The sequence below is a fragment of the Dysidea avara genome, chromosome 2 (genome assembly GCF_963678975.1).
Source record: "Dysidea avara chromosome 2, odDysAvar1.4, whole genome shotgun sequence".
In the NCBI taxonomy this organism is placed as follows: domain Eukaryota; kingdom Metazoa; phylum Porifera; class Demospongiae; order Dictyoceratida; family Dysideidae; genus Dysidea; species Dysidea avara.
In genome coordinates, this window is record NC_089273.1 from 40,153,526 (window position 1) to 40,278,814 (window position 125,289).

Here is a 125,289-nt window from a genome sequence, read left to right on the forward strand (position 1 = left end):
TCACTGTACTGTTAATTGTAGTACTTATTATTACATGTTCAGTTTTATTAATAATATCCTGCAACTCACTGGTGAAATTATCCCTAACTCTGATTGTATTCTTATTAACAATACAATACTGAGATTCATTGAGTGATATTACCTCCACATTGTCATCGGTAACTGTACCATTCACAAACATACTAAGAAACGCCAGTGCGATTAATAGTGATACTAAATCGACCGTTTCCATACTTTTAGGCTCAGTTCTGACAAACTAGTCTCGTCAGTCCTTGAGTCGTATTATAGCATAGACCCAGTCTCCGATGGGATTCGATAATCTGAGATTTCATGACGTCATTGCAACAGTTACACATTTGTTCATGACGTCATTATTTTGGCGACATACATAATATTGATATAAATTATTATTGTTCGTTAATAAATAAATAAATAAAAATAGTAAATAAATAAATAAAAATTTTACACAGGAGGGGGGGGTATATAATCTATGATAGTAGCTAAGGAACTTCTCCAGGGTGGCGCTTAACCCGCCTATCGATTAGAGATTATAATACCGATAATTAACCCGCCTATCGATTAGAGATTATAATACCGATAAACGACCCCTCGCAAGAGAATCTGATGAAATGGCTTATTAGCTATAAGCATGGATGCATATAATTAATAATAGGTAGTAGTTACGGAACCCAAAGTCAGTTCAATAAACCTGACTCGTTATTCAACCGACAGTAAAACTACTAGACGCGAAAATAAAAACCTTTCGGTTCAGTAACCACTTCCTTGATAATATTTAGTGGAGTCGCTACCTATGAAATATTATTTTCATCAACAACACATTTGATATTCAGAGGTGTAACCAGAACCCGGGCAACAACAATAATAATTGTACAGATAGCTACTAAGATGAAAATCGTGATACTCTAATAGAACATTCACCATATGCGGTCAGACAGGCAATAGTATAGCTACCCTAAAGGGCGGATACGGGATCAAAGGGGGCTCTTGACCCCTCCTCAAATAATTTTTTTTAGTATACCAAGAGATCGAGATACTCTAATAGAGCAGTCACAGTTTTACAGCAGCGTGTAGCGAGCTATTTAAGGATTTATGTACTTTATCAGCTATAAATGCCAGTGTAGTTGGTGAAGTGGGCAGCTGCCTGTGACCCCCCCCCTCTCTCTCTCTCTCTCTCTCTCTCTCTCTCTCTCTCTCTCTCTCTCTCTCTCTCTCTCTCTCTCTCTCTCTCTCTCTCTCTCTCTTCAAAACAATGTACTGCCTCAGTTCATTTTAACCCCCCTTTCCATAAGTCTATATCCGCCCCTGGCTACTCTAATTAACTCAGGGGCGGATTAGGGGATTCAAAGGGTTCCATGCAAGGAACTCCCTTTTTGGAAGAACCTCTTAGCTACTATGGTTTCTAACTGGGAATAGGAAGGTGCTTGCTTTTGTTGTTTCTGGAGATTTTCACACAAACTAACTTTTAAGGTAAAGCAAACAAGTGTTTGTTAATTTTTACTATTGGATTGCTTGTAGCATTGGGTATCACTATACGTTTAACACACAAAACATGCAAAAAGTGATCATGTGACCAAAACACCATAATAGTTACAGTACATTGGACAGCTTATTTGAAAATTATTATATTTTATGGTGATCTATGTCACAATATTAGTGTATTTCTTACTTTAACAAGGACTTCTACATCTTTTAGTGTTATAGCACATTCCAAATAGCTATAATAGAAGTGTTTGTCGAATGACCACCTTTTGGATATTAATTTTACAGTAAAAACTGCACTAATATTGAAAGAGATAGACAGTTTAATAATATTATATTAACATTTTTTGTTTTATCTTAAGGTCAGTCTGTGTGAAAATCATCAGAAACAATGAAAAGAGCACAGACATTATCCTATGTTGCAGAGAAAATCCAAGGATTTTCAGTCACATGACCACTTTTTTCACATTTACATAATGTTAACATTATGCTGATGTTGAATGCTGCAAGCAATCCAGTAACAAATTAGCACTTGTTTGCTTTATCTTAAAGGTATGAAAATCTCTAGAAACAACAAAATGAAGCATTTTCCTATTTTGAGTGTAAACCCTACTCTTACTCGAAATACTCTTATAGAGCAGTCAAGATAGAGATACTCTAATAAAGCAGTCACAATATTCTTCAGAGGAGCAGTTTAGCATCTACGTAGCTATGTAGTTATAACAAAGGAGATATAGTTGATGAGGAGCAGCTATAGTTAGCAGGCAATGACCATTATTTGGTCTTTGACCTGCAGATAGCCTGAAGTTGTTATTCCAGAGCGGAACCCCCTTTTTAAGAAGTCTTAAATCCACCCATGAAACTGTTAAAACTAGCCTCTCAATCAATTTCAGAGGGTATTAGATATATGGCCATTCCAAGTGGTAATCCTCTTTCTGGTCCCATCCTGTATCAGGTTTTTAACTTTTCATGATTTGTGTTATTACCTGATGTTATGCCAAAATATTTCAAGTGTTATAGCCTCTTATTGTTCAACACAATTACAAGTATAAGTTGCATGCAGACAGCATTGCGAGTTACTGAATTAACCAGCAGTATATATACATATAGCTAGCTACAATACTTACAGTAGCCATAGCTATGTGTATATGGGTACATTTGAGTTCATCAGTTGGATTAGTAACCTATTCCACTGATGAGAGGTCAAGTCTACAGACAGTCATTTCTGTTCCCAGTGAATAATGTCTCTTTAGGAATATGATGAAGTTTTGGTGAATTGTCAATGAAAATCAGTTATAGCTACGTACCATTGCTAAAAAAAGCTATGCTCCTTATAGTTATCTACACTACAATGCATAGAAATCATTCACAAAATTTACTGTAAAAATTCACTTGTTCAATCTGTGATTGCAGCAATCTCTTTATCAGAGAATCACATTCCCAGCATAGAATTATTTGTAATAAATTTTAACTGTAACTTTGATTATCGCAAATTTGTGCATACATAATAATAAATATTGTTATTTTTATCAGCAGGACCCTCCAAGGGTGTAATGCTGATGTGCATGTATAATTTTAATCAAATACAGTTAATTACATGAATACTGATAATTGTGACCGGGCCTGCGATAATAGGGCATGTGGGCACATGATTTTTGCCTACATTTTCAAACCTTCATCACTCATAACTTTTTGTACCATTATGCTATGGCATTGCAATTTTCAGCACTTAGTAAGCATTTCATTGGCATCATGATGCAGGTTACAGAGTGGAAATATGCTTTTCCAATACTGAGGTATGACCTGTAGAGTGATGGGGTGTAGTTTGTGCCCACATGCCCTGTATTTGCAGGCCCGGTCACAATTTTTGTTTGAATAATTTTACACATGTTAGTTTCAACAGTATTATCACTCAATTTATTCCACTCAGGTACAGTTCTTGGAAAGAAGGAGTACTTATATAGGTCAATTTTGGGTTGATATGGTAAAAATTTAAAATTGTGTGAAAAAGTGGGTCCTTGAAACAGATGATCTTATTGAAAGATAACAGCTAAGGTGGTATAGTTAGTAAATTGTGTAGTATACAGTAAAACAAGTCTTGCTTCTCTGCGACACTGTTGAAGTGTTGGCCAATTTAAAGTTGTTAAGATATTAGTGATGCTATCTCTTTGATCTCTTCTCCACGATTTTCCTGTCACAAAATGAGCAGCTCTATGCTGGCCCATCTCAAGTTGATTTATGTAAGATTGGTGGTAAGCATTCCATATTGGTAAACAGTACTCTATTATAGGTATTACAATTAATTGTTTATGCTAGTTCGCTTAGATGTTTGGGGCAGTGATGAATATTTCTTTTTAAAAGACCAATAGTTTTGTTTACTTTAATACAAATGTAGTCTACAGGTGTATATGTGAGGTCTTCATGAGAGTTTGTGATGTAATCACGTGTTGTTCTGTAACTGCCAGTGGGATGCCATTCATTTCATACATGAACAAACTCTTACTAGTATGATGGTTCAAACTTTTTACTAATAATATTAAATGCCATTTGCCATTTATCTGCCCATTTTGACAATGTTGTAAAGTCTTGCTGAAGTGTTTGATGGTCTACTGTACTATGGATAACTTTATATATCAGGCAATCATCTGCAAAGAATTTCATCTCACTGCTATTACCTTCTGTTATGTCGTTAATGTACAATAGAAAGAGGATAGGACCTGATATAACTTCACAAGCAGAATAAAAGGAACCACTAGTGACAACTTGAGAATAATTGCTTAAAAAGGACTCTAACCATTTCAAAACTCTGCCTCTAATACCATAAAGTTCAATTTTAGCTAGTAATCTTTTGTGTGGGACTTTATCAAATGGCTTGGATGTAGCTATGTGTATAAAATTTTGTTCATGCTGGTTCGCTAGACAAAATACTGCCTGTCTAGTAATTAATTCAAATTTTACAAGTTTGTATGTGATTTTGCAATGATATTGAAGTTGAGCAATTGCTATTGTAATGCACAAGAAAGTTTGCTAAAAGAGAACAGTGTGATTTATCCCCCATACATTAGATGTCCAGTTACAGTATCTACAATCAGAGGTTGATCCAGTGGGTGGATGGGGTGGCTAGCCACCCACCATTCATGGGTTTACAGCCACTCATACATGTATAACTTTATATGCTGAAATAGCTTCTTGATCACCCTGTACTGGAATCACAAAAGTGCAGTGCACAAGAGCTACCACGCCATTCATAATAATTATGTGTGTTACACTTGTACATAGAACAGAAGCTTCATCTGATGATACTTTTCTAGTTGTGAGCAGTGGAACAATGATTGAACAAATGTTCTTTCTTCTGTTGTTTGTATCATCAAGAAAAGTTCGCAATGGTCTGAGGAAGATGTTTTCAAATAAGAAAGGAAGTTCTGCACCTAAAAATCAATCAAGAAAATCTAAAGAAGAATACCATATTGGTGAAGTTTATAAAGAATTGCACGTACCCTCAGTAGCTGTGTCTTAATTGTAAGTAATGATTATATATCTTGTGCTAAATGATTTGCATTGGATATAGCATACAATTTAGCTACACTGACAAATGTATGCTAGCTTTTTTGCAACCATGTAAGATTTTTAATGTACTTTACATGTACAAACCCTGTCATCTAGTGCATGTTCCACATTTAGTTTTATTGTGACAGCTAACCACAATAACATTCATGATGGTACTCCCTTTACCTCAACCATAAGATCTACCATGTGGTATCTATGACTACATGACATATATGGCATCACTAAATATAGCAGCTGGAAATATGTAGAACTAAACAATGGATCGAATTCACTAAGACTCCAACATAAGCATGCTACAAAATTATATGCACTTAGCTATATAGCTTTAAATTATACTGCTCATCTAGCTGACAATCTGCACATGTATTGCATGCACTGATGCACAATAGATTACCATGTGGAGCTAGTCTCAATCTCTTAAACTTCAGCTGTTACCAGTTTACACGAGATGTTCAATTGGTGTTCATTTGTGAATACACAAGGTGAATGCTAAAAGCCAGGATAAACACAAGGGCTCCTTTAATTATAATTGACAACGTGGAGACAATTGAAATTTCTATGATCGAGACAGGATAATGCAGTGTTCAGACCATGAAGATGCTAGCTTCAATGACTTGGCAAGGGTCTCATTTATTAAGTTATTAGATGTATCAAGAGTTTATTTTGATCAAACAAACATTGTACTTGTGCAATTGGAAAAAAATAGTATATAATAAAAGGGCTAATTAGCTAATTAGTTTTAAATTATACGGCAATTTACAGTGATAATTGTTATGAGGTAAGTTTATAGGTAGAGAGAGACACACAGAAGAAGGAAGAGGGAACTCTGTGACATTGTAACAAAGATCTTTTTAGGTGCAAAAAGGAGGTGCTGATATGTGGCTAAGGTGAAAACAATAAAAAGTAATGCATGGCTTTTGTGTGAATGTGTACTTATCATGTTATCACAATTGTAGCATCTTTCAGTTTATATTAAGAAATAGCTTCTCCCTTTTGTGTACCTACCAGCTAGCTTCCAGTATTTTAGAACAAAAACATGAGCTAAAGGTAGTTGTGTGTAATGATAAAACTATCTGCTATAGTTAATTTCCTATCACTGGTACATATTTATAATAAGCTTTGTCAATAAATACTACCATCCTCAATGATATGAATGTTCACAAGTATGTACAAATAACTTTATTATTTACAAGCTAAAATAAAATAAAAATGTGCTCATCAATGGCAAATTAGACAGATGCTTTTTCTCTGACCATCAAATAAACTAACTGCTCTAAGACTATAGTTGCAATTTTACACTTGCTATATAAATGTTGCAGTATCTATCATTTAAATGTATCCTCCTACAACTGTAATGTGAAGCATTCAATTACTCCAATAGTACAGTCAATGTAGTACAGTATATCTTAACTTTGGTGTTCCCCTCTTCTGGGATATTCATGTACATTAAGCATGTTGTAATAGGCAGCTTACATTATTATTATTTTACAGATGCTTGATTTTGCAGAAGCTCTGTCAGTTACATCTTTAAGTGCTACTGGTTGCTGCATATGATCTTAATTTCATCTGGTTGTAGTTGTTGCTATGGTTATTAGGACTTCTAAATTTACTTTGTAAAGTCAGTTAATTTTGCTCAGTATATAGAGAAGCCAAAATTAAGCATAGTGATCATATATTTCTTCATTGGTGTGATTTAATATATATATATATATATGTACTAGTAATAGCATGGGTAGCAGTGAAATTTGGGATAAATACCACGAGTGTTGCATTGAAATTTCCATTTTCAATGCAACAAGAGTGGTATTTATCCCAAATTTCACTGCTATACCCATGCTATTCCCAGTTAATACCATACCTGCTGCATATACGCATGCTGTGCATTAGCATTGCTATGTACACGATTTTTCACTACGTACTAAACACGTATCAACACTAATTGGCGCTACATTGTTAACATAAATTCTAGCCAATGAAATTGCAATTACAACTTTTTCACTGCTACCAGTGAAATATGGGATAAATTTCACTGCTACTATTGAGACTTTTGTATGGGCAGTGAAACAGGTATGGTATTAATATATATATATATAGCTTCTAGTAATTACAACACATAGATTGTTGTGTACCAACTGACAATGGCAACATGATACACATATTAACATATTTATATTTTAAAGTTTGATTTTTGTCAATACAGTAGTTAAATAATATAACAGTGTAACTCCAATTATGCTTCTGCAATTGCTTCTAGTGGGTGATGGCTTAAAATTAAACATAAAAAGTGGTTAAAGTTCTTGTTGCTGTGTTAAAATTTAATTTTGAATAGATGGATCATTTGTATTAGGTTAATTATTTATTAGAACTCATGAAAAGTTGGCATGAAGAAACAATAATATAATAAATATAATGATGACCCTATGCATCGCTCTTTATCACCTCTGGGGGAGACTCCTGGGTTTTAATTAAATGTGTGTATACCCTCCACAAACAACAGTAAGGAAGTTTATATATGGTAGTATGTTGCATAGCCAAGAGCACAATGCTTAACTATAAATTCATAAAGTTTAGTGTTTATATAGGAATTGTACATCGATAAATACTTTGTATAGTTTGGCATGATTATCACAAAACACTAGCATAATGTAGAAAATGTGGCTTTTCAGTCAGCAACACTTATTACCAGTGGTGATCAACACTGTTATACAGAATAACCTGCTAAAGTACAGTGGATCCAACTACAATACCTATTACAAAATTATATACAAGACAAATAAAATAGACCAGATAGCTAGCTAACTACTGTAACAGCTAACAGCAATAGCTAACAGCAGCTATAGTGGAACCTCAGTTATCCGGACCCCACTTATCCGGATTCTTGGTTGACCAAACTACGGAAATAATTGCTCTATTAGAGTAGTGACTGTTCTATTAGGGTAGATGATAATACTGAAATTTTGTAAAATGTTCTTTATAATGTTTTAAGGCTATTTCTACAGTTTCAGAGATATGGCCTTTTCAGACTTATGGATCATCCCTGGTCCCAAGGGGTTCGGATAATTGAGATTCCACTGAAGCACTACCAGCAGTTGGCAACAGCTATTATAATAAGTAGCAAAAGCTGCCAACAGCCATTATAATAAGCATTATCAGCAAGCTTCTGTACCACAACCATAGCAGTAGTACAGTATACCAGTGAGCAACAAGTTATCATACACTGTGAAAAAGGTGGGATATAAGATGGTATTTCCAGTGGCTTATTGAATACAAATAAGCCTTAATATAAATCCTGTATTATACTCATGTTATACTTTAGTATAATGCATACTATATTATTACATATATGTGACTGAATTTTGGAAAATCACCCATATGGGCACGCGTGAAATAATTAGAATTTTCGTGTTTAGTGGGTTGTTAACTAGAGCAGGGCACAGTTTTGAAAATATTTCAAGAACTTTCTTGTAATTTAAGGTATAGAGAATGGCCTAAAACCACCAACAACTAGATTTGCACTATAAAGCTTGTGATTTGATCGTTAAATATTTTAGGTATCAAATGTGTCCATATGGGTGATTTTCCAAAATTCGGTCACATATGGTTTCAGTTTATTTACCACATTACTTAAAATAGCTTATATCAAATATAATGCCCACACTATACCATCACATATATGGTTTCAGTATGTTTAACACTTTAACTAAAGCCTTACATGTGATTGTTAGTATACTACAGGTTATATCAAGCTTTTTTGTATTCAATAAGCCACTGGAAATACCATCTTATATCCCTCTTTTTTCACAGTGATACTCCGCCAAATAGACACTTTTCACCCTATTTTTGTCAACGTATGAGGGAAAAGATTTGTAGCACATGATGTAGTTGTTGTACTCTGCTCAACTTATGCACATGAGCAGATTTTTAAGTATATTCAAATTGTAACAGGATTTGCAAAAGGTACTTTTCACACATTTTATATGCTGTGTGTAAAAAAGCCTTCTATATTTGCACAACTATAACTGTGACTGAATTTGACAAAACAAGGCATCGACGCACAAAACATCATTAGGAGATATGGCAATTTTAAGTAATCATTGTGTAATGACTTCCCAGTACCTACAGCTGTACAAACAAAACTTGCACCAATTATTCATCTATTTACTAGCTATCAGTGAGTAGGTGTATTAATTTCTGATACCCAACATTTGCCCTGTTTTGGGCAGCTTTTTTCGAGCGGGTTATAATATCACAGGTGGCAGTAATAGGGTGGCAGTAATAGGGTGAGAGGGTGGGGGTGGGTGAGCTTAATATAGGGGTATAAAATGAAGTAAGAAGACAAATGGAATCCAGAGGCCAAGTTTGGGCCCTCCATGGCCCCCATGGTCTTCAAATCTCTCCAAATAGACTGAGAACACTATTGGCGAGCTCTCTGTGAAGTCCCAGCTCGCCACACACCAATATCACAAAGCCATGGCCATTATTTGTGGCTTTGACAGGGTTGGAAGAAAGCTGCTACAGAAACCAGACTTGCCAGTCCTGAAGGAAGTACAGTGTTTCAAAAATGTACAAAATTTCTATGTTATTAATTAATTGTTCCCACTTTTAGAGAAAAACCATCATATTATTGATGAAAAATGAAAACAGCACAAAATGCAATTACATAAACAAATATGTGACTCTTTTTTCCCATCAATTGCAACTCTCATTGTTGACTATAACTTTGTTTCCAATTGTCGTAAATAGCCCAATAATTCCACCATTGTGAGGTTGATTACCTGTATCTAATGAAGTATGTAAAATATCAATAGCTGAGAATATATCATGTTTACCAACTTTCACGCACATCCATTGGACCAATTTACCAACTTTGACAGTTCGTAAGCTCAGACTGGAAAAAAGAATGACTTGAAATTTGATAAAGTAGTGAGTGCCAACATAGTTTAGTGGATAGAGAACTTCAAATTTCAAGTTTAAATGGACATGTGCATAAGAACCTTTATTGAAATTCTGGAAAATGAGCTAAAATGCCATCACATAAAATAATAATGGAATTTTAGTGTGCTATAATGCTTTGAAGGATTTTGACTCAACAGATAGAAGATAGCTATTATTTTTAAGTGTTTGATATAACAGTAGGTCTGTCTATTGCCATGCAGCATAACTCTGCATACTAATCTCATTATTTGCATTACCCAACTATTACAAGTATAGAAATAGTTATTCCATTGTGATTCCATACTCTAAAAATAATAAGTTGCTTCCCACATTCATAAGTTTGTTACATGCACATGTAGCTATAGCTATATGTGCAAGTTAGCTAGCTGTAGCTAGTTAAGTAGTCTATAATTACTGTCTACTACGTAGCTATGCTTGACTGCTCTATAACAGTACAGATGAAAGATAACTAATAAAATATATATAAGTGTAATCTTTCCAGTGAAGTCTGCATTATTTCTTTTTTCAGGAAAAAAAAGACAGTCTGGAAACTAGTTAATATAAAATATAGCAGCTAAGCTGGTCTAGCAGTAGTCCGAGCTTATTCTCAGATCTTCAGACTAGTTAATTATAGAGATGAATATACATGGTTGTTTGCAGGGGGTAAAGTGATATTACATTTTAGTACCTGGATCAAATCAAATATAAACAGAATTCGTGTCTAGGCTGTGCCTAGCCACATTGCAAATTAAAGTGTTTTTCTTTTGACAATTAGTCATGATTATGATTGTGATTATGATTACAGTATCGGTAAAGGCAGATAATTAAACAGTCACTATTGCCTCTTGACACTCCAAATATTTGAGATATACATAACTGATGATACTCTGTTGTGTATACAACTAACAATGCAAGAATATCCTGCATGCATATTATACCTGTACGTAGATAATTTGTTCCATCATGCAGGCTGTATTTTGTTGTTATCAGTTTTTGGTGTACACACTTTTATGCATTTTGTTTTAAGTTCTATGCTTCCTTAGTTACTTGTGATATTATGGATCAGGTTTCCTTTCTGTATAATATAAATAAATATGGATGATAAACAATTGGTATTAAAGATCAGAAATTATTAATGCAATATCATCCTTACACATTGCAAATTGCCAGAAACACAATGGATTTACCTAATGTATACAAATGGTCTTTCAACCTTGCTCTCAAGTGTACTTGCTCTTGTGCTATATTTTCACATTTCACTCACCATAATAATGCCTAACTATATATCAATTACTGTAGCTATACATAGTACAATAGTGAAGTATTTAATTCAATTAAATAACATTTTAGAGTTGCTTGTGTATGAAATGGTATGATCAGTCGCTCAATTATTTACAAGCGATTAGACCCTGCAGTCAGTACGCACCTTTAAAATTACTGAGTGGTAGTACTTACTCTGACATTTGACAAGTGCACATGTTGCAATTACACACAATTATATGATGTGTGTGCATGTGCATGTGTGTGTGTAGCAGCATAGTCAAGTGGTTAAGGTGTCTGGCTGGTAATTTCAGGTTTGATTCCCATTTTGATGCTACTGTTGTTTCCTTGAGCAAGAAACTTTACTGACATTGCTCCAGTCTACCCAGCTATTAAAATGGGGATATGCTGGTCTGGTGCCAACTGGGGAACAGCCCACACAGCTGTAACATCAATGGGTACCTGGTGTACACTGGTGAATCAAATGCTCAACTGTCCACGTCTCGTATAGCAGTTGAAGGTTCAGGTGGGACTTTGGGTGCCCACACCTTCACCTGTGAGACCTTGTACAGCCTCCTACTGCTACGGGTTACTAGTCCTGCCCCAGGAGGGTATGCCTGCACTGATTCATAGCACCTGAGTAGCACACAGGTGCCCCAGTGATGGCCACTAAGCAGCGTGACTACATTATAGTGCAAGTCATCATAAACTTCCAAAACTTCAAAATTTTAGGGAAAATTTTCAAGATATTTTTCAAAATATCATTTTAGCACTATGATGTACTAATGCATAAAAACACTTTTGATTGTTCCAAATATAGTATGGAATGGCTCTACGATACTAATAGATTTATAATTTCGTGGGTGGTCTAGTTTTAGTTTAGCCCTGTTAACTTCATACTTAAATTTTGTTACAGTGGAAATTTTACAATATGTTTACACTGTTTATAGCATATATTTCAGAGCCATACTTTTAATGGTTCACCAGATATGTTACAGTCCATACTTTCAAAAATGCTGCTATATTATGTTTCCTAAGGATATAAATTTGCAAATGGTTTACAGTAGAAATTTCAACTATAGGTAGTTTGAGTTTTAGTAAATAGTTGGTAGACACACCCAAACTTTCAAAAAAATTAAAACATGATTTTCTAATAAAGCATACACTTGGTGCTCTGACAGTAGAGAAAATTAGACTTTTTGTCTAAAAAATTGACTTAGTATGAAAACAATGTGTACAGAACACCTGTTCCAAATGTGGTGACTTATGTTTCTTTGAACTAGTCAAAAAGAGTTATGAAAGAAAACTCCGAGTGTGTCTTTTTTAGAAGTTATGATGTCTCATACTATAGTGGCAGCTGAAGGCTTTGCGTTTTTATGTGTATGTGTCTGTGTCTGTGTCTGTGTCTGTGTGTGTGTGTGTGTGTGTGTGTGTGTGTGTGTGTGTGTGTGTGTGTGTGTGTGTGTGTGTGTGTGTGTGTGTGTGTGTGTGTGTGTGTGTGTGTGTGTGTGTGTGTGTGTGTGTGTGTGTGTGTGTGTGATAGTACAGTAATATAGATATAGGTATATAAACATCATTGAAATTTGAAAATCTACAGCAATTCCTAAAAATGCAATAATTATTGTATATAGTGTAGCTACAGTTTATAGTCTGATTAATAAAACTATATTATTACTGTCAATTATACAGTGTTTTTGTATATAGTCTTCCTGGTGATATTACAAGTATATACATGCTAAATGTTGACAGGTCTGCAAAAAATGGGTCAAACAGCACTTCCTAAACAGCAGGGTTGAGTAAGATTATAACTACGTACTTCTTTGATCAGAATTAATATGCATCATACTGTAAATTAACTGTGACTGGGCCTACAAAAGGAAAGCATGTAAGCACATTTGTAAACTACACCCAATCATAAAATCTTGACACCAGGATAGATATCCACATTTTGTAGAATGTCCATAGAATATCCATGGTACTCCCTTTACTACAACCATAATTACCATGTGATTATGTATGACTACATGACATAATTATGGCTTTACTAATACAGTATTGGTAAAGGGAGTTAAAGAAAGAAAGTTATGACTAATTAAACCAGCGCCTGTATTTTTTTTCTGTTTAGTCACTGTGCAAATCGATTGTTTTGCACTTCCTGTTATCTACTGCTATACTGTAACTCCACAAGTATTCACCAGATAAGGTTGAACCTTTGACAGCCCATTGGATTTTCCCTCTGGATAACAAAGAAGTTATAAATGATAAAAACGTAGACTAGTCAGGTTTTCGCTCAGCAGGTCACATTTTTGCTTTGACATTGTCCATGCTGTGTTTCCTGTCAGCAATAATAATTGACTTAGCTGACACTGGAAAATTTTACAGCAAAAGAGATTGCATTGGCAGGTAGTTTGATTTTGATGATGTTTCTGTAGTTCATGTTGTAACCATTGCAGAATTAGCTCTATTTGTTATAATACAACTTGTGATGTTTTTGATAGGATTTACTTTATATGTTTTGGGTAACAAAACGTGTTGCAAAACAATATCAACTAATTTTCCAATCGTTATTACTTTAGCAGCTACAGTTGGAGTAAGCTTCATCCTACTGTCTATCCTTAATCGAACAGAAACCTCAACTAATGATTTTCTTCCAGCTATTAGTGGTGGAACACTGATTGAACAATTGTTACTATTTCTATTGTTTGTATCATCCAGTAAAGTTTGTAATAGTCTGAAGAAGATGTTTGTACAGGTGTATATAAAGGAGAAGTTTTTGCATCTACAATGCAATCAAGGGATTCTGATTATGCAGATCATAACACTGGACCCTGTGACCAAAACCTTCAATGAAGCTCCTTCTGTGTACCTGAAAATGCATTTGCCCACATATGTATGCTATTATGCATTTAACTGGCCTATAACAGTTAGTATTATATTTGCAGTATCCTTGAGCTCTAAATATTTATCCACTGGCAACTCTCAGGAGAAATAATGACGTTATTTCCCACAGAAATAATGACATTTGGCTGTTTTGCACTGTGAAAAAGGTGGGATATAAGATGGTATTTCCAGTGGCTTATTGAATACAAATAAGCCTTAATATAAATCCTGTATTATACTCATGTTATACTTTAGTATAATGCATACTATACTATTACATAATATATGGTTTCAGTTTATGTACCACATTACCTAAAATAGCTTATATCAAATATAATGCCCACACTATACCATCACATATATGGTTTCAGTATGTTTAACACATTAACTAAAGCCTTACATGTGATTGTTAGTATACAACAGGTTATATCAAGCTTTTTTGTATTCATTAAGCCACTGGAAATACCCCTATATCCCTCTTTTTTTACAGTGTTGCACTTAATACTATTGAAGTCATCAACTACTCTATTAATCAAAGTTTAATGCATGACAGTCATTTTCACAAGAATGCAGTTACATGTCAGCAATGGATACAACATCTTTATTAGTTACCATCCCACTAGGCACCTGTAAAGAAGCCTGTGTATATAGCAGGGAGTCAGAAACATGGTACTAAAACTCTTCTGAATACAGAAAAAAAAACACCACACCAGTTGACGTCTGTCAATAACTTCACAATTATGGATTATTAGCAGTAAGCCAGTTCTCACTGAGATTGGTACACTTACATAACAATGAGACATGAAAATTGAGCATGGAGTTACTGTAGATAACCCCTTCTGGAGCGGATCTAGGATTTATAAGGGGGGGGAGCTAATTCAAGGTACTAATCTCTTGGGTGGAGGTGTGCAAATGCTTTGCTGAAACTAAGGGTGTCTGGGGGCATGCCCCCAGTAAATTTTTGAAAAGTAGATGTTAAAATACTGCAATTTGGAGACATTTCCACATAAAATGCATTTTTCTGCCTGTAGATATTTTATATACTTCCTTTAGATATATATGGCTCTCTGCAGCATTTGCTAATGGAAGGTTTGTGTAGGTTCAGACAACCAAGCACATGATGCACCCTCTCACAATTGCATGCACGATAGAATAATAATGTTGAAACTATGCATGGGCGGCGGGGACGAGGGGGCCAGGGGGGCCATGCCCCCCCCACTTTTTGGGACACTGTTTGCAAGAAAAGATCGAGATACTCTAATAGAACAGTCAGGATCTGGATACTCTAATAGAGCAGTCACAGTATTCAGAGACTAGGCGTTAGGGAGAGCACATTGGCACTCCGTGAAATTAAAGCTCACGTGGTCTCACGTGACCTGATGACGTCACACAAGCCTACGTTGTGTGATACGTCATCGTCCGGGTGCATTCACTCCGGACTTGCAGCTCCAAGGCTACATCAAGTGTGAATTTCAGTGCATCGTTTTTATACCCCTCCTAGCTGAAATCGATGGTGGGTATCTATAAACAACGTTTTGAAAACGTCTTTAGACTGTACTGAACTTAGAAAAAAACTGAAAAGTCTCGAGCGAAAAAAAAGTGAACTACAGCGGGAATCGAACCTTCGACCACTTGATTTCAAGCCTCATGCACTACCGCTTCGCTACTGTGACTACTTGTATAATGTTTACTAATTCTAGCTATAAAAGTCTAACACTCTTACCCTAACCCTACCTAGCAGATTATAAATGATTGCCTAACTCTTACCCTAACCCTAACCTAGCAGATTATAAATGATTGCCTAACTCTTACCCTAACCCTAACCTAACAGATTATAAATGATTGCCTAACTCTTACCCTAACCCTAACCTAACAGATTATAAAGATTGCCTAACTCTTACCCTAACCCTAACCTAACTTTTACTACCCGATGTGACATTAAAGCTAGTCAGTTCTCTAACCTCGAGACGAAACAGGCTCAGGAAAGTGTTCCTTCACTACCATTCTAATCTATAGACTAAATAAAAGACTAACCAGTCGTATGAACATCCATACTGTATTCCGTGAGGCATTTCATCATTACCTCGTGGCCAGGAAGACCAGACTAATCACGTGATATAGATTACGGGATAATTTACGGTATGCTAATGTGCTTTCCCTAATGGTTACTATTCAGAGAAGCAGTGTAGCAAATTACTTAGCTACGTGTGTGTATAGTTATAAATAAGGAGATATAATTGGTGGAGAGCAGCTATTGTCAGCAGGCTGCAGCTGTGAACTTTTTTTGTGGTCTTCAACTTACAGCTGGTCTGGCCCCCTCACAATTTGGCCTACTCCACCGCCCCTGAAACTATGGAAAATTTGTGAAATTTGAATGATACGAGATTGAATCTGAGAGCATTTTCAATGGAATTATGTACAATTAAGTATACCAGTACCAGTAATAACTACACAAGTAGATGAACAAGCCTTTTAAACAGACCAGTGCACTTCATTGTATGTATAGGCGCAGGAAGATTTTGCTATAACAAAACCAACTTTTATGCTTACCCTGAATGTTCTATTAGAGTAGTTAGGTGACTGTTCTATTAGAGTATCTCGATCTTGTACACCTCCAATAATGATCCCGGTCCTTGTTGCATGACCTTTAGCATAAATCCACTAATAATGCCTTGGAAAGATGTTTATAAGATGGGTTTATGAGTATTTGTATTATTAGTGATCATATAATTATGCTAAGACAAAATTTCATTATAATCCTCAGCATATTGATCAAGTAAAGCCTAAAAGTGAAGGGGGGTTCAGCCCCCAAAGCCCATCATCCGCCCCTGCCTTTGTACCTGTGACCCATGGGGATGGCCAAACCTCCTATATTTATAGTGTAGCACCTTCTAATGAAAATGTTTCAACACTCTATTGTCAATATAAAAGTAAACAGTCCCCTGAGTATAGTTTCTTGTATTTTATAATATTATATGCTTTACTCGGGTGTCTTAAATTAACCACAACAGAATTTTTATAAGTTCCATTTTTTCTTGACACCACTTTGATAATTCAGGGCCGGAGCCCCAATGCCGGACCACTTTGAATTTGCAAAAAGATCGAGATACTCTAATAGAGCAGTCATTACATTATACTCTAATAGAACAGTCATCGTGATAATAGAGGATTTAGTATACAGTATCAATACTCTTATTACACTGGTTCAGTCTGGTTGATCTAACCCATTATATCCATTTTAATTGTCTTCAAATTACTTTCCAGTGAACCATCTGCATAGAATTGCACAATAGGCTAATAATTGATAATGCATGTTAATTTATGTATTAACAATTACAATAAAAAATTGCTTCATCTCAAAAGAACTAAACTCACTTAGTATCATGAAAATAAAATTAGCTACTAGCTATATATTAAATAGAATTAATTGGTATACAGTAGCTCAAAATTACCTGGATATATTCTTGGTGTTAAAAAGCAGAAAGAGACCGCGTATGTAAAATAGCTTCCAGATGCCATTTCAGAACATGTATTTTCAAAAATTTTCCCAGGCAGCATGCCTCAAACTTCCTTACCTTAGCATGTTAATGCATGCTATAGCTAGCACACACACAAAAAAATTACAGTAGATAATCTGATTTAAATTTCAAATCAATAAAATGTAGTGTGCATGACTATGACCTCCATTGTAGTCCATGAATGGCCTGACCACTCAAAATCTCTGGGCTCCGGCCCTGCTTTGATTAGTTGATTATCCCATACGTTCAGGTGTAGGAATTTTAGTACATGATATGTAATCTCAAGGACTACTTAAGTGCTGTAACCAGTACTAACTGCCAATATGAAGATAATAAAATTAAACTAATACTGTATGTGGTAGTATTGATGAGACCTAACATCATTTGTCTGGAGGAGTTGAAACAGTTAAAGGAGAGCTCTGTTGTAAAGTAGGCATTTTGTGGTGAAATCTTAAAACAATGTGGCTGTATGTACTGTATTATTCACCAACTAAGTAATCCTATAATATTATTAAGCATGATGGCATTGACAGTGGTGTTACCCTTGATTTAACTGTTAAGTCTTACAATTTAGTGATTCTTTTCTTTGAACTAATGTTTCTGCTACAGTATGGCTCTTTACTATCCTTCAATTCCTTAATTACCCACACAATGATGTCCTATGAGAGAGCAATTATTCCTACTGTTGTAATATTTTTGCCATGCCCATGCTTTATGAGATGCACTGGACTGTTTAAAACAACAGTCTTAGAAATTAATACAGTTTCATAGCAACCTTCAATACAGCCCAATTTGCCAGAGTAGCATGGATAGAAACAGAGGGTTATATAAAATGCACTGTAGCTATTGTAAAATGGCATTGTTTTGTGCGGTTAAAAGGCACCCCACAGAAGCCATGAACCTAACTGTATAACTTGATTGATTATTGAAGATGGACTACGTGGCATTGATTTCATGCTTTCCAAGGCTTCTTCAACATTCAACCTGAACTGCGTGTGGTTTCTTGAACTGTTGTACTGTACCTATAGGTTATCTGTCACAGGAAACTATGAGTGAAGTGATACCAGAAATGCAGAGAGTGGTATTCTTAGTCTCAAGGCTTCTATTCCATTTACAGTGTGTTGAACCCATTCATTACTGTGCTCATACAATGGTAGCTATGTCAGCACATGTAACGATGGTTTTGATTGTAATTTGTTAAATACTGTATAATCATAGCCTGGTCTCTGGATGCTTGGCTGTTGGTATTGTGGAATACTACACATGAATAGTCAGCAAAGTCAAAATAATAGTAATTTCTTGACTGCATGCCACCGAGTGATGTGGCTGGATCATTTATGATGTGTACAATAATTATGATGTGTGTATAGTGTTTAGAATTTAAAATCATTAAAATAAATTATGAATCACAATACGGACCCCTGCATCTGTGATTACCTACTGCTATAAATTAGAACCCCCATTAGAAATCCTACATACTGGCCTGCCCCTTTGACCATCTATATGATAACTCCGCCTGACTTACTTGGGTGATCCCTCTCATTGCCAGTTCTTGCGCCCACTCCTATTCATTTCTATTAACCAAATTCTGTGATCAACTATTAGTTAATCTAAGCTAGCTGCTCCAAGCTACATTTTGTAGAAGTACAAAATTCATGTTCTAGCAATTTAGCAATTCCTATACTTCCTTGTTTCACCACTTCTTAGCTATTCCCTTGTTTCACAACTTTTTTTCTTTGATACATATTAATCCAATTTAAAATTCCTATTTTTTTCTCCTAGATACTTATTTGTTTAACATATTGCTACTAAACCAGAGCATACCACATTAAAAGAAAGAATAGTGCCAGGAATGGGGGTAGGGTAAAACCGGGATGGGAATAGGGAGATTTTGGCCTAAAAGCCTAAGCCTATAGATACCACCTGCCTGCAACATGCAGGTACTGATGACTTGGTGTGTGAAATCTAAAAAAATGCATCATCTACTGGATGGCTTCCTTCAAGATGTAGGTAGCCTGAGTGGTGCACAAGTACCCCATTAGGTCTAATGACTGTGCTGTACATAGTTATTGTGTACGTGTGTGTGACTGTGTGTGGTGGCGTAGTTAAACTTTTAGAGATGGTAGGGCCTGGGTGGGGTACACCTTTGCATCAAGTCTACCCATGCAATTATGAATACACGACATACGAGTCCATCTCACTGTGAACTCATAGCTACATTTATATAGAAATTTTATTAAAGTGCATGGTTGTGCCTGGCTAGTTAAATATACTGCTACACTGCTGTTTCTGCAGCTAATTGACACTACAACCTACACTATTGCTCAATCAGCATGCAATTTTACCTAATTTCTTCTTCCACAGCTCACACAGATTAACACTTCACCCAACTTTTAATCGGCTAGCAGCTTGTCACATATCAGCACTGCAGTGTTGGAGATCCGCTAAACTACAGCGGGCATTAAAAGGAATGCGTAGTAGCACATGCCTCTTCACCTCGACAATCTCCTTAGTATCATAGGTCCAATCTCCAATCACTATTAGTATCACTGTCCAGGGGCGGATCCAGAGCTTGGAAAGAGGGGGGAACCTTGCTGAAAAACAGTTGAAGACCAAAAAAAAAGGTCACAACAATAATAGCTAGTTATCCTTTACGAAATATATCACGTCTGTTATGTAAAATAAAATCCTATTTATAGTTTCATAGGTAAGCCACACTGCCTCATGAACATTGTGACTGCTTTATTAGAGTAATTAACTGCTCTATTAAAGTATCTCGATCTTGTATGCAATTTCTTGAAGGGGGGCATTTGCCCCAAATGCCCCATCCTGGATCCGCCATTGCTGTCAGCTCACTATCCACAACATTTTTTGCAGTGGGCATTAAAAGGAATATGACATTTATTAAATCTCTTGCACGTCTTCTATCAAGAACACCTCAATCAACATCTGTCATAGTGTAGTATGTTATCACCTTAACATAATCACAATGCGTACAGCCTCACACCTTCCCTCCAATTCGCTCACAATAAACTGACACCTTCCCTCCAACTCGATCACATTTTAACTGATGATCACATGATAGTGGGAATTAAATTGATTTTCCTTTTTTCTGTTGATGTTAATAACAAGGAATTGTATTTGTGTAACGTTGTGAGAAATCATAGCACTTAGAATCATGTGACTGTCAACATTTTTACTGACAGTGGGGCCTGGAAAGCTGACAGTGGAGCACAGGCCCCAGTGGCCCCCAGTGTAGCTACGCCATTGACTGTGTGTGTATATACATACGTGCATGCATACATGTGTGCGCGCGTGTGTGTGTGTGTGGTGTGCGTGTGTGTGTGTGTGCACGAGTACACTAAACAGGCTTAAGCATTAAGATAACACTTGAAACATTTAAACCCATGGAAAGCTAGCTAGAACGCATGCATATAATATTATTATGCAGATATTATGCAGAAGTGTGCTTGAGTAGACATGCCAGCATAATAAAAGCATAATAGGCTGGAGTGGCCAGCATAATGCTAGCATAATGCTAGCAGGTGGATAGGTGGACAGTTCAAACTATGGAGCTTAATTCTATGAAAATAGATTGATACTCCATAACAAAGTAGTCAGTGGAAACTACAAACTGCAATAAAGCACTCAAATGCATTGTACATACATAGCTCCTTAGATTGATACTCTCTAACAGAACAGTCACTTTGTAGTGAAATGCTCTAAGAGCATTTCACTGATTAAAATGTTCCAAGATTATTGTAAGAAATGTTGCTAACATAGGAGCATAGTGCAAGCATAATGGGAACACTGAAAACCATAATAGGTGAGGATACTCCTGAAAGCATTTTAGGCAAAATTTTGGGTATATTTGACTCAGGCCTAGGCTTGAGAATTCTATGCGCTTCACCATTCTTGGCCACTGTGATTTACAGTGAAATCCTTATAAGGAGGCTGTTGGGAAATTTACTTTTGCAATTGAAAAGAGGCATCCTTAGTTTAACAATAATACATACATGTTGAGCTGAGCCCTCAAAAGGATTTTAATACAGTAACTCATGGATGCAAATACACACTTTTTTGAAATTTGTCTCATTTGCAGTAAAGCTTACCAGCAAAAAATTCACAATTTGAAAAGTCTGACACCAAATTTATAACACACTTCTTGCAGGAAGCCATAAAAGTATATAGTCTATTTACAATCATTGAAACCATGCATGTCTGCTCTTAACACCACTACAGTCACCACAAATCATCTGGTAGGCTGAAATGTTAACTGCCTTGAAAAACAGCCCACATTTCTTTTTAGCTGTTTGCAAGATGGATACCATTGGGAATTTATTTTGAAAGGAAGCATCCTTATAAACTACTAATACTTTTGTTTAGGAACCTTGACCTGTGTCCTTTATAAATTCTTGGTCTTTTAAGACTGCTAGTTCCACTGTATTCTGCCATTTTCCTTATACAAGTGTCCTGTAATTTCCCTTAGACATACTCTGTAAAGTATAAATGAAGCACAAGTTGCTGCACAACAACATTATTATTTATTCACTATTGCTAATGCAGGTGGCAGTGATGTATTTTGGGTCAGCCATAATATCTTCCTTAGTATTGCTGCTTCACGAGCAAGTGTTGGCTTTTTTTTCAGATAGTACATGGAATGCAGTGGAATGTTTGACGACCAAAGTAGATAAGCAGTTCTGTGGGTAACTAATAGTTATGTGATCCAACACTAAGTAACATAAAGTGACTGAATTCTAAATAACTCAAAGAGTAACCTGATTTAGAGCTGAGTGTGTGTAGTTAAAAAGCATGACGCTGATTTTTGAAAGCATCTAGCTATGCATGTGAAGTGCATGAAAATAGTTCAAAGTCAGTTTATATATAACTGTTCAAAGTTATGAAGCTAATCAATGCCAGCAAGGTGAGCAAGCCATGCACAATGGCGGATCCAGGATGGGGCATTTGGGGCAAATGCCCCCCTCAAGAAATTGCATACAAGATCGAGATACTCTAATAGAGCAGTCAATTACTCTAATAAAGCAGTCACAATGTTCATGAGGCAGTGCAGCTTACTTATGAAGCTATAAATAGGATTTTATTTTACATAACATACGTGATATAATATATTTGGTAAAGGATAACTAGCTATTATTGTTGTGACCTTTTTTTTTGCTCTTTAACTTTTTTCAGCAAGGTGCCCTCCTCTTTCCAAACTCTGGATCCGCCCCTGCTGTTACACTGTGTATACAACTAACAATACAAAACTGCATGGAATTATACCTGTAGATAATTCCCAATCATGCAGGCTGATTTTCAGTTTTTATTGTACATACCTTTTATGCATAATTGTGACTGTCTCTGGGCAAACCGGTTGTATCGCACATTTAGAAGTAGCTATCGAGAAACGTCGCTTTTAAATATTCAGAGTGTTGTAGCTGGCCAGCCGGTGGGGGTAGCTATGCATACCAAATTTTCACACGTTTTACGGCAATTTCTTACCTTCCAGATCATCAACTGAAGAAGTAGCCAACAGCTAAGTTTCTCGCCATTTTAGATAGTTTTTAAACCGAGGTTGTCTCTATCAGGCGAGCTCCAGGAGGGTCAGAGGTGGGGGGCCGGATATAAATGTTTTTTAAATCGCCAAAAACTCCAATTTTAATATCACTGCCTCACTGATCACAGTCGCAAGCCTACAGCCCAAACGAAGCAGCGCACGATCACCACTTTACGCTACAACGACAAACTCACCGGTGGGATGTTCCTTTTGGGGTTCCGACGAGTGCGCGCCCTGTGCGCCTTATCTTTTCTTTTATCTTCGATCAGGCTGCTTGTCTTCTTCCTCATCATAGAGTAAATGGGGGGGTGTCCGGACAGGGGGGTTATCCAGATTTTTTTTTTTTTAATTCTGTGTACGATGTTAACAACATTTATATTTCTCGGTCATTTGACCGTTTACAACGTTTATCTTCAAGCTTTCTTTGGTACCATTTAAAAGTAATAAAGCGAGCTCCATTCAAGTGGCAGCTTGCTCCTTTCTTACCGGTGCGCACAAATTTCGCTCTCAAACTTTTAGCTGAAGTTCGTTCAAATTTCTAGCATGCTCAATTCAGAGTTTAGGGAGCCACCATGTCTGATAAACAGTGGGAAACGGAATACTAGCACAGCTTCTCCTTGACAGCTGACCCATAATCAAAATTTTTAGGCGTACATATGTAATAATATGCAGTTGTTGGCTTGGGTGATTGATCGCTATGTGTAGGCTATCAGCCTGATACAGATGGGAAGTAGCTGTAATATTAAGCATGAATTTCTGGCTTTTTGTCGGATATATATTCCCTGTAACCTCGGGCGTGCAGTCCTCTGGCATACATATCAGGCCAAGCCCTCATGTCTGTGTTGCAACTATAGCTGCTTTTCCTATCATGGTGCTGATCTGAAACAAAGCTACAGCCAATGATGGTTTTTCAGATAACCAATCTGATTGTTGGTGCATCACAACTTCCAATATATTAATCCAAAATCACCAGATAAGCTAGTTATTAAGCATGCAGAGTGACTCCTTCTTAATAGGATCACCAGTGGAATAATAGCAGTGGCTCTGTGTGAAGGTGGCCTTTATAATGAGGTCATGAGCAGCAAACACACGTTAGCTGCATTTGGGACCTACATGTGAGCCTTGATTTTGTTAATAACTCTTAAAATAGCATGTATTTGTACTGTATATGTATGCCTCGTGCTTGTCCCTGCTGGACTTTATAAAGGTAATCATAGTGAAATGTGATCTCTCCCAATACCCCTCTGTACAATGTCCCCACATTATTGCCATCATTTTTTATGTTGTGACATAAAATTAATGTGGATTAGGTCCATAACATCATAAATTTAAACATACTTTGTTTGCTAGCATCTTTTGGCTGTTAAATGTTAATTTCAATGCAGCAAAGACGTATCTGGCAGCTAGGTTAGCCTTTCGTTGCTTCAAAAGTGGTTTACCACAAAGTACTTATTAAATAACTACTATTACAGATTCACTAATGCAAGAATAATAATATTAATGCAGCACATTAGTAAAAAAATAATCATACCAAGAAATAATAATGGTGCTAAGATAAATTTAGTATCATTAGATGCAGAATTTTCTAGAGAATAACATATCAAAATTCCTCTAAAATCCTATTTGGAGAAAAATGATATGGACATTTGAAGTGTTAGGCTAATAATTACATTAATATGCTTTTGAGCAAACGAGTTTACATTGGTCAAAATAAACATCACTCCAGCATGGATTGTAACAGTCATGTTTAAACACCACTAGCTATTCCAGTAGAACTTATTGCACGGTCTGCTGACATAAAGGACATCAGATAACAATGTACTTAAATTGGTTACCTGTTGGCTAGATTGACACTTAAATGACAATACACCTGGTAGTTACCTTCTGCGTGGTTATTGGATATGCTTACTGTATTCAATTATTTGATTGTTTAGGTAGGTTATACTGTAAATCTTTTTCTATCATAAAACAAGTGACACCTTTAAATTGTATTTAGGCATAGATTTTTGCAAGCAGTTTGTCAATAGGATATGGCGTACAAGAAATGATTCACTCTTACTTACGTATAATAGATGTAGTCAATGTGATCAAAAAACTACAATGCCTATAGTATGAATGAAGAAAATAACTGCCAATAATGTTAAATCCACCAGAGTATGGAACAATCAAGGAGGTAAAGTGATAGAAGGAACAATCAAGGAGGTAAAGTGATAGAAGGAACAATCAAGGAGGTAAAGTGAGAGTATGGAACAATCAAGGAGGTAAAGTGATAGAAGGAAAGTGACTAAATTGATTACGTAGTAGAAGAATTTTTCCCATCTCTTTGTAGAGTAACATTACAAATGCACTTTCTCTCGAAGTAGTATATATCTAATCCAAAAGAGCCAAGCTGTAAAAAAACAGTATGGCCCCCAAAATGAACATAGTTAAAATAATGTGAAATCCAAGGTGGCAGCCAAGAAATGGCTGTGGTGGTAGATATATTGTAAAAATTTTTGTAACTAAAATTCATATGAATTTGGGGCACTCTTTCTGTAGCCTTGGATTAGGCAACACAAATTCACCTGAATTTAAATTTTTGCTAGCATCACAGCCATTTTTTGGCCACCACCTTTGATTTCACATTTTTATCACCCTGGCTTGTTTGGAAGCTGCACCCTTTTTACAGCTTGGCTGTTTATGATTAGATTGCAGTTACACTTCTGCAAATCAGTGACAGTGTTGTATATCTCACATACTAGAATCAAATCAAGAAAAATATTGTATAACACACAGTAATAATATAGTGTCAGGTGAGAGTATTTCATCACTGTGTACGTTTATAGTGTGTAGCTAGAGCCTGGTCACCTGTCCAACTTCTAGGCCTGCATTAAATATGCCAGCATAATAAAAAGCATGATGCCTGCATTATAATTATGTGTGTGTATATATAATTATATATTTCAAACCATGAAGCTTAATTCCGAAACAAATACATTAATATTCCTAATAGAGTAGTCTGGAAGAACTGCAATAGACCATTCAAATGTATTCCACATAGCTCTTTTGATTGATACACTGTTCTATTATGCAAAAATGCTGAAACTTTCAATTGAGTTTCCCAGGACTTTTGCATGTGCCCAAAACGTAGGTTTTACAAAATCTGGTCACATTTGTCTCTCAGTAAAATTCTGCATGGAACAACCAATGTAATAGCTAGCTAGCTACACAGCCCAGAGTTTGGTATATCCAAGGAGGTCTCATGATTTGGTAATGAGTTTAATAAGTGCAAGGGGTCTTTGGATGTAACCTCATCTGCCATCCGCTGATAGATTTGAACATTTAATTTAAATACTTCAAATTCATGATTTTACAAACTGTTTATTATGCTTGGTTCTCTTTTACATCCTAAAATTATGGTTTTATGGCTACCATTTACCAACTATTCAATATGAAAGACTGCTCTATTAGAGAGTTTTGAAATGGCCTTCTTATATATAACCCACAAAATAGTTGTAGTGAGAGCTAATTGATGTGTGCAGGGATCTTTATTGGACAAATAGTAGCTTATTTAGCTAATGAAATCAATATACCAAGTGCAAAAATAATTATTAGGTTATGTGACATTTTGTTTGGACAATTTCACCACTGTTACCTTAAACAAGATTCATAGTCACAATGAATTTGTGACCTGACTTTGGAAAATCAGTTTTAATGTCACATTTGAAATAACTACATAGAAATCTACAATTATTTGTGTCACCACTAAAGCACTTATAGACCTAGTGAAATATTTAACAGAGTTTTTTTTGTAATTCAGGGTATTGACTAGCTGCTGGGGTCTAATCACTGTAAAGGCTGAAGGTAAGTTTGTAATGTATAATTTTAATCATAATCTTAATCATAAATATTCCTGTTGTAAAATGTGATGTTTAGGCTGATTTTCCAAAATCCAGTCACATTATTAGATCCAGTGCTGCTAATAATACTCTGACTGCCAAAGTGTACAATTATTATTTAAAGGACTGCTGTGTACTGTATCAAGAATAATAAAAAAATGGGCAATCACTGTACTCTAATAGAGCATTCACCAAAACAACAAAAACAATGACAAAACCTCAGTCACAAGGGACTGCATAAGGCCTAAAACACAGCAGGCATGGAAAGGAAATACAAATAAGAATACAGTAAAATAATTTGTTCAATTTACATTATTACGGGCAAAAAAATATTACCTGAGATGAACTGATGACAATGACTGCTGCTTTATGAAGTGCTCTTTTGCATGGCTTGTTCATAATAGCTTTCATAGCACTGATATTTCCTTACAAAAGTGGCCAAGACAGCCGATTTCCACCGTGTGGTACTCACATAAAAACCTAAACAATCCAGTTCAGCAACAATCTGAAGGTATTCTGGCTTTTGTGCTTTATGATTGTGTGCAGCAGTAAGGTTGGCACTAGAATTAAAAGGACAGGTCAAGAAGGGAAATAGGTTTTAATTCCTCATTGCAAACAACATTATCTGGTCAATATGATGACACTAGTATGGTGGGTGGAATGGTGGTAGGTGGAGCATCTGATGCACGCTTGCCATCCACATCAGCATAATATTCTAACATCAAGGATCGCAGCTTGTAGTTCAGATATTAAACATGTCAGTACAGCATCATGTCAATAGTCATGCTCAGATATTGCACAGTGATCAAAGTACCACACAAAAAACTCAAGATAGCTAGCTAATAGCTACTATATAAAATTCAGGTTACTGTATAGCTCTATAGCCATTTAAAAACTGTATCCCATTATGATTGTTCTATTAGAGAAGTTTGACTGCTCTATTAGAGTATCTCTATCCCGTTTTGTCAAAACATACACTTGCTCTCCAAACCCACCTTTGAGGGATGAGGGATCAATGTAAATTTTCTATCACTGCCCTATCCTGTTCCCATTTATTTGTCTTGAAAGTTCCTTCTGCCAGATCACAAAATAAAATTTCTCCTTAAATACAGCTGGCCCTGCAGCCCACACTCATTAACAACTAATTTGTAGGCTTAAAATGATAATAACAACAACACGGATGACTCAACATAATAGCTATAGGTTAGCTTATTAAGCTTGAGCTGAACAATGTAGCTAAGGCATGTTCAGTACTCGATTCAGCCATGACACGGCCATTAATAGGCATAGCCAGCTATAATTAATAGTGGCTCAGCTGTAGCTCCAATTTGTTTCAAATAGCTCCAGTACCCCAGACAACATACTCACTGCAATGATTGATCATGATGATTTAAACTTATTTACTAATAACTTACAAACATTAGTATAGACTCTTAAATCATTGTAGCTAGTTAATACTTGTAGTAAATCTTTGTAAATTCTTTTTTTCCTGGGCACATCAGCGGAGGGTATTGGTAAAACCAGGAATAGAGAAATAGGAAATGGGAAACCAGAAATGGAGAAATGGGTGGAAATGGAATTCCTTCACTGCAGAACAATTTTCATTTGTAATTGAAGGGATAGCAGAGCACAGATTATTCATGACTTTCAGTGGTGACTGAAGAAGCAGTGACTGCTGTATTAGAGTGTTTCGCAACTCAATTGCTAAAAAATCATAAGATAAGCATACAACTGTACTAACAGAATGGCAATTGGTTAATGTCTTGGTACAGTATCAAATCTATCAATTAGATAAAGTCCAGAGGAGGGCAGCAGGCCTATTTCGTTATGAATGACTTTTCACCCATATCCTGACCAACTTTAGAATAAAAGAAGAAAATGTCTTAAACTACGTAGCTATTTATGGTCTTTAAATGGATTCGCGGTCTTGTTGAAGTCTCATTAATTACTCTAACTCCTTTAACCTCATGTACTTCTGCTCACTCTCATCGATGCTATCAGTCCACCACTTAGAACTGAAACATATTTACATTCTTTCTTGCATGACTTTAGCAGCAAAATTATGGGATGATCAACCTCAATCGCTAATGATGTTGATGATTTTATGCAAGAACGTGAACTCTACATATACCCCTCACACTCTCTGTATGATTATCTGTGTTTGTAAACTCATTTAGACAGTAATTATTAAATTTCTGTTGGTGTATAATACATATCACCCTGGTGGTATCCTCAGTGGTATCAGTGGCTTAAGTTGAAGTGACTGCTCTGTCACAGTGTTATCAGAGTATTATTGCAGGTTTAATGACTGCTCTATCACGGTATGATCAGAGTATTATTACAGGTTTAATGTTATTATAAACTTCTGAGAATTTTTTAATACAGTGGTATACATACCAGCTCGGATTTAAGTCTTAATGTCATAATAGTGGTAGTGCATTTAATTTGCTAGCTGACTATAAATATAATCTAGCCACTGATATCGCCATGATGATCTGCATTACTATGATCCACCATCAGAAATTTGACCCAAGATGTTATACAATATGTCATTCTGTTAGTACAGTTATATGTTTATGATTTTTTAGCAATAGAGTTGCAAAACACTCTAATATAGCGGTCACTGCTACTTTGGCTACTGAAATTGTGAGAAAATCTGTGCTCTGCAGCCTCTTCAATTATAAATGAAGAGAGTCCAGCAGCGAAGGAATTTCATTTCCACCCATTTCTCCATTTTTGGTTTCCCGTTTCCTATTTCTCCGTTTCTGGTTTTACCACTACCCATCAGCGGAGCTTCCTGCCCAGTAGCTAATAATAAATAAATAAACAAGCAATGAGTTTCTTAACTGCATCTCAATTAGTTGCCATTATTCGTTTGTCACTTGATCGGTATTTGTCTTTGCTTTAATACTGGAGTATGAGGATACACAATCATGCACGAATCCATGGCCACACGTGACGCCAATACATTCGCGCAACTATAGTACACGTGCTGCTACTGTACATGTGGTAACAGAAGAGTCGTCTTAAGTGTTCAGAATAGCAGGACAGGTGTATCAAACTAGTGAAGTGAGGTGCATCGTAATTCAGTATGCGTTGTTCACAGGGGCGTAGCTAGCCAGACAGTGGTGGGGGGGCAGGCATCCCCCACAAAGCACTCGACATTGTAGTCTGGCGCCGCCCGCCCTTTCGCATAAAGTAAGGGTCTGGTGAAATACAGATACTAAATCATTTCTAGCGCCCAGTTTCGGCGCTAGCCAATTAGTGCATGCCAATGACGTTCATACAGAAATCGCCTTGGCAACACAATGCTTTTGTTCGAATTGAAGTGCAATTATCTGACGTAACAAGCATTACGTGCGCTGTCTAATTGAATTCCTTTTGAAATGATTAGGTATTTGTATTTCTCCAGACCCTTACTTTTTGCGAAGGGGAGGGCGATGCCAGACTATCGACATTGTTCATAATTGCACAAAAGGCTAATGACCCAATGATGGGCTAGCCAACATACGGTGTTGTATTATTACAGCTTATGTAACTAACTACATAACTACTTCATTACTGATTGCTACCAGTTATCACTTATCAGTGGAAATAACTATTTTCGTCGAGTATCATCGCACGTGCCACAACTGTACTCCAGCAAATTTGACCACAATCCAGTAGAACTATATTGTGAATATTTTAGTACAATTACAATGTGTCACAGTTACTTACGCCAGCCACAGTCTGTGCTGCAGTCCTAGCACACTGGTATAGTATGACGAGCTCACTCACTTCAGCCAGCGAAATTCAAACGCCATATATTGGCACGAAATCCCAACTCTATACCTTTCCTGTTAACAGAATTTGTAAGCTTGTGACGGATCATCTGACTGACTGACTAAGTGAACTTGAAAAAATTAAACTGGCATGCCACTACACTGTACGAAGTTCCAGTGTGATTAACTCGGGAAAATGAAGTTGGTCCATTTAACACTTTATCACCTCGTAGGTTTGTAGCATCATTGCATATCACTTGTCACTTCTGAGTTGTGACTCTTGTAAAGTCACTTTGAGCGGGTAATCTGTCTTTAGGTTCGAAAAATGCACTATCACGTGAGTAGTGTAGGCTAAATATAGAATGGTGTCTAATATTTTCGTTCGGTGAAGGCAGTGTCTACACGGGGGAACCCCTGGGATTCGGGCATAGCTTATTTTTAGCGCATCGTTTTATTAATTGCTTGTAACGCGCAAGAAATCATCGTATTATTATCACCATTCACAAACGAGTTGAATGTTGTGTGCACTCGCGTAGTAGCGCACAAACAGTAATTTGGGATGCGTGTCAGTTACTGGAAAGCTTGTAACGGAAGTTTTAAAAAACATCACTTAGTGACGGGGGGCAAATACCTCCCCTTGCCCCTCCTTGGCTACGCCACTGGTTGTTCAAGAATTTTAATCTACTGAATATAGTTGTGGGGGTGGGTAAAAACTGGGACGGGGACCAAGAGGGGACATAGTCTGGCGTAGCGGACCCGCGCGTAGCGCGAGAGTTTGGTGACAGCCGCATTCAGTACCTAGTCTCGTGCCCAGCTGGGCTAGCGCTAATGCGCAAACAGCGTCTGGTGACAATGTTCGAGTTTCTTGGGCCCGGAAGTGCGATCCAGCCAAAATATTGGCTGGCCAATCAGAATCGAGGAGTTGCATAATTGTTTAAAAACCATTCGAAAATGGCTAGGAATGAAGTAAAACTAAGAATAGGCGTTTACTAGATGCGATCTCTTCATTTATCGTATAATCAGAGAGTAGCGTTTCATTTTTGGTGAAACCTCGAATCACGATTCATAAGGTGAGATCGGAAAAACAACTTGACAATAAACATTTTGAATAACCTTGGTGAGTAACTTCTGATAAATGGCTTTAACTCATCTGCTTTTTCGTCTACTTCCAATACATTCATGCGATTATGCAACTCGTTGATTCTGATTGGCCACCCAATATTTTGGCTGGATAGCACTTCCGGGCCCAAGAAACTCGAGCATTGTCACCAGACGGTGTTTGCGCATTAGCGCGAGTCCGGCTGGGCACGAAACTATTCAGTACCTGTGCCAGCCTTACGAAAAACGGCCTACTTTATTCCACGCACTGGACTGGACTGGACTCGCGGACTGAGCTGGAAACAGTTTTTAAAAAATAATCCAGGAATTATCCATCTCTTGCAACACTGGAGACACCACTATCGAGCTACAACTCTGCTGCTACTGGCTCTTCCTTACAAGTCAGATGACACTAGCGCGTGCACTAATCAATTAGAATACACTTACGTTATACGTGTACTCGCAGTGATCAAGCGTGACGGAGGCTATTGTTGTAGCGTACATGTTTTTCTTTGTTGCTTCAGTACTTAACACTAGCGTTAGGGTTGTAGTGATGAGGCAGATTATTTGCGTAGCCCCATCACCTTACCTGGTGGTGCCACCTAGCTACCTGCTAGGAATAATTACTGGCTCATATCTACAGCTGTAACATTAGTGCTAAAGCAACAAAGGTAAACATCTACGGTACAAGAATAGCCTCTACCACGCTGTATCACTGCTAGTACACATGTATCGTAAATGTATTCTAATTAATTAGTACATGCGCTAGTGTCATGACTTGTAAGGAAGAGCCAGCAGCAGCACAGTTGTAGCTCGATAGTGGTGTCTCCAGTGTTGCAAGAGATGGATAATTCCTGGATTATTGTTTAAAAGCTGTTTCCAGCTTAGTCTGCGAGTCCAGTCCAGTCCAGTCCAGTCCACGAGTCCAGTCCAGTCCAGTCCGTGGAATAAAGTAGGCCACGAAAAACTGGTGCGTCCAATCAGATCGCTTAGTGACCAATTAACAACATTCTATGAAATTATTTTCGATTTGGCCACTGATTATGGTGACCTTCTTATGTCTTTTCCACAACCAGCACAAATGTAAGGGAAATAGACATCATTCAAGTGCAAGTACAGTAGCTGTCGCGCTCTGTTACTGGAAATTGTCCAAGTGTTTCGCGCTTATTTTCAAATTTAAATGAATTCCATCTGCACAGGTACTGAATGCAGCTGTCAAAAGACTAAAGGAGACAGGGGAAGGAAACAGTGAAAGTACATATTAGGGACAGGGAAAATGAAGGGCTACAGTCAGGACTGTCTACTAGCTACAAGCAGAGCGACAATGGATAGATAAGACCATAGATAGGGTCCGCAACGCGAAAAATCGATATCCTCCAATCAACTACCTAACTATTGTCATGTGTTAGGCTAAGTGTAACTTAAATAACACCAGCGTGACAGCCAAGTTTGTCACTTTCTTCTGGTAGAAAACGATACAAATGTCTTAAAATCACGTGATTTTTCGTTGCAGCAGTTCGTAGGGTTCTTCGTATGCCACGATATTCACTCTCAACATTGTTCAAGTAGTCTCAAAGAAATGGTGGTTTGATTTTATTGGTCAGTTTCCGGTGGCAGCACGATCTGTGCAACTTTTTGGCGACAGAAAAAATGTTTCTTACTCTGGAGCACAGGACAAGCAGAGCAGCAACTGCGCCGTGGGTCAGCAATGACCAGTACTAGGTAAAGTACCTGCATGCGGAGTATGGTTATAATTGAAGCTTGTTAGCCATCTGGCTGAGCCATCTATATGCTGAAATTCGGCCAAAATGACGCGATTTTTGCAAACAAATACCAGAATGGTTGATACATCAGTGAGACGGTCTCCAACAGCAAGGATTAGGGACCCGCCGATTATGCTGGCATAATTATGAGCATAATAGGTGCCTGAAAGCATTGAACATAATGCTAGCATAATAGGTAGAATATTTGTGTAATAGTATGAATTCTAGCTTATTAAAATAGTTATCACAGAAAGATCGATATACTCTAATAGAACAATCAGTAACTCTAATAGAACAATCACATAGCTGACTGTTCTATTAGAGTATATCGATCTTTTCTGTGATATGCATTTTGACAAGTAAGTTAGTGCTTCAGCCACTTATCATTTATCCATAAACTGGAAATTATTAGCAGAGCATGAGAACTGAGGCATAAATAATTGAGCATAATAGGTAAGTATTGAGCATAAATGCAAGCATAATAGGTAAATTTTTGAACAGTGCAGCATAGCATAATAGGTAAAATTGTGAGCATAATCGGCGGGTCCCTAGCAAGGATACGAAGCTTATAAACACCTAACAATACGGCTATCTCGCCCAGTAAACGCATAGAGCAATCCAATGCATGAAATAGACACTCACGTAATCGAAATTCAAATCGCGGAAATACCCATGAAATTGCTTTCATTTCTGAATGGGAACCATGCAGTGTGCTCCTTTTGTAAATATTTGTGTTAATTGTTCACTCAAGCGTGGTCTGGCCCAGTGAAGGTGTGTTTTATGCTGTGATGGCATCATAGGGAGAGTCTCAGACTACTGGGCTAATCGAGATGTTGAACCTAATGTACACAAACTGGTCGTCACTTGATTCCAGGTGACTTTAATGTCATTGGAATAGATTATGGTTGCATTTACCGAGCTTTGAATATCGATCACGTGAGTGCCTATTTCATGCATTGGATTGGTCTATGCGTTTACTGGGCGAGATAGCCGTATTGTTAGGTGTTTATAAGCTTCGTATCCTTGCTGTTGGAGACTGTCTCACTGATGTATCAACCATTCTGGTATTTGTTTGCAAAAATCGCGTCATTTTGGCCGAATTTCAGCATATAGATGGCTCAGCCAGATGGCTAACAAGCTTCAATTATAACCATACTCCGCATGAAGGTACTTTACCTAGTACTGGTCATTGCTGACCCACGGCGCAGTTGCTGCTCTGCTTGTCCTGTGCTCCAGAGCAAGAAACATTTTGTCTGTCGCCAAAAAGCTGCACAGATCGTGCTGCCACCGGAAACTGACCAATAAAATCAAACCACCAATACTTTGAGTTGATGATAGACTACTTGAAAAAAGTTGAGAGTGAATATCGTGGCATACAAAGAACCCTACGAACTGCTGCAACGAAAAATCACGTGATTCTAAGACATTTGTATTGTTTTCTACCAGAAGGTATTGACAAACTTGGCTGCCATGCTGGTGTTATTCAAGTTACACTTAGCCTAACACATAACAATAGTTAGGTAGTTGATTGGAGGATATCGATTTTTCGCGTTGCGGACCCTACCATAGATACTACACATGCCGGGGATTGGAAACTGGTTGTTTATGACACCTCTCTCTGCACCCCTGCTGATGCCTTTCTATGGGAAATAAATCTATATTCTGCCATGTTACCTACCCACTGCCGATACTGTAGCCACAATTACAAAGCAGTAATAGTAAAAGAAACTTCTAAGGAAACACCGAAGTGGTTGTGAACAACATAATTCCTGCGCGCTCATCTGAAACAGTAATAAGTGAACATCTCAGAGAAAACCCGTCTACTTCACACAGCCTCCGAATTTTTAAAAAAAATTCTCAGCATTATCTGCATTGTCCAAGGAATGGTTCACCAAAGTTTCAGCTCTCTGTGGTGAGTAGTTTTGGAAATACAGCACTAGAAGTTGGAAGAACAAGGAAATCAATATGTACAGTGACTGTGTTCTATACCATATGCGTATTTTGTACCATACGCGTATGGTACATACCATATGCGTATACGCGTACGGTACAACCATACGCGTATGGTACGGAAAATCATACCATCTGAGTATACAGTAGCTAACCTGGTATGCGTATAATATCAAGCAGAAGGTTTTTGCACTGCCATACCTATTGACTACCCCGGATGGCACTCTGCTTTCATTTATTTTAGGGGAAGAGGGAGGGGGAGACGCTAGTCTTGCTTAGCGGTTTCTGTTCAGTGAAGATCGAGATACTCTAATAGAGCAATCATATTTAGCTATTCTATTCTCTAGAGCTGAGATGTATTTAGCTTTACTGCGATTAAGATATAATTTGCTTTACTGCATGATGCAAATTAACCACCTTGTTGATATCCCAGCAAATCCATTTCTGAGACCCATATCCACTCATAGTACCAGAGGTCATAATATGAGATTTATGCAACCAATGACACGGATTGATTCTTATATATGTACTCCTTTTTCCCTTCGGCAATCAAAATCTGGAATGATCTACCCCAAAATGTGATTGATTCCAATGATATTGATCAGTTCAAACAAAAACTAGCTATTATTTAATTTGTATACTTGCATGTATGTATGTTGTGACCTGTGCACTATACTCTAGTAGAGGTCTACACAGTATTACCAATAATAATAATAAACCTATTTAAAATAAAGCATTCCTTAAAATAAAAGAATAACATGATATCTTGCATGACTATATATATATATATAAGTGATGAAACTGACATCTTGATTTAGGACAATATAATTTTTTTATGATAAAAACAATCATGAATTCATCACACTGTTGGCAGATCCAGTCTTGAATTGTGTTAAGTCCTGCTGATCTGGTAAGATCTGATGGAATTCTACATAGTCAAAATTAATAAAGGTCAATCGTCTGGGTTGGAAGCTTTACGAAAACATGATAACACCTATAGCTACATACAGTATTTGTAAATGCTATTGATTTGAAAATACACAAGCTAGTATACTGTATGTTCTTTAGAATAGTTGAGTTAAAATGACCGAATTTGTGAAAAGGTACCTTTTCTACACATATTACATACCAGCAAACAAAATGGTGTAACACTTGACTCCTTACACTGATAAGCTTGCTCTTAGTATCAAAATGCTGCTAGATACTAGTAGCTACTGTACACTAGTAGCTACTGTACACTCATGGATAATTGCAGGCAATTATAAGGTATATGTTCAAAAACTTATGAAACCCCGAAGTTCAAAATATGCATGGGTAAAATTTTGTGTGTGGAAAAGGCACATTTTGCAAATATGGTCACAAATTATCTAGCTGTTGCATAGCAACTGCACACACTGACAACATATGGTAAATTTTAATTTTTGTTTCTTCTTCCACACAGTACATTGTGGCTGCAATTGCTACACATATATTACTTCCTATTAGATTTGTGGTCCATTGTTTAATTGATACAATGAAAATTCTAAAACTAGGCCATTATTACATAATGCTGTGCCTCCTTCATATCTGTAATAGAGTTTATGATGTAATGTAATTATGCATATAGCTATACCTGTAATATTATTGTAGTTATTATTGTGTTCTTTCAGTTATTGATTAATAATATTATAATTATTTATACAGTGGCCTGTTTTGCAAAAAAAAACGGTCTGCCCAAGAGCCTACGCTTCCCTACAATTAGAACAATACCCACACACATGTGTTTACAAATACACCTGAAGATAGTCAAAGATTAGTACAATAATTAAAAGCTATAGAGTGATATTACCCAAAAACTCTACTAGGGGCTTCTCTATACTTGTATATATGAACTTTGTAAAAATGTGTTAAGGTTTAAAGGTGCCCAATTATCCTTTCAACATAAAACAAGAGCGGTAGTATACTCCTTGCCGTACTCAGAAACTGAAATTTGAAGTTTGATCTTCTAAAGCATTATTTAGGACAAAAGACATTGATTTCTGTGAGGCTGTAGAATTGTGCCAGCATATTGATATTCACGAATTTTCAATGAATATAACAGGAATGCATAGTGATATAAACACTAAGCCAGTATAGAGGTATAGCATTGTAGCTAAATATAAACAAAATATTTTGATATAATTATCCATATAAATATGCATTAAAATACTGCATTCTGATTGGTTAAAACATAGCAACCATATTAAATAATTTGCATTCATTGGCAATTTTTTCAGGCATATATATGTATATTATTTCATTAAATATTTTATTTCATTGTTGCTACATATAATCTTGTTTACCTTTAATTTGTTAGTACACTTCCACTTAAAAATGGATATTTATGCCTGGTGGTGCTAAAGGATGTTGAGCAGACAATTTCAATCAGATGAGCTCAAGAAGTACAATGTAATGATTGCTTAAACAGAGGAAGACCTCACTGTTAAAATGAAGAGTAACCACAACTCTCAAGGAGTTCCCAGAGTAGGGAGGGTTTAACACTCCTGGAGAGTAACCATTACTCTAAAGGAGTAACTGGAGAGTAACACATGCTCTGAAGGTGGTGTCACTTACTCTTCAGAGTAATGGTTATTCTCTTCAGAGTGTTGGCTACTCTCCATGGGGTGTTAAATCCTCCCTACAATTGGAACTCTTCAGAGTGTTGGTTACTCTTTATTTTTAACAGTGCATGCTGGAGAATGCATGCTGATACAATAACATTGAGGGAGGTAGGAAAGAGATATATAACTGTAGAGTCAGTTTGCAAATTAATGTAAACCTACATGGCTGTAGCTTATAGCAATATTAGACATGCTATACTCTATAAGACTGATGTGCATTATTAATTAATTGTGCAATAAATTTTTTAAAACTGTAGTTTTCTGAATCTTTGCTATTGAATGAGGCATGTGCATTGCCTACTGAGATGAAGTAGGAAAGATAACATGGCAAAGATTTTATAGCGAGTTTATGAGTTCTAATGAATAATTCAGTAATGAATGTATATTATCTAGCATTGTTTATTTGTTATTAATAAGTGTGTTGTATAGCTACTCACTACTTACTGTCATGCTTGTGGATGGGAAGGCAATGCATGTTTAGCTACTCTTATCTGAATGTACTCTTTAAAGTTAACAACATCCATATTAATTTTTGCTTTAGGTCCAGTGTGATGAATGTGAGTGGTGGTACTATTTACAGTATGTATAAACAAGAAAAGTACGTAAACAAGAAATTGGATCTTCAAAAGAAGAGTGTACATAGTACAGTATATCAAAGCCATGTTGCACAACTGATGACACTTACGAAGTTCATTCAGTTTTCAAATTATTAGCTTTGCACAAGCAGTATATGTATAATTCAGTTAGAACTTACTAGCTACCATGCATGTTGTAATTGCTCTCCTTGCTTATTTACCCAATTGTGTTGTAAATTGTCAGATATCCACACTTATAATTGAGTATGAGACCATGCATCTGCATGCTTCTGATAGCTATAAAATAGCATACATGCACAGTACCATTCATTTGAAGTTCTGCAGACAAAGTGAGATAATGTACATAGGAATTAGGTACATCAGTATAGGACTATATATAGTGGGAAATGCATGAGCATGGCAAGGATAAAATGCATGTGTGTGCTGATGAATAAATCTATAGTTACAGCTCAGTGGTAGGCAGATTATTATGTTGTGTTCTAAGTTTACTCAGCTAGAAATGCTTGTAAAGACAGCCCATTGTAGCTAGGTGATGGCAAGGCTAGAAGACACTGAGAAAAGGCATAATACGCATACGGTACGTACCATACGCGTATGTCTATACCGTACGCGTATGGTACAAAATACGCATATGGTATAGAACATCTACATATCCATGTATAGTTCAATAAAATTAATGGTTAATGCCACGTACATGTGGTTTTGCACATCCATTCATGTTGCTGCAGGTTATATCACTTGTGTAGGTAGCTGTAGTTTCATAGTAGAGCATCTGTCAAAATATGAAAAAATATCGTGATAATTAGTAATATCGTGATATTTTTCCCATGATATATCGTGGTAGTAAAATTTCAATACCGCCCAGCCCTATTCAACAGTTATTGTACAAGGAAAGTGTAATAAGGACCCCAGCTCGCTAAAACAATGGTTGCACAAATGAGAGCGTTGCCATGCCTTCAGGGATCCACTTAATGATGCCAGAACTTTAACATTAGCCATTTCCCTTTAATGCTATCATCTTTCCACTGGCCAGATTTGGCTAAATATGGCAATCCTTAAGGCATTATAAATGAACAATTATTAAAATATCCATTTTACTTCATGTAATCATTTATCATGGGTAATACACCCATTCAGTACTCTTGGTTTCTATTATATACTCTCGCTACAAATTATAAATTGGTCTTTGTTATAGGTTGTGAACAGATAAATCATGCAAGTATCACTCATTTACACCCATATCAATGTACATTAAAGCACACCAACATACAAATGTGACAATTCACAACCAAAGTTATAGCAGGTAGTTCCATTTTTGACTGCACCAAATTAAGCTGTAAATGCATAATCCTAGGTAGTAGTAGTAGCTTTACATCGCAAAAAATTAAATAAGATTACACAACAACAAATACCCAGTGATTGCAATTTACAGGTGTATATGGCGGTGACTTTAGTAAGGAGCTTAATTTAAGCCCACACATACTAGGGGCTGGAAACTAGCCAACCTGCTACTGAGGATGTGGTCACCATTAATTTGAAAGTAAAATATACAACATTACATGCTGGGAAAATATTAAATACTCATAGTGAAGGGAACGTTCGATAAGTTAAGACTATTACTATAGTGTTCTTGTGATACTTTAGGATGGTCATATTGTGTACAATCAACACTTTCAATTTTTTTATAAAACCATGTCCAAAGACTGGACATGGTCTATATTAAACAAATAATACACTTACATCAGGATTGTTCAAACTGGTGAATATTGTGACATCTTGTTTTATATTCTGCAAAATAAAACAGTCGGTATAAGGCACAACACAATAGGAGGATACAAGTAATTGTTCTACTAAACAAATGCCAGGTATCTAATGAATATCAGTCATAATTTCCAAACATTCTGTGTACAACAGTGCAATTAAATGATGAAATGAAGAACATTGTACAGGGCTCATGGAAAGCATCAAGAAGAGTACAACACAAGCCGTGAAATTCAATCATCTGAGACACTGAACACGCTTTTACCAATTTTGCATAAATGTATAAGAACAAATACATGATCAAACACGTGGCCCGTGATACAGATATCTAGCAAGGATTGTAGTTAACAGATTACCAGCAAAACTTGATGTATAATTATACTGATTGTCATATAATAGGCAGCAAAGCAGGCATTTGTACTAATCAAAGAGTTTAAATCCCAACATTGTCCCATGTGCAGATAACCAGTAAGCAGTGTTGGGAGTAACGCGTTACGTAATATTATTACTTTTGTGGTATCTAAGTTAGGGTCCGCAACGTGAAAAATGAAGTGCAAGAAACAAATCCCCGACTATCGTAGTATGTTACCCTTAGTGCCCCATCACTAATATTACCCTTGGTTTGGAACTGAGTTCCCTTGTTGGAGCAACACGCGGATTTTAACATCTCACGTGATTGATCTTTACTCCGTGCGCTCCAAAGAAGACGTCCAGAGCTCCCAGATTCTGAGTGTGATATCAGGTGTTGTTGGCCTACCAAACCATGTATAGAAGTGAGTAAAACTTTGCCTGTGTTTTCCACGGAGGCTGATTTTCTGCGGATGGGTCAAGAAAAATTTTCGTTCGAGGTGCTCTACCAACCAAGAGAAGAGAAGCCAATCCTATCACATAAGATGGTAATGAAGTTGGATGTATAAGTATTCTACACACCAAGTTTGAAGGAGCTGCGACCTTCCTAACCATCTGGCTGGCAGAGATGAAATTTTCAGTGCAATGATCTCCAATGATTTTGGTGGGTTGCCTCCTTCCTACTGTTACAAACTGTCTTCCTAGGAGCTTTAAATCATGGGAAGATTCAGAAGAACATCTGAGGTTTCTAAGATGTGGTCAAATCCTTGACTTTTAAAGGTCATTGGAAGCTACTACTCTAATAGAACATTCAGTATCCTATAAGAAAAGCCATGTAGTTCAGTATACAATTACCATCTGCTTTTGGATTGTGTCAATTGAACAGCTGTATACATTTGGAAAGTATGCATTTTATGGACATTTAAATCTTAAGATACAGTTGCTGGAGAGTCTAATAGTATTGAATTTTGAAATCCATGCCATTCATTTGCAATGAAGTAATCATTTTGTATCAGCTGGAGCACTCTATTGCAGAACCAGCTCAGGTAATCTCACATTTTACATATACCTGGTTTTCTATACAAAAATTAACAATAATAATTATGTATCTCGTGCAACTGCCTAAGCAAATAACAACTCAGTAATGTAGGTATAGCCATAATACTCTAATGCTGCTGTGTATATGGCCTATGAGTTTGTGAAATTATTGATTCATGACTGAGATAGAGGTAAAGCAGAGCTTCACAGTTTTATTTGTCAATGTGAGTATAGTCTATTACTTTATAGGTGTAGTAGACCAATAGATTACACATGTTTTTACAGTGTCCTTTTATCATGTTTTGCACAGGTAGTGAAAATAGGGTAGGGAACCACAAGGCCATGGTCCCCCAGTTTTGGTGGTCAATTCTTGTAGCAAAAGATTAATCAGAACTGTTAGTAGCTGCTTAATTTTTAAAGTGAAAATGGCCACCCAAAGTACTGTCTCAGAGCCCTGGGGCATGCATCCAGATGGAATCTGTGTATGTATGAGCTAATTAAAGTGGATTTTTTGCATTCAATTGCAAGCACTTGTTAGTTAAATGTAAGGAGATGTGCATGGTTGAATGCTTCCTTGAACACGTTAGTGTACTTTATTGTCCAAAGAATACATTTAACCTGTTGTATTGATTTCTGCTTGTCACAGGTCCATATACATTGGACTGCTCTGTGTAACAACACCCGTTCAAAATAACAAACTTATCTTGAAAATACTCATCAATCTGCAATGTTATCTGCTTTAATGAAGCCAAATTTCTGTTCATCTAGATCTATAATTAGATCTATTAGTTGAGGCCAATTATTTGGCTGTTTATTCTGCAATCAGAAGTTGCATGGTCTGCTCTTATGATTTTGTATATTATCTCTTCAGTGGTACAGTTTCTTGTCGAACCTCTTAGTTCTACAGGCTGTCAGTGTACAACATCTGCAGTGTTAGTTTCCTTCAATGGCAGCTGCTTCCTTTAAAGAATCTGGTAGCGACCACATGTGGACAGTTTTGTTCTTTTTTCACGGAGTTGTTCAACGTCATCTTCTAATTATACTTACAGCTGTAAGTGCATTAAGCCTGATTGTGTTTTTATTCATTTTCTTTTTAATAGGGTAGGAATTACAGACTTGGTCTCAGTTCTAGGAAATTCTTCTTATTGCTAACATCTGTAAGTAAGTATACTGAGAGTGTCCAGTATACAATTTATATTTACCTTTGTTTAGGTTTGTGGAAACTGGTCTCATTTCTTCTGGGAACCGGTCTCATTTCTTCATACCTTTTATCAACAGCTGATGGCTGCTACCTCGTCTGGCACTGTAAATGAGTTGAGTGCTTTCAAGAACCTGTTCCATCTTGTTTGTCCTTATTTCACTGACCATGCTCGTATTGCTAACAAAAGTAAGTTCACTGAGAGTATGCAAATTATATTATATTTAGTCTTGTTTCAGTTGTACTTAGTGATTACAAGATTCTTGGACTTGGTTATCAGTGTATTAGATGCTTCTTGTGAGCTTACATAACACGTTAGCCCAACAAAGTCACATACTAAGTGGCTATTTTATGTCTGGTTAGACTCACTGATAACAACTGTAAGTACACCAAATAATCCAGAATATGAATTATGTTTGCCTCCATTTAGGGTTGTGAGACCTGGTCTTATCAGGCTTGTCTTAGTTGTACATGGATTGTCGGTCCCAGACTCGGCCTCAGTTTTAAAAGATTGTTACAAACTGTATACGTAAGTACAATGATTGTTCAGTATACGCATTATATTTACCATCATTAATAGAGTTGTGGGACCTAGCCACCATTCTACATGGTAATACTAGGTTTCCAGACAAGGTCTCGGTTTTATGAGATTCTTATAGTTACAAACTGTAAGTCCAACGATTGTCCAGAATACACATTATATTTACCATCTTTGTATTAGAGCTGTGGGACAGTTCTACCAAGCCAACTAACAGATTGTCACAGAGTTCTACATAGTGATGATAATACAGGTAATTTGTAATGGAACTTGTGAATTGTATTTACTGTCGTACCTGCTGCAGTTGGATAAAGACTGATAAATGACGAAATTGATTTGATACTGTCATGGCCGGCCAAGGAGACATTGATTTACTAGCTGTACCTATTGTGGTTTTAATATATTTACAGAATTTAATTCATTACAAATATAATTATAGAAATTATTTAATTAAGGTAGCCACAGATTATAAGAAAGTAAAAAAGTACAGTAGTGTAGTAGCCAATATATGGTTGAAATAGGCTTAGTATAGTCTGATAATACACTGCACTATACTAGTGATTTAATCTCTAATATATGACTGTCTTAAATGTATTCAATAAGCTTATTATAGTAAAGTCCTAATCTAATAGTATATGCTGTACTATTTCATTCCAATACTAACATAATAAAACTGTTATAGACCTTATTATTCTGAGCTTTTTTCACAGTGTGACCTGATGTATACAAAATTAGTAATCTTAAAGATTACATCATACTATGTATTCATAAGGATTTGCATGGTTTTGTGGTTGAAAAGTTAGCTGACTGAGTTTCCACATTTGGAAATTGTTTGTGGTATGAAGCATGCTAACTGCTCAGAGTTTCCACATTTGGAAACTGCTAATACATGAGTTGGTGAGCTTTAATGTTATTTGTGGTTGTGTACACAGGATTTGTAACTTATAACACTCGGGGTTCCTCAATCTTTGTACACTGCATTTGTACAGATGAAGTGTACAAAGTTACAACCTTTTGGAAACTGCCACTGTTCTTGCTGTGACAAGCATTAAATATGCTTTTAAAAATGTGTATATCACTACATTTCCACAGAGGGGTGCTACCAGCAGAGTTATAGCTTCAAGCGCAGCTCCATTCCTGAAAGAGGGAATGTGATAGTACAAGGTCTCTGTAGGATGACAGCTGAATAGGTTCATGTTGTGTATAGCTCAACACCATCAGTGGCCTAGAATGGCAAGAGTCTGGGAAGGACTTATAATAGCCGTGCCACAGATTTCTCAGCTCGTTTACCCAAGTATCTGCCACAAAAGAACAATGCTTATTACGTAGTTACTATTTTCAAAAGAGAACGTGCTGTAAATGACTGCATACACTGTAGGTAATACAAAGTTAGGTGTAAGCTTACAAGTAGTTAATAAAATGCAAAATGTGCTCGCATGTGCTGTAATACTACAAAAAGTGCATATAAAGGGTGTGTAGTACATATTATTTGTGCACAAAACCTACAATAACTAATAGCTATAAAATCTTATGAGATCACACACTGATTATTGACAATAGCATGCTGAAATTCGTCATGAACTTTTTTGCTGATAAAATTACCCTCCTCAATTTCCAACAGTTGTAGAGTAGACTTCATATGACTTAATACCTTACTGTCATCATCTGTAATTCCATTATAAGTAAGAATTAGTGAATGTAGATTTGTACATGTTATTATTCCTGTAGCAACTGTATTAAATACTTCACCGTTTAATTCGTTACCAGACAAGTCAATCCATTGCAACACACTATTGTTGTGTGTGAAGCTCTTAATGGAATCTGCTGCTTCATGATGGATTTCATTGCTAGATAAACATAATTGTTTTATCTTATCTTTATTCAGAGATGAAATGATTTGGTTAATGCCATCAGAATTTACCTGGCAATTCGACAGTGTAATCATTTCTATTGTACAGCTCATTTTTTGCAGCACTTCAGAAATAATATCGACAGCCTTTGATTCAATTTGAACTCCGCTGATGTTTAACTCTAAAAGAGATGAGAATCTTTTGAAAAATAGAGCTGAATCACATGTTAAATTTACACCTTTTTCATTATTGCATAATATTATTTGCAATGAATAGATATTTGAAATGCTTTGAAGCTGACAAGAATTTTTCAAAGAAATACCTTTAGCACTACCCAACAATTCAAGAAAACAGCTAACTGTGTTTAAATCCTTAAGTCTTATATATCTTTGGTATACAATATCACTTGAAAATTGGGATGCATTATAAGATCCAATTTTTACTAAAAGTTGTTTACAATTCACGATCAGATTAAAGGTTTCATTAAACAGTTCTGTGCTTAAACTGTTTCCAGCAATGTTCACCCTCACAATGTTAGGCATCTGAAGAAGTGATGCAACCAATGCACTTTTAGCTTCATCACCTATGTGATTGTTACTGACATCAATTACTACTAAAACTTTGTAAGCAGAAGGAACCGCTTCTTTGTTAGGTGTTAAAATTGTTACAACTGATTCAGAGTCTAGCTGACAATCACACAACACTAATTCCTTTAATGAACTAAGTTCATCCAGTGCTTCACCAATCATTTCTGCACTTTCATAATCAATAATAAAACCAAATAAATTAAACTTTTGTAACATGGCAAACTGTTTTAAAATGATACATGCTTTTTTAGTAAGAACTGGGGCTGTCTTGAAATGCAAGCAGTTGAAGTTAATTTCTTTAATGTTTAAGATATGCTGAACTTGACGTGAGTCTGCTCTAGACACATTTATCATGCCAGCTAGTAGAATTATAAATGCATTTACATAATCTTCTGCATCATCTGTACTGCTAAAATCAACCACTAAAGGTTGTTTAGTTGTTGTTGTGGTAACGTCATTTATAAAATCAAATACTTTGCAATGTGCACTGCTAAATTGGTTGCCATCACATATTTTTAGGGACTTCAGTTTACGCATTTGGAGAAGAAGTTCAACTAGTTTCTCTATGCCTTTGTTAGAAAGGTGATTTGAAGTTATATCAAGTTGTCTGAGGAATTTAAATGTTGAATGCACATTTCCTTTCTTGTGAGACAATATGACCTCAGCAAAACTATCATCAATCTGACAATCGTTTAATTTTAATTGTTCCAATGAACTAGAAAAGGAAATTGCAATATTTTCAACATCTTTTGATTTAATAGCAATTCCAATTATGTCCAATACTACTAAATTTGTAAAGTGTTGAAAGAATGAAGAAGTACTTTCATTTAATGTCCTATAAGGTAAACAATGTAAGCTCAACTCGCTGATTCTCATCACATTCTGAATCAGTTGATTCATCCTTCCTGATGAAATGACAGTGTACATACATGCTAGTATTGTGAGGAAAGAACCAACATTATCATCTGCATCATCACAATGATCTCTGTAATGAATACTAGAGGTTGAAGATCTAAACGCAGTGATTAATGAAAAAATCGTATCCATGTTATGACTGTTAAAGCAATTTCCACTGGTGTTTAATTTCTCCAGTCTAGGCATTTCTATCAGTGATGTTACTAGCTGATGGACAGCCTCATCTGTGATTGAATTATTGCTTATGTCAAAACTTCCCAAGTTTTGTAATAGTTGAGTTTGTCCAATCACTTTTACAGATTTCATTTGGCAATTCCTGATTGCAAGATCCATGAGATTAATATAGTTTGTGGATGTTGTGTCTACTGGTTGGTGAATTTCTCCAGAAAAGAGTGACACATTATCATTTATGGTTATTCCTGAAATAACTAATTTTTTGAGATTTCTAAATCGACTAAGTATCATTGATGCACTTGAAGTCAGTTCCAAATTGTAACCTTCAGGGCAAGTGAGGTATAATGTCGATACTTTGGTAATATTTCTCAAAAACTGTGAACATAGCTTAGAATTAGCACTGTTATTTCTGACTAACTCATTGATGTAATGTAATATTGATGTAAAAACTTCAACATGCTTTGAGTCATTAATGAAATCTATTGATGTTTCAGGATCTATTTCAGTGGCTAGTAAGTCTATTATAAATTTGCTTGCTTCACTAAATTTATTATCCTTCACATGAAGAAGTTCAAATAATGGCCAATGTAAAACTGCAACAGCTACGGCCTCTGTGGCTTCATCATCGATTTGATTGTAAGATACATGTAGCTCTTTAATATTGACAGCATTGTGCAATCCTCGCAAAATTTTGATCATTACAGATGATTTTATACAACAGTTATTCATCTTCAAATATTGTAATGACAGTAAATTGCAGTTAACAGAATAATCAGGACTTTCTTCACCAATAAATATTCCACTAAGGTTTAATGTCACTAATTTAGACATGGCACTGCTCCTAAGGAAAGTTGATGAATCTATCTTAAGTTTATGTAAGTGTTCTTTTTGTAATACCGTAGATAAGTGAACTATTTCAGAAATATTTGAGACAAAAATTTTGGAAGATTTATTAGTGCTAGCATTTATATAATGTACAATAGTGTAAAAGGATTTGGTATTGTATACATCATTTCTGAAATCAACATATTGTACTTTGAACTCACGTTTAGTAAGTAAGTTAAAAATCAATAGACTATTTTCACTGAAATTATTATTACACAGTTTTATTGATTCAAGTGAATTCCATTGGAGAAGTGCTGCAGAAAGAGATTCTGTAGCTTCATCTCCTATCTGATTGTTGCTCAAATCAACCATCCTGATTTGTTTACATTTTTGCATTTCTTCCCCAAACCTTTTCGCAAAACTGCTGCTCAGGTAACAGTTGCTCAAAACAATCTGTAGCAAACATTTTAATCCAGCCAAAGCTTTTAGCAAACAGCCACCTACCTGCTCTCCTAAGTTCACAGAAAGAATCTGCATTTTAACCAAGCTGGTGAATCTCTGAAAGAGTTTCGAAGCATTACCAGTAAGAAACTTTTTATTTGCTACAGCAGGCAAAGATCCTCCAGTTAAACACAACTCAGTTACTTTCGACATATTAGCTTTGAAATGTGAACAACCTTTAGTATTATGTTCCTGTACATAATCCAATACTGCAGCAAAGGATTTGCTGTCATTAAATCCTGTGCACATAAAGCAAAGGTTGTCAATTTGTAAATGTCCAGAAATCATGTTAAACAATAATATAGCAGTCTCACTGAACTTATTCTGCTCAACTTTAATTGTGTCGAGATCATTCCAATGTAGGATTGCTATAGCCAGTGCTTCTGTAGCTTCATCACCTATGAGATTGTTACACAACTGAAAGTCTTTGATTTTTTTAATATGTTGCAATGGTTCTGCCCATTTGATAACTGTGAAAGATTCAATACAGCAATTGTTCATAATTAAATGTTGTAAAGATTTCAGATTACCTTTAAATGCCGCAATGAACATATCAACTGCTTCATTACTGAGAACTATTCCACTTAAGTTTAGAAATAATAAATTGTTAAACCTTTTGAAAAACATTGAGGCATTGTAATGCATTACTAGTTGCCTACCAACTGCTTGAACGTTCAATGACAAACATTTTATATCCAAAATGTTGGAAATGAATGTTTCAGTTGACATACCTTCATTAGTACTGCTAACATAGTTTAGTGTAGTTATAAATGCTTGAACACTATTGACATTATTTCCCATATCAACAGATGATGTTTCAGCTCTCTTTTTTGTTAACAAATTAAGCAATGTTTTACTTTCCGAAGTAAATTTATTGTTGGTAATTGCTAGTGTTTTAAGTGACCTCCAATAAAGAATGGCAATAGCTAATGTTTCCGTAGCTTCATCATCTATGAGGTTGTCACAAACCTGGAATTCTTCTATGCAATTGACATACTTCAGTTTGAAAAGAAGCTTAATCAGCATCTTGGAATTTAGACAGCATCCATTCAAAACCAAACATTTTATATGTTTTAATTTACCATCAAATGCTTTTATAATAATGTCACAAGCGTTTTCGTCAATGCATACCCCATCAATTTTCAACGTGAATAGTTGATGAAATAGAGAGAAGATTTGTGAGGCACTTTGGCTTAGAGTCAATGTTTGATAAGTAGTTTCACGGTAATTATAGTGTAGTGACAAAGCCGTTATACTTGAAACATTTGAAATGAACAAACCTGATGCCTTGCCATCAATTAAGTGTGCATCACGTAGTACTGTAACAAAGGATTTGATACAGTGAAAAGTACTGAACCTTATTGATGATGTTTTGAATTGTTCCTTTGTCAACAGATTAAATAGCAGTTGGCTTTCTTCAGAAAATTCATTATTACCCAAGTTTAGTGTTTGAAGTGAATTCCAATTGAGAATTGCAAAACACAGTGCTTCTGTAGCTTCGTCATTAATAAGGTTATAATTTAGCTGAAGTTCTTTGAACTCTTTAATTGTTTGAAGATTCTGTGACCACCTCATTATTATGTGTGAAGTAATATTACACTTTTTCACTATCAAATGTGTCAGAGATTTTAAATTGTCACCAAAAGATCTATTAAGGACTACAGCTACTTCTTCACCGATTGCTATCCCACTGAAATTTAAATATGTTAAATGATTGAGTTCTTTAAAAAAATGAGAGGACTGGACTGTTAGTGGTAAATCCACATGATGAATGCTGTCTGTGAATACTAAATATTTTGACATCTCTAATGATAAAAAATTAGTGTTCAGAACATTTGACAAGAATAGAGTTGATGATTTACTAGTAGTGCCAGAGCTTATGTATTCTATCACAGCAATAAAAGATTTAATAGCATTAACATCAAGACTTAAGTCAAGTTTTGTGACAAGTTTCTTGATGGTTAACATGTCAAGTACTGATTCACATTTGCCAGAAAATTTATTGCCGCTTAATTTTAGTCTTTCTAATGATGTCCAATGAAGCATTGCTAAAGCCAGTTCACTTGTGGCTTCATCACCAATAGAATTGTTGCATAATTGAAGCTCTTTAATCCCTTTAGCACCTTGAAGCATTTTAGCAAATTTAATTGTCATTAAAGTAGTTATTTGGCAACTATTCATCATTATATATTGCAAACAGTGTAAATTATTCTCAAATGCTCTAACAAGCATATTATCTACTTCTTTACCAATATTGATCCCACTAATATTGAAATATGATAAGCTGGAAAAACTCAGGAAGAATTGCGATGCATTTGCTGTTAGTTCCAACACTTTCTCCGACACTTTAGATGGCACATTCTCCAACAAAAAAAACTTTATATTTGGAACATTTGAGGCAAAAGTCTTGGTACCATTACAGTTTATATTTTCAATCACGGCAATGAAAGAGGCAATAACATGATAACAGTTTTTAAAATTTACTGACGAAAGGTTTAATTGATCTGTGGTAAATAAGTCAAAAAATTGTTGGCTCTTTTCACTAAATTTATTGTTATTCAGTTTCAAAATTTTCAGCAAATTACAAGAAATAATTACTAAGGTGAAATCTTTTAATGCATTGTCATCAATGTGATTATTAGATAACTGAATTTCTTCAATAATATTAGATTTTTGTAGCACTTTTGCAATTTTAGTGGCCACCAAAGAGCTAATCTGACAACCATTCATAATCAATCGTTGTAAATACTTCAAATTGCCCTCTAACATGTTAGCAAGTGTATCACCTGCTTTTTCACGAATGATTATTCCACTAAGATTTAATAAAGACAAGTTATTAAGTCTCTGAAGAAACTCCAGTGCTTTTATTGGTAGTTCCAAGTATCGATGTACTTCAGATATTGCGCATTGTGTAATCTCCAATGATAAATGTTTAAGGTGTGCAATATTTGATAAAAATACATTTGAATGCCTGCCACCAGTGTGACAGTTTATATATTGGATCACACTTATAAAAGTCTTGACTGCATTGAGGTTTTTACTAAGTTCAATGTCTTTGGTAGGTTGATCATTTGTTAGCAAGTTCAATAAGTCTTGACATTTGCTAGTTAATCTGTTGTCAGTCAATTTTAACTCTTTTAAGCAATTCCAACCAAGGACTGCTTTTGCAAGTGGTTCTGTGGCTTCATCATTTACTTGATTGCTACATAGTTGCAGCTTTTCAAATCTTCGGATCTTCTGAAGCTCATTCAACCATCTTATAGTTACAGCTGTGGTAATGGAACAGTCATTCAAAATTAAGTGCTTAAGAGATGAAAGATTAGTAGCAAAAGCCTTTGTAAGTTTATCAGCTGCCTGTTCAGTGATTATTATTCCACTTATAATCAAGAATGTTAAGGTACCAAATCGTTGAAAAAAGCAAGATGCTTCAATTGTTAAGTATAGTTTAGAACAATAAAGTGGCTTGTTTATTGATAAACTAGAAGTATTATTGGAAATATATTTTACAAAACATGATTTATCAGACTGTACATCATTCATATATTCTAACAACTTAATGAAACATTTAATATCATCCAGAACATCAAAATTTAATGATGAATCTAAACATTTTAGTTGACTCATTATGAACTGAAATAACATCACATCTATATTGTTATTATTTATCTTAAATCCACCATCATTAAGTGAATTCCAGTGGAGGAGAGCTACTGCTAATGGCTTTTTAGCTTCATTATCAATTAGGTTGTCACATAATTGAATCTCTTTTATACTTTTACTGTATTTTAGTTGATTAGCAAAGTTTATAGCAGTAGAAGAGGTGATGCAACACTTATTTAAAATCAAGCATTGGAAAAATTTAGCATTGTTGGCAAATAGCCTTAGAAGGTTTTCACTTATTTCCTCACTTATGCTTATTCCACTTAGGTTTAAGGATGATAATTTCTTAAAGTGTTGCAGCAAACTTGATGCATTGGCATTTAGTTCTATTTTATGGTTACTAGCAATATTCATTGACAATGATATTGCACTCAAAATATTTAAGAAAAAAGTTCTAGATGTCTTGTGACCACTTTTGTTCATATAATCTAAGACAATGAGGAAAGATTTGACACTTCTGAAATCACAATTGAAATTAATAATTATGTCTTCTTGCATGTTCTCAATTAACAACTTACAAAGCAATTGACTGCTTTCACTAAGCTTGTTTCTCTCTAATTTCAGGATTTCAAGTGAACTACACTGCAATATAGCTACTGTTAAATGTTCTATAGCCTCATCACCTATGCTGTTGTGACACAATTGTAATTCCTTGATACATTTAAACTTCTGTATTCCTTTAGCAAATCTGATGGCCATTGAAGTGGTTATGCCACAATGATTCATAATCAAATGTTGCAAACTATTAGTACATGATTTAAGAAGTGCTTCAACAGCTTCTTCACTGGTTTGAATTCCACTAATATTTAACAAACATAAATTGTTAAATCTGTGGCAAATATTTGTTGCATCAACTTCATTACATTTCAAATTATGTTTAGGTGCAACCTCTAATGACAATTCTTTTATGTTTGAAACCATTGAGATAAAGTTATTAGCAAACTTATTATTTTCATAAGACACACCTAAAATGGAAAGAAGAGATTTTATATTATGAGAATCATTGTAAAAGTCCAGTGTATTAGGTGGTGATTTAGAGTTTTCTCCGATAATTAAACACAATAAATTTACACTGTTTTCACTTAGCTTATTGTTGTCTATTTTCAATGACTGCAATGAATTCCATTTGACTATTGCAATGGATAACTCATTTGTTGCTTCATCATCAATTAAATTATCACACAGTTCAAGGTTTCTTAACTTTTTAACCTTATATAGTCCTTTGAAAATTTCAATACCTGCTTCTGAGTTTAATTTGCATCGATTCAATATTATAGTGTGTAGGGTTACTTTACTATTATCAAACACAGTACAGAGTCCAACAGCTGCACCTTTATTAATAGATATTCCACTAAGATTTAATTCTGTAAGAATATGACATATTGTAAGTGCTTCTGCAGCTCTGTTTGTCAATGCCAATGTTTCATGACTGTTAAAACTTTTGCTACAATCTAACAATACAGTTCGCAATTTGGAAACATTTAATGCAAACGTACAACTTTTTGTTGATAGTGTATTTGCAGCTTCTAAAACACAAAAGAAATGTTTGATTGAGATCAAATCATGATTATAATAGACAGAATTGCCAGTAATTGACTTCTTTAACTGAATGGCAAATTTTAATAAATTGGAGGTATCATTACAATCATGGAACTTATTTCCCATACATTCAATTGTCTCAAAGTTTTCCCACTGAATAATCGCTGTCATTAATGTTGTAATAGCAGTATCATCGATGTCATTATCTTGTAAATGTAAGTCTTTTAGTTTACGATGTCGGCTCAAAATTTTGCAAATGTAGATAATGTCATCAGATATCAAAGCATTGGAAGAGAGGTCTAATAATTCTAAAGGATCATCTTCAAATAGATTCTCATTATCACTCAAATTTTGCAATTGTTCGTGCTCCATATCACGCAGTGTATTGCTTGCTCCAAGCTTCGAAATATTAACAGTTTGTATTAACATAACTAGAGTTTTTAACTTGCGAATGTTATTACCAGATATGTTAAAGAATAATATAGTCGGCTTTTTACGTCCATCGTTTAAGCTAAGGGGATTGCAGAACAATTCTATTGCATGATCATTAATACCACAGTTGGATAAATTGATTGTGGTCCATTCTAAAGTAACATATGACCTTGCAATATAGTAGGATACTACTTCAATATCTTTCAGATATAAATTTATTCCACTTAAATCAATGTGATTACAATCAAACTCTGCAGTTAGTGATTCACTTATCTCACTATGTGGGGCTTCTAACATAAAATGATATAACTGAAGATACTTGACTTTATCATTTGTTATTTTATGAGATATTCCAGGTACACCATAACCTAAATACTTGTTAAATATAGTACATATGGTTGATTTGTTTGATAAAAAGATTTGCAATGCAAACTGATCATCTTTGGTAATCCCTGTATACATTCTCCAAACGCCAAGGTACTCTCCTTTCCAGAACATATGATGAAGTACTGAAATTTGCTTTATGGAGCTCAACTGTGACAAATAGTAGGCTGCAAGGTATTCTTGGATAGAATAATGGCTAAAGCTATAAGATTTCTTCTGCTTACCATTTTCCATGAACACCTCAAGTCGCAAAAGCCCATATGCGTTTGGATATTCATTTAAATCAAGCTTAGCCTTTTTAACTTCATCTTCAGAGAAAACAAGTTGACCCTTATCAATCATGTTATATGCTAATTTAGCTAAAGGTGATATCACAGGCTTAACATTTTCATCTTGTAATCTAATCTCTGATATCTTTGCAAAACCTGATTTCTTTTCTATATCATGTGTGATAGTTAAGCGAATACAATGATCTGTAAACTTTGTTTGAGTCTCAGGAATGGATTCATTGTGTTCCAAAGTATCAATTAATACAGCCATATTTAGTGGGATGTAACAGAGACTGTCAATAACAGTATTCTGTTCGAATTTTTCTTTAATTTTTTGAAAATTTTCATTAGAGAGTTTATTTTGTAAAAATGCATATCGAACCTTTTTAGTAAAACCCATTATTTCTACTCTACTATTACAGTATCTGAGTAGGTGTGATGTAACATAAGGTCGAGAAGTAAAAAACACTTTGCATTGTGGCAAAATCTTTCCTCCTAACAAATCTTCAAAAAATGTATTTATTTTAGCTTGTTTAGGTAGCTCATCATAACCGTCAAAAATCATCATTAAATTTTTACCATGTGTAATTTTTTCAAAATAGTGAACATAATCCTTTTCCACTGAATTGTCATCTTTGTAACAATGGTGTATCAGATGTTTAAATTCTTCAATAGTATGTACTTTAGGATCTCTGAAGTGTACAACCAGTAGCAGTTGGATGTTCTGTAATAAATTACCAATGGCCCATTGATGGGCAATTTCTGTTGCTACCATAGATTTTCCCATCCCTGGGCCACCCTCCAGTATTGTTACGTTTAATTTTTCTTCATCAACAAATTTCAAAATTTCAGATAAATCATCTGTAGTTGTAAAATGTGCAAAATACTTTGCATCTTCAATATTTCCTCCTCTCATTGCCTCCACTTTGGAATTTAATTCTTTTTTTGTTTTAGTTTTTGGTTTCTTATGTACAGCAAAGAGTGGATTTACAAAATTTAATTTCTCAGAAAATGTGAATTGCGTTACATGCCTGTTTTCTGTACTGTAAAGTTTTTTACAATGATCTCTAATGGGTCTTATCACATCATCTAAAGAATTTAAAATAACAATATACATACAAGAGTGAATAGTGGCAGCATAACAACAAGAATAACATAATAATCATAATTTGGGATATTAACAAACTGAAATAGGCAATGCAATTATTTAAGATTGAATTAAGCGGTTGGACAATTTGACTTATAGTTTAAGGACTGGTACTTTGATAAACACAGAGCAAGGAGCCTTATTACTGTATAAACTATAAGTACACCAGTAAGAATTTCTGCCAATACCACATAACAGGCCAGATATTGTATGTATCAACCATCACCAAAGGACAGTCTTTATAATTGACATTGCTATACCAGGTGATAGCAGACTCACTCAGAAAATTAATGAAAATGTGAAAGATACATAGACTTGAAGATAGAGATACAAAGAATGTGGAATGTGCAAACTAAAGTTATTTATACTGCTTGTGATTAAGCGCTTGTCTTGGGTCTGTTTCAACATATCTAGTCACACATCTTCAGATTTTGAACATCCATTACACCACATTGGTTTCAAAGTCAAAGCCACATTTTGAGAAGATTCGTGACTGAGCATACCTGAATCTATGTAGAAGAATTGTGACTATCTTAGCGAAAATATGTCTAGTTCGCACAATTAAAAAACATTATAAGCTTCTCAGCATTATCTGCACTGTCCAAGGAGTGGTTCAACAAAATTTAAGCCTACTATGGTGAGTAGTTTTGGAATTACAGTGGTAGAAAGTAGGAAGAACATGAAAATCGATTTGTACAGTGATTATGCTAAAAATAAACTACAGGTGCCTGCATTTGCAGCCATAACGTCTGTTTGGATTAGTTTAAAAAGTTGGAATTCAGCTTAAAATGTTCACCATGGATTGGCAGATTAACCAAGGTATAGTTTTATCACAGCAGTCACTTGCGCATAGGTGTATGAAGGCAGTTTTGTCGAAGAAACAGCGACAATTTTGTTCACGCTTACCGCTTCGTAAACAAACACATACGACATGCAAACCATTGAGTTACAAAAATGAAACAAAGATTTTTTTTAAACTCCCTATAACTAGGCAATTGTATAGTTTTGATTGATTTGAGTCTTCCTTCTTTGAGTACTGGCCCAATAAAAACTTGCATATTTTTCTTGTAGCAAACATAATTTTACGAAATACTTTTTCTCAATCATATCATAAATAGCCACTGGGATTGTGAATATAATGAAAATATGGTAAATTTACTGATATTTATGGATTCCGCATTTCAAATGACACAGCGGTAAGCTCAAAACCTACTAAACAGAGGACTAGGAAATAGAATTTGTGGAGTATGCTTCTACTGTTTGATTCCCGCATGATAAATCAGATATTGAAAGATTAGAAATGGTTCAACATAAAGCCACTTGTTTTGTTTACAACAATTTTTCAATGTACTCTAGTGTATCGTTCATGTTGTTCCAGTTAAACTGGCAGTCACTGGAAGAATGAAGAACTAGTGCTATTGTCCCCATGTTTGACAAAATAATCAACAACTTGATCTCTATTGGCTTCTCCCATCACATTTGACTGGTTATGTCATCTACTCGGATCTACCTTAAAAGATTTATCAGTCTACCTGCTAGAATCAATTTGTAATACCGTTTCGTTCTCCCACATTCAATTCAATTATGAAACTCATTACCTGCAACCTTAGTTACAGCACCAGACTTCAACAATTTTTGTAATGAACTTAACTATTGTAGACTAACCTAACTTTGTACATGCACATTATACTCATATTGAGGTTTCTGTGCATTATTCAAAATTAAATTAAGTGCCGCTGATTGCATCTTATGACTTTGCTTCTTTTCCTGGGCTTACCGAAGTGGACAAACACAACTACATAGTAGGCAAATTTAGTGTTTATTGACTCAGGTGAGTGGATGGCAGTAAGAGCCACCTAACAGCTATTGAGACCGACTGGTGGCGGTAAGAGTCACTGACCAGCTATTGACACTGACGTGGTAATCCCCCAGCATTCGACTTTAGGGGACGAATGCATTAATTGTCCCAAGCATTCAACTTTAGGGAACGCATGCAGTAGTTTCCACGAGCATTCAACTGTAGGGGGAAAGCATCTAGTAGTTTCCCCGAGCATTCAACTTTAGAGAATGCGAAAAGAAGTCTAGCATTATGGTTAGGCTAGGGTTCAGCATTGATTTCTTCTTTAATAATACAGTACAACCCTTTAGGGTTCACTACTTGTTGCATTTATAAATGTAGACAACAAGGGAGTGTGGTAGCTGGCAGCGGTGATCGCCCATTGCTCCAAATCAAGAGTGTGAAAAGGTTGCAGGTTGGGGATCTGCTCAGCACCTTTTTTTGGTTTTGTAGTACCTCTTTGTCAAAGTTTATTTTTTGGTTCACTGGCATCAATAACAATGGCCTTACACCTTCAATTTTATTGTCAATGGGTTCTAAAGGCACCGTGGCCTTTACATGTCTTTTGTTGTAATCGTCTATGCTTTGACTATTAATTAAACACGAGCATAGGGTGATTATATGCTTTTAACTTCTTAAGTAGTTCTTGCACTTCTTCAAACGAGTTGAACTTTCTTCCAACCTGAACATCATTCATTAAATCACCACTGCTGTCAACAATTTCTTTCCTAAATTTGCTGGCCAATCCTCAGAATCCACCAATGAAGACATTGTTCCAGCATCTATCTAATAGACCCTCAGAATTGTACGTCCCTTACAAGCCTAGTATGTGTGGCTGTACCACAATTCTGTAATGCAATATATTATTATTATTATCTCCAGGTAGCTTAGCTAGTTGCTGAACTGTCAACAAATTTAAACAAGTGCTGTATGGGCCGCTATAATTCAAAACTTATACCCTCCCTGTATGATTTATCTTGCACTGAACGACTTCAGAGACTCACTTTGCCAAGCTTACTGTATCGTAGGAACAGAATGGACCTAATCATGACTTATAAGATCTTAAATGGATTGGTAGCTATGGATATGAATTATTTTTTTACAGTTAATTTAGATTATACAGGGTCGAATGGATTTAAACTTTACAAGAATAGATTCAACATTAATGTAAGAAAGTTCAGTTTTTCACAGAGTCATAAATGATTGGAACAGTTTACCTCATGATGTAGTATCTGCCAGTAATGTATTTATTTTTAAACTAAATTGGATGTATTTTTATTCAACCGACACTTTGATCACGTATAGTATGCATTATGAGATTGGTTTTATAAGACGCTTTTCTTTCTTTTTACCAATTAATAATTATACAACCAAGTACTAAGAATAATACGAAATGCGGTAAAATTACGTCATTAATAATGAATGAAATAAATAATAAATAAATAATAAATAATGTTTGAGAAAACTATGAGGCCTAGAGACATGAACTAAGCGGGGATACATTCGCCTGTGAATGAAGGCACAACCGTATAATAAGTACACCTGTTCCTGCTGATGACTTTACCGTACGTGTAATTAAGCCGAGTGGAAAATAATTCCAGCCGCTAGCAAGCCAGATGAAGGATGAAGATGTATAATACAATTACCGGTACAAGTATTACATTACTCATCAGCTTGTTGTTCCAGCTGGTTGTTTATGAACGTATCAGCTGGTATCTCAACTGGTCATCAGTTGGTTGTTCACTGCATGACGCCTGGAGCGCATATCCTGCACACAAAATACACAGTTACAAACAGATATCACTTCTTTTTGTATTTGTATACTGCAAAGACGGCCTATGGCTGGCTTTGGGGCTTTTTTAACCCATGTGTTTTTTTCTTTACCACAGGAAGAAGAAAAGAACTTAAAGAAGATTTGTAATACTTCAATTATTTTTGATTTTATTAGTAATTATGCAAATTATATACATATATTTATTACATGCCCATTATTCCCCACAGGATATTTTTTTGCAGCTGATCTCTCTACTGGGTGACTTGAAATGTAGCTGAACTATATACAGGATGGTTTCTTTGTAGCTGAACTCTCTACAAGATTACCTCTTCTAGCTGGTCTCTCTACAGGGTGATTTGTTTGCAGCTAAACTCTCTACATGGTGGTAGCTGAACTCTCTACATGATGGTTTCTTTGTAGCTGAACTCTCTATAAGGTGACTTCATCTAGCTGAACTCTCTACAGGGTGATTTTTTTGTAGCTGAACTCTCTACAAGGTGATTTGTTTGCAGCTGAACTCTCTACATGATGGTTTCTTTGTAGCTGAACTCTCTATAAGGTTACTTCGACCAGCTGATCTCTCTACGGGGTGATTTGTTTCTAGCTGAACTCTATACAGGTGATTTGTTTGCAGCTAAACTCTCTACATGGTGGTTTCTTTGTAGCTGAACTCCCTACATGATGGTTTCTTTGTAACTGAACTCTCTACAAGGTAACTTCTACTCTACAGGGTGATTTGTTGTAGTTGAATTCTCTACAAGGTGGTTTGTTTGCAGCTGAACTCTCTACATGATGGTTTCTTTGTAACTGAACACTCTACAAGGTGACTTCTTCTAGCTGATCTTTCTACAGGGTGAATTGTTTGTAGCTGAACTATCTACAAGGTATTTCTTCTAGCTGATCTCTCTACAGGGTGATTTGTTTGTAACTGAACTCTCTACATGATGGTTTCTTTGTAGCTGAACTCTCTACAAGGTGACTTCTTCTAGCTGATCCCTCTACAGGGGGATTTATTTGTAGCTGAACTCTCTACAAGTGATTTATTTGCAGCTGAACTCTTTATGTGGTGGTTTCTTTGTAGCTGAATTCTCTACAAGGTGACCTCTTCTAGCTGATCTCTCTACAGGGTGATTTGTTTTTAGCTGAACTCTCTACAGGTGATTTTTTGCAGCTAAACACTCTACATGGTGGTTTCTTTGTAGCTGAACTCTGTACATGATGGTTTCTTTGTAGCTGAACTCTTTACAAGGTGACTTCTTCTAGCTGATCTTTTTACTAGGTGATTTGTTTGCAGCTGAACTCTCTACATGGTGGTTTCTTTGTAGCTGAACTCTCTATAAGGTTACTTCGTCCAGCTGATCTCTCTACGGGGTGATTTGTTTCTAGCTGAACTCTCTACAGGTGATTTGTTTGCAGCTAAACTCTCTACATGGTGGTTTCTTTGTAGCTGAACTCCCTACATGATGGTTTCTTTGTAACTGAACTCTCTACAAGGTAACTTCTACTCTACAGGGTGATTTGTTGTAGTTGAATTCTCTACAAGGTGGTTTGTTTGCAGCTGAACTCTCTACATGATGGTTTCTTGGAACTGAACATTCTACAAGGTGAATTCTTCTAGCTGATCTTTCTACAGGGTGAATTGTTTGTAGCTGAACTATCTACAAGGTATCTTCTTCTAGCTGATCTCTCTACAGGGTGATTTGTTTGTAACTGAACTCTCTACATGATGGTTTCTTTGTAGCTGAACTCTCTACAAGGTGACTTCTTCTAGCTGATCCCTCTACAGGGGGATTTATTTGTAGCTGAACTCTCTACAAGTGATTTGTTTGCAGCTGAACTCTTTATGTGGTGGTTTCTTTGTAGCTGAATTCTCTACAAGGTGACCTCTTCTAGCTGATCTCTCTACAGGGTGATTTGTTTCTAGCTGAACTCTCTACAGGTGATTTTTTGCAGCTAAACACTCTACATGGTGGTTTCTTTGTAGCTGAACTCTGTACATGATGGTTTCTTTGTAGCTGAACTCTTTACAAGGTGACTTCTTCTAGCTGATCTTTCTACTAGGTGATTTGTTTGCAGCTGAATTCTCTACATGGTGGTTTCTTTGTTGCTGAACTCTCTACAAGGTGAATTCTTCTACCTGATCTCTCTACAGGGTAATTTGTTTGTAACTGAACTCTGTACAAGGTGCGTTTTTGTGGGTGATCTCACTGCAGGTTGATTTGTTTGTAGCTGAACTCACTAAAGGGTGATTTGCTTGTAGCTGAACTCCTTGCATTGTGTCTAGTTTCTAGCTGATGTCTCTACAGGGTGATTTTTTTATAGCTGATCTCTCTACAAGTTGATTTGTGTGTAGCTGATCTCTCTGCAGGTTGATTTGTTTGTAGCCGATCTCTCTACAGGGTAATTTGTTTGTAGCTGAACTCTCTATAAGGTGATTTGTTTGTAGCTGATCTCTCTGCAGGTTGATTTGTTTTAGCTGAACTCTCTACAGGGTGATTGCTTGTAGCTGAACTCCTTACATTGTGTCTAGTTTCTAGTTGATGTCTCTACAGGGTGATTTTTTGTAGCTGAACTCTCTACAGGGTGATTTGTTTCTAGCGTATCTCTCTACAGGTAGATTTGTGTTGATTTGTTCATTGCTGATCGCTCTAATGGTTGGTTTGTTGTAGCTGAACACTCTGCAAAGTGTTTTATTTGTAGCTGATCTCTCTACAGGGTAATTTGTTTGTAGCTGAACTCTCTCCACAGTGACTTGTGTGTAGCTGAATTCTGTGTAGCTGAATTCTCTAGAGAGTGACTTAATTGTAGCTGAATTCTCTACAGGGTGCATGACTTGTTTATAGTTGAACTTTCTTCAGTGTGACTTGTATTGTTCTGAATCTCTATAGTGATATATTTGCTTAACTCTCCACATGGTGACTTGCTTCTTGCTGAACTGTCTATAAGATTAACTGTTTGTAGCTGAACTCCCTACAGAATAACTTGTGATGTAATAAAATTCTATAATGGAGTAAATAAATTAGCCGAATGCTCTATTAGGGTGACTGTTCTATTAGAGTATCTCGATCTCGCATTTGCTACACGGAGTTGGCTTTAGAATCATAACTCAGTGGTTTGTAATCCGATTCTTCTGTACTACTGCAAGGACTTTCTATGAAGATTATTCCAGTGATACACCGATTTTCAGCTCATTGCTCTAAGCAGTTTGCCTTGTAGGCGCGAAAACTAATACTTTTTTTCTTCATAAAAATCGATCGCGTAATTGTGACACAGGTTGGGTTTTGTGTCATATCTCCATGGTCTTTATCTCGATTCCTTTAAAACCACCAAAAGGCACTCCTACGATGGTTACTCCATCTACATAGCAATTTTCAACTCATTCAATGAAGCAGTTTACCCTGTAGGCGTGACAACAAATCGATCTTGTTTTACGCGAATAATCGGTCATAACTCCTGAACCATTCATCGGATTTGTACCAATGTTGATGCTAGGATTCGCCGTTGGACTCCCTTTCTGTGAGCCAAATTTCATGGCGATCGGAGTACGCGCTTGCTTGTTATAGCAATTTTTGCAAGTGTGCGAAAAGACAAAAAAGAAGAAAAAAAATGAGGAAAAAAAACCAAACTTTGGCAGCTCGTATCTTGGAAATGGCTGGAGCGATTTCCTTCAAATTTGGAATGTAGACTCCGCTGGCTGGCGGGCAGCTGTGTAGCAAATTTGGTTCCAATCGGATAAGTGATCACTGAGATACAAAGGTGTGAAAATGACGTTTTTGTTTTTCCTGTCAATATACTCACGGGTGTGGCGCGCCGGCTTCTTGGGCCACACGACACACTACCGTGTGTCTTGATAATAATAATAATAATAAAAGGAGTCTGAGCTTGAACTCCAGCTAGCTTCAATAGCGTCCAGTGGATTAGGGAAGCAATGGCATCATGCCTTCCTTTAAAATAAGAATAGCTGCTTATTAAATGATCAACAGTTTCATCAACCATACCACAAAGTCTGCATATAGAAGAGCTTGGTAACTTGTAAATGTGAGCCTTGATAGAATTAGAGGATAGAGCCTGTTCTTGTGCTGCAAAAGCAAGGCCCTCCAATTCCTTAGTAAAATTACTCTTCCGTAACCAAGTCCACTGTGAATTGCTCCAAACCTTGTTAGAGATTTCTTGTAAAAATTGACCATGCAGTGGCTTGTCTCTCAGTAAATTCAAGTGCTCTGCCATAACAGTTTGTCTGTAATGTTTGCCATCCTCCTGAAATTTAGCAAAATTCTTAGCGCCAACATCAACACATCAGAAATACGATGCACATTAAAGGAGAGATTCCCCTACTCATGCTCTATTGCAAAGCTAACAGAAATAAGTCCTCTACCACCATGTCTTGTTGGAATGTAAAGTCTATCCACATCACTGCTCACTAAAAAACTGCCATGCATGGTGATTAATTTCCTTGTGCTATCATCCAATAACTCCTCCTGAGACCATTTGACAATTCCACTAGAGTATCTCATTAAAGAAACAGCCAAAACATTAATTGCAGTAATTAAATTTCTACTGAATAACCTTGTACACAATAACTTTCGCACCCAACACTTGTATTCCATAGATAACAAATCTTTCATTTGTTGGTGTTTAAAATCATCAGCCTCCAGAATTCTGATATTTGTATGCACCAGTTGGAGATAGGTGACAAATCAAGTCCCCAGAGGATAAACTAATGTCACTTGCTTCTGCTAGATCTTCTTTTAAAATAGCCACTAGAGTATGATACTGGTAACATACCATCAAAACCTCGCATTTGAGATAGACTATATACTTGACAAAAGGACTGAATAGTGGCACCAGGCTGACAGATATGTAGTGGGAATCAAGGCCCAGGTCCAAGCATAGCTAAATAAATACTCAGTGGCTATTGACACCGATTATCAGTGTCAATAAGGGCCACAACTAAACTATTGACACTGGCAGTAAATCATTTGATAATTGAGGACTGGAGGTATGTACCCCCAAAACAAGCTGGTAAATATTTAAAGGAAAGGCTTACAAAGAGCCTTAGACAATGGCACCTATCCTACCATTAAACCAGGGAAACACTATAACAAGGTATTATTATATGCAACCTTGGTATGGATATATGCACCCAGCCTCCTACCTGCATGCAGCCACTAATGAACATACATATGCCTGAGTATGAAGCATGCCTGTGGAAGCAACAGACATTGAACTATGTATATAGGTATGCAACAGTTGGTGTATACTGGAGATACTGCAAGTTACATTAGCAACAGAATGAAATAATTTAATTGCATAAGGATGTAGATAGGTTGCAGAGGCATGGAAAGCTTGTAAAGGGCCCTAGACAATGACACCTATCCTACCATTAAACCAGGGAAACACTATAGTAAAGTATTATTTATTATTATATACATGGAGAAGGGAGTGCAACCTCGGTGTAGATATGTGCACCTCCTAACTGCATGTAGTGACCAATGGACCTGCATATGTACAGGCATGGAGCAAGCCTGCAGAGAGTAACACAGCTGAAGTGCAGCGGTCACATATGCATGTTCAATGACAGAAAGTTACTGCAATGTAACTAACCGGTGGCAAATTTCACGTACGCAAAGGTGGAAACAGAATAACTCAAGCATGTCTAAGAGCTCCCATGCTTAAGGAGATAATAGTATTACTAAAAGAAAGACACTGTTGACCATAGAAATGTATACAAATACCCACTAGATACATAATTAATGGCATGGAGTGGGGGGAGGGGGTTAGTGTAGCAGAGATTGGAGAGTAGTTACACATTTGTAGTAGGTCAATCATGGAAGTATAATGATGTCAGTGACAGTAATGATAATGCATGAGCGAGTAAGAATAGAGTGGGATTAGAAAACTGAGGTGGTTACTGGCAGTCACATAAGCATGGAATTACATGAAAGCAACAGTTAGGACATGCCTGTCTGCAGAAGCAGTGATAACTCGCAAGCCTATGGTGAAGAACATGCATGCAGTGGCAGCAATACTAGCAATGAAACAGCGAAATACTTGTGGCAGAGTTGTAGTTCAATAGTAGTGGCAACAGTAATAACAGACATGCAGGAGCCATAAAATGCATGCAGCAGCGCTTTGGTATATCATGAGGTTACATATCATGCAGCAGCTAGAGCATTGCACAGTACTCTGCTAGTCTCCACACTCTCAGTAGATCATACAATAGCGGCACCCTCAAGCTCACAGCAGTGATTACATTTATATGGCCGCAATAATGTTTCGTGAAGTGACGATAAAATTGTTTGTGCTGGACTCATAATATACATGCAACAATAGTAATATTCATGCAGAAACCACAAATGGAATTGGGCAACTGCTAGATGCTGTAGTAGCCATACTTGGGCAGTATTGCATATCGACCAATTGATGTCTGGGATATATATGCTTTAAAAGAAGCAGTAATAATGGTGGCAACAGGCATGTGGTAGATGTAATCTTCATGCAACGTCACCCTCAGAGCGATAACAGTAGCAACAATAATATTCATGCAGTAGCAGCAGTAATAGCAGTTTTGCAGCAGCAATAACATTCATGTAGCAGCACTCTCAGTGCAATAGCAGCAGCAATATCAATATTCATCCAGCAGCAATATCAATATTCATGCAATAGCAGTAGCAATATTCATGCAGCAGAAATACTCATCTCAGTGTAATAGCAGCAGCAGCAGCAGCAATACTGCATTTACTTGATCAAACACCACACCTTTAATAGTCGCAGCACTTGAGTGGTCCCACAATCGATTGTGAACATAATGGCTTAAACATCATTCATGAGAATCAAGTGGTAGTCGAGTTTGAATAGTTGCCGCATTGATATTTGGAACTACGGTAATAAGTGCCGTTGCATTTAATCAAGTAAATACAGTATTCATGCAGGAGCACCCTCAGTGCATTGGCAGCAGCAATAGCAATATTCATGCAGCAGCATCCTCAGTGCAATAGTAACAGCAATAACATTCATGCGGCAGTACTCTCTTAAGTGAATCATGCAACATACTTTGCATAGCGTAAAAGCACAATAGCCTCATAGACTTGCAATAACTTGCAAGTAACCAGCCATCATGCTAGATCAAACATACAAAGCTGTTAGTCTTACGTAGAACATGCTACCGGTGAAAGCTTGTCCAGTAAATACTTGCCCATTGGCTGTGGTCCCATCCTCATCCCTCAGCTGCCACCAAACTATATGGAGGAGTGTACAAACACAGTGTAATTGGAATGTGTAGGGTTTTTTTGTTTTTGTTTTCGCTGGCACTACATTTATACAGCAGTACTCTCAGCCGATTATGCAACAACAGCATATCATGCAGCAGCACTTTCATTATGCAGTGCAGCATATCATGCAGCAGCATTCTCAATGCAATAGCATGAAGTCATTATGAGTTTTTGATTTTGCTTTTACCAGCACTATGTACGCCTGATAACACCATCTGTGACCCTTAGCCGTCACCTAGCCAGTGCCTGTCTGTATCAAACATAAGTAGTGCCTAGTATGAGTGACCTAACAGAAGCTGAATAGTAGGAGCACTTACAGCTGGCAAATGATTTACGTAACACATTATTATTGAAGCACAATAACATTCATGCGACATCATCATGCATCAGTGTCATATGCAATAGCAGCATGCAGCACCAACACTTAACTAAGGCATGAGCAACAGTAGTGGCATACATAGCATAAAGAATAAACACAGCAAGGCCTCATGCAAAATCAAGGCACATGTTAGCTGTGCATATAAACATGCTAATGGCGAAAGCTGATTACACCCTGGTAACAATTAAACAACTTGAACAAACAAGCGTAACAGCCAACAACACTTGAATAGACAAACTCAGAAGTTTAGGACAAACTTTAACAGACAAGCCGGGAAACTAACGATACAACATTAATGGACAAGCCTGAAAGCTAATCACAAGACTAAGCCAGTTGAGCAATTAATCGCAGCGACACTTTAATTATCCTAAAACTTCTTATAGAACATGCATGAGAACTCAGCCAGTATCCCACGATAGCCATTCGTCTTATTGTAATGGTGCGAGCAGTTTCATTCAATTTAATGTGCCATATGCAACACATGTCACACAAGGAACAAGCTCACGGGTTATTATGAACTTCCAGCGATGACGACCTTGTTTCTTTTTACCATCTCAACCGATTCCGTAGGCTGGATGGACTGCTACGAAGAACCTCTGGCCATGGTAGCTTGGTTCATACACAACTCCTCAGAGTGGAGCATTTTTGTTCACCAACCACTGTCCCCGGTATGCAACGCAACAATAGCAGTCTTGTTTCACCTACTAGAACTTTTCTTTAACTAGGCCATTCACTTTTCGAGAACGTGGTGTGTCACATGACCACAACCTGTTAAACCAGTTTGTTGATTACACAATACTTGAAGCCATCTCAAAAGTATTTCACGCACTTAGATCATAGTGCACCCTTACGCTATAGCGTGCACTTAGGTCACAGCAGTTATGTGCAAGTTCATGTAGTGCTATATCTGCAGCATGCATGTTAACTTCAATTTATTGTGATACAATAAATTACATTTAAAACAATCCCTGTAAACATTTTGAAAGCTCTGTTCTTAATAAAAACAGGACCTAACAATAAAATCCTGAATATCATCTTTTAGCCTACTTAAGACAACCTCCAAAATCCTTGCCTTGTTGCAGGAGATAGAAGGATGAAGATGTTAAGGGTGTTTGTTTATGTCACACCAAAGCAATAGTATGTGATAACACAAGATGACATCATCAGTGACATAAGTTTGTATTAATAAACCGGTAAAACAAGTTTGGTTGTATTCCAGTTAGTGTTACAATAATGTGTGCATTTGAATGGGGCTTTGTTGTTTAATGCATTGAACATTAATTAAGTGAACCAGTTTTAGCTTATCGAACTTTCGATACATGTTGCTGAAACACAGGAGGGTGATTTATTTGAGACCAGCAAATTGATATTCGCATCATCGCTTCCACTGATTTTGGAATCCCATATCTAGAAGTTGTGGTACTATGGCATAGTCAGGATAACGGTACCACAAAAGGTAGGTAAAGCTTATCGCTTGAATAATTAGTTTTATTGGTTGATACATAGGTCAACTGAGAATGCCAGCCATAAGTTTATTGAGGAGGTCACAAACCCGTGAGAAGAGGGCATTAATTAAAGAAGAAGCAGAAGCCCAGAAGTAATTGTAAGAAGGGTGGCTTTTATCTTGCTGAACTCTCTACAGGGTGATTTGTTTGTATCAAAACTATCTACAGGATAGTTTTTCTATACCTTAGCTTTCTACAGGGTGATTTGTTTGTAGCTGAGCTCTCTACAGAGAGATCAGGTCACCCTATAGGGAGATCAGCTAGAAAAAGTCACCTTGTAGAGAGTTCAGCTACAAAGAACCAACACTGTAGAGAGTTCAGCTAGAAACAAGTTACCCGTATAGAGAGATCAGCTAGAAACAAGTCATCCTGTAGAGAATTCAGCTACAAACAGATCATCCTGTAAATAGTTCAGTAATAGATACAATTCACCCTGTAGTAGGAGAAGTCACCTTGTAGAAACCAGCTACAAAGAAACCATCCTGTAGAGAGTTTAGCTACAAACACATCACTCTGTAGAGAGTTCAGCTACAAGTAAATCACCCTGTAGAGAGTTCAACTACAAAAAACTCACACTGTACAGAGATCAGCAGGAACAAATCACCCTGTAGAGTGTTCAGTTACAAACAAATGTGACCGGATCTGTGAAAACCCGACACAATAGTGCATTTTTCATATTCCTGTTTATTAAATATTGGTAATCTACTTAGTCAAGTGTACCTTCTGGCAAATTTTCAGCCTCATGTTCCAATAACTTTGGGAGTTACAGCCCTACAAAGTAGCAACAATTAAGGTGCTTACTAAAACGGTTGTAACGTACGAATGGATTGATGTACTGGGCTGAAAATTTCATCATCGTGTTCGCCATGGATGGGGGAATCATTTATTGGGCACGTGTGTCCTTCTATCACCTTTCTTCATTGCACACAAAGGTGAAATTCGTGAAGAAAAATCTATCACGTACGATTGCTTTGATGTCACGTAAACAAACGATCATAACTAGCGAATCCTTCGGTCTACTGCACCGAAACAAAGATTTTCCAACTCCTCTTGAGTAGGTGAATACGATGATGTCCAGGTTTGTATTGTTAGTTCCTTCCTTCACTAAGAAAGAGGCGTTCAAACAATTTATGAATTTTTCAATAATACGCAAATACCTGTATTTTACCCATTGTTTTCAATGCTTTATACTGGAAATTTAGGCTTGCACTATTGTGTCGGGTTTTCGCAGATCCAGTCACAAATCACCTTGTAAAGAGATTAGCTAGAAACAATTTACCCTCTAGAGAGAATCCTGTGTAGAGTTCAACTACAAGCAAATCACCCTGTAGAGAGTTCAGCTACATTTCAAGTCCCTTAGTAGATAGATCAGCTGCGAACAAGTTATCCAGTAGGGAATAATACATAGACATATAATAAATATATGTATATAATTTGTATAATTACTGATAAAATCAAAAACAGTTGAAGTATTAAAAATCTACTTTGTCTTTTTATTCTTCCTGTGGTAAAAAAAGGACAGGTTAAAAAAGTGCCAAAGCCGACCTATGGCTGGCTTTGGAGTATACAAATACAAAAAGAAGTGATATCTAATCAAAACAGCCAAGCTGTAAAAGATGGTGTGGCCCCTAAAAGGCCATGGTGAAAAAGATGTGAAATCCAAGGTGGTGGTCAAGAAATGGCTGTGATGGTAGGTTAATGGTAAAAAAAAATTAATAACAAGCAAACATTAAAACATACACACACTCTTTATGATACAAACACTAATACACTAAAACAATGCATACAAAATGTAAACCCACAGCTTTATTGTTTTACATTGTAGGTGTGAGATGTAGCTGAAGATGACTTGATCAAGAAATGAGGCTATGCAAGACAAGGTGGTGAAGGCCAGTACAGTCAGCATGTAACCCAAACCAAGTCCTGTTTAACTACTAAATGGACATTTGCCTTCAAGATTAGGGGGCTTAGGTTACTAATTTTTTAATACAAAAAACTTAATTTTGTGTTTATTTGTTGAACACAAAATAACAAAAAATAATAAGTCCCAAGGAAAAAAAGTTAAATTAACCCCGACAAACATGACCCAAAAATGTATTGGTTTAACTAGCTAAGTCAAGTACTGTTCTTAGGTTTCCAGTTCCAGTTTACTAGGTTAGGTAATCCAAAGGCTGCAGCACATGTTGCTGTTAGACGTTCAGTGCTGGTTACTGTAAAGTTTTAATAACAATAAGAGCAGAGAATACATACGACAAGGGATAATTTGCTTCTTTCAATGTAAAGATGCTTGCTGTATAGAGCATGTAAAATTCCTTACATTAGTAGAATGTAGCATTCTTCCATGTTATCATAAACTCTTACCATATTTTGTGTACTGATAACAACCTGCATTTGTAACTTCCAGAAGCTTTTTCCAGGTAGCTTTTGGCTCCTCTTTTAGCCATCTCTTTAACATAGCTTTACAGCAATCCTGAACCTTGTTTTTGTGATTTTCATTGTTGGCTTCAATGTTATCAAGAATTGCACTGGTTAAATTAAGTTCCAACCCAATTTCTCTCCAGTGTAGAGCATGTTGTTCAATGTATAGTTGGTTCCAATATCGTTCAGTAGGATGTGTTTCTACAAAATTGAAACAAATATTATACACAGATGAAAAATTGACAAATTATGGGAAGAGTCAACAAGTGAAATGCATACAAAACTACTGTGAAGGAGGCTAAAAGTGGGTAAACAATTGCTATAATAACCAGTTCAACATACTGCACTCTCATATAGGCACTGTTGGTATGTACCTAATATCTCATACATGTGGTAATTGTTAAAAGTGATTTCTATATGCAAAATATCAAAGTGCATATGTGACCAAGTCTGGGAAAACCGGTCTTATCGCCCATGTCAGCTGATTCAATTTTCACCCAGAACACAAAGCTACATGAATAAACTATCTAATTTCACAATCAAAGTCAGCTAGATTTGAGTGGTCTGGTTTTGCTGGCTACTTTTCTCAAGCCTAGTGGCAATCTGTACGTGTGGTGTGGGGCCTTAATGGAGCTCTGGTCAGCCTGGGGATGGCTGTATGTGTCTGTATAGCTCTGTGGTGTTGAATAAATACATCTACTATAAATTTCCTTTTATTTTAGCCAGTTTTGATACCTGAATGGCCCATAACTTGGCCTAATTCATCCGTCCACCTTCCTATTCAATTTTGAACAGCTTCTTGTCCTCCATCCGTGCCTCCTCCTCCCTCCTCTTTTGGAGTTCATCTGATACAGTCAACCTTGATTCAAAACTATTTAAAATGGTGGGAAATTTAGTTGTTGACTACTTACACAGTGGATGCTCTGGAAGGTAAGGAATTGGTGTAAAACGTGTGAAAATTTGGTACACATAGCTTTGACCATTGGCGAGGTATAACACACTAAATACTTAACACCAGCATTTCTCTTTACTTTTAAATAGGCGATAAGACCGGTTTTCCCAGACTGGATCACATATGTGGCTAGGTCTAGTGAAAACAAGTCTTGCCCATGACAGTAAATTTGATTTTTCAACAAGAATAAAAATCTACTTGAACAAAAGATATAATTTCACAATCAAATGGAGTGGTCTATTTTTATGCTGGCTGCTTTTCTCAAGCCCAGTGGCGATCCGTATGTACGTGCGGTGTGGGGCTTCAATGGGGCTCTAATCAGCCTGGGGATGGTTGTATGTGGCTGTACAACTGTGCAATGTTGAATAAATACAAATTTCCTTTCATTTAAGCTGGTTTTGAGATGCAGAACTTGGTTTAATTCATCTCCATGCTTACCTTTCAATTTTTGAAAAGCCTTTTGCCCTCCTTCCAGCCCCTGCATCCCTCCCCTTGGAGCTCACCTGATACAGTAAACCTCAGTATGAAAACTATTTAAAATGGCTGGAAACTTAGCTGTTGGCTATTTTCACAGTGGATGCTCTGGAAGGTAAGGAATTGACATAAATGTGTGAAAACTTGGTACGCATGACTTTTACCCGGCATTTCTCGACACTTTTAAATAGGCAATATGTCTAGTTTTCCTAGAGACTGGGTCACGTTTTGATGTTTAATAAACATATAATACAGTACATATATGTAAGTAAGTGCTTTGACTTAGACCTTTTGGTTTAAAAGGAGCTAAACCAATTAAACCACATATGGACTGGAAAACCATGAATGATAGCTGTTAGTTCTGACAACAGACTGTAAACAGGCTGTTTTTCCAAAACTGAATAGGACATAGATTAATTTTCTCATGAAACAGAAATGCCAAGTAAGTGAAAATTTAGCATTTACCGTAAATCAAGTTACACTGTATTTTTGTGCATGAAAATATTCACAGGTTAATTTTTCGTGTAAATAAATTGTCATAGGTGCCTGATACCCATGAAATTTTTATTTTAAACGTGAAAGTTTTGTCATGCTGAAATTACAACAGTCGTGTATTGCTGATTGATAGACTATTAACTATTTTACCGTTCTTTATTTACAGGCACAGCAAGGAACAACATCAAGCATCTAGCAGCAAGTCCACGCCATGTTAACAAGTTGATCATGGGATTGGTCGCAGACAGCTGTACTTTACAGAGATGAGCCTATTTTGCTTTTTTCCCACCTATTTTACTTTCCAGCAATTCTTTTATTTCTTACCTATTTTGTTTAACATTTGGCTTGCTGTATTTTTGCTGAGCATCAGTAAAAATTAATTGCAGTATCTCAAGCTTACAAGCATGTGTGACTGCTCTATTAGAGTATTTTGTACACAGTGACTGCTCTATTAGAGTACCTTGATCTTTAGTCACTATTTCCTCTGTGCATATGTAGTCCTAATACTATGTGTAACTGTTCTATTAGAGTATTTTTCATACAAAATATGCCAGGTTTTCATTCCTTGGTGCCCAATTTTCTAATTTTCCACTTTTTTTTGCTCTTTGCTTTTACCAACGTATTTTTCCAAAAAGTTTGCCGGGAAAATCAGCTTATCCCCAGTACTGTATGTTAAAAGCCTAAAACAAACTGGCTATGTTTGAAATCAACTGTTGTGTACGTGGATATCATGTATATCATCCTACTATAGTTGGTAAAAATCTTACTTACCTAGACACGAGAACCTGCAAATGAGAGTGATAGATTGGCAGTAGCCATTATAAAAGATGGAAATATTATTGTACACTTTCCTTAAAAAATGTCACATGTTTGTTTGCTGTTTCTGAGGAGGTACATAGTACTACTTGTTCAATAACTGGAACACAAAGATATTCAGTAGACTTACCACAGGTGGGATGGTTACTAACATACTAAAAGCAAGTGCAAAAAAAAATTGTTTTTTAGTTATATTCATGTATTTTCGTGGATGTAGTAGCTATCTTAAATATTTATTACTATTAAAAATAACCCAATTTATGGTAAGCTGAGGTTTATGTGTTTGTCACGTCATTCAGAAGTTATACACAATGTAAACACATGACTTTCGTTCATCATCAACCACTTCGTTGGGTATTGGTCTCTAATTCCATGTGAAAAGAAGTACACATTCTATGTTTAATTCTCATTAACACATAAGGTGTGAAAATCAGTTGGAATGGAACAGACCCAGGGTGCTTATAATTGAAGATCCATAAGCATCACCCCAAGTAAATAGAGTCTAGCCACATAAGACTATCAAGTTTTTGTTTGTGTAAGTATGAAGGGTACATGTCCCCTTTCAAGTGAAAAAGTACACTTCTCCTGGGTATTTTTTTCAGCCATTATACAAATTTGGAATTTTAAAGTAGAAAAGGGATCATAATACATCAATGCAATGTACTGAAACAAGCTGGAGTAGTGCATGATATTAAATCACCGTAAAACAACAAGAAGCGTTATACCTCTACTGTGCTCAAGATACCATAATGGAAATGCATAGTAGGGATATGACACTTCTTATTGTTTTACTGTGATTTAATATTGTGTACTACTCTAGCTTGTTTCAGTACTTTTATTGATGTGCTATGGTCATTGCTCTAGTTGAAAATTCCAAAAAAAGTGTACTTGTTTGTTAACTTTTTTTTTATAAAATCAAATCATTATGACTGGCGAACCCACGCATACTGCATCAAAAGAAAGAAATGGCGCTGTTCACCCCAGCTACTAATTATTGTCTGAAAAGTGAAGTAAGCATTATGCTTCGCTGTCAGCTATGTTCAACCCGTTACACAGCATTATGAATCAAAAACTGTTCGAAAATCAAAAAGGACCTCTGCAATTAAAGTAGCCACTATGAAAAATACGAATAATTACCAATACATAGGAAGCCATCTCGTACTACCGTCAAATTTACGCCTTTCGCTGTGAGCAAAGATGAATGGGACACAAAAGAGGATAAGGTTAGCCTATGGTTGATCTTGATAATTCCTTTTAACTTTTTTCCCTTTACTACTGGAATTGTCAAAGACTGCATGGCTATAATATGAAGAACTGAAATAAGATGAATTTTGAAGGTGCGTATACCTCAATGATAGCTGGGCAGATTCAACTCAAACTAGGAATGGGAGATGCCTTACCCTGAGGAAGCTTCCACTGTAGAAATGCTTAATTTTACCATTCAAGCACTGTGGAGCTACAGATACATGAAAATTTTATTTTTCCCAGGGTTACCAGCACCTCTTGCAACCACCCTGATAATACAGAACAATGTGACACTACCTGTACTTCTTCTGAAGACAGACAAGGAGAGCAAGTCTTCTGTAAATACAGCACTGGGCAGCATGACTCATACCACTCCTTAATGTTGAAAATACAAGTGGGATAAAAGAAACCATCTCAATTTCGTTGTTCATACTTCCATTGTTTCTCATGTTCAAAACATCGATAAACTATGGTGAGGATTGCTACTTGGGTAGCTACCATGATATGAAGGTGCAATAGCCTTAACCTTGACATCAAAATAGTGCATTCAGATGTTTGTTTACCTTCCCAGAATCCTGAAGCATAAATGTCTACACAAGCTTCCTCCTTATTATTAGCTGTTGCATATCGAAGGCCAGGTCTCACATGTAAAGAGGTTGCAACGGATCAATGTAAATGGTGTTTTGTAGTTCTGTAAAAAGAGTATGTCACCCACCTACACGGGCTGTACTTTAGCATGGCCGTATGACCATGCTATATCGTTTCATAAAATGTTCTAGAATGATCTAGATTTTCCATTGGTAGATCTATGAAATTATAAACTTGACTATTGCATAAATTTTAGCTAGAAATTTGATTTATAAAGTAGAAATAAAGGGAGATGATCAACAGTGATAGTAGTGGCTCAGTGGTTAAGGATTTGGGTGTTTAGTATGGAGGTCCCTAGTTTGAATGCTGGATAGTAACCTTTTTTGACATTTTTTATGCATCTTTTTTAACCTGCGGTGACTGTTCTATTAGAGTAGTTCAACCATCTGCTGTTGTTTGGCTTTTGCCTTATAACTTTGTAGCTGTCAATGTGATTACTTTTAAACCACAAACAGTTTGAACTATCATGGTTAACCTATATGCATACCAATTGTTAAGTTATTCCCATACGTGATTTACCCTGTATGTGTAACATGTCGGCCTTTTTTAATGCAAATAACTGTCCATAGCTCCATGAATATTGATCAAATTTGCACCACACGTAGTACATGATTGTGCCACAATACTTTTTTAAAGTGTACCAAAGCTCAAGAGAATTGATCAACACATTTTTATTTTACAACAGTTTTTGTAAAGTGTGCGAAAAGAATAATCTAAGCCCCCTAATCTCCTTAAACGAAGAACAAGAAAAACAAGAAATTAAGAAGAATTGTGAAGGCTAATATTTCATGATTGCATTAAGCTATCTTGCTCAAATTTGGAATGTGGGGTTCTGAAGATGGAGGGCATTGCAGTATAAAAATGATTAGAAGGAAGCATAGACCTACATATGCGTGAAAACCGCGTTTTGTTTCTTCCCTTTAAATATACTCACGGTGTGGCGCTGGCTTTCTTGGCTGCACGACACACTACCGTGTGTCTTGATGTACAAATTAATGCCAACAATTTAAACATCATGATGTTACATAAGTAATATGACAGGTACCATGTAATCATTTGTACCTGTGTGGTAAACATTATAGGTATCCACAATACTACAGTTGTCTTAGCTTAGCTAACCCTACTCTGTGACACTGTTTAACTTCAGTGATCAGACAAGAACTGATGCTTACAGCGTGGTATGGTTGTAGAGCTATTCTGGAGTGCCTGCATGTTTCAAATTATATCAGTATACTTTCAGAAAACCATAATGCCTTAAAGCTCATGTCACCATGCATGCTGTAAGGCAATAATAGTGCAGATGTTTCTCATACTGTATTGTGGCCCCTGTACATAGGGCAGGTACCAATGACAGCAATAGCAAAATAGTTTACAAAAAGGTCAAGGAGTGTTTTTTAAACCAGCACAGCCTGTAAAAGTGTGTTTGTATGTGTGTGTACATGTGTTTGTGCATGCATTGTGTGTGTGTGTGTGTGTGTGTGTGTGTGTGTGTGTGTGTGTGTGTGTGTGTGTGTGTGTGTGTGTGTGTGTGTGTGTGTGTGTGTGTGTGTGTGTGTGTGTGTGTGTGTGTGTGTGTGCCTACCTATCTGCCTATATACCTTTGTATGTTTGTCTTTATGTGCCCACATGAACCAAATTACGAAATGATAAATTAAAAGCGGCTTGAAAGTAAGAAGTAAAAGTAAAAGGAGGTCTGTAATAAACTCCACACAGGTAAACTTTGCTTTGAGGTGGTTTCTTAACTCGAAGGGATGGACTATTACAGGTAGTTGATGAGGCTGTGTCATTGAATTTCAGTTATTAACACCTGTAAAATCTAAAAGGAAAGTAATTCACAAAGTCTGAGGGGAGTCATGAAAGTTAGAATGCTTCTTACGTTGCTGAACAAAAATGAAGGGCACCTTTGAAGCAATGTTGAGAGAATTTTCAGGATAAAATTTTATTGTCAAACTATAAAACAGTTTGGAAGATACTTCGGTGTGTAACACGTTGTTAAAAGTGGTTTGTTAAATAAGTGCTTCCTTAGCAGTGCATTTGGTTTTCCTACTAAACAAATGATCAAATCATATCATCAAAACAGCAACCAAAGCATCTCAAGTATTTAATTTTCAAAGACGTTATAACTTGAGTGACTTTCAAGTGAAAACGTACACTTCTCCTGGTAGTCAAAAAGGCCTGTGAAGGTGTTTTTCAGTCATTAACAAGGCTGGAGGAGACGGTCCAGTTGGTCAGGCGCCTGAGCCAGACCAATAATCTGGAGCTGGACCAACTAGCTGACCAGCTTGAACTATAATACTTTCATGCACTCTGGACAATCACATCTACATGTACATTTCAGATGTTATTGAAAATGCATAGCATGAGTAGTTACCTATAGTTTCTCAGCCAAACTAATGCATAAAACTACACGCATAGTACTTCCAATTACCTTACAGTACAGCATAGCATTTGTATCGTTTTGTATAGATAATGACTGTGGGTTCTACGTATCACGTGTGCTGACAATTTATCATGTATACGGCAGGTGCCTTCTTTGATTTTAAACCAGCACACTTATATCACAATTCAACCTTCATAAAATAATCATTGGCTTGGCTTCTTTTACTGGGTGAAGGAGTGGCAGTGACAAACTAGGTGCCTCATTCCGTGACAGGAAGCTGTACACTCATACATTACATGGTGGCCATCTGGATGAGATCATCATATATGATAAGATCTTGAATTGAGTAGAAATCACTCCTCTTCAACTACCCACTTGTCCTGTCGAGATACTGAGCAAACTCTCAGTCTCACCCCACATCGTGCCATTTTCGAATAGTGATTGATCTCGTGATTGCATGTCCACCAGTATATATTTACATAATGATCCGTTCACTTCATTGCTTACAAACCAGTATAGCATACTGCCATTTTGTAGCTGTGTAGCTATTCACTGTATACAGCTAGCTCCTACTCATAAACACATTAATTATAGGATATTCTATATAATTATAAGGTGGTGGCCATGCTGCATAGGTTCCCTGTGAAATTTGGGGGAAAGTTGCAAGTTAGTTTTTAGCATCAATTTTAAGGCAATTTCAAACCTTTAAATTGCAAAAATTCTGCAATTCCTGGAGGTTCCACCCCCAGACTCCCTTAAACTTCTAATTGCTATAACTAATTGTAGCTACACTGCATGAACCACATAGCAAGTTTCATGCCTACCTATTATAATTATATAGTATACAAAGTCTGAAGAACAGCAGATATAGGCTTGAGATTTATATTGCTAACTAGCAGTGAAATATCACTAAATTGCATATCTGAGTGTCTAATTTTCCAACATTGTCTGTGGGGGAATGCCCCCAGACCCCCCCTAAAATGCTTGTGCTTCACACTTCACAGAGTGTGCTTCGCAGCAACTCCTCTCATTGGCAGTACCATGTATATAGTAGCAACTTCAACATATACAAGGCCTGACCAACTCAACTTTCCCTCCTCTAGCCCTGAAACAAGTACACAAATTTGTAATATTCAACTAGAGTAGGGACCATAACACATCAGTAAAAAGTACTGAAACAAGTTGGAGTATATAGTGCATGACTTTAAATCACAGTAAAACAATAAAAAGTGTTATGTAAGTACATGTACATCTGTATATCCCTACTGTGCTCAAGATACCATGATGGAAATGCACAACAGAGATATAACACTTCTTATTGTTTTATTGTGATTTAATATCATGCACTATTCCAGCTTGTTTCAGTACTTTTATTGATGTGCTATGGTTGCTGTTCTACAGTAGTTGAAAATACCAAAAACTTTTGTGTACTTGTATGTTAACTTTATCACAAATCAAAAACTGCTCGAAAAGCACCTATGCAATCAAAGTAGCCACTATGAAAAATACGAATGATTACCATTACAGAGGAAGCTCCACCAAATGGACACTTTTCGCTGTCAGCAAAGATGAATGGGACAAAAAGAAGGGCACTGGTAAGTTCATGAAGAATGCATTGTACGTAGTCTCAGGCTGAAGTGACATCAAACAGTAAAAATATCAAGCCAGTAGCCTTAGCTGTTATCAAGTTACGCTTTTCTGAAGGCATCAGTCAGTGAGCCGGTAGAAATTTCTATTAATAAATGTAACCATCTCAGCAAAAACCTAACTTAAAAAAAAAACTCAGAAAATTAAACATGCTACAAGGAAAATACCATAAAGTTAGGTTGTTAAGCACATGTGCTTATAATTTTCAGAGAAAACATTTTGTAAAAATCATACACTCTGTTAGGCACATACGCTTAATAAATAACTATGGTGAGTGTAACCCGGAATCACTACATTGTAATAGACTGGTTAACAGTTTGCTCCAGTCACCACATCAGTGTGTAAGCATATTTGACTCCATTTCTGGGTGAAAAGTAGAACATGGCAGCTTTACCCTATTAAATTTTTTCTTCCTCCAGTGGAATGGGGAAAGTAGCCCACCTATAAGTATTTGGCTCAATTACTTAGTGAGAAGTGGAGTTCCCATATTCAGTGGTGATGAGCTGGCTCCATTGCAGTTTGGCATTCTCCTTGCTTCGCTTCTCCATCATGAGGATCCATGGCTCTTGATCACACTCTAAGTGCGTTGGTGTGCCCCAGTAATAGATCTTGCCATTGCAAAGAGGCATCTACTAGTTCACTAACATTCACTGGGCTTCGGTAGGTTCTTTTAGGTGTCTTTTCTGTAGGTAAATTCTTTCTTTTTCTTTTTCTTATTTATGTTTTCTTCTACTATGTTTTCAATAGACATATGTGGGTGGAAGGGAGAGCCATTAAGGACAGAAATTAAAAAAAATTTCTGTGTGAAATCCTTCGTGATAAACTAGATTGTCGCTATTCAGATGGCTGATCTGACTTGCTGTATACTAGCGAAGGGAGACCTTAAGGGAAATGTAAATGCTTGTCAATTTTTATGTGCTTTCAGCTTTTCTTGCCATTTCTTCCTGTGTGTAACTTTATTGTAGCATTTGGCCATGTGTACTTATCATCCATGATTAATTACAAGAAATGAGTGTGGCTTAACTAATAATATGTGACCGGATCTGCGAAAACAGGACATAATCGCATATTTTTTCGAATTCCTGGTTATTAAATATTTATAATCTACTTAGCCAAGTGTACCTACTGGCAAAGGTTCAGCTTCATGTGCCAATAGCTTTGGGAGTTACAGCCCTCCAAAGTAGCAGCAACAGAAAAATCGATATGTACAGCAAGTATAGGGAAAATAAATTACAGGCGCTTACAAAAATGGTTGTAACTTACCAACGGATTGGGGTACGGAGCTACAATTTTCACCATCGTGTTCGACATGAACAGGGAAATCAATTACTGGGTACTTTTCCTTTTACTCACCATTCTTCATTGCATACAAAGGCGAAATCCGTGAAGAAAAATCAATCGCGTACAATTGCTTTGACATGATGTAAACAAACGCTCATAACTTACGTATCTTTTGGTCTACTGCAACAAAACAAAGATTTTCCAACTCCTCTTGAGCAGGCGAATACGTTGATATCCAGATCTTTATTGTTAGTCCCTTCCTTCACTAAAAAACAGGAGTTAAAAAAATTTACAGAATTTTTTCAATAATACGCAAGTATTTCACCCAATGTATTCAATGCTTTATACTGTAAATTTAGGCTTGTGCAATTATGTCTCTTTTTCGCAGATCCGGTCACATATGTGCTTAATACAAACAACCCAACTCTATGGTACACAAGTTTTTATCAAGCCAGTACGCAAAGAAGGATGACTCAAACAAGCTGATCTATGGTGAATATTTTAAGCCAAATTGTAACGTAGACTAATCCAAACAGAAGTTATGGTTGTGAATGTAAGTGCCTGTAGTTTATTTTTAGTATAGTTACTGTACAAATCGACTATCTTACTCTTCCTACAGTCTAGTGCTATAATTTCAAAACTACACATCACAGAAGGCTGAAACTTTGGTGATCCATTTCTTGAACGCTGCAGATAATGCTGAGTGAATAAAAAAAATTAATTGTGCGAACAGTCAGGTTTTTGCTGAGATGGTCACAAATATATATATATATATTTTTTTTAATTCTGTAGCAACTTGTTGAACATGCTTTGAGTTGATCTCAAAGCTTGTTTGGGTTTAGTTTTATCTAATCAATACAGCCTCATCGTCGTCAGGGAAAATTGAAGCTGATAATTGGGTGCTGTTTCTATGTATATAGGCCATGCCCAAACTTTTGTGGTCACTACTATACAGTATTATCGTACCGTATGATACCTGATGAATCCTATGGGATTGTAGTTCATAAAGGTTGTAGAAGGTCACCACCCCCCTATTCAAATGGAAAAAGAATCCACCTCAATCCAAAGCTCACATATGCTCTAATTAATGTTCAATTCTCATCATACAGTACTATGGTACTGTATAGTAGGAACCACAAAGGAGTAGGCGTGGCCCACAAAATAAGATCACCTAAAAAACAAGCCTCAATTTTCCCTGATGACAATGAGGCAGTATTGGTTAGGTAAAACTACAGTAGGCCCAAAAAAGTTTTCAGATCGACCCAAAACGCTTTCAACAAGTTGCTACAGAATTTTTACAAAATTTAGCAGAAGTTTTCTACTGACTGAGTAAGTGACTGACTGAGTAAGTGACTGACTGACTGATGCTTCAGACAAGCGTAACTCGATAATGGCTAAGGATATGGGCTTGATTTTTTCACTGTTGAACGTCACTTCACCCAAGAGGTGCCTTTTGGCATACCGCAGTATGCACAATGCATTCTTCATGGACTTACCAGTGTCCTCCTTTGTGCCCCATTCATCTTTGCTGACAGCAACAAGTGTCGATTTGGCAGTAGTACATGATGGCTTTCCTTCGTAACGAAAATGGTGCAAATTAATATAGCTGGGGGAGTCTATTATGCTCCAAAATTTTCCTATTATGCTTTTTGGCATTTCCTCAATTCTCTGCCTATTTTGCGAGTTTTTATGCTTTTCAGAAATGCATCATACTTTTATTTTGTGTGTTTTCTTTGTGTAGAGAAGTTCTTCATATGATAGAAAGTAAGTGGAAAAGTGTCACTTCAACTGCATGCAACATACAAATAATAGCAATAGCTTGAAATTGGGATGTGATCCAGAATTAGTAGACATATTAGAGCAAGGGGTCCGGGGGGTATATCTGTAGTCCCTCAGAAGCTATAGATATTGTCTAGTGTCTTTGCAGTTTGTATGCAAAATTATGTATAAAAATATTATGCATGGTTTCTGATTGATCTTCTGATTGTCATAGCAATTGGTGTTCAAAAGCAGCAATTACTATGTGTGCAGCATGTCAAGAACATAATATTAGCCTCCTAAGGACAATGGTTCTTATTCTCTCTGTTGTATATGGTGACTGTTTTATTAGAGTGTTTGACTGTTCTGTTAGAGAATCTCGATCATTTGGAAATATTTTCCTGTTTGATATTAACCCCAGTCTCATTGCAGACCTGCACAGACTTTGCTATTTTCAATGTCCAGACATTCACTAGCTATACTGGCTCAACACTAACTTTATAATTACCACCAGAGTTTCTATTGTTTTGTCTACCAATCGAGCTTCCAAAAATCATAATCATCATATCACATTTTATTTAAAATCAGATGATGACACATGTTATATAATATCAAATTCAATGACTGAAGCTCAACTAAACTGCTTGGTCATGTCTTGGTACTAGTTGGCACATGATTGCACGTGTCCTATAAACCTCAAACCCACAATGAAAAGCACCCATTTCATTGAGTGTAAACTTGTAGTAAGACTGCAGTGTATTTTTCTACTCGTTGCCAGGAATCATTTCACCATCCAAAACAGGTTAGCCCTTGACTTAGAGACTGTTATAGCAGAAGTTATACTTATGGTGGTGGAAATTTGCTCAGTATGCTCTGAATTATGTTCTATTATGCCAGCATTATGCTTTATGCTTTTCATCCCCTATTATGCCAAGAGTTATGCTGACATAACTGACGAAAGCCTAGCTGGGGTGCATGCCACCATTTCTTTCTTTCAGTATGCATGGATTTCAGAGGTGCTTTTCGAACAAATCTTGATTCAAAATGCTGTGTAACAGGTTGAACATACACCACTGTAGCTGACAACGAAGCTTAATGGATACTTCTCTTTTCAGACGATAATTAATACACAGTAGCTGGGCCATGGAGCCATTTAAGATGCGGTATGTGTGGGTTCAATAATAATTAGATGCGCGCCATGGCACCCTGTTGTTCCTGTAATGGTAAAAACGCTGTTTGTAAGAGATGTGTCTGTGTTCGGGCTGGCAGGCCTTGTACCTCATGTTTGCCAATGAAGATTCATCGTTGTGGAAACACATTGGCCAGTCGTTCGGAGAATTCGGTGGTCTCTAACGAGGTGGGCTCTATTAGGAATTCTGCGTTAGGGGATCATGGACTTGATATGACTGCAAGGAGCCCTTCTACTGATACTGTATTGCAGCATTCGGACACTGCTAGGTTTGACTCTGTTGTGAATGATGTACATGTAGCTAGTAGTGAGTGTTGTAGTGTTGGTGGTGATTATTCTTTACCTCCACACATCAATGGATTATTTCTTAAGGCATATGGTGCCCCTCTAGTATCTTCTGATGGAAGTAATCGGAGCTCTATGTGGTGTGAGCGTTGGTCTATTATTGTTCATCATAAGGGCTCACTTTACTCCTTGCCCAGAGGTAGTATTGGCAAACGTTATATTGATCAGCTGACTGATGAATTAATTTATTTGTGTAATGGAGAATATCCTTCTGAACGTGTTTTGGTGTATAGTGCTGTTATGTTACAAAGGGACCGCTCTGTATACAAGGGTTGTGACATCCGAAGATTATTGGAAAATAGACTTGCTCTTTGGCAGGGTGGTCAATTTGATGTGTTGCTCCAGGAGGCCCAACGTTGTGATGGGACTTTAAGTAAGTCATTTAAGCGCTCCAGTAATTCCTCTGAGGATCATTTAGTAAAAGTGTTTACAAAACTAATGTTACAGGGCAATGTTCGTGCTGCCATACGTTGGATTACTGAATGAACTGGAGGTGGTTTGTTGAATCCTACCCAATCTGTTGTTGATGCCTTAAAGTCAAAGCATCCTGAGCCTCAGGTTCCGCCTGATTCTGCCCTTCCCCATTGTGAAACCTTTCCATTCATGGAAGATGTTGAGATAACTGCTGCTCATGTACAATTTGTTGCTGGTCGTCTCCAGGGAGGTGCTGGTCCTGGGGGCTGTCAGTCTGCTCATTGGAGGGATGCCCTTCTTAGACATGGTTCTGCCAGTGCACGTTTGAGGGAGACTGTAGCTTCCTTATGTTGGCTTTTGTGTAACTCTGTGGTTCCATGGGATAATATTCGTGCATTACTAGCTAGTCGACTTATAGCACTAGACAAATGCCCAGGTGTACGTCCGATTGGAGTGGGGGAGACCCTTAGGCGTGTTGTGGGTAAGGTCATATGTTTAATTACACGTTTAGATGCATCTTTGGCTTGTGGATCACAACAACTGTGTGCTGGCCTCCCTGGAGGAATTGAGGGTGCAATCCATGCGATGACTGAACTCTTTGATGTCAACCAGAATTTGACCACTGGCTAGGGGGTATTAATGATTGATGCTTCCAACGCATTTAATTCTTTGAACCGATTGCCATGCTTCTCAATGTTCGTAATCTTTGGCCTCGTTGTGCTCGTTTTGTGTTTAACACTTATCGTGGCTGGTCTGTGTTGGTTTTGCGTGGACAACAGAAGTTTCTCTTCAGTAAAGAAGGAGTTACCCAAAGTGATCCCTTATCTATGTTTGTATATGCTGTGGGAATCCTTCCTTTGATTCAATCTGTGCAGTCTCCCCAGAGGTGGACTCAGGTATGGTATGCGGATGATGCCTCGGCTGGTGGTTTGTTGGAGGAGTTACGAGATTGGTTTAAGTTATTATGTTCCAGGGGGCCTGAGTTTGGTTATACCCCTCAGCCATCTTAATGTTGTGCAGTGGTTGCAGTTCCCTCTTTGTCTCTTGCTAATGAAGCTTTTGGTGAACTTGGCGTTCGAGTGACCACTGGCCACAGATTTTTGGGTGGATTTCTTGGCAGGTCCATTGAAATCCAGGACTATGTTCTCCAGAAGGTTCGTCATTGGTGTGCTCACATTAGAGTCCTGGCTGCTGTATCTTTTTCTCAGCCTCAGGCTTCTTTTATCGCTTTGACACGATCTCTACAATCTGAATGGATGTTTCCTATGAGAGTAATTCCTAACTGTAGTCCTATTTTGGCTGAGCTTGAACACTGTCTCTTTTCCTGTTTTTTACCAGCATTATTTGGAGTTGAAGTATCTGTTGCTGAAAGGCAGTTATTTACTCTGCCGGTCCATATGGGTGGACTTGGTCTTTCTAATCCGGTAGCTGTTTCCAATCATTATTTCGAGTCATCTGTAAGTTCATCCGCTCTTCTTCGTGAGTCTATACTGGGTGCTGTCACTTTTGAATTAGGGGCTTATTTTGATTCAGTTCAGTCCTCAAAGTCTATGTTTGGTAAATTAAAGTCAGACTATTTTTCTGGAGTTTTTAACAGTCTGATTGGGAACTTTGCTGCAGCACAATAGCGTGCTATCTTGAGGGTTAGAGAATGTGCCTCTTCTTGGTTGTCAGTTCTTCCTTTACGGAGTCATCATTTTGATTTGTCTGCAAAGGAATTTAGGGATGCACTTGCTTTGCGTTATAGAAAGCTGTTGTTAAATTTACCACCAGTTTGTGATGGTTGTGGCTCTCTTTTTAGTGTGGAACATGCCTTAGATTGTCATGTAGGTGGCTTGGTTTGTCAGAGACATAATGAGGTGCGTGATGCAATTTGTGATCTAGCTTCATTGGCTTGGGGACAGGTTCAGAAGGAGCCTGTGGTTTGCGAAGAAAAGATGGATGATCCATCTTCTGAGACCATGATTGCTGATGTAAGAATTCGTGGTGTTTGGCAGTCTCAAGTTAATGCTTTGTTTGATGTTCGGGTTGTTGACACAGATGCTCCTTCATATCAATCTCGTTCACCTCAGGCTGTCCTTCGTACTGCTGAAGTTGAGAAAAGGAGGAAGTATGGTGCTGCTTGTCTGGCGCGTCGTGCCAGTTTCACGCCTCTGTGCTTTTCTGTAGATGGTTTATTTGGCTCAAAGGCTGATTATTTTTTGCACAGGCTTGCAGACTCTCTATCAGTTAAATGGGAAAAGAATTATAGTGTTGTGATGGGATATGTGAGGGCACGATTATCATTTGCAATTATTCGAGCAGCCTTATTATGTGTGCGTGGATCACGAACGAAATGGAGATCACTAAGTTTGGCAGATGGAGCGGCTATTGATGAGTCATCTTATTGACAGTTGTGACAGATATATTTCTTTTTGCTTAATTGTCATATTTACTGTTGTTTCATTGTGTGTATGTTTTAATGTGTTTTATTTAATTTGTCATAATAATAATAATAATAATTATTATTATTATTATTATTATTAAAATATGTTAACAAACAAATACACAGAAGAATTTGGAATTTTCAGCTACAGTAAGGACAATAGCACATTGAAAAAAGTACTGAACAAGCTGGAGAAGTGCACTATATTAAATCACAGTAAAACAGTAAGAATCAATATATCCCTTGGAAATGCACAGTATGAGATATATATAACACTTCTTATTTTTTATTGCAATTTATAGGTTTTTGGAATTGAATTTGGTGAGTTTGCAATTGAATTAGTCCCATTTGCAATTGAATTCGTCAGTTTGCAATAGAATTCGTTACTTTCGCAGTTAAATTTGTCCGTAACAAGAATGGCAGCTGGAGATAACACGAAAACATGATGTAGCAGCTGCTCCAAGAACTTGTTCAAGTACAACAGTAGCAAACAACTCTTTATAAGGCAATTATTCTTTCTCTACAGCCTATTAGCACCATTCCAAACTCTACTACGCCATTCGTGATGGGTGTGGTCACTCATGAGCAAGCTAATTAATTTGTCGGACAGCTATCAATTTCGCATACTACCAGTTTCAATTAACTTCTAGTGTCTCAAGTGTGACTCTCCTGACATAAATAATTCATCTCTTAATAAACCGATGGTTTCTTGAAGCCGTTTTTTAAGACGAATTGTAATGCAAACACGATGAATTCTATTGCATAACCAATGAATTTAACTGCAAAACCGATGAATTCAATTGCAAAATCAACAAATTCAAATGCAAACGGGACGAATTCTATTGCAATACTGACAAATTCAATTGCAAACGAGACGAATTCAATTGCAAAGGCAACGAATTCAATTGTAAAAACCTGTAATATTGTGCACTACTCCAGCTTGCTTCAGTACTTTTATCAATGTGCTATGGTCCTTACTCTAGTTGAAAATTCCAAATTTTCTGTGTACTTGTAATTATATTTGCTGCTCTTTATCATTACTGGATTTGCTCACATGTAGGTTTGCACAATTATGCCACATAATTTTGAGAATAATTTACTTGCAAAAACACCAAGTATTATGCCAGCATATATAGGACTACTTTCAAGACTGTTGACTAAAATTTATAATATGCATGCCAAAATACAGCAAAACATGTACACAAATTTCATATCAAGAAACAATACAGGTTTTCACTTTTAAATTTGTCACCTTTGCAATTAATTTCATCCCATTTGCAATTTAATTCATTGCTTTTGCAGTAGGATTTAGATTTTCATCTTGGCAATTGAATTTGATGTGCTTGCAGTAAAATTGGTACCATTGCATTAATAATAGTCGCGTTTGTAGGAAATTTTGTTACAACTAATCATTGAGCACCTGGCTAACCAAGAACGTGATGAGAAGATGCAATGATTACTGACTAGAAGAACCTATAGTATTTTACCTACAGCACGATTGATAAAGATTCCTACTACTGTAGTTCACTATTGATGGACATTATACTGGCAGGTGTGCGACCGAATTTATTACATCTGAAAACAATAACAGTAATACCTTTAGAAACAGCTTATACAGACATAGTTATATGCCAACTAAAACTTAGTGAAAGAAATTCGCTTTTATCTTGGTCTGTAGATTGAAAAATTAGCAATGATGAAATTACCTGCAAATGCGATTAATTATAATGCTTAATTCTACTTGAAGCATGTTAAATTTAATTGCCAAGGTGACAAATTCAATTACAACAGTACAAAGTCAGTTGCAAAGGTGACTAATTTAATAGCAAAAACAATTATTTTAAGTTTTAATTGTTGATTATTCACACTTCGCGGAAATAAGATCAAGATACTCTAATAGAGAAGTCACTCTAATACAACAGTCAGGAAATACTGATATACCGTATATGACCGTATTAAAGCTGGGCTCAATACATGCAGGGGCTCAAATATACGCCAGGTACAGCTAGGGTATTGTAATAATAAACGCTGGGGCTCATTTAAATGCTGGGGTGCTAATGAAATGCACTGAAATAAACGGCGGGGTACTAATCTGTTTGCATTTTATGACATGTGCTTCAACATGTGTCAGCTTCTAACTATTCTACAGTAATGTCTCATCACCAGTCTTATGATGTCTTGTTTAAGTTGAAAGCGATTGAAACTGCTGAGAAAAAGTCTAAAGAGGCAGCAGCCAGAGAGTTTCGAGTCGATGCCAAACGAGTGAGGGAATGGTGTCAGCAAAAAGAACAACTCTTAGCATTAAGAAAGGAAAATCTAAGAGAAGACGATTGAATGATTCTGGGAGTAAGGCTAGAGACCAAGAGATGGAAGAGGAATTGTTTGAGTGGATATGTGAATTGCGCAGCCGTCATGTCCGTGTGACTCGACACATGATCCATCATCAAGCAAAGGCTATATCTACAGATGCTCTTTTCAAGGCAAGTGTTGGCTGGTTATGAAGGTTTATAAATCGAAAGGGTCTATCCCTTCGAAGAAGGATGACACTGTGCCAAACAGTGTCTGTGGATTGTATTCCCCAGTTGGTGGATTACATAATTCATGTCCGTTCACTACAGTCACACCACAAGTACCAAGATGGCAATGTTTTTGCAATGGATGAAACAGCGTGTTGGATGGACATGCCATCAGAAACAACTGTAACGTTTACTGGTGCACACTCTGTTCCACTGAAAACCACTGGGCATGAGAAGGATCATTTTACAGTTATACTCACTGCCAAAGCTGATGGTACCGAGTTAAAGCCTTTTGTTGTTTTCAAGGGTAAAGGCACACGGCTGATGAAATCTCTTGAGAAAATTTCTGAATAGTTATTTGTTTTAGCAAAAATGGTTGGATGAATGATGCCCTAACTATTGAGTACCTCAATAGCCTCATTGGAGCATTTTCATTTCACTTCTCATGTGGGATGCTTATAAGTGTCATACTAGTGAAACTGTTTGAACGCACACAAGATCTCTTCGTCTACACACAGCTATAGTTCCTGGTGGGTGCACAAAGTTCATTCAAGCTGCAGATGTTGTATGGAATGCTTCTTTCAAAATGGCCATGAGAAGTCACTATGATGCCTGGCTTAGCCAACCAGATAATTATGAGTACACAAGAGGAGGAAATGTGAGACCACCTTCTCGTGTACTGTTATGTGATTGGGTGAAATACAGTTGACAGTCGGTATCTACTGACATTATCAAGAATTCTTTTAAGTCCTGTGCCATTACAACTCCTATTGATGGAAGTGAAGATAGTGAGATCCACTGTTTTCGGCCACAACAGCCATGTGCAGAAGGCTTGAGCCTCCTTCAACAAGAAACAGCAAAGCTAAGCCAAGCTCAGTCTGTAATTTCTGAGGACCCATTTGGAAATGACGAAGATGAAGAGGAGACATATGCTAATGAAGTGATTATAGACAGTGACATGGACAGTGCTAGTGAGGAGGATTCAGAGCAGAATAGTGGTGATGAATCCAATTCCAGTGATGAATCACATGACGACGAGTAACGAAGGGTATAGAACATACTCAACTAATTATTATCATTATTACTGATACAGTGTATTTATACTATAATAACATACTTGTAATATGGTACAAATTGCTTACTACGTATTACACTAATTATCTGATTGGTTTTTACATTTTGCGAGCAGGTTAGACAGTTTCTTAATGTTTGTAGCAGAACTGCAGAATGTGTAAACACAAGGTACTACCAGGCCTATTCCTTTCTTTCCATGACCAGTGATTCTACAAGAGATGCTGCTGTGTCCTAAGAAATAATAGAAAACTCTTGATATTTCCCTTGGTACGTGTCCGACTATGACTTCTCTTCTGGTGATGGCTACAGCGTATTCATCAAGGTCATTGTCATCTTCCCGCCCAACTTCCAACGCTTCACTCAATAGAGGAGTCCAAATAGTTTTATATACATGGTGGCCTTGAACCATGCTATTGATTTCGTAGGTACTGGTACTGGCACCCGCCATTCTTGTTCAATGAGTGGCTCCACGTGATAGTAAGAAATAAACGCCAGGGTCCAAATTAATGCCGGTCTTATTTAAACGCCGGGTCTAAAATGATCTATAGGAAATAAATGCCCGAGCTTCTATACGGTCATATACGGTACTCTAGAAAACAATCAACTCTAGGCATAATCTTTTTGAAAGAATAATTAATTTTGAGTATAACAAGCTGCAAAAGCACAAGCTGCTCAATTGGGAGCATACAGATAAACATGTGTAGATAGATACGTGTACATACACACACATCGCATTTTAATAAAAAATAATTTCAGGTGTGTGTCTAGTGCCTGGTTTAAAAATCAATGGACTTTATGATTGACAGTAAAAAATCCACCTTACCTCTAGCTTTTTTACATGAATTAATTTCTTCTAAAGTTACTTCTTCTTTTTTATCCATTCTATATGCAACATCGGGATAGTCTGTAGCAATATACACACAATTAACATACAGTAAGCTATCAAAGGAAACAAACATGTATCTAATGGGTTTGATATTTAGATGCATGATCACAAAAATACTTGAATCATCTACTGGTTTAAGTATAGATACAAGGTTCAAATAGCTACCCAAAAGTTCACATGATTTTACTGACATAACACTAAATTTCTGGGAGACTCCAATGTGCATGTTAAACCATTATGTCTCTACATACAGTGCAATAGTACTGTATATTAAATTTTTGGCCAAATATGTGACCAAATTTTGGAAAACTGTCGACATACACATAATAGTACTTTTGTAATAAAACGCATTTTAAAACTATGGGTAAAAAGCGCAAGCTCCAGAAAAAAAATTATGCAAGTTTTTAATGAGTCAATGGTGGGCAAATTGAGCCGCCAATGGACAAATCCTGAGAATCATTGTGTTTGCCTGTTCATAGGGAGTACAAAAATCTTTGTTTCACCTCCATACACGAAAGGATTTCAAAGTTACAGACATTTGTTTACGTTGCAGTGATGACAGAATTTACCGACAATCGTTTTTCAGTGAATTTGCCTTCCTTCTCGAATACAGAAGCATGCCTGGGGTAAAACCTATATCTTGATGGATGCACAAATTCATAGCGAACACAATGAGCCAAGATTCAATTCAGTAAGTTATGATGGTTTATGTAAGCACCTGTAGATTCATTTCTTGATAGTTTCTGTACATATCAATTTATTTGCTCGTCTGGCTATCTAGTACTATATTTCCTATGCTGGTTAACTTATGAAGTTGAAACCTAGCTAATCCATCCCTCCACCCCTGTAGAAAACAAAGAACAAATAAAATACATTTTGAAAATTGTGCAGATATCGACGGCTTTCTAAAATTAGGTCACATATATATCACCCCAAACCAGCCTCACAATACCTTCATGGAATTTTTGTATGCATAATCAAGCTAAAAGGTGTCTTCAAAGCAGGCAAAAATGCTTCCAATAGGTTACTATGGAATGATATATTTTAGCAGAATTTTCTAAAAACTAACTGCCTGCATGCCTGCCTGTAGCCTTGGTAAACTATAACTTGGTAAGGACTAATGCTATGGTCTCGATACTTTTCTGCAGAATGTCACTTCATCCCAACAAGTGTCTTTTGGCATACCTTAGTCCATACAAACTAAATACACACATACATACATACCTTTGTCTTCTTTGCGACCCAGTTTTATTCATTGAAAGTGATTGCAGAGACACTTCCCATACTGTTCTTCTTGTGTAACGGGCAGAACATAACTGCAGATACTTGCTGGGCCAACGGACAAGGGTTGATTTCTAGAAGTCATGTGCCTGAACCCATAAGGCCAGAAATCCATCAGTGATAACTACCTACACTGTAGTAATGGGTTGATACATATGTAGCTAATTTGTCTCATTACCATTTTTGACCATCTCAGAAAATAATTCTAGTTTGCATAACTTCCGTAATAGTCACTTCACCTTTTCAGTAGAGATTTTTGGAGCACATGTTCAGATGCAAGATTAGAAATGCCTGCCAACATTATTAATTTTCTTTTGAAGTGGTTTGTACAATGTAAGTCATTGCCTAAACCCATGAGGCCACAAATTTATGAGTAAAATTGGGCATTAATCGGATGGCTGCAGGTTCAAGGCTGCCCAGATTCAGTCATTGATTTTTACTCCTTTCTCCACCTTTTCAAACATACTTTCTGTAACAACTTTAAACAGGCTGTAGGACCAGGTGTCTTACAGACTTTCAGCACTTGTGCTGTAAAGCCTTAATAAATAATTAAATACAAAATATAAAAACCAACAGCAGTATGTTGATACATTGCTAATTTATCTTGTAATTTTGTGATTGTAACAGCAAAAACCTGAAACCTGTCTAGTTTGCACAACTTCTGAATAGTTCTTAGCATAATAGTTCTGCTAGGTTGCAAGTAGTCATGTAGAGAGTTCAGCTACATTTAAAGTTACCTTGTATAAAGTTAAGTTACAAGCCATATCATAAATAGTTCAGCTACATTAGAAGTCACTCTGTAGAGAGTTTAATTAAGTTAAAAATCACCCTGTAGAGAGTTTAGCTACATGTAGAGAGTTCAGCAACAGTGAGTCACCCGGTAGAGAGAGAGAGAGTGCAGCTACAAACAAGTTGAGCTCAGCTGCACAAAATCCCCCTGTAGAAGGTTCAGTTACTGTATGTTACCTACCATAACTACTGCCTGTAAGGTTACCTGCTATAATTTTTATGCATTTATACACTCTTAAATTTGTTCCAAAACTGAAATAAAATGGCATATATACATATCTCACTCCCACCCTCCCCACACACACACTCCTTCACTGTACACACATTATAACCTTTTAAATCCTTTTCTATCTCATTTGCCATTTTCACTAATTGGAGGCCTGGTGATCTCAATACTTCTATTACTGTGCACCATGTGGCATTTGGGTAGATAGTTAACCACACATGAAACATCTCAAGACAACACTTTTGAAAGTTGTTATGAGTTGATTGTATATCTGACAATTTATCTCTGTCTGACTCAGCCAACAATTCATTACCTAATTCATACCACTTCATGGCTACTCTAGGTATCACAATTTCCTCTAAGTGTTTTGGAATTGGTTTTGATTGACCTACATGTTCAAGAATACAGATAACAAGTCAAACAAAATACAATTACAGTATGTAGATTTCTTGTGAACATACATTTTAAAGACCATTTATAATCAGTCTTGATCTTCACCGCTAACTCTTTGACATGCTGAAAGTTGCTCTCTTCCATTACACCAAGTAGTTTATCAAATGGCAAATGGTCTTCATCGATTTTCTGCTTTATCACATAATCAAGAAAGTATGATGCTCGTTCCTTAGATGTGCCCAGTGTAGCCAGTGAATCAATGATGCCACCAGCAAGCAAATTTCTCTTTCTCAATTTTGAGGTAAAATTATCATCTTTCATTGGCAAAGTTGACACCAAAGCTTGATAGTACCGTTCAAATACTTCAGATACTTTAGCCATCAGAATGCTGCAGAATAAAAACTACATTATATTCCTGCATGACGATATATAACATTACAATACTTTTGCTCTAAAAGCACACAAAATGTGACTATATAGATCTGCAAGAACAAAACATACTGTAGCTACACGATAAGCTAACAGAAATTTCAGCACTATAATTATGTGACCTAATTTCAGAAAACCATTGATAATATGTACAACAGTACTTTTGTAGTAAAATGCATTCAAAAACAATGGAGAAAAAATGCAAGCTTCAGAAAAATATAACGCAAGTTTTTATCGCCTTGCTGGTTGGTGAATTGACACTCCAGTGGATAAAACCTCGGAATCATTGTGTTCCCTTATTGATAGGGAGTTCAAAAATTCTTGTTTCATCTTCATACACAGGTGGGTTTCTGAATTACAGACATTTGTTTACGTTCAGGTGACAAAAGAATTACAACAATTTTTCTTCAATGATTTTGCCTTCCTTCCGGATCACAGTAGAATATCTTTGGCAAAAACTATACCTTGATAGATGCACAAATTCATGGCAAATACAATGAGAAAAGATTCAACTCCGCATGTCATAGTATCAGTAAGTTATGATGGTTTATGTAAGCGGCTGTAGATTATTTTCTCCATGTCTTCTGTACTTATTGATTTATTTGCTCGTCTGGGTGTCTACTGCTGTATTTCCCACACAACTTATCTTATGAAGCTGAAACTTAACCAATCCATTCCACAGTCCCTGTAAACAACAAAGAACCAATAAAAGGAATTTTGATAAATGTGTGTATATCGACAGTTTCTAAAATTAGGTCACATAAACAATGAACCACCAGCTCCTTACTAAACAGTCACATGTAACTGACAAAATACAGCTTTAAACTGAGATGCATTATCACCTTCTTTTTAAGTAGTCAAAAGCACTGCTGGGTTAGCTATTAAAATGACTTGGACAAAGACAAAAACTGAGTAAAAGGTTGATTGTGAACTGCATATCCAATATGTGGTAAACCAATGCCTTATATTACTTGCCTTTTGGAAGCACTGACATGAAACATAGATTTCATAAACTCTACTTGTTTTGATGAAAAGATGACTCTAAGATTTTTGCTATTAGTATTTTCCTTGATCATAAAACTGGTGCCCGAATAATTTAGAATAATTATATTTATAATGTGTTAGAGAGAGTATTCAAATTCACTATACCCAATGAAAAATGAGCCCATAAAGTAGCCCGCATACCTCTGTGTCCTCTCGTATATCTGACTGCTGTTGATTGCCCAGATTTAATACCTTCTTTAGTTTGGTTGTGTGGTCCGCATTAAATCCCTATGGCTAAAGCCCCATCTAGAGGGGTCACTTTCAGTATCAGTTTTGAGAATGGCGACCATTATGAAATCTCAAATTAAGACATCCCTTTTGAAGTTGATATCTATGGCTTTTCTAGTTGGCTGTGTCTTTCTAAGTTCCATAGCAAGTTGTGCCATACTTTTCTCGAGTACACTGTTCTTTCACACTGGTAGCTTCAACGTATATGTGCATGCCCACTGTACTTGTAATTAGTCACCAACCAACACAAATCATCAAATCATTTGAACAATGCCATAGGACTTTTCGGGCTCATTTTTCACAGGGTATAGCGTAGTTCGACACTCTCTATACACCACTATAAACTCTTGTTTTAATGTTTCACTTATTCAACGATTATGCTCTAGGATTCTGTAAACCTTGCACATCCGATCAGAAAATTATAACATTGCAAATATCTATACCATACTAATGTTTGTATGTTATTAATGAGTAGTCCTTACAAGTATGTTTACATCTATTACATTTGCATATAAGTAAGAGACTATACTGATTTTCAGCCTTGGCATCCTCAAACTACATTTGCACACGATGCTGCTTCCTATACTAGAAGGTGTACTAGCCTCAAAGAGTGATTTCTGATCTGGCTATATTGCAAACAATAGTACAGGTGGTTGGCCTATAGGCAAAGATTTTCTGTGCTGCATTTTAATACTTATTATCAGTGCACAGAGCCCAATAGTTTCATCCCGAGATCACTAAGCCTAATTATGGTGTATTGATGCAAACAAAAAGGTGTTGTATATAAACGCTGATACAAGTTAGAATGATTGCAAGGGAGATTATAAACAGTGGAATGGACTACTAGATGGTGAAAAGATTTTTTTAAATCCAATACTGTTTTTACAGCCCCATAACTAAGCAGGTGAATAGGTATTTAGCTCTTTTTAGCATACTTCTACTCATCAAACTTGATACAGTTTACCACAATAATCCAGGCATTATCCATCTCTAGCAACACTGGAGTCACCACTATTGAGCTACAACTGCTGGTAATGCTCTTCCTTACAAGTCATGAAACTAGTGTGCGCATTATTAATTAAAAGACACTTATGATACATGTGTATTAGCAGTGATATAGCGTGACAGAGGCTATTAATATAATGTAGATATTTTCCTTTGTTACTTTAGCACTAGTAGTATTACAGCTGTATAGGTGAGCCAGTATTTATCCTTAGCAGGTAGCTAGGTGGCACCACCAGGCGAGGTGATGGGGCTATGCAAATAAACTAGCTCATCACTACAGCACTAACGCTAGTTAGTGTTAAGTGCTGAAGCAACAAGGGAAAACATCGACACTACAACAATGGCCTCTATCACACTTTATCACTGTGAGTACATGTTTATCATAAGTACATTCTAATTGATTAGTGCATACACTAGTGTCATTTGACTTGTAAGGAAGAGCAGTACCAGCAGTTGTAGCACAATAGTGGTGTATCCAGTGTTGCAAGAGATGGATAATGCCTGGATTACTGTTTAAAAGTTGTTTCCAGCACATTCTGCAAGTCCAGTCCACGAGTCCAGTCCATGGAATAAAGTAGGCCTTTCTTGGCCCCCACCTTTGATTTCACAACTTTTTTCACCCAGGCTTTTTTGAAGGTCGGACCTTTTTTTTACAACTTGGCTGTTTTTTTGAGTCGATTTCATTTTGTATTTTCAAAATCAAGGTTGTGATACTTCTTATCTACAGATCATAACTGCTACAGAAACAATGATGATCATACAAGTGATAGAGAAAATTACCTACTCATCCTGGACAGCTACCAACAAAGAAAGAAACCATCAGCAATATTGATGATGACAAAAACAAACAATTAAGAGTATCCTCAGACTCATGCTAGACATTATCTACTTGTTTAGGCATGTATGATGGCCATAATATAAAGTTGTATTATATGTATTTATTTCCACTATAGTGATTTAAATGAAAATGAAGCTATGCATTCATGGCAAACAGGATGGTGCAAGGTGCAACTCTGTACTTCATTGTGTTCACAAGTTACAGCCATTTTTGTAATTTTTCCCAATGCTGTTGTACAAATCAATTATTCTGTTGTTGCCACTTCGTAGGGCTGTAACTCCAAAAGCTGTTGGCAAACAAGGCTGAAACTTGGCTGGAGCATGCACATCTTGGCTAAGTAGATTATAACTATTCAATAGTAAAAGATTTGAAAATGCTTCATTATGTCTGATTTTTTTGCAGAAAGGAGATAGCTTCTCAACATACCTGAACTATGACATGACATAAGGTCAGATGTACTCCAGTGTTAGCCCTCTGGTAAAGCAGATAAAAAACAACAAATTTCCCTTAACTTTGCTGGAATCTTGGTTTGACCACCAAGTGTGGCACTGGCCTGTACCTGGTGGCCTGCAGATCAAGGTCAGGCTAGGGATGGATTTTTCCAACTCTTTTTAGGTATTTGTCCCACTTCACTTTAGCCAAAGATTTTTGCTTTACACTACAAGTTACAGAATGAAAATATTGCATCCCAATACTGAGATATGAGATGTTATGTGGCAAGGTGTAGTTTGTGCCCACATGCCCTATTTTCGCAAGCCCCGTCACATTTTAGGTTCCGAAAACTGCTGCTGTCAAAAGCCCCAGGGTAGGGCAAGATCTAGATGTAAAATTCCCAGTAGGTGTATATAGAATCCCTGGGGGTAAGAGGTTAGGGCTTGACAGTGATAGAATTCCCAATGAAAAAATTGACTGTCACAAAATAAGTTCTTTACCACTGCAGGATATTTATCTTACTACACTGATGCTTAAACCACTATAAAACTGGAGGCACGATCATGTTAGTTTGAGAGAATAATAACCACAGTAATTTTTTGTATGTCGCAGTATTTGCATTAAAAACATGGTAATGTAAACATAGCTACTTCTGCAGGACAGAATTGAATGTTCTCATAAGCTAAATGTTATTTAGGGTTGCTGTGCACAACAAATGTGTGTAGAGGTGGGTAAAGGTCTAGCTGTATACACTACACAGTGTTGCTTTATTTGTTAAATTTCCAATAATTTATGTTTAGGCTGCCCTGCAATCTGAGAAGAGCAGCCCAAACATAAATTATTGGGAATTTAATAAATAAAGCAACACTGAGAAGAGCAGCCCAAACATAAATTATTGGGAATTTAATAAATAAAGCAACACTGTGTAGTGTATACAGCTAGACCTTTACCCACCTCTACACACATTTCCTGCTCTTCCTCACAATATAATAATGCAATTGGATGTTCACTCTTAGTCCATACTGCAAGTTTAAAATTAATCTGAGATTGTATGCTATCTGGCTGTTGGAGGTGAAATATATCACGTCATAAAACAAAATTCCACGTTTGCGCTTGTGCTATCTGACAACAGAGAAGCCAGCTCTTCCTCAAAATGGTGATGCAATTAGATGTTCACTCAATCCATATTACATGGTTGAAATTAATCTGGATGGTGGCAATGAAATAGCCATACATGTATATTCAATGTGCTATTATTGGCGTAAATTTCATTACCACCAGCCAGATAGCAAACAATTCATTAATTGGTGCATCAGCCCAATTGTAAAAATTCGCCTTTTATTGACATGACAATTTTTGTTGCTACCAGTCAAATAGCAATCAATCGTGCACAGATTATAAATTTTAAAATTTGCTGCATCAAATGAGTGAACGACCTCCTTCATCACTATGCTGTGAAAAAGACGTACAGTAGCTATTTTCTTCTCAGATGGCATGGCAGTCAAAATAATATAAAGTTTGTATTATATTGACATGACAATTTCATTGCCACAAGCCAGATAACATACAATCTCAGATTCATTTCAAACTTGAAGTACAGATTGCAATATCCACCTTCATCACTATGCTGTGAGAAAGTGCTGAGTATTCTCTTCTCAGATGGTATGGCAACCAAAACATTGGAGCAACACTGAATTTAGTTTACAGTAGCTAGCTACAACATGAACAGATTATATTATTTCATTGCCACTTGCCAGATAGCAAAAAATCCCAAATTTAAATTTGTACCATGGATTGAGTGATAATCCAATCATGCTATGAGGAAGAGCTGCATAGTTTCTCTCTGCTAAGATGTTCATGAAGCCCAAGTATGTACATATGATTCCATTGACATCCCAACCAGTCACATAAGTTCAATAAGCATCCATAGCACAATTAGAGGCAATGGTATAGTTGGATGACTCATGGCTGCATTCAGTAGTTAAACTACAATAAACTAGCTACAAAATATTCTAGGATATAAGAAACCATAGCTCAAGTGCTCTACCTCCCAGCGTGGTGATGAAAGTGGATATTCATTCAGTTGATGCTGCAATATTTTAAAGCTAATCTGAGTTTGTTGCTATCTCTGGCTGGTGGCAATGTAAGTGTCACATTGATAAAATAAGATTTTTTAGGTTTGGGATCTGGCAAGAGAATAGCCAGCCCTCCCTTATAGCATGGTGATAAAATGGCTGTTCATGAAATCTGTACATCAAATTTGAGTGATTGTTTGTTATCTAGTTCAGCTGCTGGTGGCAATGAAATTGTCATGCTGATAAAAATAGAAAATTTATGTTTGGGCTGCCACTCCATCTAAGAAGAAAATAGCCACATATTCCTCACTGCATGGTGATGAATGTGGATGTTAACGCCATCTGCACTGCAAGTTTGAAATGAATCTGAGATTGTTTGCTATCTGGCTGGAGACGACAAAATCATTGTGTCAATTAATACACACAGTTTTATGCTTGGTTTGCTGCACCCACTGAGAAGAGAATAGCTAGATTTTCCTCACAGCATGATAATCAAAGTGGATGCTCCCTCAATCTGTGTTGCATTGTTTGCTCTCTAGCTGATGGCAATGAAACTTATGCCAATATTAGCATATTAGGTATAGCTATTTCAACACTACCAGCTACCTGTAGATAGCAAACAAACTTGGATTAATTTCAAACTTGCAATATGGACTGAGTGAACATCTATGTAACTGCATCACTATGTTGTGAGGAAAAACTGACTTTTCTCTTCTCAAATAGCACAGTAACCCAAACTTGTAATTTTGTATTTTTAGCAACGTGATATATAATATTTGACTGCAATCAACCAGATAGCATACAATCTCAGATTAATTTCAAACTTGCAGTACGGACTGAGTGAACATCCAAATGCATCTCCATGCTGTGAGGAAGAGCTGGCATCTCTCTTCCCAGAGATGAAAGGGGATGGCAGGGCAGCCCAAAAATAAAGTATTGATTTTTACCAAATAAAACAACTCTATGCAGCGTATTCAGCTAGCTATAGACCTTTACCCATGTTTGTTGAGACTCATGACATGCAAAAAATTATGGTGGTTATTTCTCAAACTAAAACTATTACACCTCTGGTTTTATAGTGTTTCAAGCATCAGTGTAGTAAGATAAATACCCAACAGTGGTAAAGAAATTACATGATGAAAGTCCATTTTTTTTCAATTGGAAAAGTTGGTTCAGAAGTGAAAGTTAATGAAGAGCATTAGCAACTATTCTCATACAAGCTTTGCCTCCAGCCGGTCCCTCAATTGCCTAACTGATAAAGCAAATAAAAACATAAAACAACACACAAAAGAAAAAAAAGCTGGTCTGGTCTACATGAGACCAGAGGAGGTGGCAAGTTATAATAAACGGAACGGGAATCAGGAATGGAACGGAACAGTCACTCTGACAACTCCACTATCAAGTACTCTAGTTGTATGAAGGTAAGTTTTTGGTGAGTTCGAGGCAAGCTAGGGCTCGCTCCAACCCTAGCTCACTTTGAACTCACCAAAACCTTACTTTCATACAGACAGTGAAAGACATCATTATGCTTAACAGGCAAACCTCAGGTTAGCATTAGTGTTAGGGTCGGGTTCAGCTTTGGTTCTTATTCACATGGTTTAGTCATTCCTTTCCGTTCCATTCCTGATTCCAGTTCCGGTTATTATAATTTGCCCAGTGGAGGTTGGTAGTGTGCACGTGAGCCCAATGTTTTTGTATTGAAAATTGTACTGGACCTTCTTGGGTGCTGAAATACCTCGATTGATGAAATACAAGTACATGGCATGGGAACAATGATCCCCACTAAACCCACTGGATTATTAGTCTGGCAGCGCCCGCCCCTTCGCATAGAGTAAGGGTCTGGTATGCTTAGTATAGTGGAGTTGTACCGGATTACCAAAAACTGGTGCAACCAATCAGAACGCTTCACACTTAATCAGCGCATTTTTGTTTATGTTACGTCAAAGAATGAATCAAATGCAGGCCTGTCAAGTCACACGAATTGCACGTGTAACATATGCATTCAGCCTTTTTCTCAAGCTCACACGCACACAGTCATCAATCTCACACAATTCGATAGTCTCCTCAGCAGTAGGCGCTCCTTGGTGCTAGCAACAAAACCTTCGAGGTGTGCATTATTTGGAGTAATAGGTACTGGTGTCACGTAATCGTAGATTCAAATGTGGATGTTACCGCCATATAGCACAACGTAATGGGCAGGAACAGAACCAGACAGGAGACTTCATAGTTTTGGGTGACCTCAAAATGTCATTATTTTATACCTGCAGTTTTCTGATAGATGTCTGAAGTCGAGATTAGCTGCACATGATCTGGTGGCATGGGATGGTGAAACGATTGTTGACAGAAATGAATCTACATTGAAAAGTTCAGAGATGTCTATGGATATATAATTGTACAAGGATTGTATGAAGTTCTCAGTGAATGGGATTAGGCTAGTGTGCGTGAGCCTGAGACCACCCAGAAAATACAGTTTATCTAGCTAGTTCACTGGTTCAGATACTACACCCAGAATGTATTATTTTGCAGTATAACCACACCTAGCTGTAGCTAGTTATAGAATAGCTAGCCACAGTACACTGTTAATGTATTGGTTAACAATTTTGCTATAGACCTTGTGTGCGCCAAGGCGTGCCACTTTATTGCATCATCAAAATAATGCATCCACCATTTTTTGAGGGCAAAAAACATACGCATTCTATGCCTATGATTTTTAAAAAATGCTAATACAAAAGAATCGTACTAAATGATAGAATAGCGCTGGTATAAAGTAAGTTACTGGGTAAAAGTATATAACATATTCGCTACATGGCGAGTTATTCCGCCTAGGGAAGGTTTTTACAATAGAACCCTCAATACTTTTGCCCTCACTTTTCTTGTAAAGTATCGTGAAACTTGAAGCCGTAGCAACTTTTTCCAGTTTTTGTCAGACCACGCCTTGGCACGCACAAGGTCTATAACTAACACAGAGAAACCATGCTAATATAATGACATGAAATCCTAGGCTGCTGCTTATAAATTTGATAGTTGATTGCATGATGCGGCTCCATCATGGTCATAGCTTGGAAGAATCTCACTCATTCTGGATTGTTCAACTTGACAGCCCAGCAAATGCCCTAACAGTACTGAAAGAAACAAAAGGTACTTGACAAAAGGAGTTGACTAATAAAGAACAAAGAGAAGAAAGTGTTATTTCAGGAAGGGCTTTTCGCCTTGTTTGATATGCGAAAAACCTAGGTTATGCTCTGATTTCCTAGGTAGGGAGACATACGTATTCTATAAAAGTAGACCAATCCACTTTCGCCTGTGTAAAGGCAAAGAAAGTTCAATATCTCTGCCACAGTTTTGGGTGAGGCACTTCCATTAAGACCATTTCGTTACGTCATTACATTCAAATTAAATTCCTCTAGAACAACTCAGTGATACTAAGCGTACTGAGGATTTCCAAATCTTTGCAACACGTCTGAAACGCAAAGCAGAAAAACGTGATCCATACGTCGCTTACTGCCTTTTACCCATTCGACGATTTAGGCCCTTTAGACCGAACCAACAGTTATGATTCAACTACTCGCTTGTTGATATGGATTTTATACTCGTGTGCCAGTGTTTCACTGGTCTCATGCATATGGTGTGCTGTATAGGAATTTAAAATTTCACATGAGAGGCGTGCACGTGAACACATTGCGCTTTGGCGTTGCAAAGATTTGGAAATCCTCAGTACCAGACCCTTACTCTATGCGAATGGGGTGGGTGTCACCAGACTACTGGATTATCGGCTTGGGCTACGTATAAATCACGCGAGGCCTCGTACGGATGCTGTAAACGTCTTTGTTGACGAGCTAGAAAAATAGAGAGGAATTCTACTCGATAAACAGTATAAATAAATTCCCAAGAAGACATCCTATGTAGCGTACTTCACTGATACGCTAGTGGCGTGCGCCTTATAGTTGGGGATCACATGACACTAGATAGATGAAGAAAGCCTCCAGCAACAACTGGCTATCATGAAAAGGTTAGAAATAAGATAATCTCACAGCCAACATTCAATGTTGCTGCCCTCCTTCATGCTAAAACCTACCTTACAATCTCAAAAATGCAATAGAGCAGTTTCAAAACCATGGTAACCAAAAATTATGCAATGGACCACACCCAAATCGCCATGTTTTTGTACCAGACGGTTTGATGTTGCAAGTTGAATTCCTCACTAAATTCATCCCAAGACTTATTACTACGTAAGTAAAATTGATGCCAGTGATAGAATAAAATATGTAGGCGAGTTATTAGGCATAAAAGATCCGTATTGCTTCCCAAAAGGGCAGTTTCGTAGGAAAGAGAAATGCGTAAAGATGGATTAGGCCAAATTACGCCCTATTCACTGCCCAAAGGTGGTTAAAACTAGGGGAAACTTACAGTATAGGTCTTTATCCAGCACCACAGTAGCGTACAGCCACATCCAGCTATCCCAGGATTAGCCAGAGCTCCTGAAAGGCATGAGACCGGTGATGGCGTACTACTAAAACGCCAGCAAAAGAAGACTCTTAGTGGTGAATTTTGCAAGAGTTAAGTTCTTTTGTTAAAACCAACCATCAGTTAAAGTTTAGCAGTCTTATTTCGCTGTCAGCTTTTTCACACGAAGTGGCAATCCCAGCAGATGAGCGATTCTGGCTAACTCAAGGAAGGCAGGATGTGGCTGTACGCTGCTGTGATGCAGGATAAAGACCTATACTACAAGTTTCCCCTAGTTTTAACCACCTTTGGGCAGTGAATAGGTCGCAATTTGGCCTAATCCATCTTTACGCATTTCTCTTTCCTACGAAACTGCCCTGTTGGAAGGCAATACGGATCTTTTAATGCCTAATAACTCACCTACATAGTTTATTCTATCACTGGCATCCATTTTACTTACGTATAATAAGTCTTGGCATGAATTTAGCGAGGAACTCAACTTGCAACACCAAACAGTCTGGTACAAAAACATGGCGATTGGGGTGTGGTCCATTGCATAATTTTTGGTTACCATGGTTTTGAAACTGCTCTATTAACACGAAAAAAACTTTCGTAGCATTATTACGCTCCCAGACGTGAAACCAAGACTACCTCCCTGATCGCTTAAATTCATTTACCAAACCATAGATTGTAGACACACACGACTGAACACTGGCTGCATTTACTCCTGTCCCTCGCTTTCTTTATACGTCCAAGTAACGCCCCTTTCTTATACTACACTGAGCACCATAACTCACCACTCAAACAGATGTATCCTAGAGAACACACTTATTATCTTTTGTACAATTTGACAACACTCTAGCGGTATGGTAGCGACGAGGTATGTATCACTACTCTATAATATAATACAGCGTCCAACAAAACAAACACCAACAATCACGTGATAATGAAAAAGGTCAGTGCGAAACAACCCTGGCATAAATGGGCGGGTCCCTATAAAGAAAAAACCTTTTGAGAGATCGTAAATGTTGTTGCTAGCTATCGCCGTGCAAAGTGAGTTTGTCTGATAATAGCTGCATGCATTGTCTGCCATACTAGAAGCAAAACTTTAGCATTTAATATGCACCTAACAATGTCATGCACCATACCCACTCCTCCCCCCATCCTCGAGGTAAGTTGGGGGAATACAGAGGGATTTGACAGTCTAGTATCAACCCCAATATTGGCCAGCTAAGCAGCTCCACTATGTCCCCACCTCGGAATCTGATTTATAGCTACCTTTTAAAATATATTTTTTTAGTACAACGTCATCAAAAGCCCCAGGGGTGGGGCAGTAATTGTGTAGATGCCAAATTCCCAGCAGGCGTATAGGGACCCCAGGGGTGAGGGGTAGGGCTTGACTAGGCCGATGACACCCTTCCCTTCGCATAAAGAGGAAGGTCTGGTCACTCTAGAATTCAAAATTAATATTTTGTAGAAAACGGGAAACATCAACCAGATTTTGTTTTTGGTAATTGCTGAATTATTGTGATGTTAGTTTTAGAGTTGTACCAAAGATACTGTAGAATTGTGTAATGTGCAGAAGGGTTTGTCATGAAGTTTTGTGAAAGATAATAGGGTCAGTGGCAATGAAAAAATTGACCCCCTTTGGATTAACTTGTTACTTAGGGGATGGAGCCTACCAACGATCTAGTTTTAAATGGTGGGTGCGGTAGAGACCAAATTCCTTCCATTTGTGATATATATCCATGTCATAACTTTTGATGGATTTTGGTTCATATTCATAAAAAAATGGGCAGGAACTTCTAGAATGTTGTCCAGTACTTTTTTGGGTTATAGGGTGACATGTTCTACAAATACACTTACTTAAAAGGTGATTTGCTGTACTTCAATTTCAACTAAAACAGCACTTGATGGGTTTGCAATGAAAAATTAACTCTCGTAATGAAGTCCAAGGTTGTTTTAATAACTCCCAGACACCTTTTTGTACCTTATTAAGTGGAGCTTTAGAGTGTTCACATGACATATGCAAATGTAAGCTGATGCTCTCGCTCACGCTATGATTTGGAAACTCACAGCCTCCATATCCCCTAGACTATGCATCCGTTTTTGATAGTATGATTACCGCCACGTAATGTACCATTCATGGAAACAATGAAGCATGTTACACAGTACCTGCTGCCCATTTTTGTTTAAAAACCTGAAAAATCATGAAAATTTAAAATGCAAGCTACAGAAACAGCAAGGGGAATCACCATATTATTACCCTACAGTTTTGATGTAGACTTGGGTAGGATTGATCACCCAGAGTTGGAGGAGAAAGTATAGAGGTTGATTTTTTTTATTGCCAACCCGAGATTAAGGCTGTTTGCAATCGACAATAGAGTGTTCTATACAACAGCAAAAGATGGAGGAAGTAAAGAGCCTCACAACTGGAGCTGATGTAGCTACTCAGGATGTTGCCTAAAGAATATGGAAAGTACCTTTGGTTGTGTTAGCTAACACTTAGCAGCCGTTAATTAACCAGATTCAAGAATAAGTACTTAGTACGGGTGTCATTCTTGCTGCCATTATATTGGGATGACATTGCTTAATTACATTCCTTTGTTACAGACCCTTAGTCTCACTACTAACCAAATTTTGAGTCAATAGCCATTTCCATTCCGAAGTTATGAGTCACGAAAGTTGGTAGCTAAATTGGATGTGTGTTTAAGGCCTCTTTTTGCAAATCCAGTCACATTTATAATTGCCACAGTCGGTCCCCCTGTGCTACAAATAGTCCCCCTTCCACCCATTCGTACACTAAAACTCAAAAGGCTGCATATGTGCTGTTTCTAAGTGACTGGATCTGTGAAAACCCAACAGAATGATGTAAGCCTAAATTTACTTTGGTTACAGGTGAAATGTGACTGGATCTGTAAGAATCTGACATTAACAGGCAAATGTCACATTAATATTAGGGTCGGGTTTAGCTTTGATTCAATCTTCACCGGGTATTCTTTTTATATAGGTTTCTTCTTGAATGACGTATATAAGGTAGGAACTAAGGGAGGTGAGTAGCTGGGAGCCACATAGCACAGTGGCTGTGATCCTTGGCTAACGCACTGGAGGTCCTGGGTTTGATTCTTGGACCAGACATGGATTTGGTTTTCTTTTGTGTTTTTCATTTGGGACCCTTTTTTGTCTAGTTTTTTTTCAAAGTCATGTGACTGCTGGACGGATATCTACTGCCTTTTAATAATGAACCTCCATCACACAATTGTTACACATCTTCGGCTTTGAGTCATATCTGCATGATCTTTATTTCGATTACTTTCAAACCACCAAAAGGCACTCCTACAATGGTTGATCTATTTACAAAGCTAATTTTCAACTTATTCCATAAAGCAGTTTACTCTGATCTGTATAGGCTTGACAACAAATCGATTTTGTTTTATGTGAATAATTGGTCATAAATCCTGAACCATTCATTAGATTTGCACCAAATTTGATGGTAGGATTTGCGTTTAGATTCCCTTTATGTGTGCCAAATTTTAAGGTGATCGGATGACGTGTTTGTGTTTTATAGCAATTTTTGCAAAGTGTGCAAAGTAGAAGGAAAAAAACAATCAAAACTTTGGCTGCTCATATCTAGAAATGGCTGGGATGATTTTCTTCAAATTGGGAATGTGGAGTCCACTAACTAGCAGGCAACTCTGCAGCAAGAAAGAACCATCATTATTGATGAAAGTATGTACAAGTAAAAAGATTAAATGCATGTGGGTCTTTGGTCAACAACAGAACCAAGTATGGAACCATTGTGGGCATGGCAAGGAAAGAAGAAAAAACAAAAACAACAACAATCAAACAGACAGACAATCAAACAAACAAACAAAAATGAACAAGACCAATATTAACACAAAAATAATAAGCTACAATGTAAGTATTATCTAATCAGTGGTCCACTCTTTACAATCCCTTGCCAGAAAGATCCTCATGAAGATGAAATACTGGCAGAAGCACCATCATCCAAACACTTCTTGATAAAACCTTTCGATGTATTCAATTCAGGTGAACAAAATTTTATAAGTTAAGTGGATTCTCGATAGAAGATAGCTGAAAGTGGCCCAGCACTGTTATCTCAATTGTGTAATAGTAATTAGCAATGTTAAGATGATCAAGTTCGACCAGCAACTGAAGGTATTCAACTTTATTTTGCTTTCTGTTTCAAGCAGCCTGAATATGAGCATAAACGTCCAGAAGACAAGTTAACTCCAACAAAGTGATAGCAGGACTCTGGGAATTGTGTATCACAATATCTGGTCAGTAAGAGATGATTAGGAGATTAAGTTGGAATTGTTGTTTGCAGGGCATTATCAGCATAGAAATTTGGTAAATCAGCATACACTTTAATACATGGAGCATTTGCAAAGACCTCAAAAAAAGAGCAGAAGTCAAAACAGAAAGAACTTGATTATGCCTGTTAGTATATCATTGTTGGCTTAGTGCAGTTGGATAGCCACTAAAGACATGGGCTGTGGTAGGCCACTTTGAGTCACGAAGTGAGCACTTTGCATCACATTGAATTTCCCACCACTGTAAATTAACAGCTGTAGGCAGAGTGTCAGATGCTGCATGCAAGAGGAATAACAATTGACCAGGATGGAACCTTCCCCAACAGACAATTCCAAGATTTTCAAGAAACTTCTAACTCTGCTGAACCCTCAAGAAATGCTTGGGCGGCAAACCCCTGGATAGTACAATACAAGCACTCTGGGTAAATTCAGCTGTTTCTTTAGAAAGCAAGTGGCAATAGATCCAGCCTTGAGATGGACCTGCTGGAGACAGCATCAGCACACAGATGGAACCAGAGCAATGAAATTATGTAGCTTCTGTAAATCCATAGTTTATACTCAACTTGATTAGGGAGTGAATCAGTTGCAGTAAGCAAGCCCTTCAGATGACATACCATATGCTTGCTTGCAGCCTTCTTTGTAGCACTTAAGGAGACATCAATTAGCTATTCCAAAAATTTAGTATGTCCTTCTGTAATGGGTCTGGTTGCACCTTTAGATAGAAGTAGACCTTGTGGAACAATCAAAAAGGAAAGAAACACACTTAGGAGGCTTAAAAGTTAAGTCTAAATCTGCTGCTTTCAGATCTATTAATTGTAAAACAAACTAATGAACATCAAAGTCACAAGAGATCAAAGTCACATCATCAGCATAACCTTTAAGGGAGTGTTCCATTGACTCATCAAATTTTAAAGATGGCTTCCAGTTGGTTTTGGTGAAGGCAGGTTTACCATCTAGAGACACAAATTTTCTTGCTCTTTTAGAACATGGTTTCCACTCCATTTCATGTAGAGCCATAACTTCAGAAACCACACGATCATAACTGTCATCATAAACAATCTTGCAAGGTTTATCTAGAAATTATTGGTCAATTCTTGCTTTGCGCCATCCAGATGGCTCTTCTCCAGATTCTGCCCATTTCACGTACACAAAGGAATTGATAGGAGGAAGGGCTTCTGAATTTTCAATGGGCATCTTCATATGATAACCATGTGGATGGTTCAGGAATTCTGCAAGCTTAAATAGGGGATTGAAAGGAAATAAAAATATTTCCATCGCTAATCAGGAGATCTTGCAATCGTCTAGATTCTGATATGTTGATTAAATTATTTACAGCTTTGGTACACCGTATGCTTGAATATTATAATGCGGTACAGGGACCTTCTTTTGTTCTCAATCAAAGAAAATAAAAAAGTCCTACATAGGGATACATGTTTGCTACCATTAATAGAGACAAGCCCTCTGAAGAGAGACTTTCAACACTCCCGTTACAGTCTCTAATTCATAGGCATTACAGACGTCACAGGATACTATTATGCAAGATTCTTATTAATTATTTTAAGCCACATTTTTCTACTTTATATACCTATTCCAATGCCATCATCACCAGAAGACACCAGTTCAAACTGTTTTAGTATCATTCATTATTAAACAGTAGAGCAAAATATTTTTAATAGGCTAATAATTAATGATTGGAACACTTTGCCTGCAATTGTAGTTAATGCCGATAGTTTTATATCCTTATTAGATATTTACTTACTTGATTCTAGATCTACTTTTGTATTATTATTATTGGTAATGTTGTACTGCTATTTGCTAATCTGCTATACAAGCTGTGTCCTTACTAGTACAGTACTTTAATCATGATCATAATTCTAAGACCACTTGATTTAACTATCAGAAGTCTGTATTATGTGACCGGATTTGCGAAAAGGTACCTTTTCCACACATTTTACATACCAGCAAACAAAATGTCATAACAGTTGACTTCTTAAGTTGCTCTTTGCATGAAAATGCAACCAGATACCGTAGCTACAGTCATGGAAAATTTCAGATGATTATACACTACGATCGAAAAGTTATGAAGCTGTAAAGTTCAAAAAATGGGTCAAATTTTGTGTGTGAAAAAGGTACCTTTTCGCTTTCTGGTCACATATTATTTTTAGATGATAGGAATGGAATTATTTGTCGATAAAGTGATTTGTCACCATTTGTCAAACTTAATCAATCGCAAAACTCAATGCAATAAAATAATAAGCCATTAGGGGCTGAAAATTGCATGGTCATACTATAATGCCATAAAATGTTATGAATCATGACAAATAATTAAATTTTATGTATACACTTACATATCCTTGCACCCTATGTTTGTAGGCCCAGCTGCATGTGTGGTTTCTCGAATTTCTGATCATTGGAAGAAAGTATACAAGCAAACAAGGCTTCAGAAGGAAATAGCACTTGGCCCCCTAAGCAACCTTAGGATTTTACTCCTGTAGTATTGATGCATTATGAACAGCGACGTACCAGCGACGACAATATAACAGCTATTTTATGGTTTCTGTGTTATCAATGAGTTGCAAAATCATGTGACTTGTAAACTTGTTAGGCGTGTTAATCAGTATAAATATTTTGCCATAAACTTTGCTCTACTCATTTGTACAGACTATACTGAAGTAGGATACTCCCCCCCGCACATAATCTACACTTTTAAATGTTTCCCGAGAACTACAGTAGCTCAAAAGACCAAACCAAATAAACATAAACGTAGCTACGTCACACAGCATAGCTACCTTAACCCTTTGTAAACAGGATGGAAGTGTACATGTAGTATCAAATTACTTACTATAGAATAAGGAATTCAAGTTGTTGTTTACACAAAAGTAACCACAACTCTGAAGTGCAAAATTGATCTATTGGAACCAAATGTGATATTTCACAACTACACCGGCTACTACTGTTTCTAATAATACAATAAACAATTATTGATATTCTGAAAGTATGTGATAACAAAATCTAACTATGCATTACTGTGCAAGAGAAAGGTTATCCTTATTCCCATACACGTAAGGGCATGTTCCAGACTATTAATCCAGGAACCACTGAAACGTTTGGCTGAAGTTACAGAATGCTCACAATGTCATGTTATGGCTGTTTATATGACAGTTGTGGTGGTGAGAGGGGTTTACTCAAACCAACAGTTTGTATTCATAGTGTTAATAGACATCACTTAACATGAACTGAAGCCTTCAGTGTGACAACAGAAGCCATTTCTAAATTTAAACAAGAGATAAAGAAATAAAAGTCTATTTGAGAGTTATTGATGTTACATTGAGGTGATTGTACATATGTGAATGATCTTTCTTCAGCTCTGTATGTAGTGAACAAGGAAAAAAACTTACTCAGCAATGAATTCCCCAATTCATGGCAAACCTGATGATGCTACGTAGTTGTACCTCTCTATATCACAACATTCATATGATACTACCATTATTTTATACACCTGCAATTTGTTTTCCCTATATAAATTTTCTGTTACTCCTTCTTTGTTTTGCTGTAAATCCACTTATGAGGCTAAAACTTCACCAGAGCATACATTTGGCTACTGTATGTACATAATACATGTAGCTACAGTAGATAATAAGCATTCAACAATCAAAACCAATGCACCATTATCTCACACGATTATAACCCAGCACTAAGCTAGACACTGCACTGCAGTTATTAAGCTAGTAGTCCACCAGTAGGTGGCCACTCAGGCACTGCTTAAGCAGAATGGGGCCAATCTATCAGAAGAAGATTTTCTAGCAGTGAAGATTTTCTTTGTACCAACCTCTTTAATGTTGTTAGCATAATAATCCTGTATAGAACACACACACACACACACACACACACACACACACACACACATACTGTTCGCAGAGCTTGCACAATTGTACAGAGTATAGTTGATTAAAGTCTTTAATAAATCACTTGACAAATCATAATTACAAGGTATAACTCAATAACTTAGAGCAACTTGAATAACAAGAACTACTTATATACTCTAGCTTACAATACATGGTGTCCCTAGTGTATTCTAGAACATAAAGTTCAGATCAGTTCAAAGTTCAGGTCAGGTCAACCACTTGATTAATTACTTCCTTTAACACCCACACCCACACCCACACACACTGTTAGCAGAGCTTGCGCAATTGTACAGAGTATAGTTGATTAAAGTCTTTAATAAATCACTTGACAAATTGCAATTGCAAGGTATAACTCAATAACTTAGAACAACTTGAACTACAAGAACTACTTATATACTCTAGCTTACAATACTAGAATATTTTACAAGTTAACCGTAAGTTCCACACTAGCTAATACATGGTGTCCCTAGTGCATTCTGTTCAGATCAGTTCAAAGTTCAGGTCAGGTCAACCACTTGATTATTTACTTCCTTTAACACCCACACCCACACCCACACCCACACCCACACACACACAACAGCAAAAGCTTGCACATAAACATGAGCAAACACAAACTATAAAAACAGCTTACCAAAATGGGATAGACAGGATGTCATGTGACATTCCTGTGGTATTATAATGGATAACAGTGTGGCCTGTATACCCAAACAGGTAAAGGCATGGCCTTTAACCCAAAGTACAACTCATGTGTACAATAACTGCACCATTTTTAGCTGCTTACTTGACCATGCAAGTCGTGCACCTCCTGCAAGAAAAAAACATGTTTCTATAAGTACAGTGTGACTACTCGTAATGTCTCCATGGATGGGTAGTTGAATACCCATCATGTTCTTACGGGTGGGAAATTTGATATTTAAGATGTTGAATCCCCAAGTTTCCCCTACCCTTGCCTGGTAGGAGGGAGAGTATAAGGCTCATGACTTTAGATGGAACTTTTTACCATCATGAGTATGAGCTATACATTTGTGTAGCATGAAGTACGCCATGTTAGGCCCATCTAAAGATGCAATAACTACTGTGATTGTGGGATAAAGATTCTGGTCTCACATTAGTTAATATTTATAAATTATCCGCTAGCTATACATATAACTAATACATTTTGTATGTTTTGTGGGTAACTTCTGACATGTGATACATACCCCAGACCAGACTAGATTTGGAACAGTGAATAGCAATTACAATGACCTACGTACGTATAGCAAAAGGAAATCAGAAGGAATTTTAAGTATGTCATTTTAAGGTTAATGGTTTACTTTTCAATTCTATGGCAAATTGAATGGCAGATCTTTAGAAAGTAACACCCATTAACCTTCACTACACATACATAACAATGAAACAAAAGCACTAATATTGTGAATTAATAGTTCTGCATGTTAGCTACAGTACGTATTTTCATGATAATACTGTGAAATTACTTGTCTTTTTGGTTATGAGTTCAGTCAGTAGTCTGCAACAGAATCAGTGCTCAGTTCACCTTCACAAATGACTGGCGAACCAGCACCTACTATACATCAAAAGGAAAATGGATGATGTCAGAGTTTGGTGTCACTAGGTTTTGCTTTCACTGCTATGTTCAAAGCGTTCCACAATACTGCAAACGAAGAGCAGTAACAGAAACGCCTCTGCAAACAATGCAGTCTGCATGAAAAGTACGGACCAGATCAATCGACACCTTCGGTCCTCGCCTTTGGTAGTCCGGCAGCTTCAATCGACACCTTCAGTCCGGTAGTCTTCCAGTCCGGCAGCTTAGGTAGTCCGTCCTCGCCTTCGGTAGTCCGATATCTTGTACTTCATCAGGGCTGTTCTTTTAATAGCCCTGCCCATACCTAGCTTATGTCTTGGGTTAGTGCTCAAGCCACATCTGAACCCCGTAGTTTTATATAATGTGCTTATCTCCCATTTGCATGAATGGCTAGATAATAACAACATTCAATTATGAGCTATACTCCAAGCAGCATTACCTGTAAAACTATAATAATCATGAATAAATAAATTACCCATAACATATTACCTAGCCATAGCTTCTAGATTCCCTTCAGGCTCGCCCCACAATGTTGCTAGCATCTGCCTAGTAAATAACAATGAAACAAGGGAGGTCATGTAATCTGTGACTATACTAGTGTGCATTTAATTCCCACTTCAATCCAAAACCTGTAAAATAGTATAGCCATGACTGAAGTAGGAATTAAATATCCAAGTATAGTCGCACGTATCCCTTGTGTCATTGATTTTCATTTGTGTTTTAATGCATGAAAACTTGACAGATTATGCCACCTTAATATTATGTTGTTTACAATGGGTAAAACATACAAGTATTACAAAAATTCCATATTTTGTGTGCAAAGATACTGGTGGTCAAAAACTGGATATCATCTTATTTTGTTTATTAATGAGAAGTTTGTTTTCTTGCAGTGGACTAACGGCAACATAAACTATGGGCATTTGTTTATAGATTCAGTAGCGTGATAGTTGTGACCGGATATTCAAGAACCCCACATGTTAGTGCATTATTCAAAATCCATTTTATTACATTTTCTTGTCTAGGTAGCAAAGGGGATGATCAACTGAAGCCTCAGCTCTAGAAGCCAGGAACTTTCAAGTAACAGTGCTACAAAGTGGCAATAACAGAAAAATAGATTTGTACAGTAACAATACGAAAAATAAATTACAGACACTTAACTAACCAATCATGACTTATGAATGCAGTCATCTACAAAGATTCATCTTACACCATAGGGTTCTCCATCAGTAGGCAAATTCATCTCTGGGAAATTTTTGTCTTTCAAGCCTTTCTAACAACCAGGACAAAAGCAAAAATATGATATGTAGTGAACCATTCATCCAATGCAAACAAGCTAACGCTCATACTTCCACACACTTGGGAGTAGTGACACATAACAAAGACTTTGGAACTCCTCTTGCTTTTGGGATCATGGTGCTACCAAGGTTTATGCCTTTATCACCCACCTTCACTGTGAAAGAAGTGCTTAAAATATATATATATTTTTTTTTTACAATTATGTAAATACTCCACCCGTTGTGTTTATTGCATTCTAGTGTAAAATTAGGCTTGCACGAACATATGGGATTTTTTCAGATGCGTTGTATTGCAGAGATCCATTATCGTGATAATGATAATAGCTTGTGATTATGCAGAAGTCTATAATGCTTTTTGCGCTTCCAATTATTCTTTCTGGCAATTCTTTTTAAATTATTCCTGGAATATGTGCTAAACAAGCATATTAGTTAGAGTTTTACAGGAGGGGGGGGGCTCTTGACCCCCTTACAAAAATTTTTAGTATACCAAGATCGAGATACTTTAATAGGGCAGTCACTCTAATAAAGCAGTCACAGTATTAGAACAGTGTGTAGTGAGCTATTTAAGGATTTTTATGTACTTTATCAGCTATAAATTCGTGGTTGGTGAGGTGGGCAGCTATTGTCAGCTGGCTGTGACCCTTTTTTTTTGGTCTCACCTTATCAAGCCAGAGACAATGTAGTGCCTCATCCCCCCCTTTCCATAAGTATGGATCCGCCCCTGGATTGGTGTGGCAACACTCCAGGTGGTGCACACTGCACCCCTGGATGCAATCACTACTTATGTACCATGGATTTCATATGTGTGCGTACAAAAGATATACAATATTATCATAGCTATACACACCACCACCCTTCCACCACACCTAGCTCTATTGCCTACGTTTGCCCTATTTCATGTTAGATGGATTATTATTATTCCATAAAGGTGGATTTTTGTCCTATAAGATGTCTCAAGGATGATTTTTAAAGGCAGCATAAATTGGCGACTCACATCACTTTTAATGAGAACCCTACTTAAACAATACTACCATGCTGTTTGATAGCTAAACTAGTCTGTCACATATTACTTGTGAACATTCTAATCAATTAGTACATGTGTGACATTTTGTGATTTTTATGGAAGTGCAGTATCATCCATTGTGGATTGATAATGATGTTGTATAAGAAGAGCTACACAGAAGATGTGTTGTTAAGAATTTATTTCAAGCCTAATCTGTTTGCAATTACAGTGCACAAAATACAGGCTTGTTCTTGTACTAAAGAAATATTAAAGTTGAATGTTGATTGTATTATTTTAAAGGTGTAATATTTTCATAACCAAAAACCACAATCAGTTGTTGAATGTAAGTGTATAAAACGAACTCAGTAATCTCAACAAACGAATCAGATCAGACATTGTTTTAATAAATGGTTATTAATTTTTGGAAGGACTTCTGCTGTAAGCAGAAAGTCTTTAAACTCTTATACGAAGTTGATTCTCTCATTAAAGATGGTTCCCTTGAATGTAGCCAAAATGATAATAATTATGTAACCAACCATGCTCCTAGTTATTGAGGTTGACTACAGTATTTGCTGTAGTAAATATATAATGTGAGAAATCATGGTCATGTGAACGTCTTCTCTTTATGCTTTACATTACAACAATTACAACATTAACAGTTGTTTTCCACAGAGAGAAACATCGTATCTTGAAGCATGGAGATGTCTACTTGGTCAGGTATCCCAAAAGTGCAGATCATGTGCGTAAATAACATTGCTCTGTTCACAGTTATCAACTTTTCATTTTTAGAATCTGTATATTTGACAATGAAGTTTGTCCATAGTATTTACAGCATGCCTTCATCATTTAAATAGGTAGATCATGATTCTTAAAAGACTTTTCCATACAACACTAGGTTATATAGAAGTATTGAGTGCACTGTAGAGAAATATATCATACAGTACAATAGTACTGTATATAGTAAGCACCACAAAGGAGTAGGCATGGCTCATGATAAACATCACCCAAAAACCAGACCAGACGACGATGAGGCAGTATTGGTTAATTTGAAACAAACCTTCAGATCAATCTGAAATGCTTTCAACAAGTTGCTACGGAATTTTAAAAAAAAATTGTATTCAACAGAATTTTCTACTGACTGAGTAATTGAAGATAGCATAATGTTTGTCATATCAATCATATCAGTGAAATATAGAATGTAAATTATTTTTCAGAAATCTCTACTACCAGCAGTTTATCTGAATAATACATGTGCCCGTGTATTCTTTTATGTAAATCATGTAATAAATATATGCCATTAAGGATTAGCAACAATGGCTATCCTGTGTAATTATGCAGATGATGATTCTATAACTTTTCCATATATACAACACTAGGTTAGAAGTATTGAGTGTTTTGTAGAGAAATATATCATACAGTACAATAGTGCTGTATAGTAAGGACCATGAAGGATAGGCGTGTCCCAATAAATAATATCACCCAAAAATTAGCCTCAGTTTCCCCTGACGATGATGAGGCAGTATTGGTTAGGTGAAACTAAGCCCCAAAAAGCTTTCAGATTGACCCAAAGCGCTTTCAAAAAGTTGCTACGGAATTTAAAAAATAATTTATTTAACAGAATCTTCTACTGACTGACTGACTGATGCCTTCAGACAAGAATAACTTGAATAACAGCTAAGGCTACAGGCTTGATTTTTTCACTTTTTGACGTTGCTTTGGTCCGACAGGTGCCTTTTGGCATACTGCAGTACGTATAATGCATTTTTCATGGACTTACCAGTGTCCTTCTTTGTGTCCCATTCATCTTTGCATGCTGACAGTGAAAAGTGTAGATTTGGCGATAGTATGTGATGGGTTCCCTTTGTAATGGAAATCGTCTGTATTTGTCATAGTGGCTATTTTGATAGCAGAGGTGCTTTTTAAACAGTTCTTGATTCGTACTGCTGTGTAACGGGTTGAACATAGCTGACAACGAAGCATATTGGATACTTCACTTCTCAGATGATAATTTAACTAATGGGGCATTTGCTTGCAACAAATCTCCCTGTAGAGAGATCAGCTAGAAGAAGTTACCTTGTAGAGAGTTCAGCTTCAAACAAATCACCCTGTAGAAAGATCAGTTAGAAGAAGTCACCTTGTAGGGAGTTCATGCAACTATGGAAAGAGATAGTTCATCTAGAAGAAATCACCTTGTAGAGTTCAGCTACAAAGAAACCACAGAGTTCAGCTACAAACAAATCGTCCTGTAGAGAGATTAATAGAGGAAGTTACCCTGCAGAGAGTTCAGCTACAAAGAAACCATCATGCAAAGAGTTCAGCTGCAAGCAAATCACCTGTAGAGAGTTCAGCTACAAGCAAATCTCCCTGTAGAGAGATCAGCTAGAAGAAGTTTCCTTGTAGAGAGTTCAGCTTCAAACAAATCACCCTGTAGAAAGATCAGCTAGAAGAAGTCACCTTGTAGAGAGTTCAGTTACAAAGAAACCACCATGTAGAGAGCTCAGCTACAAACTAGTGACCTTGTAGAGACATCAGCTAGAAGAAGTTACCTTGTAGAGAGTTTTAAAGAGCTCAGCTGCAAACAAATCACCTATACAGAATTCAGCTACAAACAAATCACCCTGTAGAAAGATCAGCTAGAAGAAGTTACCTTGTAGAGAGTTCAGTTACAAAGAAACCACCATGTAGAGAATTCAGCTACAAACTAGTGACCCGTAAAGACATCAGCTAGAAGAAGTTACCTTAATTTGTAGAGAGTTCAGCTACAAAGAAACCATTCTGTAAATAGAGCTCAGCTGCAAACAAATCACCTATACAGAATTCAGCTACAAACAAATCACAATGTAGAGAGATCAGCTAGAAGAAGTTACCTTGTAGATCGTTCAGCTACATACAATTCACCCTGTAGAGAGAGCATCTAGAAGAAGCCACCTTGTAGAGTGTTCAGTTACAAAGAAACCACCATGGAGATTTCTGTAATCAATATAATATTATGTATTATACATATAATTTGTACATTTACTGATAAAATATTTAAAGTACATCTGCTTCATCTTTTCTTCTTCCTGTGGTAAAGAAAAAAAGCATAGGTTAAAAAAGTCCCAAAGCTGGCCTATGGGTATACAAATACAAAAAGAAAGGAAATGTAATCCAAAACAGCCAAGCTGTAAAAAAAGTGTGCGGCCCTCAGAAAGACTATGGTGAAAAAAGATGTGAAATCCAAGGTGGCGGCCCAGAAATGGCTGTGATGGTAGGTTAATGGTAAAATTTTTAATAACTACAATTCAGGTGAATTTTGTGCCAAGACCAAGCGGCACAAAAATTCACCTGAATTGTCGTTATTAAAATTTTTACCATTAACCTACCATCACAGCCATTTCTTGGCCACCACCTTGGATTTCACATCTTTTTCACCATAGCCTTTCTGAGGGCCGCACACTTTTTTTACAGCTTGACTGTTTTGGATTAGATAATAATATTAATGCAGCACAATAGCCTGATTGTTGAAGGTAAAACATTAATCATACTAAGAAATAATAATGGTACTAAGATAAATTTATATCATTAGATGCAGAATTTTCTAGAGAATAACATCAAAATTCCTCTAAAATCCTATTTGGGGAAAAATGATATGGACATTTGAAGTGTTAGGCTAATAATTACATTAATATGCTTTTGAGCAATCAAGTTTACATTGGTCAAAATAAACATCATTCCAGCATGGATTGTAACAGTCATGTGTAAACACCACTAGCTATTCCAGTAGAACTTATTGCATGGTCTGCTAACATAAAGGACATCAGATAACGATGTGCTTAAATTGGTTACCTGTTGGCTAGATTGACAATCAAATAACAATACACCTGGTAATTACCTTCTGTGTGGTTCGTAGGATATGCTTTTTTAACTGTTTGATTGTTTAGGTTTTCTATCATAAAACTAGTGACACCTTTAAATTGTATTTAGGCATAGATTTTTGCGAGTAGTTTGTCAATAGGATATAGTGTACAAGGAATGGTTCACTCTTATAATAGATGTAGTCAATGTGATCAAAAGACTACAATGCCTATAGTATGAATGAAGAAAATAACTGCCAGTTATGTTAAATCCACCAGAGTATGGAACAATCAAGGAGGTAAAGTGATAGAAGAAAAGTGACTAAATTGATTACGTAGTAGAAGAACTTTTCTCATCTATTTGAAGAGTAACATTACAAATGCACTTTCTCTCAAAGTAGTGTATATCTAATCCAAAAGAGTCAAGCTGTAAAAAAACAGTATGGCCCCCAAAATGAATATAGTGAAAATAATGTGAAAAACAAGGAGGCAGCCAAGAAATGGCTGTGATGGTAGATATATTGTAAAAATTTTTGTAACTAAAATTCATATGAATTTGGGGCACTCTTACTGTAGCCTTGGATGAGGCAACACAAATTCGTCTGAATTTAAATTTTTGCTAGCATCACAGCCATTTTTTGGCCACCACCTTTGATTTCACATTTTTATCACCCTGGCTTGTTTGGAAGCTGCGCCCTTTTTACAGCTTGGCTGTTTATGATTAGATTTCAGTTACACTTCTGCAAATTAGTGAGTGTTGTATATCTCACATACTAGAATCAAATCAAGAAAAATATTGTATAACACACAGTAATAATATAGTGTCAGGAGAGAGTATTTCATCACTGTGTACGTTTATAGTGTGTAGCTAGAGCCTGGTCACCTGTCCAACTTCTAGGTCTGCATTAAATATGCCAGCATAATAAAAAGCATGATGCCTGCATTATAATTATGTGTATATTTCAAACCATGGAGCTTAATTCCGAAACAAATACATCAATATTCCTAATAGAGCAGTCTGGAAGAACTGCAATAGACCATTCAAATGTATTTCACTTAGCTCTTTTGATTGGTACACTGTTCTATTATGCAACAATATTGAAACCTTCAATTGAGTTTTCCCAGAACTTTTGCATGTGCCCAAAACGTAGGTTTTACAAAATCTGGTCACATTTGTCTCTCAGTAAAATTCTGCATGGAACAACCAATGTAATAGCTAGCTAGCTACACAGCCCAGAGTTTGGTATATCCAAGGAGGTCTCGTGATTTGGTAATGAGTTTAATAAGTGCAAGGGGTCTTTGGATGTAACCTCATCTGCCATCCGCTGATTGATTTGAACATTTAATTTAAATGCTTCAAATTCATGATTTTACAAACTATTTATTATGCTTGGTTCTCTTTTACATCCTAAAATTATGGTTTTATGGCTACCATTTACCAACTATTCAATATGAAAGACTGCTCTATTAGAGAGTTTTGAAATGGCCTTGTTATAACCCACAAAATAGTTGTACTGAGAGCTAATTGATGTGTGCAGGGATCTTTATTGGTCAAATAGTAGCTTATTTAGCTAATGAAATCCATACACAAAGTGCAAAAATAATTATTATATTATGTGACATTTTGTCTGGACAATTTCACCACTGTTACCTTAAACAACATTCATAGTCACAATGAATTTGTGGCCTGACTTTGGAAAATCAGTTTAATGTCACATTTCAAATACATTAAAATCTACAATTATTTGTGTCACCACTAAAGCACTCATGCACCTAGTGAAATATTTCACTTTTTTTTGTAATTCAGGGTATAAACTAGCTACTGGTCTAATCACTGTAAAGGCTGAATGTAAGTTTGTAATGCCTAATTTAATCATAATCTTAATCCAATATTCCTGTTGTAAAATGTGACATTTAGGATGATTTTCCAAAATCCAGTCACATTATTAGATACAGTGCTGCTAATAATACTCTGACTGCCAAAGTGTACAATTATTCTTTGAAGGATTGCTGTGCACTGTATCAAGAATAAAAAAAAATGGGAGACTGCTTTATTGGAGTATCTCTAAATAATTGTATTCATATATCAACAGCAGTTATACTTACAATCACTGTACTCTAATAGAGAATTCACCAAATTCATTATTATTTTTTGAAGCCATTAATATTGATGTAGATAAAAACAAAAACAATGACAACACCTCAGTCACATGGGACTGCATAAGGCCTAAAACACAGCAGGCATGGCAAGGATATACAAAAAGGAATACAGTAAAATAATTTGCTCAATTTACATTATTACGGGCAAAAAAATATTCTCTGAGATGAACTGATGGCAATGGCTACTGCTTTATGAAATGCTCTTTTGCACGGCTTGTTCATAATAGCTTTCATAGCACTGATATTTCCTTACGAAAGTGGCCAAGACAGCCAATTTCCACTGTGTGGTACTCACATAAAAACTTAGTTCAGCAACAATCTGAACGTATTCTGGCTTTTGTGTTTTATGATTGTGTGCAGCAGTAAGGTTGGCAATGGAATTAAAAGGACAGGTCAAGAAGGGAAATAGGTTTTAATTCCTCATTGCAAACAACATTATCTGGTCAATATGATGACACTAGTATGGTGGGTGGAATGGTGGCAGTTGGAACATCTGACGCACGCTTGCCATCCACATCAGCATAATATTCTAACATCAAGGATCGCAGCTTGTAGTTCAGATATTAAACATGTCAGTACAGCATCGATCATGTCGATAGTTATGCTCAGATATTGCACAGTGATCAAAATACCACACAAAAAACTCAAGATAGCTAGATAGTAGCTACTACATAAAATTCAGGTTACTGTATAGCTCTATAGCCATTTTAAAACTGTATCTCATTATGATTGTTCTATTAGAAAGTTTGACTGCTGTATTAGAGTATCTCTATCCCAAAACATACACTTGCTCTTCAAACCCACCTCTGAGGGATGAGGGATAAGGGATCAATGTAAATTTTCTATTACTACCCTACCCTGTTCCCATTTATTTGTCTTGAAAGTTCCTTCTGCCAGACCACAAAATAAAATTTCTCCTTAAATACAGCCAGCCCTGCAGCCCACACTCATTAATGACTAATCTGTAGGCTTAAAATGATAATAACAACAACACGGATAACTCAACATAATAGCTATAAGTTTGCTTATTAAGCTTGAGCTGAACAATGTAGCTAAGGCATGTTCAGTACTCGATTCAGCCATGACACGGCCATTATAGGTATAGCCAGCTACAATTAATAGCAACTCAGCTGTTGCTCCAATTTTTTTTTTCAAATAGCCCCAGTCCCCCAGACAACATACTCACTGCAATGATTGATCATGATGATTTAAACTTATTTACTAATAACTTACAAACATTACTATAGACTCTTAAATCATTGTAGCTAGCAAATACTTGTAAATCTTTGTAAATTCTTTTTTATCCTGGGCACATCAGCGGAGGATAATGGTAAAACCAGGAACAGAGAAATATGAAACGGGAAACCAGAAATGGAGAAATGGGTGGAAATGCAATTCTTTCACTGCAGAACAACCTTCATTTGTAATTGTAGCAGAGCACAGATTATTCATGACTTTCAGTGGTGGCCGAAGAAGCGGTGACTGCTGTATTAGAGTGTTTAGCAACTAAATTGCTAAAAAATCGTAAGATAAGCATACAACTGTACTAACAGAATGGCAATTGTATAATGTCTTGGTACAATATCAAATCTATCAATTAGATAGAGTCCAGAGGAGCGCAGCGGGTCTATTTCGTTATGAATGACTTTTCTCGATTCAGCAGCATGCTGGACCACCTATATCCTGACCAACTTTAGAGCAAAAGAAGAAAATGTCTTAAACTACTTATGCTCTTTAAATTGATTCACGGTCTTGTTGAATTCTCATCAATCACTCTAACTCCCTTAACCTCATGTACTTGTGGTCACTCTCGTCGTTGCTATCAGTCCACCAATAGAACTGAAACATATTTACATTCTTTCTTGAGCAGCAAATATATGGAATGATCAACCTCAATCACTAATGATGTTGATGATTTTATGCAAGAACTTGAACTCTACATATACCCCTCGCACTCTCTGTATGATTATCTGTGTTTGTAAACTCTTTTAGACAGTAATTATTAAATTTCTGCTGGTGGATAATGCATATCACCCTGGCGGTATCCTCAGTAGTATCAGTGGCTTAAGTTGAAGTGACTGCTCTGTCACAGTGTGATCAGAGTATTATTACAAGTTTAATGACTGCTCTATCATAGTATGATCAGAGTATTATTACAGGTTTAATGTGATTACAAGCTTCTGAGAATTTTTTAATA

At 36.7% G+C, this 125,289-nt stretch overlaps 2 protein-coding genes and 1 long non-coding RNA gene across 9 annotated transcripts; 2 read left to right on the forward strand and 1 right to left on the reverse strand.

The window, feature by feature from the left end:
* The first annotated feature begins 42,891 nt into the window (after window positions 1-42,891).
* On the forward strand, window positions 42,892-44,227 carry LOC136245246 (uncharacterized). Of its 6 annotated transcripts, none has more exons than XR_010695801.1 (8): window positions 42,892-43,100; window positions 43,150-43,210; window positions 43,262-43,436; window positions 43,487-43,627; window positions 43,678-43,776; window positions 43,828-43,915; window positions 43,969-44,038; window positions 44,090-44,227. XR_010695801.1 is itself a non-coding variant. In XM_066036737.1 (8 exons), the coding sequence occupies exons 1-4, from the start codon at window positions 42,996-42,998 to the stop codon at window positions 43,546-43,548; spliced, it is 399 nt and encodes a 132-aa protein (XP_065892809.1). In that variant the 5' UTR covers window positions 42,892-42,995; the 3' UTR covers window positions 43,549-43,627; window positions 43,678-43,776; window positions 43,828-43,915; window positions 43,969-44,038; window positions 44,090-44,227. The 6 variants fall into 6 exon arrangements, 4 of the variants coding, with proteins under 4 accessions (XP_065892809.1, XP_065892812.1, XP_065892822.1 ...); XR_010695802.1 differs by having other exon boundaries at window positions 43,328-43,436; XM_066036737.1 differs by having other exon boundaries at window positions 43,150-43,206.
* Window positions 44,228-45,102: 875 nt separating this feature from the next.
* Window positions 45,103-114,002, reverse strand: LOC136247314 (uncharacterized). Of its 2 annotated transcripts, none has more exons than XM_066038936.1 (6): window positions 113,224-114,002; window positions 94,555-94,874; window positions 94,200-94,481; window positions 91,735-91,815; window positions 71,196-71,453; window positions 45,103-56,010 (listed from the first exon to the last, which is right to left on the reverse strand). In XM_066038936.1, the coding sequence occupies exons 2-6, from the start codon at window positions 94,865-94,867 to the stop codon at window positions 45,314-45,316; spliced, it is 11,631 nt and encodes a 3,876-aa protein (XP_065895008.1). In that variant the 5' UTR covers window positions 94,868-94,874; window positions 113,224-114,002; the 3' UTR covers window positions 45,103-45,313. The 2 variants fall into 2 exon arrangements, with proteins under 2 accessions (XP_065895008.1, XP_065895007.1); XM_066038935.1 differs by lacking the exon at window positions 113,224-114,002 and adding an exon at window positions 105,778-105,997.
* On the forward strand, window positions 105,936-116,309 carry LOC136247315 (uncharacterized). The gene is made up of 3 exons (XR_010697357.1): window positions 105,936-106,033; window positions 115,692-115,777; window positions 115,824-116,309. It is a non-coding gene; the product is annotated as an uncharacterized lncRNA (long non-coding RNA).
* The last annotated feature ends 8,980 nt before the right edge of the window (window positions 116,310-125,289 follow it).

Excerpts from the sequence above, each read along its gene's own strand:
- LOC136247314 (XM_066038936.1), bottom strand. The coding sequence starts at position 94,867 with ATGGCTAAAGTATCTGAAGTATTTGAACGGTACTATCAAGCTTTGGTG. Across the intron at positions 91,816-94,199 it reads GATAGAAAAGGATTTAAAAG|ACTATCCCGATGTTGCATAT; the intron begins GTTATAATGTGT and ends ATATTGCTACAG. Across the intron at positions 71,454-91,734 it reads TTCATGTAAAAAAGCTAGAG|AAACACATCCTACTGAACGA; the intron begins GTAAGGTGGATT and ends TCAATTTTGTAG.
- LOC136245246 (XM_066036737.1), top strand. The coding sequence starts at position 42,996 with ATGGCAGCTGCTTCCTTTAAAGAATCTGGTAGCGACCACATGTGGACA. Across the intron at positions 43,207-43,261 it reads TCTTCTTATTGCTAACATCT|GTTTGTGGAAACTGGTCTCA; the intron begins GTAAGTAAGTAT and ends ACCTTTGTTTAG. Across the intron at positions 43,437-43,486 it reads TGCTCGTATTGCTAACAAAA|TTGTACTTAGTGATTACAAG; the intron begins GTAAGTTCACTG and ends GTCTTGTTTCAG.